The sequence below is a fragment of the Sciurus carolinensis genome, chromosome 4, assembly GCF_902686445.1.
Source record: "Sciurus carolinensis chromosome 4, mSciCar1.2, whole genome shotgun sequence".
Taxonomy (NCBI): Eukaryota; Metazoa; Chordata; class Mammalia; order Rodentia; family Sciuridae; genus Sciurus; species Sciurus carolinensis.
The window spans coordinates 176,595,011-176,703,802 of record NC_062216.1 but is presented as its reverse complement, the minus strand read 5'-3'; the positions used below and the strand labels follow the sequence as shown (position 1 = coordinate 176,703,802).

At 59.0% G+C, this 108,792-nt stretch overlaps 8 protein-coding genes across 18 annotated transcripts; 6 read left to right on the top strand and 2 right to left on the bottom strand.

Moving 5' to 3' along the window:
• Positions 1 to 2,222: 2,222 nt before the first annotated feature.
• On the bottom strand, positions 2,223 to 5,551 carry LOC124982992 (60S ribosomal protein L29-like). The gene is given in 4 exon segments (XM_047549830.1): positions 2,223 to 2,253; positions 2,801 to 3,242; positions 3,245 to 3,286; positions 5,287 to 5,551. Coding segments are annotated over 4 exon segments (780 nt in total).
• Dennd6b (DENN domain containing 6B) lies at positions 5,494 to 19,086 on the top strand. 4 transcript variants are annotated; one of them, XM_047550525.1, is made up of 20 exons: positions 5,494 to 5,726; positions 11,184 to 11,222; positions 11,299 to 11,341; positions 11,856 to 11,968; positions 12,450 to 12,530; positions 13,037 to 13,142; positions 13,263 to 13,342; positions 13,422 to 13,484; positions 13,718 to 13,773; positions 14,406 to 14,511; positions 14,608 to 14,703; positions 14,851 to 14,893; positions 15,028 to 15,093; positions 15,357 to 15,421; positions 15,523 to 15,612; positions 15,684 to 15,737; positions 16,064 to 16,173; positions 16,259 to 16,361; positions 16,450 to 16,524; positions 16,605 to 19,086. In XM_047550525.1, the coding sequence occupies exons 1-20, from the start codon at positions 5,550 to 5,552 to the stop codon at positions 16,725 to 16,727; spliced, it is 1,689 nt and encodes a 562-aa protein (XP_047406481.1). In that variant the 5' UTR covers positions 5,494 to 5,549; the 3' UTR covers positions 16,728 to 19,086. The 4 variants fall into 4 exon arrangements, with proteins under 4 accessions (XP_047406481.1, XP_047406482.1, XP_047406480.1 ...); XM_047550526.1 differs by having other exon boundaries at positions 14,406 to 14,528; positions 14,799 to 14,893; positions 16,272 to 16,361; XM_047550524.1 differs by having other exon boundaries at positions 14,406 to 14,528; positions 14,799 to 14,893.
• Positions 19,087 to 20,206: 1,120 nt separating this feature from the next.
• On the top strand, positions 20,207 to 48,192 carry Plxnb2 (plexin B2). 3 transcript variants are annotated; one of them, XM_047549275.1, is made up of 38 exons: positions 20,207 to 20,306; positions 30,581 to 30,634; positions 31,283 to 31,333; positions 33,901 to 34,986; positions 35,251 to 35,433; positions 35,516 to 35,644; positions 36,197 to 36,297; positions 36,418 to 36,544; positions 36,753 to 36,906; positions 37,638 to 37,752; positions 37,829 to 37,937; positions 38,016 to 38,117; positions 38,593 to 38,685; positions 38,994 to 39,075; positions 39,149 to 39,309; positions 39,398 to 39,546; positions 39,681 to 39,789; positions 39,974 to 40,110; positions 40,271 to 40,441; positions 40,825 to 40,954; positions 41,064 to 41,291; positions 41,388 to 41,564; positions 41,671 to 41,810; positions 41,903 to 42,003; positions 42,094 to 42,323; positions 42,408 to 42,589; positions 42,892 to 42,958; positions 43,048 to 43,194; positions 43,710 to 43,866; positions 43,992 to 44,092; positions 44,180 to 44,264; positions 44,373 to 44,527; positions 44,633 to 44,793; positions 44,866 to 45,013; positions 46,559 to 46,623; positions 46,737 to 46,812; positions 47,192 to 47,266; positions 47,351 to 48,192. In XM_047549275.1, the coding sequence occupies exons 4-38, from the start codon at positions 33,913 to 33,915 to the stop codon at positions 47,453 to 47,455; spliced, it is 5,526 nt and encodes a 1,841-aa protein (XP_047405231.1). In that variant the 5' UTR covers positions 20,207 to 20,306; positions 30,581 to 30,634; positions 31,283 to 31,333; positions 33,901 to 33,912; the 3' UTR covers positions 47,456 to 48,192. The 3 variants fall into 3 exon arrangements, with proteins under 3 accessions (XP_047405231.1, XP_047405230.1, XP_047405232.1); XM_047549276.1 differs by lacking the exon at positions 20,207 to 20,306 and adding an exon at positions 27,206 to 27,483; XM_047549274.1 differs by lacking the exon at positions 30,581 to 30,634 and having other exon boundaries at positions 20,208 to 20,306.
• A 4,098-nt stretch (positions 48,193 to 52,290) lies between these two features.
• Mapk11 (mitogen-activated protein kinase 11) lies at positions 52,291 to 58,661 on the top strand. The gene is given in 15 exon segments (XM_047549212.1): positions 52,291 to 52,311; positions 52,313 to 52,357; positions 52,359 to 52,388; positions 52,390 to 52,409; positions 54,603 to 54,732; positions 54,921 to 54,979; positions 55,069 to 55,180; positions 55,294 to 55,323; positions 55,395 to 55,442; positions 55,516 to 55,630; positions 55,957 to 56,028; positions 56,234 to 56,313; positions 56,697 to 56,775; positions 56,862 to 57,035; positions 57,341 to 58,661. Coding segments are annotated over 15 exon segments (1,095 nt in total). The 3' UTR covers positions 57,421 to 58,661.
• A 1,873-nt stretch (positions 58,662 to 60,534) lies between these two features.
• Mapk12 (mitogen-activated protein kinase 12) lies at positions 60,535 to 70,574 on the top strand. 2 transcript variants are annotated; one of them, XM_047549209.1, is made up of 12 exons: positions 60,535 to 60,838; positions 60,915 to 61,044; positions 63,382 to 63,440; positions 66,964 to 67,075; positions 67,166 to 67,195; positions 67,524 to 67,571; positions 67,913 to 68,027; positions 68,238 to 68,309; positions 68,413 to 68,492; positions 68,562 to 68,640; positions 68,719 to 68,892; positions 70,077 to 70,574. In XM_047549209.1, exons 1-12 carry the CDS (start codon positions 60,714 to 60,716, stop codon positions 70,154 to 70,156), a joined length of 1,104 nt encoding a protein of 367 aa, XP_047405165.1. In that variant the 5' UTR covers positions 60,535 to 60,713; the 3' UTR covers positions 70,157 to 70,574. The 2 variants fall into 2 exon arrangements, with proteins under 2 accessions (XP_047405165.1, XP_047405166.1); XM_047549210.1 differs by lacking the exon at positions 67,524 to 67,571.
• Positions 70,575 to 72,386: 1,812 nt separating this feature from the next.
• On the top strand, positions 72,387 to 77,768 carry Hdac10 (histone deacetylase 10). 2 transcript variants are annotated; one of them, XM_047549067.1, is made up of 19 exons: positions 72,387 to 72,714; positions 72,785 to 72,919; positions 73,114 to 73,210; positions 73,385 to 73,482; positions 73,561 to 73,665; positions 73,799 to 73,867; positions 74,139 to 74,265; positions 74,445 to 74,510; positions 74,713 to 74,772; positions 74,850 to 74,939; positions 75,076 to 75,182; positions 75,251 to 75,318; positions 75,391 to 75,643; positions 75,743 to 75,827; positions 76,335 to 76,426; positions 76,562 to 76,618; positions 76,911 to 76,989; positions 77,156 to 77,338; positions 77,426 to 77,768. In XM_047549067.1, exons 1-19 carry the CDS (start codon positions 72,656 to 72,658, stop codon positions 77,630 to 77,632), a joined length of 2,037 nt encoding a protein of 678 aa, XP_047405023.1. In that variant the 5' UTR covers positions 72,387 to 72,655; the 3' UTR covers positions 77,633 to 77,768. The 2 variants fall into 2 exon arrangements, with proteins under 2 accessions (XP_047405023.1, XP_047405024.1); XM_047549068.1 differs by lacking the exons at positions 74,713 to 74,772; positions 74,850 to 74,939; positions 75,076 to 75,182 and having other exon boundaries at positions 74,445 to 74,521.
• Positions 77,769 to 77,928: 160 nt separating this feature from the next.
• On the top strand, positions 77,929 to 96,684 carry Tubgcp6 (tubulin gamma complex associated protein 6). Of its 4 annotated transcripts, none has more exons than XM_047549065.1 (25): positions 77,933 to 78,927; positions 80,154 to 80,317; positions 83,090 to 83,300; positions 85,105 to 85,278; positions 86,350 to 86,471; positions 87,404 to 87,482; positions 87,589 to 87,698; positions 87,866 to 87,957; positions 88,057 to 88,196; positions 88,620 to 88,769; positions 89,526 to 89,607; positions 89,690 to 89,778; positions 89,888 to 90,003; positions 91,072 to 91,210; positions 91,517 to 91,588; positions 91,675 to 93,139; positions 93,312 to 93,370; positions 93,529 to 93,676; positions 93,761 to 93,929; positions 94,008 to 94,149; positions 94,376 to 94,570; positions 94,646 to 94,781; positions 94,851 to 95,064; positions 95,135 to 95,334; positions 95,418 to 96,684. In XM_047549065.1, the coding sequence occupies exons 1-25, from the start codon at positions 78,190 to 78,192 to the stop codon at positions 95,507 to 95,509; spliced, it is 5,298 nt and encodes a 1,765-aa protein (XP_047405021.1). In that variant the 5' UTR covers positions 77,933 to 78,189; the 3' UTR covers positions 95,510 to 96,684. The 4 variants fall into 4 exon arrangements, 2 of the variants coding, with proteins under 2 accessions (XP_047405021.1, XP_047405022.1); XM_047549066.1 differs by having other exon boundaries at positions 77,935 to 78,927; positions 94,649 to 94,781; XR_007108280.1 differs by lacking the exons at positions 95,135 to 95,334; positions 95,418 to 96,684 and having other exon boundaries at positions 77,929 to 78,927; positions 94,376 to 94,563; positions 94,649 to 94,781; positions 94,851 to 94,992.
• Positions 95,547 to 108,063, bottom strand: Selenoo (selenoprotein O). Its single transcript, XM_047549069.1, is given in 11 exon segments — positions 95,547 to 96,006; positions 96,080 to 96,236; positions 96,353 to 96,538; positions 97,023 to 97,173; positions 99,980 to 100,260; positions 100,695 to 100,825; positions 102,448 to 102,634; positions 104,148 to 104,351; positions 107,469 to 107,823; positions 107,826 to 107,886; positions 107,888 to 108,063. Coding segments are annotated over 11 exon segments (2,004 nt in total). The 5' UTR covers positions 108,023 to 108,063; the 3' UTR covers positions 95,547 to 95,850.
• Positions 108,064 to 108,792: the final 729 nt, after the last annotated feature.

Here is a 108,792-nt window from a genome sequence, read left to right as displayed (position 1 = left end):
GAGTTCAAAGCCAGCCTCAGCAACTTAGTGAAGCCCTAAAGCAACTTAGAGAGACCCTGTCTCTAAATAAAATATAAAAAAAAGGGCTGGGGATGTGGCTCAGTAGTTAAGGGTCCCTAGGTTCAATCCACAGCACCAAAAATAAATAAATAAATAAAAAAGGTTTATCACTCAAAACTCAGTTAATGTTGTATAATAAATTAATAGAATAGAGAACAAAAACCATCAGAGCAGAGCCCAGCATGGTGGTGCATGCCTGTGATCCCAGCAACTGGAGAGGCTGAAGTAGGAGGATCACAATTCAAGGCCTGTCTCAGCAACTCTTCCAGGCCCTGTGTCAAAATAAAAAATAAAAATTCAATTGCTTTACTGTAGCTACCCCGCCATCTTTCCTCATCTTTCTCTCCTCACTTTCTCTATCCTCCTGGCTTTCACACTCTCTCCAGTGTGTGCCCTTTCTCATTCTCTTTCTTTTCCTCTCATTTTCTCTGTTACTGTGCAGGGAGACACTCTGTTTGCTTAATAAACTCCCTTATGTGAAAAAATAAATAAATAAATAAATAAAAATTAAAATTAAAAAATAAAAAATAAAAAAGGACCGAGGATGTGGCTCAGTGGTTAAACATCCCTGGATCCACTCCCCAGTACCAAATGCACATGCATAAACCAGGAGTGTCAAGAATAATAGCTGCACAAGAGACATTTGATAGCCAGGCACAGTGACACACACCTGTAATCCCACAAAACTCAGGAGGCTGAGGCAAGAGGATTCCAAATTCAAGGCCAACCTTAGCAACTTACTGGAAACCTTGTCTCAAAGTGCTCTCACATCTACCCCCCCTTTCCCTTTCTCTCTCTCTCTCTCTCTTTCTCTCTCTCTCTCTCTCTCTCTCTCTCTCTCTCTCTCTCTCTCCTTCCTGGCTGAGTTTAGAGGATCACAAATTCAAGGTTAGACTGGGCAGTTTAGGAAGAACTTTTCTCAAAAAAAAATTTTAACTTTTAAAAGGGATAGGGTTGTAGCTCAATGGTACACTGCTGCCTAGCATGCACAAGGCCTTGTGTTCCAGCTCCAGTACCACAAAAATTATTAGGACCTTAGGTTACAGACGTACTTAGCTATGACACCAAAGCATAATTTATTTTTTATTTATTTTTTAATATTTTAGTTGTTGATGAACCTTTATTTATTTATATGTGGTGCTAAGAATTGAACCCAGTGCCTCACACATGCTAGGCAAGCACTCTACCACTGAGCTACAATCTCAGCCCCAAAAGCATAATTTATGAAAGAAAAGAAGTTGATCAATTAGGCTTCACCAAAATTATTCTGTAGTTATTTTTGAGACGTGGTCTTGCTACATCATTTAGCAGGTCTTGAACTTATGGGCTCAAGTGTCCTTCTGCCTTACCCTCCCAAGTAGCTGGGACTACAGGCCAAAATATATTTTTTTAAAAACTCTCAGGACTCAGTGATGGGAACAAAACCTCCAAACATCTTTGAGGTTTATCATGTGGTCTGCCACACTGGACATTCCATTTATGTGACATTTTAGAAAAGGCACAACTATAAAGACAGTGCAGATCAACAGAGGCCTGGGAGGCTGGGGTTGTGACTCAGTGGCAGAGCACTTGCCTGGCAACTGTAGGCATTTTTATGCGATCCTCAGCACAGCATAAAAATAAATAAGTAAAATAAATGTATGGTGTCCATCTACAACTAAAAAATAACATAAATTGAATTAAGTAATTAAAAAATAGATGCCTGGACTGGATGTGTGGCAGGGACTGACTGAAAAAAAGATAAAATGGAACTGGGGGTGGGTACGTATATTTCATTGGCTTTCAGATATGCATTAATTCACAGTTTAACTCTGAAATAAGGATATTCTTTCAACTGCATGCAATAAGCACACACACAAAATGTCTAACGCCATTTGTTTGTTATCAGGGAAATTCAAATAAAAAACACAAGATACCACTACCCACCAAATAGACTAGCTACAATTAAGAAGCTAGACAATGCCAAATGTTGGCAAGAACATATAGCAAACAAAACTTACATATTTTTGGTTGAATAGGATAAAAAATGTATGACTGTTTTGGGCTATGCCTCAGCAATTTGGTTCCCAGGTTTTCTCAGGAGAAATGAAGATGTACTCCACAAACACTTGTACAGGAATTCACAGCAATTTTATTTATCATCACCCAAAACTGGAAAGGGTTCAGATGTCCATCAACAGAAGAATGAACCATCTGTGGAATATTCACAAAGTGGAAGGCTACAGAGCAGTACACAGAAATGAGCTAATGAAATGCACCACAAATGGATGAATCTGCAAACATGGTTAATAAAAGTCACACACCGAAGATTACCTGCTATATGGTTCCATTTTTTTTTTTTTTTTTTAATTAGAGCTTGGGCTGGGGAGATAACTCAGTTGGTAAAGTGCTTGCCTTGCAAGCACAGGACCCTGGGATCGATCCCCAGCACCACAAAAATAAATAAATAAATAAATAAATAAATAAATAATAAATAAATTAAAGCTTTATAGTTATACATAGTAGTTGGGTCATCCTGACAAACTCATATGTGCATGGGATTTGATTTTAGTTTGTATAGTTCCATTTTTTCCCCCTGCCTCTGGATTTATTTATTCACAGAGGTTTTTACTATGGAGCCTTTTTAAAAATATTTTTTTAGATGTTGATGCACTTTTGTTTATCTTATGTGGTGCTGAGAATCGAACCCAGTGCCTCACACGTGCTAGGCAAGCTCCCACTGAGCCCCAGCCCAACCCACTGTGGAGCCTCTGTGGGAACCTGAGCACCCTTTGGAGCGGGAGTAGGAGCCGGAGCCGATACTGGAGCTGGAGTTGCAGCCTGGGTCTTGGCTTGGGCTTGGGCCTTTGGCCAGCAGAGCCTGTACTCCCTGAGCAGGTAGGCATTAGCATGCTTCCCATGCTTAGGGTGGGCAAGCAAGGCAAGGGAATCAAGCTTGTGGCTGGCACCCTTTGGCATCTTGGGCTTCACCTTCTCAGGCTTTACCAGGGCCTTGACAGCCTCAGGCTGTGCACTCATGGCCTTGGCCTTGTTTACCTGTGTCTTTTTCAGGCCCTTCTTGTTGTGCTTCTTGGCAAAATGCATATTTCTCAGGAATTTGGAGTCTACCCGATTAAGAGATTCATGTCTTTTTGATTGGGGTTTCTTGATGCCATTTCTGTGCCATTTTCAGGATTGGTTGGTGTGGTGTGATTCTTGGATTTAACCACATCTGCACCATAAGCCACTGCTCCCGGAGCAGTTGAGAAGGGAAAAGGACTTCATCTTCTAAGTCCTAGTAGATGGTAAAATAATCTATAGTGCAAAAAATCAGAATGGTGGGGTCTGGTATAGAGACTGGAAAGAGGCACCAGGGAACTTTCCAGAGTGATGATAATGCTCTGTATCTTTTGTTTTTATTCTGAGACAGTGTCTCACTAACTTGCTCAGGGCCTTGCTAAATTGCTGAAGTTGGCCTTGAACTTGTGATCTTCCTGCTTCCACCTCCCTAGTCACTGGGATTACAACCATGTGCCACCATGCCCAGCATAGTGTTTTGTATCTTGCTAGACCTTCGGGTTACACATGTGTTCATTTGTCAAAACACAATGAATGGTCTATTTAAGATTCATGCATTCTGTTGGTATGGTGGCCCATGTATATAATTCCAGTGACTCAGGAGGCTGATGCAGGGGGAATGGAAAGGTTGGGCAACTTAGTCAGAACTTGTCTTAAAATAAAAGGAGCTAGAGATGAAGCTCAGTGGTAAGGCACCCTTGGATTCAATCCCCAGTACCCCCCCTCCACACAAAATCATGCATTTTACCTAGAAGAAAAGAACTGAAAACAAATACTAGTTAATAATAAACACACACACTGAAGCACTAGGGGCACACATACAAATGTCTGCAACTCTCTTGAAACTCATCTGAAAACAAGATAGACTGATGGATTAACACACAGAATAAAAAGGAAATAACAATCTAGTAACTATAGATGTAGATTTTATGCAGTAAATGGATGACCATAGTCATCTTTTCTGTATGTTAGAACATTTTCTAATAGAATATTTCTAAACATTTGATAGCTCATTATGATGCCAAGGGAAAACCTGAATAACTTTCTAGACTTAACCCACTTCATTTGCTTTTTATTTTTTCTTTTCTTTGAACTAATGCTAGGCGAGCCATCTTCTACAGAGCTACACTCTCAGCCCCTTCATCTTCTTAGTTCCTTTACCTTCTGAGTTACTTGCTTTTAGGAGACTACAAAAATCACCAGTTTTAAGGTGAGTATGGTTGCTCATGTCTGTAATCCCAGCTATTCAGAAGACTGAGGCAGGAACATCCCAAATTGCAGACCAGCCTAGGCAACTTGGTGAGACCATGTCTCAAAATAAAATGGAATGGCTGAAGATGCCCCTTAGTGGTTCAGTGCCTGCCTAGCATGTGCAAGGCCCTGGGTCTAACCTCCAATACTGCCAAAGAAGTATAACAAATCACCATCTTTGGAGGTACTAATAACACCTCTGACGTGGGTCAATGGTAATAATTGACGAAGTTTGATCATATACACACAAATTATTGAATATGTTCTAATCTCCAATCTCTTTTCCCCACCATCTCAACCCCTGAAACCCCCACTCTTCTGTGCACGACAGGTATGAGGCTTGCTTCCCCATCTACACACTTGGCGACCTCCTTAATAAAATCTTGCAAAACCTGCCCTTTCAGCGATTGGCATACTTCAGGTGGGCAAATGGGTGTGGTTCAGTAACAATGGCTATGCAGTTGCTGGCAGTTTTCTTAGTTATTCATAGAATAATGGCATCCTAAGTTCTATGAACTATGGTAATAATAAGGGACAATTTTGCGACTCACTTAATGGCCATATGCCCACATTTCCCTGGTTGGGTTCATGTGGCTAATTTGCCTGATGAACTAACTGCACGTGCATCACTTGTAGGTCAAAGCAAGTAAAAGCCAGAGGACCGAGAAAAAAAAGAAAAAGAAGAAGAATGGGCCTGGTGTGCGTCTACATTGAGTACAACCATAGAAAAGAAAAGTTGTACTCCATTTGTGTACAATGAATCAAAATGTGTCTGTAAAAATAAAAAATATTTTAAATAAAAAAAAAGAATAGGCCATTGATTTCTTTTCCAGTGCCGAGTGCTTCGGGGGCATGGCCGGAGGCCGAACGCCACTGACGTTCCCACGGTGCCCGCTGCGTGAAGGAGCCTCTGCAGACGTGGGCCTGCTACTGCGGCCAGGCCTGCGTGCCCGAGTCCCGCGGCCCCGACCTTCCGCGCCGGCCGGGCGGCCGCCCACAGCCTCCGCGGAAGTGGGCCTGCGGGCTGCCGCCGCCGGTCTCGCTGGGCGCTCCTCCCGCGCCAGGGGGCGCACACGGCCGCGCCAGGCCGCTCTGGCCCGCGGAGGCCGCTCGACTGCTCCGAGGCGGGCCGGGCGAGCGCCCGCGTTCCCCCGCAACGCGCGGCCGAGAGATCCGCCACCATGGAGGCGCGGGCGGGCGCCGGGCCTCGGCGGGGTGGCGGCGGGCTCGGTGCGGCCGGGCCCACGTCCGGGAGCCGCGCGACGAGGACCCCGGCGGCGCCCTGGGCGCGCTTCTCCGCCTGGCTGGAGTGCGTGTGCGTGGTCACCTTCGACCTGGAGCTGGGCCAGGCGCTGGAGGTGAGCGGACGCGGGCGGCGCCCCTCCTCCTCCGCCCTCTCGTCCCCCGCCCCGCCCCGAGTCCCCGCTCCGGCGGCCCTTCCCCTCCCCCATCCCGCCAGCCTCCCCTCCGGCTCCGCCCCTTCGCCCCTCCCTGCTCCGAGCCGGCCGCGCCCCTTCCTCCCTGCCCTCTCCCATCCCTGCCCCGCGCCTCTCTCTCATTCCGCTCCGCCCCCTCCCTCCCTCCCTCCCCTCCTCCGAACCCCTCAGGCCACGCCCCCCAGGCCCACGCCACGCCCCTCCGTCCTGTGGGTCCTCGCCCTTACTCCCCCGTCCCCCGCCCTCTGCAGGCAGGTCTCACTGCTTGGTCCTCCTGCTCCGCCCAGTGCTCTCTTAGGATCCCCTTTGCTCACATTTTACCCTTAGGCTGACTTCTACTCCCTCCAAAGAATATACCATCCTCCTCCCTCTCCTAACCCCTTTCTCCTCCTCACTGAGCCTGTTAACCTGCTCCTGAAAGGGAGTCTCTTCCTCAGGGCTCCAGGAGGGCTCCCCAGGAACAGGAAGGCAAGTGGGAGGTAGAACTTGACTTTGCAAACCCACAGTGGTACACCCTCACATCTCCCCTCCCTCCTTTCCCTAATGGCACCCCTTGAGGAAAGAACCAGGGTACAGAGAGATGAGGTGATTTGCCCTGAACTGCAGAGCCCACCTACTGTTGCCCAAATTGTTTCCCAAGTGAGGATTTTTTTTTTTTTTTTTTTTTTTTTTTGGGTGCTGGGGATCAAACCCAGGGCCTTGTGCTTGCAAGGCAAGCACTCTACCGACTGAGCTATCTCCCCAGCCCCCCAAGTGAGGACTTTTTTAAAAGCATTCTCACATCTACTTTTCTAAGATATAGCCACTAGGAAAGCTAATTCTGAGCAAGTATTGGTAAAGCATTTTCTGCTGCACAGCTGAGGGGTGGGTGTTGGAGACCTAAGCCCACCTCTGAAATGCTCTGCAGCAGTCACCTGGACCCTGGGATAGCTGAACCTGCAGAACCCTGGCAGTCAGTCCAGGGGGGCGACTGGGCGACGTGACTCATTGATGAGTTTTGCCTCTTGTCTGTTATTCCTCCCCTGGAAATTGGGAAGAATGAATCCTTCTGACTTCCAGGGAGCACATGTCTTATACTCCCAACTCAGCCTGGCTGAGTATTGTGAAGCCCCAGGACCATGCTTGGTGCAGGGATGCTGAAGGAGCTCAGCTTAGTCTTGGAGGATCAGAGAGAGGCAGCCAGGTGGAGGAGGGGAACTGTTCCAGGTAACCCTGCCCTCAGAAAGCTAACTTGATCCTCGAAGGCAGTGCTATCCACTGATTCAGTCATTCAGTAATCTAGTACTGAACAGCTGCATGAGTTGGTCTCCTCAGGTGCTGAAAGATCCTATGACCATCAGACCTGGTGCAGACCCCTGACTCAGCCATTGACCAGGCCTTGCAGTGGGACTCCCACCTACAGGTGCTGAGGGGGGTCCTTATTTATTTACATGGGGGACATGTAAATAAACATGTCTTGCCCTATAGGAGTTCACCCTCTGCTAGAGGCAGAGAACAAGTGGTTCTGGACCTGTAGTGCTTATAGGACCCAGCTCAGCACCTCTAGATGGGAGTCCCATGCGGAAGGGCATGCTGGAGCCTGTGTGCAAGGGTTGGGGTTAGCTTGAGGGAAGAGTGAACAGAGTCATGGGGGTGACTAGGAAGTGCAGGTGAGATGAAGAAAGGTCCTGGCACTGCCACCACAGCCCCTGAAAACTCACCTCAGTCTCCCAGCTCACAGGAGAGGCTTCTGGGGTGCCTTGTGACCAGAGTGCCCAAGGAGCCCTTCCACTGTGTTGGCCATACCTTTTGGGGCAGGAGTCCCTATTGCATAGTCTTAGGATCCCTTTACAGTCTTAAACATTATTGAGGACGCCAGAGAGTCTTTTGTTGGTATGGATCATATCTATCAATGCTTATTACACTAGAAATTAAAACAATTTTTTTTTTTTTTTTGCGGTATTGGGGATTGAACCCAGGGCCTTGTGCTTACAAGGCAAGCACTCTACCAACTGAGCTATCTCCCCAGCCACAAAAATTTTTAAATAGTGATTAACTTAAGAAAAAACACACTACCAGCACAGTAGTGTAATCTCATGTGACTGTAATCTCAGCTATTCTGGAGGCTGAGACAGGAGGATTACAAGTTTGAGGCCAGCCTGGGCAATTTAGAAAGACTTTCTCAAAAATAAAAAGAACTGGGTATAAAGTAGTGCAAGGCCCTGAGTTCAGCCCCTAATTAAAAAACAAAACAAAACAAAAACCAACCCAACCCAAAACATCTTATGTATTGATGTAATGTGTATTTATGACAACGACCATGTTTTCCTAAACAATCGAATGAAGAGAGGTATCATTTTTATTTATTTTTTTTTTTTTTGGTACCAGGGATTGAACCCAGGGGACATTAACCACTGGGCCACATCCCCAGCTCATTTTCTTTTTTAAAAACAGTGTCTCACTAAGTTGGTGTGCCTGGACTTGAACTTGAGGTCCTCCTGCCTCAGTCTTACAAGCCATGCCAGCTTCATTTGAAGTTTTCACAATTTTTCAGTGTCTGGCTGAATAGAGGACTGCTTGATTCTCATATCTCACAGCCTCTGGAAACTGTGAGAAGATGAGAGTGTGGACTCCTAGGGTTGCATATCATACTTTGAGAACCACTGCCTGGAGTTACCTTCTCCAAGCAAAGTTCTAAGTGACCAGGATCAGTGGCCTGTGCAGACTAAAAGAACAAGATGCTGAAGGAATCCCTGGGCAGGGCAAATCTTGACCTGGGGATACTCCTTTCTCTGAGGGCTTGTTCCATTTGTCCCCTGTTTGGTTTGATATGACTCAACTTACCTCGAGAACTTACCTCGAGCACTTAGCTCGAGGCTTACCTGGATCATGTAAACCCATGAACATGAGTTTCCTGGTCAGTTGTTCTAGAAGGGCTCCTGGACATGGACACAGAGCTCAGAGGCAAGGTGGCCTCTTCAGATTCTGCACGACTCCTGTGACTATCAAACTAAGTATAGACCCAGACCTTGGGGGAAAAAAAAGGGCCCTTTGGGGCCTGTCCTTGGCCCTCCTTGGTGCAGGTTCAAGTTCAGCCTGTGTAGTCCTACGGGTCCTGCCGCTCGTGGAAGTGCCTGGAAGCATGCTGTAGGTCCAGCCCGCTTGCCTTCTCACCCACTGCCTTTTCATGACCATCCTTGGAGCAAGCCCGGCTAATACCTCCTTGACCACACTGCCCTCCGAGGTCACGATCTCTAAGTATTAGGGTGCTTCAGAGAGACAGAACCAGTGTGATAGGTGCATGGATGAAGGGGATTTTTTTCGAGGAATTGAATTGACTTCTGGGATTATGGAGGCCAAGAAGTCCCAAAGGAAGCTGTGTGTAATCTGGAGACCCTGGGAAACTGGTAGCATGGCTCAGTACAAGTCTGAAGGCCTTAGAACCAGGGAAGTTGGTGGTGTATCTCTTAGCCCCAGGTCAAAGGCTAGAGCAGGGCTGACTCTTTTGTAAGTCCTGGAGCGCTTGGAGTTCTGGTCCCAAGCCAGGAGAAAAAGAGTATCCAGCTCCAGGAGAGTCAAGAAATTGCCTTTCCTCTGCTTTCTCAGTCTGAGCCCCCACCTGACTGACGTGCTTGCCTACATTGGGGGCAGACCTTCCCCAGTTAGTCCACAGACTCACACTGTCTCCTCTGGAGACATCTTTGCAGACACACACAAAAGTATGCTTTACCACCTTTCTGTGTTTTCCTTAATGCAGTCTAATTGGCACTTGACATTAACCATCACACCTTGGCTTCACCAGTATGTTTTCATATTGAAGTCTCTGCCTTTAAGAGTCTTAGCACACAACTGAAGACACAAAATGCACGCGACCCCAAGCCCAGACCAAACCCTCAGAAAGTGACACTGCTCAACAGAGCAGGCTGTGCGGGCACAGCAACTCACCTGTCTCAGGGTTCAGCACACCCCGGCATAGAGCGACCTTGGTCAGCCTAAACAACTCCTCAGGCAGACAGACATGGGGCCATCAGTGAGGAGGGACCCATGGACAGAGACCCCAGGCTCTGGGCACAGCTGCTTCCTAGGAGAGCCAGCCCAGGAGATACCACAAGAGCTCCTGCCTTATTTTTATCCCCCTTGGTACTAAGGATGAAACCCAGGGCCACTACCCTGAGGCACACCTCCAGTCCTTTCTTTTTTTTTTAAATACACACACATACACACACACATATATATTTTAGCTGTCAATGGACCTTCTTTTTATTTATTTATATGGGTGCTGAGAATTAAACTTAGTGCCTCACACACACTAGGCAACCCCAGCCCCCCTTTTTATTTTTTTATTTTTTTATTTTTATTTTTGGTGGTGCCAGGAATTGAACCCAGGGCCTTGTGCATGAAAAGAAGCACTCTACCAATGGAGCTATATCCCCAGATCCAAAGGGTGCTGGGGATTGAACCCAGGGCCTTGTGCTTGACAGGCAAGCACTTATGAACTGAACTATATCCCCAGCCTTCCTTCTTATTTTTTTAAGACAAAGTCTCACTACGTTTCCCAGCCTGGCCTCTGATCCTCCTGTCTCAGCCTCCTGAGGAGCTGGGATTACAGGAGTGTACCACTGCACCCAGTCAGGGCCCCTGCCTTTTGAGCATCCTACAGGGAAACCTACTCTGATCTTGCCAGTGCCTGAGCTGCTGGACCTGGCTCCTGCCTATACCTGCACAGCCTGCTGCCTCCAGGGCACACCCTGTGTCTACAGCATTCAAAGCTTATTTAGTCCGTCCATTTTTTGGGGCATAGGACTTGTCCAGCTCATCACTCATAGGTGGGGCATAGGCCCAGGTTGGGGAGAGCAGGTGAAGATGATTGGTTGGGTGGGTAGAGAGGGCCTAGCAGGAAACTGCCATCATGGGGTGGGTTGCTGCTGGGTCAGATGACTTCTGAGCAAACCCAAGAAGAGGTGGCAGGGCCTGAGGCCTGAGACACTGGCCTGGGGCAGTGCTGAGGGAGGTGGAAGACTAGCAAGTCAGCTCCAGACAAGTGAGCTCTAAAACTGCCCTCCTGGTGCTATGGAAAACCAGCTCAGAGCTGGGAGAAGCAGGGAGGCCCCACCGCGGTCTGAGCAGGAGGAATGAACTGATCCAGTTGTGCTGGCCTCATGCCGAGGGACCCAGGAAGTAGACGGTGAGAAGCCTGAACTGGAAGGGGAGTGGGTGGAGCTGGAGGTGAGGGAGGATGAGGATCAGCAAGGAGCTGGGAGGTCCAATCAGAAGACAGTACATGGGGAGCCAGAGGGACGCTGGAAGCAGAAGAGGTCCAGGAGAGATGGCCACAGTAGTTGGACACGGCACCTCAGCTGACGTCAGTGGTGCCACACAGTGCTCTGTCTTCCCCTGCAGCTGGTATACCCCAGCGACTTCCAGCTCACAGACAAGGAGGTAGGTCCTGACCCTCTTGGGAGTGGACATCCCCCAGGAATGAGCTGGCTCTCACTCACCAGGCTCTGTGTTTCAGAAAAGCAGCATCTGCTACCTGTCATTTCCTGACTCCCACTCAGGTAGGTGGCCCCACCCTTGCTGGACTGGACCCTGGCTCTGGAAAGGGGAGGAGATGGGCAAAGAAGGGTGCAGATGGGGACCAGGCCAGAGGCATCAAGGCTGCCAGTAGAACATAGGGCGCTGCAGTGATGGCCAGAGCCCACGCTGTAGCCAGGCAGCCAGCTTCCCCAGACTCACATAGAGAGATGTGTCTGGGCAGAGGCACCAGCAGACTGATCGCCACCTGAGATCCTCCTCAGGTGCTGGTATGTCACAGGGGCAGGCTGAACTGGCCTCCCAGGGAAACTGAAGGTTACAGAGGTACTATGTTCAGTGCAGGACCCTTAGGTGAGGGTCGTGCAGGAATCAGGACGGGGGTCCACTGGGAAACAGATCCCTCAAACTGGGCTTCCCCTCCCGGGCATTTATGCCAGCAGAGGCCAGCCCTGCAGGGTTCTGGTCCCTGGCCCCCACTCCTGTGAGAGCAGGAGAGGCCCCACCCTGACCTGCATGGGCGGGACTGCCCTTTTGCAGGCTGCCTTGGGGATACTCAGTTCAGCTTCCGGATGCGCCAGTGTGGAGGGCAGAGGAGCCCCTGGCATGCAGATGACAGGCCCTACAATGGAGGGGCCCCCGTGGCACTGCAGGTAAGAAGGGGGCTGCCTCTGGCCTGCTCCTCCCTCTCTCCCCGAGAAGGTCCTGGCTGACCAAAGCAGGCTCATCTGTGGGGTCACCAACTACTGCAAGCTCTGCTCATCCTGTCCACTCAGGTCCCAGCCTCCACTGGGGGTGGGCCAGCTCTTCTGGGCACTCACCTGGGTCCCTGGAGCACCTCCTTGCATCCTGCCTGGGGGACTGGACCTCCACGTGGTTGGACAGGGCATGACCCTGGGCAGAGTGGTGCAGGTCCCTGAGCCTAGGTCAGCTGATGTGTTCCCTGGAGTGGTGGTGCCTACTTCGGGGCCAAGGAACCTCAGCCCTGGCCTGGTAGGCCTCCACTTTGGTAACTAGGGGACTGGCCCCAGAGTGCAGGGACAGCCCCTCTGGGAGCCTCTGCGTCCTCCAGCTCCTTCCTCCCTGCCCTATTTCTGGCCTCCCTGGCCCTGGCTCACACCATGCTCCTTCCAGAGGGAGCCAGCACACTACCTTGGCTACGTGTACTTCAGGCAGGTGAAGGACAGCTCTGTGAGGAGGGGCTACTTCCAGAAGGTGAGCTGCGGGTCACTGGGGGGCCGTGGAGAGGGGCCTGGCAGGCCGCAGGAAGGCTGTGGCATGGGGTAGGGTCCCAGTCCCCCAGAAGGCTCACCCTTCTGCAGCCTCTCCTTGCCTGTCTCCAGGCTCAGGACCTCCCGGGTCCTCCCTGCTCTGGCCCTGTCACACTCTCAGGGTTAAGACAGCTTCACTTCTGAATTCAGGCACTGAGGCAAAAGCTGCTTGGCCCCTTGGGGAGATCATTCCTGAATCTGGTTCACCTCTCATTTCCCTTTTGAAGGGCTGGACTCCCACCCCACCCAGCTGTCATCTGGGGGTTTATCCACCCCATTTGGGAGGCACTGAGTTTTCCCCTAATAATCCTGGAGTCTGAATTTGGCTGTTTCAGGGCAGCTGTCCTATGAATTGGGATGTGCTACCCTGGGCGAACTCTGGGTAGCCCTGGCTCCAGGGTCCCGGGGCCCTGAGTAGCTGGGTGTCCTCTGATCCCCGTGTCACTACAGTCTTTGGTACTGGTGTCCCGCCTGCCTTTTGTCCGGCTGTTCCAGTCCCTGCTGAGCCTGATTGCCCCTGAGTACTTTGACAAACTGGCTCCCTGCCTGGAAGCAGGTGAGTGACTATCAGGCATGGACAGCACAGTCTCCTTGTCTCAGCTGCAGCCCCTGGCGGGCCTTAGCACACAGATTCTGCTTGGGGAGTCCTCCTGACACTGGCTACCTGTGTCCACAGTTTGTAATGAGATTGACCAATGGCCAGCCCCCGTGCCTGGGCAGACCCTGAACCTACCTGTCATGGGAGTCGTCATCCAGGTGAGGGCCTGTTGAAGAGTGACCGCACAGGTGCATGGAGATTCCTGCTCCCTCTGGCAGCCTCTCCCTTCCTTCCCAGGTGCGCATCCCATCCCGGGTGGACAAACTGGAATCCAAGCCTCCAAAGCCATGTGACCAAGAGGTGAGGGCTGGGGCCGGGGGACCTGGGCTTTGTTGAACCCTGCTCCCAGGCCAGGGTGGTATTGCCATCCCCCAGCCCACCCTGGGGGTGGCCAACCCCAGGCAAAGGGTAGAGCTGAAAGCTTCTCCTGCTCCTTGTACTAGGGGAGGCCATGGCCACAGGGAGGGGCTGCGGCCTCTCCTCCAGTGCAGGTTTCCACCTCAGCCCTGACCCACCCTCCTTCCACTTCTCAGAACCTGCTGCCGGCCCCAGTGGTCCTTTCCAGTGTCCATGAGTTAGACCTGTTCAGGTGAGCCCTGTGGGGTGCTGCACACTGCTGCCTGGTGGGGGCTACTCATCTCGAGTGATCCTTGGGACAGTTCTGCAAGGGAGACTTGTGCAAAAGAGGAAACCTGTGCCCATAGAAAATGGGCACAGTAGACAGGAAGGTTCCAGAAGGCAGAAGCCCAGAGAGACTGTTGGGAGACATTTGCTGCCTGAGGGTGCCCCTCTCTGCTTCTCCCAGCAAGTCTAGACCTGGGCTTTGAGACCATCCTGCCCCATGGTTGACCCAGCAGGAATCAGAGCTGCAGGTTTGGTGTTTGGGGAGTACCCATTGTGAGACAGCAGGAGTCTAGCGGGGTGGCCTCTGCTGGGTTTCAGGGCTGCTACAGAATTGCCAGCCCTCAGACAGAGCCTAGGTTTGAGTTCCCCATTCCCAGGGCCAGACCTAGCTTGGTCTGTCAGAGCACACTCTTACATCTTCACATGTCCCTACCACCATCTGGCCACTGGGGTAGTGCCCTATGTTCACCAGAGCTTGAGCTTAGCCCACCCTTTGCAAAAGAGAGCTCCCCAGCCTACTGGAGGAAATGGGGGGAGCAGGGGTCAGGGAGCCTCAGCCCCCTCCCTGACCTCTCCAACTGTCACTGCCTACACCAGGTGCTTCCAGCCTGTGCTGACCCACGTGCAGACGCTGTGGGAGCTTATGCTTCTTGGGGAACCCTTGGTGGTCCTGGCACCTTCACCTGACGTGTCCTCAGAGATGGTACTGGCCCTGACCAGGTATGTGCCTCACGCCCTGGACCATTCTGGCCGGACCAGGCTGCCCCCTCACTTGTTTCCTGCTGTCCCTCTCCTGTAGCTGCCTGCAGCCCCTCAAGTTCTGCTGCGACTTCCGCCCCTACTTCACCATCCACGACAGCGAGTTCAAGGAGCTCACCACACGCACCCAAGCCCCGTAAGTGCACATCCTCCCTACCGGCCCGCTGCCTCCCCTGGAACTTTCTCTGCCTCTTCTCTCTCTCCTCTCTCTCTCTCTCTCTCTCTCTCTAGACCAAACGTGGTCCTGGGAGTCACAAACCCTTTCTTTATCAAAACACTCCAGCACTGGCCCCATGTTCTCCGAATCGGGGAGCCCAAGATGTCAGGTGAGGGGTCCTGGGGAGGTCCAGGTAGGGAACTCGGAAGCCTCACCCAGGTTGGGACTTGCAGGGGTCTGAACCTTAAGACCTCTGGCCAGAGCTCTGGGCACTGAGGCCTGGCCACTGCACATGTCTCGCAGGGGACCTTCCTAAGCAGGTCAAGCTGAAAAAGCCCTCAAGACTGAAGACTCTCGACACCAAGCCAGGTCTGTGCCCTGGCTGGAGTCCTTCTGCTGTGTGGGGTCCTGTTTCACACTGGCGGTCCCGTGGTGGGGCAGCCAGGCCTCCCGACCCCTCCTCTCCTTCCACTCAGAGGCTTCACAGGGGTGAGGTGGGAGAATACTCTCCTCTGTGACCTCGTAGAGTCTGGGGTGGGGTGGGGTGGGGGTCGGGTGTGCAGGGGTTGCAGGAGAATTGGAAGACGTCCCTGAAGGGCAGAAGGACAGCTGCAACTCTGTCCTCCCACCAGGCCTCTACACCTCGTACACAGCCCACCTGCACCGGGACAAGTCACTGCTCAAACGGCTGCTCAAGGTGCGTGTGCTAGGAGGTGCTGGACGCAGGGGACTGTTGTGCTGTGGAGGCCGCATGGGCTCCAGCTGCCTCAGGGCTCAGCCCCCGCCTCCTTCCTGCAGGGTGTACAGAAGAAGCGGCCGTGGGACGTGCAGAGCGCCCTGCTGAGGCAGCACCTCCTGGAGCTCACACAGAGCTTCATCATCCCCCTGGTGAGGCTGGGGCAGGAGGGGATGGCCATGGGGACACCGTGACCCCAGGCTCACTCCCCTCCCACCCCCAGGAACACTACATGGCCAGCCTCATGCCACTGCAGAAGAGCATCACACCCTGGAAGGTGGGAGTCCAGGGGAGTCTGGGGATGGTAGATATTGTCCCCTTCCCAGAGGAGGGAAGGTTGGAGTAGGTGTCCACATGGAGCAGAGGTGGGGTGGGAACTGGTACAGAAGTCAAGGTCAAGGTCTCCCTGTCTGTCAGGTGTCCCTTGCAGGGTGGAGAAATGGGGAGACCACAGAGGGGGTCTGACCACCCCTGGAGGGGCTTCTGCCTGGGAAGGGCCATCAGGGATCTGACATGTCCTGTGAGGAGGCTCCCATCCCCCACCATGCAGGCCATGCAGGGCTGTGCTCCCCAAGCACCCAACTCACCTGGCCCCTGTTTCAGACCCCTCCCCAGATCCGCCCCTTCCGTCAGGAGGACTTCCTGCGCAGCCTGGAGCATGCAGGACCCCAGCTCACCTGCATCCTCAAGGGCGACTGGCTGGGCCTCTACAGGTGGGTAGATGGTGGACATGGGCTGCCTGTGGCCACGCTTGGCACGCTGGATCAGCCCACAGCTGCTGCCGCTCACCACCCTCAGGCGGTTTTTCAAGTCACCCCATTTTGACGGCTGGTACCGGCAGCGGCACAAAGAGATGGCCCAGAGATTGGAAGCGTTGCACCTGGAGGCGATTTGTGAGGCGGTGAGGGAGGCCCAGGGGTGGGAGGATGGGCCCAGATCCAGGGCAGGGAGGGGACTTTCAGTAACGGAGAACCTGAAATGCCCGTCAGAACATCGAGACCTGGATGCAGGACAAGTCGGAGGTGGAAGTGGTGGACCTGGTCCTGAAACTTCGGGAGAAGCTGGTGAGACACCCCTGTCCTGCCCAGCCGCCACCTCTCCGCCAGGAGGGTGCACCTGCCCCTGACGACCACTGCCCCTGCAGGTGCGGGCACAGAGCCACCAGCTACCTGTGAAGGAGGCGACATTACAGCGGGCCCAGCTCTACATTGAGACGGTCATCGGCTCCCTGCCCAAGGACCTGCAGGCTGTCCTGTGCCCTCCCTAGGACAGGACCTGGCTGCCAAGCCCCCTCCACCCTCGGTGGCCCTCAGCCAAGCCTGAGCTCCCAGCCTGGCCCCTTCCCAGGCTGCGGCCCCTACTCACACCACCTTTTTCCCGGCAGTAAACGCGACATTTGGAGCCACAGCCTGGTCCCTGACTTGGGGGATTGTGTGCTGGCAAAGGCTTGCCCCCTCCTGGGCCCCACCTGCCCTCCACGGGCCGCGGCCAGAGGGAAGGGAGAGGGGGATTGAGATGTGGGCGCACCCACTGCCCACCTCTCCTGGTGCCCATCTGCCCACACCATGTTCGAGGTGCCCTTTAACCTCAGCAGGCTGCCATGCCTAGGACGGTGGTGGGCCTCTCCCCTCACCACCTGTCCACCCCTGCCCTGTCTGGGGACAAGAAGGGCACCTTGCCCACAGTCAGCCACTTGAGGGCAGAGGTTGTTTTGTCATTTGAGGACCTGTCCCCTGCCTGCCTGGGGCTGTGGTTTACTGGGGTGTGGGAATCAAGGGAAGTGGGGGCCCGGCTCACGGGACCCCAGCACAGCTCCGGCTTCCTCTCCTGAAGCACCCCACTGGGGGCTGGACGCAGCTCAGTAATAGGCCAGCTGCCTAGCACGCGCGAGGCCTGGGTTCCTGCCAACCTCAAAGACAAGGAACAGAACACCCCAGGGGTCCGACTCCGTGCTCCACCCAGGCACCTAACAGCAGCGTGCCCAGCTGGCCCTTGTGTCCACCCCTGCCACAGAGTCTGAGGGCTTTGGGCTCCAGCCTGCCCTTGCCGGGTACAGCTGACCTCCTTGGCAGAGGTGAGGTTACCTCCACGGTGCCTTTCTGAGGCCCCACCCCTGCGTCTTGGTACTCCCTTCACGCACCACCGCCAGACCTGGTCGGGTGAGGAGCAGCGTCTCACTGCCCAGCACAGGGTGGCAGCACCATCAGGGACCCAGGGAGGAAATGCACTGAGGTGTGAACCCAGAGCTTCAGCCAAGTCTCAGTTGGGCATCACTTACTAGGAGCCTGTGGTGGGTCTCCTGACCACTCAGAACTTCAGTGTCCTTATCAGAGAAACTAGATTATGTAGATGCCTCACAGGGCAGCTGCTGGGAGGCCCTGTCCACAGGCTCTGCCCTGTGAGGCCCCAAAGGGGCACTGGTAGAATAAGCAGGTGTAGGACTGGGGGAAGGGATTTTGCTTCTTTTCTGAAGCCCCAGGCAGCTCAACTGTAATGAATCCTGGGTTCTTTGGTACCTTCTGGATCAGGTCCTCCTTTGAGGCCAGGGTAGATTGCGCACCACCTGACCTTCCCTGCTGGGCTTAGCTCAGTCCCCACATGACAGGGTGTTGGTCCAGTTTTCATGAGTGCCAGCAGTGTTTGCATTAACATCCACCCCTGAACACAGCCACTGTGGCCATTTTATAGATAAGAAAACTGAGGCACAGGAGGGACGATGATCGATGATGGTGGGTAAGTGAGCTAGGTCACTCCAGGGTAGGGTCAGAGGATATGAATGTAGGTGGGCAGAATTGGAGACCCCAGAGTGACACCAGCCCCCAGTGCAGCTCCAGGCAGTATACCCCTAACTATGTGGCATGGGGATGCCAGCCTCCCTACTGAAGGCCTGGTCTCTAAGGGGTTTTCAGAGATGCTGGTGCCTTCCTATGTGACCAGCTGCAATGCTGACCTCCACAAGATAGGACTGAGCAGACAGTAGAGGTTTTGCTATCAGGGCCTGCTTCAAAGCCAGGTGCAGTGGGCACATGCCTTTCATCCCAGCTGCTCAGGAGGCTGAGGCAGGAGGATCACAAGTTGGAGGCCAACCCTAGCAACCTAGACCCTGTCTCAAAATAAACTTTTTTAAAAAAGAACTCAGAATGTAACTCGGTGCTAGAGTGTTTTCCTAGCATGTGTGATACCCTGTATCTCACACACATGCACACAATGAAAACCTGGCTTCAGTGTGCCCAGTTCAAGATGGCCCAATGCTGGGTCTGAGCAGCTGGGTCCTGCCAGCTCCATACTGTTTTGCTGCCTCCTGCTCTCCCAGGGTGGCTGAGCTGTCTGAATGGCTCAGCCTTTGTCCCAGGCAGTGTCCTGGACCTGCCCTGCCTCCATACCAGGCCAAAGGCATACCCTGGAGGTGGAGGAAGGCCTCTGGAGGGGTAGGAGCTCCAGTCCAAAAAGTTGGAGAGGGCTCTGTGCAGGCCTGTGGGGAGGGATTGGGGAAGTCATGCTGCAGGGCTGCTCCAGGGACAGACAGGAAGGATGGCTCTTTACCCTCCAGCTTCCTGTATTCTATTTCAAGATGCCCTCAGTCTGGATAGTGGCCTTTCCACGTCTTTGGTATTAAAATGACCTTTTTGTGACTTTTTTTTTTTTTAATAAAAAATTTAATCCCTATTAGGACCTGATAATTTTGGGGTACTCTGGGGGGGATGGTTGGCTGTCTTGTTGGCTGTTGTTTCAGGGCCCAAGGAGAGAAGGAGTGTGCTGGACAGGGTCAGGGCCTGGCTGCTTGAGATTGAGGGAAGATAGACATGCTGAAAGAACTAATGATTGACAGGTTCCCAATCAGATCTGTAATGGCTTTATCTAGCTGGGGGAGGATGAGTATTGGGGCAGGTGCCCAGGGTGGGGGACCAGAGGGGGAAGAGATGCCTGAGGAAGGGAGAAGAGGAAGTAGATCATCTGCCAGGAGGGGCAAGTGCCCAGAAAGGGGATGTCACAGTGTGGAGGAAGGCTAGGTTTTGGGCCCCAAACCCTATCTGCAAGTGGAGCATCCGGAGGAGGGGAATCAGATCTCCACCTTTTAAATCTAGGGAATCCAGGAGCATCAGACTAGGGCATGGGGGGTGGGGTGGCTCATCCCCAAAATGGGACCCCCAGGGAGAGTTTCTGTCCCTCAGGGTCCCGGAAAGGAGACAGATGAAGGTCTCTGGGTGAGTTGTGCGACATTTCCAGGCGCCCTCTTCCCTAGGAGGCTGGGCGGCTGTGGGGTCCTGGTAGAGGGCCAAGGTCCAGCAGCCCCCACCCAAAACGGTAGGATGGGACAGGCCCGTTCTCTTCTGGTGTGGGGCTGCTGCCGCCCGCGTCATCTCAGAATGCTGGGGGACCTTCTGGCCCGGCGGAGTGACTCTTTAGGGGCTAAGCCAGAGCTCACCTCCGGTGGACCCAGGCGCTCCCGGGAAGGTGCCCAGGCCCGGGAGACTCTACGGGCGCCAGTTGTCCCAGGACAGCGGCAGGGCAGGCCCGGTGCTGCGGGCGCGAACCCTGCGCTGACTCGGCCTGCGAAAGTAGCCGCGGGGCGCGGAGGCAGGGGGCGCGCCGGGGGTGCGCAGGGAACCGGCCGGCCCCGCCCTCCCGCCCTCCCTCCTCCCCGCCGCCCCCGTCCCTCCTCCCGCCCCCTCCCCCTCTCCCGGTCCTCCCTCGCTTCTCCCCGGCGGGGGCGGGGCCCGCGGCTCCCGCGCGCTCCGGCCCCTCCTCGGCCACACAAAGGCCCGTCTCCATGGCAGCCGCGCGGTCCGAAGCGCAGCGCAGAGCGCGGCCCGGGCGCCATCGAGCCTCGCCGGCGGACGTGCAGGTACCGCGCTGGGGGACAGGGCCTGCGTGGGGAGTGGCGCTGGGCCCGGGGCTTCGCGTCGGCGCCGCCCTGCTGTGGCCTGCCGCGCCCGAGTTCGGGGATCCCAGGCAGTACCGCTCAGCCGAGGCGCCGCGGGCCTGCGCCGCGGCCGGTCGGGCCGGCCAGCCGCCCCGCCCCACGCGCCTCCGGTGGCGGCGAGGCCTGCGGCGACCGGCGTCGGGGGCCCAGCCATCTCGAACCGTGTCGGACCGGGTCCAGTTTCCGACCCCCCTCTCCGCCCATGCCCGTACTCAGTCGCCGAGATCCGTGCACCAGGGGCGGGCAGACCTTGCCTCTTGTGCGAAATCTCCGCGGCCCCAGCCCCCAGTTAAATCTGCGCAGACCCCTGGCTCTGCCGGGCTTTCCTCAGGGGCTGGACCCACGGTGAGGCCTCTGCAAGCCCCCAACGCCCCTGGGGCAGGGTCCAGGGTGGAGGGGACCCGGGACGGAGGAACCAACATTCAGCCCTCGGTGAGGCCCTATGCCTCCCAGAAGGGTCTCCTCCGCAGCTCCTGGTGTGGTGTTGGGGTGGACACCTGGGACCCAGGAAGTCTTAGAACTTGGGGAGGGTGCTCGGCTCTTAGGCCTTGCCCCACCGTTGGCCCTTCTCCCTCAGGAAACCCTTGTGGATGGCCCTCCTTCCCTCCCTCCCCCGTGATCAGGCTGCTCAGAAGATTTGGGGGGGTCCTGTCTCCCTTCTCTGGGGTCTCTGAGCTCAAGAGCCCTGGAGCTTCCTGCCACGTCACTGGGCTCCTCTTCCCAGCTCCTGGGAGAAGGAAGCAAGGTTTCTGTCTGTGGCCACCATGGCAGTGACAGGAGTAGGGCTGGGAATGAGGCTAGGCCCCAAAACTGGTGGAACTTACAGGGCCGGGAGTATTCTCTGTGCCCTCAACTTGTCCTGGAGAGGTCCCTTTTAATTTCCAGCTTAAGCCGGTGTGCTGTGGGCTTTAAAGCTGAGCCTCTTCAGGAACAACCTACACCTACAGGGGGCTCTCTGCTGACCCCACCCTGGCACCCAGGGAGGGCCTACAGGAAAGTCCGCGTGTGGTGGGAGGAGCCTTCCTTCCCTGGTTCCCAGGGGAAGACTCCCAGGAAGGTAGAGGTCAGCATGCTGGCTGTTTTTTGTGGTATGCCAGCTCTAGTGAGTTGCAGAGAAATTACTAGAGAAGACTGAGGAACAAGCAGGTGGGCTTGGCAGTTCTGAGCCACCCCCACCTCTCAAACTCCCACTACGAGGTCAGAGAGGCCTGATGTCTGGCTAGGGGCTCCTAGCCCCAGGAGCAGAGGGAAGTTACTGAGAAAAACAAGGGTTTGGAATGTGTGTCCCCCCTCCCCCGCCGGCCGCCTGCCAAGAAGGAATTATTTTGGATTATCCAGCCGTGTCCAGCCACTCAAGGGGGAGGCTACAGCTAGCCGTGGGAGAGGGGTCCACTTCCGGGCCGTGGGTTGAGAGCCTCAAGAGGGAGGGACTGGCAAGTCTGGGCAGCCCCACCACCTGCTGAGGAGGCTGCTCAGACCGGTCAGGGTGGGGAGGCAGGGAATGTGTCACCTTTGCGCTGGAGAAGGCCCCACAGTCGCCCTAGCCCGCTCTGCTGAGCCTTGCGTGGGCTTACGCCTCTCTGAGGGAGGCCATGGGGCAGGAGGTGCCCTGGACACATCCAGGGGCACCTCCCTCACCCCGTAACCCACACACCAGGGCCTCTGAGAGCACCTGCAGATCCAGGCTCAGGCATGCACCTGGGGCAGGTCACGCATCCCCAGCAGGCTGGGGTCAGGCGGGAAGGCACACCCCTGAGGGCTCCCTCCAGCTGCACCTCACATCCTCCCACTTTCCTGAGGGGCAGTGCAGCCCTTATCCACGAGAATGTGGTGCTCCTCAGCTCACCTCACAGGTGGGAGACTGAAGCCAGAGATGGGTCCCTGTGAGGAGCCATCTGGGATGCTGCTGGGGCAGGAGGCTGACAGGCTCCCTAGGAGGCCATGTGCCCAGCAGCTACACTGGGGAGACGGCGGGCAGCCGAGGCCCAAGGCAGGAAGCCCAGAGGCTTGGCCTTGGCCCAGGCAAGTGGAGCAGAAGAGACTGAATGGAAGGCACTGGGTGGGCTGGCAGCCTGGGGAGGGGTCCATATGGCACACACCCCATGGCTACCAGGACTTCAGCCACTCTGGGAACATTACCATGTCTTGACCTCTGCCTGGTACCACATCCTGGGGGCTAGCGCCGATGGCTCTCAGGATACTGGGCATGGACAAGTATCCTGACACAGGAGGAAAGCGCTTCCGGCACCCTCCCTTGCCATCATCCCCCTCTGCCATAGGCAAGACCACACAGGATGCTGGGCCCTTGGCCTGGAGGGCTGTCTTCCTAAGTAAGTAAGTGCTTACTTATGCCACTCCTCAGTCCCTCCTGCTGCAGCCTGCCTCCTGCCTTGCCACGGCAGGTGTGGGGAGTATTCTTCCCTGCTGAAGGTCTCCTGTGCCCGGAGTCTGCCTGGATGAGTGAGCTGATCAGAACTCAAAACCAGGCCTGGTCAGTGAGGGCTCTGGTCAACCTGTGCAGGGGCCCGGGTGCCCCTCCCCACCGACCTCGACCTCCCTTCTTTGAGGTAGATGCAGGGTCTTGGAGTGGGTGCTTGGATGGGGTAACAGCTGTTTATGTTAGGGGTGGGGCTGCCAGGGGATAGGGCTGGGCCTCTGACTAATTATAGGCTGGGAAGGGCAGGGCAGTGCCTGTAATTGAGTGGCGGGGGGCACAGGTGGCTGGGGAGCGTGGGAGCAGTGGCCCCTAGCTTTCTTCATCCTTCCAGGTCACATGTAGTTCCTCTGCCTTCTTCCCCTTTGGAATTTTACATCCTGTGACACAGGCTCCTACTTCCTGTGCCCTGGGCTGGGATGGGGTCCACAGCCTCTCTGCCCCTGCCCCCAAACAACACTACACTGACCTGGGTTCCCCATTGACAGTTGGGGCCCCAGGCCAGTCCCCAGCTCAGAAGCCTGCCTGGCCCTTGGGCTTCTCTGGGTGACAACATTTGGAGGGCCAGCCTAGGCCCTGCTGCCCTACCCCCAACACTGTCCACCCACTGTGGGAGTTCTTTGACTTTGTTCCATGACAGGATTCAGGTCCAGGGTGGAGTCTGAGTGGCCAGGAGTGGGATAGCAGGCTGCTCACGGATACCTACAGATCTGCTGTACCCAGTGAAGATGTGTCACTGAGGAGGACCCAGCCTGCTGATCTGTTTCCTGTCCCTTTTCACTCTCTGCTCCTGCCGCTCTTGCCCAGCCCCCTCCACACACACACACCCAGACCCTCCTGTGACTGGAGGCCTCCCTGGGGGGTCCCATGGGCTAGACCCATGAGAGGCTCACCCTGGTTTGAGATCAGGGCTCCTGGGGGGCAGGACTGGGCTTAGTGCCCACATCCTCTCCTCCTTGGCCTCTGAGGTCCCTGGGGTTCTGAAACCCTGGCAGTTACCCATTCTAGTGCCAGCTGAGTCCTGGCTTGGGGCCTTGAGGAGAGGAAGGGAGGCTCTGTGGTGTAGCCTTGGGTGTAACCCAAGCTCTTCCATTGCATCTGGGCCCCAAGTGCCTGGCCCCTCTGGTACAGCTGGCCAGCAGTTCCCATGTGGGACCAGCTCGGATCTCTGTGACTGAGGCTGCCCCAGCTGGGCATCCTCCTCAGAAAGAGGAAGAAGCAGGAAAAAGCCTTGTCTGCCTTTCAGGGGCATCTGCTCCCTGGCTGGAATCTATCCAGCCTGCTGTCCCTGTGCAGGGTGGGGTCTCTCTTCCCAGGTGGCCTTCTGCTCCGCCTCTGGCCCCCGAGCCAGCATCAGCCTGTCTGTCTCATTGGTGACTGGGTCCATGCCAGTTGTGGGGATATATCTCTGGGACAGGTGATTGCAAGGGCTTCTCAGCCCCAAACTGGGTGCTGAGGCTAAAGCAGCAGGTAAGGGGTGTGCTGTTCTGCACACACTGCTGGACCCTGCCTGGGACCTAAGCCAGTTGCCAATCTGAGGACAGTGCCAGCCCACCAGCGTGAAACTGTCTTGGAGGAACAGGGAGCTTGCATTGTGTTTCAGAGGATACAGCTTGATGGGCAGGTGGGGCTTGGGGATAACCTGAGCCTTGCAGGGGCCTAGCCCTGGAAGGAGGTTCAAGAACCAATAGGAGGCAGGGGATCTGTCATCCTAGCTCCCCACCTGAGTGTTTTCAGAGCTGGGGCCTGCTGTGGAGGAGAGTGAGGGTCCAGGACATGCTGAGGCCAACTGTGTGCTCTCTGCCTGGAAGATAGCAACTACCTGGGGCAAGGACAGAAGAGGAACCCTGCCTGGGCCCACTCCTGCCCCATGACCTCACCCACTTGACACTGGGGCCATCTCTTTGGTCAAGCAAGTGGGAGAAGCTATTTTAAATTGATCTGGGCAAGTTGACAGGTAAAGGGCTAGGGGTATGAGGGGCTCCAGCATGACCCACCCCTCCCTGTAACCTCAGAAATACTCCTTTCAGATCGGCGTCCCTATCTCCACTTTGGCAATAGGCCTGATTTGGAGGATGACCCCAAATAACCTCAGGACCCAGAAGAGGATGTCTGGATGGGAGGCAGACCCAGGTGGCCCCCTGTCCAGCAGTGTCCCCCAGAGCACCACTCCTTGCCTCCCCTGGGTTTAGCATCTAGACCTGAGGCCCGGTGGCCCCTAGCCAGATCCTCGTGTGTCCAAGCCCCTTGCTGAACTGAGCAAGGGGCTGGGCCTGGCCTCTAAGAGAGAGCTGGGGGCTCCCTCCTGGGCACATTGCAGGGAGGCCAGGCACCCACTCTCCCAGAACCACAGGACACACCAGCATCAGCTCCCACTCTGAGCTGGGCATTTCTCCCCTGGGAAATCCCAGTCCTGTTCTCACCGCTTCACCTCCAGGCTGGACTCCAGCTCCTGCCCAGTACTCCTAGTAGCACTGTGTGCCTACCAGTCCCTGGCCCAGCCAGGACAGGAGACTCACCCGGCAGCTGGTTCCCTGGGCCTACATGACCTGGCCCACCTTTGCCACACAGCCCCTCCCTGGATGCCAATTTCCACCTGCCCACTTCTGGGAGTCTCACAGCCCCAGGCTGTCTGCTGGGACCTGGGGAGAGCCCAAGTACCGGGTGTGGGTGTCCCTCCAGCTTCTTGTCCTGGGGACAAATTTGGGTACTGGGGCAAGACCCCTGTTGGTAGGGTGCTTCCATCAGAGTCACAGACATGTGTGCCTGCACATGTGTGGCCACATGTGAGTGGTGGCTGGCACCCAGGCTTGGCGAGGTGCCCCAAGCTAATTGTAGGGTTCTGCTGTGATGGGGGAGGCGGGGCTGGGGTGACGGCCAGGCGCTGCACTGACAGGCTGACAGGGAGATTACAGGCCTTGCTGGTTCCTCCCTCATCCATCCACCCCCATACTTTCCCTGCCCCCTGCTCACCCTCACCCATGTCCCTGGAGGGGGGCTCTGGGCAGAGCTGGTTCTGGGCCAGCTGCAGCCTCCATGAGCTTATCCAGCCAGGACCTAGTCTCTGACCACCCACTGTTGGGGGGTGAGCCTGGGAAAAGGGAGATGAGGTGGGGGCACGCAGGAAGGGTAGGAAGGCAAACAGCCAGCTCAGGGTTCTCTGGGTCCCAGAGGAGCCTTTCTGTGGCCAGACTGCTATGTAAACTCCTGTCCCGCTGAGCCAGCTTTCCTCTGGCCTGAGTGACAGGGCCCACTGTGTTCTCTCAACTGGCTGAGTTTGGGGTCCTCTAAGAGCATGACAAGTTGATGAAGAGTGATATGCTGTGGGGAGCTAAGTGTGAGGGTCTGCAGTGTGGTAGGGACAGAAAGGGGAGGCAAGGGGCGAGCAGTGTCCCAGTAGGACTGAGAGTGGAAGGTGTGGTAGCTGGCCCACACAAAGGGCAGTTGGTGGGAAGGAAGTGGTTTTGCAGGCCGGGTGTGTGTGGGCAGGGGCCACCTTTTGCTCCCAGGGCCTGGGAAGACCTGCACTTCAGTTGTACCAGGTGGGCTGTGGCCTGGCTTTGGGGCAGGGAGGCTGAGGAGGGCCACACAGTTGTTTCAGGCAGTGGTGATGGAGGCAGCATCATGGCTGGCAGCTTGAGGACCACATCTAAGGCCACCCACAGTGTACAGAGGCTGCAGTTTGGCACGGAGGGAGGGAAGGAGGAACTGGGACAGGCATCCTTTGCCAGGTGAACTGTGGGCACCAAGGACCAGGAGCTTGCTCAGAGACCTAAGCACTAGGTGACCTTAGGCCTCAGACAGGGACTGAGGTGGCCTGGCTGCATCTCGGGGAAGCAGGGAGCCTGGAAAGTGAACAAGCTGGAAGTCTGGTTGACCCACTCTGAAGGAAAGTGGCAGGAGCCAGGGGTGACTTTTCGCCCTGGACATGCAGCCTAGACTGGCGGAGGTAGGTGAACCCAAAGGCTGGAGCAGGAACTAGGAGCCTGGTCTGATGGGAAAGGTAGGCACACACTACCTGGGAGGGGACACTGCCCTCAGCCCTGCGGGAGGCTCTGGTCGCTGACGCTGACGCAAGACTCAGTCTAGGACGTCAGTCTGCCCCTAGAGCCCCACCCCTGCTTCTAGGTCAGGTTGCCTGGAAGCGCTCGGTCTTCGCCTGGGGAGGCTGGTCTCGCAGCCCCGACCCCCGGTTCCGAGTCCTGCAGGAGCTTCTGGGGGTGGTGGTTGGTGTGCGTGGTTGCTGACCGCGGAGTTGGGGAGCGAGTCCTGGGATCGGCCCTGGGTAGGGGCGGAGCCACCAGCAGTGGGGGCGGAGCCGCCCACTTCGACCCCTTCCCAGCCGGGGCGGACTTGGGTAGGTACTGGTCGGTTCCGCGCTGCGCGGTGCCTGACACCAGGTAAGCGCCCCGAGGGGACGTTTACCAGTGCCCACTTCCCATCTCCATCGCTGTCCTATCTGTTGCTCGGTGGGGTCCCCGGGCCTGGTGAAGCTCGCGCGGAGAACAGGCGTCCACGTGTGTTCCCAGGTGTGGGGCGTTGGGCCTCACCGGAGGGCGCGGGCGAGAGATCACCCGGCTCTGGCGCACCGGATCCGGCGGGCGGCGCCACGGGGCGCCCGGAGGAGCCGCCGCCGCGCATCTTCGCCCCCAGTGTGGTTCCCAGGTAACCGTGCGGAGTTCCTTGGGGAGTCTGGCGGCGCCGGCGGCGCCGGGGAGGGGGCCCTGCCACCTGGGGCTGTCTGGAAAGAACGAGGACGGGCCGGCGCCCGGGCTGGGTGCCCGTCGCGGTGTTAGCCGGGCAGCAGGCTTCAGGGGCTGTCCCCGCCTCCTGGACTGCACTCTGACCCGGTCGCCAGGCAGATGTGGCCGGGCGCACGGTCACAGGCCGCGTCCTCGGGGTCGTCTGTGCGCTCCCTGAGCCGGTCCGAGGGCCGCGGCGCTGCGTCCGGGCTCGTCCTCCGAGGGGCTGCCGGGCTCCTCGCTGATCCCCGCCGCCGGCCCCTCCCTCGGACTTGTTTTGAAAACAGCGGAGGCTCGGATTTGCCGGCACCGCGGCCTGTTTTGTTTCTTCTGGTTTGTTTAGCGCTCCCGGCTAATTGCAGATTTGCATATTCCGCTCGGAAGCGGAGGCACGCCTCCTGGCCGCCAGCTGCTGGCGGGGAGGGAGGGAGGGTGGCGGGCCCCTGCCCTGCTTGTTAGAGCCCCCGCCGGGGTCCCCCAGCGCACCGCCCTGTTCCCGGCTCCGTCGACCCCTAGACGACCACAGGGCTAGGGCCCTTCCTGGCATTGACGCAGAGTTGGAGAGCTGTACCTGTCTCTACCTGGTCCTGGACCTGAGCCGCGGGAGGAAGCCTCCCTTCGGCCTGGGCCTGGGCCTCCGTGTTGGGCTCTGTCCCTGCCCGGCTTCCCTTCTTGAACGCAAAGCTTGCTGATTTGGCCAGGAGGGGGCCCTCCTCCCTCTGTGCCTGACAACTTTGCACTGATTTTATTTTGGTGTTAAGAAATTGCTCAATCTGACAGGGGTACTGTAGTGTGTGTCTGTAATCCTAATTAATGGGGAGGCAGAGACAGAAGGATCACAATTCCAGAACAGCCTGGGCAACTCTGCAAGACCGTGTCTCAATAAAAAATAAGGTGTTGGGGGTGCAGCTCAGGGGTCGAGCACCCCTGGGTTCAGTCCCCAGTACCATGGGCGGGGGTGGGATCTCTCAATCTGAGTTTGTTTGAGGATGCTGACACAGGGGCTGGGGTTGTAGCTAGCTCAGTGGTGCAGCTCTTGCCTGGCATGCGTGAGGTGCTGGACTCAATCCTCAGCACCACATAAAAATAAATAAACAAAGGTATTGTGCCATCTACAAAGAGGGTGACTTGGAAAGACCCTCACTCTAGCCTTCTCTGTAGCCCTGTGGGTGGTGCTGGGACCTGAGGTTACCTCAGCCCTGGGGCCTGTCTGGAGCAGACTGCCCTTCCTCAGGTCCCTCTTGCTCTCCTTTCCCTGGGGTTAGGGGTGGGCAGAGCTAGCCTGTGCGAGGGGCCTGGGGGACACAGAGGAACCTGAGAAGGAAAACCAGGGGGCACCCGGGGGTAAGAGGTTCTTGCTAGCCCCACACGGCCAGGGGCTGCAGAGAGGCCGTGGCACTGTGGGGGCTGGAGTGGGTCCGAGTCTCTGTCCCCTCTGCTGTACACCCACATAGGGCCCTCAGCGAAGACCCTAGAGGATGAGCGACAGTCCTGCAGGGCCCGTCTGGGAGAGCGTCTCGGGGTTCTGAAGGATGGGTAGGAGTTTTGCAACCCTCTGAGGTGGGAGCCACTGTTGTCCCCAGAAACCTGAGGGGAAACAAGCACAGAGCAGCTTTCTGAGTCCACACAGTCCAGCTAGAAAGTGACAGGGCTGGGGTTTGAACCCCGTGTTTTGGCTGCAGAGTTGAGCCTTGAGGTAGGTCCCTGCATGCAGCAGCATGAGGTGGGGCCACGCCTCCTTGGAGAGGAACTTGAGCCGGTGTCTGAACTGGCCTGGCCCAGGAGTATCTAGGGAAGTGGTCATCTGGGCTGTGGGAAGGACATCCTGACAGCAGCCTGACAGGTGGGAGCCTCAAGCCTGAGTCTGGCTGTCTGGGGCCCCAGGGGGGTTAGTGACCTAGAGGGCCAAAGGGATCCTGGTCTCATTGCCTAGGGAGAATGGTTGGGAGGGGCCTGATTTTGGGAAGAGAAATCCATGGCCAGCCTCCTTGAGGTCCTGGAAAGGCACTGTGGGGAGAAGCCACGCCTGCTTCAGGTGTGGGTGCGGTGGGCCCTGCCTGGTCCTGTGTTACTTGGGTCAGACCCTTCTGGGGTGTAGGCTCAAGATGAGGGTGTTCCCAAGCTGGGGTTGTGGCTCAGTGGTAGAGTGCTTGCCTGGCATGTGTGAGGCACTAAGTTCGATTCTCAACACTGCATATAAATAAATGAATAAAATAAAGGTTCATCAACATCTAAAAAATATTTTTAAAAAAGAAAAAGGTGTAAGGGTATTCCCTTAGGAGAGACCAGCCTCCCTTGACCTATCTGCAGCAGACCCCCGTAGAGAACTGGAGGTTTGCCGTGAGGAGAGGCTTGGGGGCTGGGGAGGCCCGGGGATCAACCCTGGGTGATTATTAGGTACACCTCTTTTTTTTTTTTAAGTTGTCAGTGGACCTTTATTTTGCTTATTTATATATGGTGCTGAGAATCGAACCCAGTGCCTCGCACATGCCAGGCAAGAGCTCTACCACTGAGCCACCACCCAGCCCCACACCTCTTTTTATTTAGACAAGTCGTAGTCAAATATGGTCTTACATGTTTTTCAAAACATAACAAAGTTACTTGCTGTCCTGGCCCCTCCTCCCTGACTCTAAGGTTCACTAATGTTTTCAAGTTGAATAAGGGCTTCTAGATCTTTCCAGCAATTAACACTGGTAGACAGGTGGGTGGAACCCTGTACCACTGTCTTCCCAGACAGTTCTGGGCTTTGCTGGGTCAGCCGTGCTCTTTTCCGGGGCGTCACTGGTCTGCTGGTGGGACGCTGTGGTTTCGGTCTTCCCCTACAGAAGCCACACTGAGAGGTATCAGTGTGCTGTGCCTCCCCGTGGATGGTAGTGGACATATATCCAGACTGAGAGGAAACAATAGCTGGTATTGCTGAGAGCTACAGTTCAATAGTCTCAGGGACTTTCCATGAATGAATTCATTTAAGCCCTTAAAAACTCTTGGGGGTAGCTCACTGTTACTTCTCCATTTCACAGATGGGGAAATGAGGCACAGAGAAGTTAAGTAACTTGCCCAAGATCACACAGCTAGTAAGTAGAATTGTGGGTTCATGGATATGCATGTTTTTCAGAAAGTGGATGTTCTAATAGAAGTAATAACACATAACTAGTTTAAAAAGGCAGATAGTTGACCTGGGTGCAGTGGTGCACACCTGTAATCCCAGGGACTCTGGAGGCCGAGGCAGGAGGATTGCAAGTTCAAAGCCAGCCTCAGCAACTTAGTGAGACCCCTCTCTCTAAATAAAATACAAAAAAACGGACTAGGGATGTGGATCAGTAGTGGTTAAGTGCCCCTGGGTTCAATCCCTGGTACCAAAAAAAATTATCGGGTTGGGGATACAGCTCAGTTAGTACAGTGCATGCCTTGCAGGCACAAGGCCTTGGGTTCAATCCCCAGCACCACACACACAAAAAAGGCAGATAGTACCAATAAGCTTACAGTGAAGATACAGTGCCCCTGCCCGCGAGCAGAGCAAAGTGCACATGCCAACCCATGTTCTGGAAAGACCAAATGAATATACTTGCCCCAGGGCTGGGCTCGAGCCGGGAGGTGTCTGAGGGTGGGGCGGTGCCAGGAAGAGGTCCTGTTTCTCCCTCCCCCGCAACGTGGAGCAGAGAAGATGGGTGGGGGCCAGCTGGCCTCCAGAGTGTGACTTGTTTCTCCTTTGCCTCCTCGAGGGTCTCCATGCCTGCCTGGAGTGGAGACTGATCTGGACCGCTGGAGCCTCGGTGAGTGGGTGGCTGGAGAGCCGGAAGCCAGCTCTTCTGGTGTCCTGGTGCTGTCTGCAGGTCGTGTCCAAGCCCGTCCCTCTAGCCTGTCCCACAGCCTGGCCTGGACGGACAGATGGCCAGACTGAGAGACAGGAGCTCAGAGGGCAGGGGTGCAGGCTCATGGTGACCCTAGGAGGGAGTGAGTCCCTTGAGGTCCCCAGGTCTTGCTCATGTTTTGCTCAGGGGGACCGGGCACTGGGTTCTAGGAGCTTAGGGCTAGAAGCCTGGGCTTGGGGGTGAGGAGTGCCCATCCAGAGCTTTCCCAGCCTGCAGCAGCCTGGAATTTAAGTGGCTTCTTGGAAATGCACCTCTGAACTTAATCCGGGAAGGCTGGTGCCCCTAGGGAAATCCCCACCAGCCCCGTAAATGGGGGTCCCAGACTGAGTTCAAAACAGGAAGCGCCTGCTGCTGCCCGCTCATTCCAGGAACCAGCAGCAGGAAGCGCAGCCGCTGTGCCTGGCGCCGCCTGTGGCCCCAGAGCTCTACAGTGGTCAGGTGGGCGCCCTTTGCTCTTGGGCTTGCCAGGCAGGTCACCTGAGGCCTTGTTTGTCCAGGAAGGAGAAGGGAGCTGTGGTGTGTGCTCTTGGTCCCTCCTACCGCCCTAGAAGGCCTGAGATAGGAGCTGTGCTCCTCCCACTGCCTCAAGGGTGCTGGGGCAGACCTGGCCTCCAGGCAGCAGGACAGGCTGCCACAGGGTATCTGGGCCAGGGCTGCTGTGTCAGGACCTAGTGGGCTTCCTTGGGCTGTGCCAGCCCAGGTTGGTGTTAACCAGAAGGCAACAGCCACCTCTCTTGCCCTGGGCCCTTGTGGGCCAGATTTCCCCGTGTGAGTCAGCAGCTCAGGGAGGGACTCCTCCACCAGGGCACAAATGCTGGCAGGTGGGGCCAGGGCAAGAGCTCCTCTGACCCTTCCGGGCCCCCACTTGGTCAGCTCCAGTTGAGGCCCTCACTTTGTGCTGGCAGGGTCCACGCTAGATCCCTGTGGGGTGACTGGCTGTGCCCCGGCCCTGCCCCACACCCCATCCTGGCTGGGAACATTCCATTCATTCCAGGCTGGCTGTGGCCTAGCCCAGCCAGGGAGCAGGGCAGACAGCACTTGAGCGTGCAGCCTTTGGGGTTGAGGAGTACTGCCCGAAGTTCCCTGGGCCTTTCCTGACGAGGGCAGTCCTGGCTGCCCGCAGAGGCCTGGAGTCGTGGAAGTCCCCACTCCTGCTTTTCCCTCCTCTCCCTGGACAGGCAGCCAGGCCAGAGAGGCCCACAGACTTTCTCACCCCTGACCACTCCCGTCTTGGTGAGGTCCCGGTCCCTCTGCTCCTTCCACAGCTGCTGTGGACCACCTTCACCTGTCCCCTGGCACGGTCAGCTTCCCTACCACCTCCAAGTCGCCTGGGACACCCACCACTTAGATGCCCTCCAGGGACTCTTAAGTGACCTGCTGGTGATCCCCCCCACCCCCCCTCCCCGCTGCAGGCCTCTGGGCTTATATGGAAGTTTGGGGACCCCAGGTGGAGGGTCAGGGTTCTGTGCAGAGACAGGAGTTGCCTGGTCAGGAGACATCTTCTGGGAGCAGGGAGGCTGGCCAAGGTCAGCTCTCTCCCCCACCACCCCCATTATCCTGGGGTGGGGAGTTACATTTCTCAGGAGGTTTGAGAAAGCTTATGGCCAGTTGGAACAGAGGGATGCAGAATGGAGATAGAGAACGGTTGCGGCTTGGTTAGGGGTCCTCCTGGAGATCTGAGCAAAGGCTTGATGGAAGAGGTGAGGCTGCATGAGAAAAAGCCACCCATTCTGGTCAGCTCAGCTGCACTCAAGGCCCATGTGCCAAAAAGGTCTTCGTTGGCCATGCACAGAGCAGGCACCATCCTGCCCTCCTGGAGGAGTTGGACATCAGCTGGGGTGACAAAAGGGGGGTGCAGTGGTTGGAGGCAGACCGGTAACCTTCCTAGGCAACTCCAGGGAGGCAGGCAGCTGGGGAAGGGGGCCAGGCTGGGTCAGAAGATCTCTGGTGGGTGGATATAAGCAGCCTGGGCGTGGGGCTTGATTTCAGGCTGCACCATGGAGACTGGTGGACATGGATGTGGTCCACCTGCTCACAGGTCAGCATCTGCCAGTCAGCCCAGGCCCGTGCACTGGGGCTGATGTCCCGTGACTATCTGTAACTTCTTGTGGTCACAGGCATATATGTTAATGTCTTGGGGGACCTCAGAAGCATGTGCCGTTGCCTTGGGGACTGTCCTGCAGGTGCTCTGGGTACTGGAAGGTGGAGGCCAGGACCCAATTCCTATGTGCAGTGGCAAGGCCTCAGCCCAGTCTTAGGTTAGACTATGGCAAGCGTTTCCTGAGAAGACTGGGAAACGTTTCCTTTGGCTCTGCAGTGGGGGATGTGTGGGCGTGACGGCGCGAAGGTCTGGGACTGCTCCCCTGCTAACTGGGACCCCCAGCCCCTCTGTCCTCTGTTCTGGTCATTTGGGGCAGGATGGATGGGGAAGGACCCAAGGCTCCCCTGACCCTTCTCTCTCCCGACAGGGTGCCTGGGCGATGGCACTGCCACTGTGGGCCCTGACCCTCCTGGGGCTGGTGGGCCTGGGTGTGGGCCTGCGGCCCCGAAAGCTGAACGTCTTCTGCAGTGAGATGGAGCTGAACCACCTGGTTGTGGACGGGTCCTCAGGTGTGGTGTACGTGGGGGCAGTGAACATGCTCTTCCAGCTGAGTGACGACCTGCGTCTCCAGCAGCAGGCGGCCACAGGCCCTGCCCTGGACAACAAGAAGTGCACACCGCCCATTGAGGCCAGCCAGTGCCACGAGGCCGTGCCCACCGACAACGCCAACCAGCTGCTGCTGCTTGACCTGCCCGGAAAGCGCCTGGTGGAGTGCGGCAGCCTCTTCAAGGGCATCTGTGCCCTGCGCGCCCTGAGCAACATCTCCGTGCGCCTCTTCTATGAGGACGGCAGCGGTGAGAAGTCCTTTGTGGCCAGCAATGATGAGAGCGTGGCCACTGTGGGGCTGGTCAGCTCCACAGGCCCTGGTGGGGAGCGTGTGCTGTTCGTGGGCAAAGGCAACGGGCCTTACGACAACGGCATCATCGTGAGCACCCGCCTGCTGGACCGGACAGAGGGCAGGGAGGCCTTCGAGGCCTACTCGGACCACACCACCTTCAAGGCTGGCTACCTGTCCACCAACACACAGCAGTTCGTGGCGGCCTTTGAGGATGGCCCGTACGTCTTCTTCGTCTTCAACCAGCAGGACAAGCACCCGGCCCGGAACCGCACGCTCCTGGCACGCATGTGCAAGGAGGACTCCTCCTACTACTCCTACGTGGAGATGGACCTGCAGTGCAGGGAACCCAGCGACCCCCAGGGCCCTGCCTTCGGCGCCTGCCTGGCAGCCTCTGTGGCCACACCGGGTGCCAGCAGGGTGCTCTATGCTGTCTTCAGCAGGGATGGCCGGAGCAGTGGGGGGCCAGGGGCAGGCCTCTGCCTGTTCCCGCTGGAGGAAGTCCATGCCAAGATGGAGGCCAACCGCAATGCCTGCTACACGGGCTCCCGGGAGGCCAGCCGGGACACCTTCTATAAGCCCTTCCACGGCGAGATCCAGTGTGGGGGCCACGTGCTGGTGCGCTCCCTGGGCGTCCACAGGGATTTCCACGTCCCCTCCTGCTCAGGAGGGGTGTGAGTGGGTCAAAGCTGAGGTTTGGGTCAGCGTGAGGCTGGCGTGTGGGTGCCGCTTCTCGGTGTGTCATTCTGCACCCAGGGCCACACACGGAGTGAGCATGGGGACCCAGGTGGAGGGATGGGCCTGCCCCCAGCTTGGATCCCCAGTGGGGAGGGTCCTTAGGGGCAGGGAGGCTGGCGCCCGCTGATAACTTTCTATCCTCAGGGGGCCAGTGAGAACTTCCCGTGTGGTTCAGAGCACCTGCCCTACCCGCTGGGCAGCCGCGATGGGCTCACAGCCATGGCTGTGCTGCAGCGTGGAGGCCTGAACCTGACGGCTGTGACAGTGACCGCCGAGAACGGCCACACTGTTGCTTTCCTAGGCACCTCTGACGGCCGGATCCTCAAGGTGAGGCTTGGGCCCAGCAAGGAAGGTTCTGGGGGGCTGTCTGTGGGTGAGGGCCTAACCTCACACCTGCCCTCGTGCCCAGGTGTACCTGGCCCCTGACCGCACCTCAGAGGAGTACAGCTCCATCCTTGTGGAGATCAACAAGAGAATCAAGCGGGACCTGGTGCTGTCTGGAGATCTGTCCAGTCTGTATGCTATGACCCAGGACAAGGTCAGCCTGCGGGCAGCCCCAGGAGACCGGTGACCTGGGCCATCGTGACGGGCCGGGACCTCTGCTTGGGTTCTTGGACACAGGGCCACCAGTGCTTTAGCCCAGGGCCCTGTTGGTTCCATCCGTCACTGCAGCCAGGTCTGCCCTGTGCCTCGGCTGCAGCTCCTCTCTGGTCCTGCCCCACCCTGTGCTGACCGAAGGGACCTGGCCCAGTGTCTGAGGGTAGGCAGGAAGTCTAAGGACCCTTCAGCCAGCCCGAGGAGCTCCAGGATGCTCAGGTGCCCCGCAGAGGGTGGGTTCAGCAGGCCTGAACCTGGGGAAGCGCCACAGCCAAGACCCCCAGGGAGGTCCCTGTCGCATCTGGATCCTGGACCACAGGACCACAAAGCCAGGGTCATCTAGAGCCTCGTCTCTAGCCCACAGCCTGAGTGGGAGCTGGGTTCTCAAGGCCCAGAGCTGAAGGTGGGGACAAGCCAGTAGTCCCAGGAGACCAGGATCTGAGGGAAGCCCTGTGTCTGCAGCAGTGTCCCCTTGTGGCCCTGCCACCCCTAGGTGTTCCGGCTCCCAGTGCAGGAGTGCCTGAGCTACCTGACCTGCGCACAGTGCCGCGACTCCCAGGACCCCTACTGCGGCTGGTGTGTCGTCGAGGGGCGGTGAGCACCTTGGCCTTGTCCTAGAGGGCTGTGAGCTGGGGACAGCCCTGTCCCGGGAAGAACGAGACCCACCTGGGAGCACAAGGGTATCAGGGCTGAGGCCACCCTTTGTCCTCACAGATGCACCAGGAGGGCTGAATGCCCGCGGGCCAAGGAGACTGGCCACTGGCTGTGGAGCCGGGACAAGTCCTGTGTAACCATCATTGATGCCCAGCCTCAGAACATGAGCCGTCGGGCTCAGGGGGAGGTTTGTGGCAGAGGGTGGGCCGCCATTAGTGGTGGGGTGCAGGGCAGAGGCAGGGCCGAGAGCTGTTGGACAGGCAGGGGATCCTCTGGGGCCTGGCCGGGCAGGTTGAGCTCCTGTGTACCCTGGGCATCCCCAGACTCCACCCCAGGGGCTTCTGGAGAAGAGTGCTGGGGTGGGGAGTCCCGGCGTGAGCTGCTCTCCTTTTCAGGTGCAGCTGACTGTCAGCCCTCTCCCAGCCCTGACCGAGGAGGACGAGTTGCTGTGTCTCTTTGGTGAATCGCCACCACACCCTGCCCGAGTGGAGGGAGATGCCGTTGTCTGCAACTCCCCAAGCAGCATCCCCAGCACACCACCCGGTCAAGGTGAGGCCCCCCACCACCTCTGGAGAGCAGACCTGCCCTGCACATGCCGTGCACTGGTCCTCTGACACGCATCAGCATGTCGAGCTCATTGAGCCAGCGCTAGGTGCAGGCCTCTGGGGCACGTTCAGAGCCTGGCGTAGGGTGGTGCTGGGAGGTGGGATGCAGACGGCCCTGCCTGGGGGAGGGGGCAGGACAGCTCCTGAGCAGGTAGCTCTGAGCACCCAGTGCCACCTACAGCAGGAGGAGGAGGACGGCTCCCCACATCAGTAGTATCTGGGCCACGTTCCAGGCACCAAGGTCTGTGCAGATGCCCCCGTCCCCCCCTGCTCTGTGCAGCCTGAGACAGGCTATGTTGTCCCCAGAGGCAGGGGTACCTGACTATGGGCCAGGGCAGGCACTATGCCCCTGCTTTGGGTTTTGGGGGCAGTGAGGCCATACAGTGACGTGGGCAGGGACCTGGCAGACCCTCCCACCCAGACTCCAAGGAGCCACTGCCCTCCGCACCCGCAGGAACAGAGAGGGTGCGAAAGCAGCCAGGTCCCTGGGGAGAAATGCGAGCCCTGGCTGGGAGCTGACACCTGAGCTAAGGTCTGAAGGCGGGTGGCAGGCCCAGCTGTACCCTGTGCTCTTTGCTCTGATCGGGGGGCCCACCTCAGGCCCTTCCCATCTTCTGCCTCTGACCCCTCCACTCTGGGGCCTCCACCTGACCTGGTCCACCCTGCCGTCTGCAGACCACGTGGCTGTGAGCATCCAGCTCCTCTTCAGACGGGATGACGTCTTCCTCACCTCTCACCAGTACCCCTTCTATGATTGCCGAGAGGCCATGAGCCTGGTGGAGAACCTGCCGTGAGTCTCCTGCTGCCTCTGGAGCGCCTCCCCCTGGCCTGGACACCTCTCACGGCCTTCCTGCCCCTCTCCCCAGGTGCATTTCCTGTGCCAGCAACCGCTGGACCTGCCAGTGGGACCTGCGGTACCACGAGTGCCGGGAGGCCTCGCCCAATCCCGAGGATGGCATCATCCGTGCCCACATGGTGAGGGCTCTGGGGCTGTGAGGGGCCTGGCTGCCTGCCTGTGACGGGCCAGCCTCTGACCAGCATTATTCTCCCCAGGAGGACAACTGCCCCCAGTTCCTGAACCCCAGCCCTCTGGTCATCCCCATGAGCCATGAGACAGATGTGATCTTCCAGGGCAAGAACCTGGACACAGTGAAGGTGGGGAGGGCCTGGGGCCAGGGCAGGTGGGTGGTGGAGGGTCAGCAGGGTGGGCGTCCACCCTGGAGTTAGAGCTCCTGGCCAGCTCATGGGGAGAGCAGTCAGGATATGTGGGGGGCAGAGGGAGGGAGGCCAGAGGCTGTTGGAAGGACACGGGGCCTCTGGAGGAGACTGAGTGCAGAAACAGGAGAAGACAAGCAAGTTTAGGCTGTTGGGGGGCAGGGTAGACAGATGAGCTGAGCAGTGGGCCCAGGAGTGGACCAGGAGGCGGGGCTGACCCAAGGACACCCATGCAAGGATGTTAAGAGGCCTCTGCCCATACGGGCAGGACTTGAGTCGTTCCAGGGGCCTGGTAGGTCATGTTGGGAGAGGATTGGGCACCAACACCAGGAACACTGAGTCTTGGAGTTCCTAGGAGGAGGGCCAGGGCAGATGGGCTGGCTTGTCCAGAACATCCTGACTAGACTGTCTCTAGGGGTCCTCCCTGCATGTGGGCAGCGACCTGCTCAAGTTTGAGGAGTCAGTGACCATGCAGGAGCGAGGGACCTTCTTCTTTCGGACCCCAAAGGTACGGTTCCAGGACAGGTAAGCCAGGCTCCCAGAACTGAGGGGTCTTGTGGGGCACTGCTTCCAGGATGGCGAGGGGAAGGGCCTCGGCCTGGCCAGGGGCTTGCCACCCCACCCGGTAGCACCTTTCCATCACCCTGTCACCAGGGATACGTCCTTTTCACTTGCCAGGCAAACCTGGCTCTGTGTGTGTGTGTGATACTCTCCCACTCCTGGCATCAGAAATGAGGGGACCATGTGGCTATTGTACGGTCACCCTGGTGACCTGTGGGGCCAGGAAGTAGAGTGTGTTCCCATGTATCCCCCCAGCTGTCCCACGATGCCAACGAGACTCTGCCGGTACACCTGTACGTCAAGTCCTATGGCAAGAACATTGACAGCAAACTCCAAGGTGAGTGAGGTTAGCCAAGGGTAGGGCTGCGGCAGCCAGGTGGCCCGACTGACCTCTGCACTCTTCTCCACAGTGACCCTCTACAACTGCTCCTTTGGCCGCAGTGACTGTAGCCTGTGCCTGGCTGCTGACCCTGCCTACAGGTGCGTGTGGTGCCGTGAGCAGAGCCGCTGTGTGTATGGGGCTCTCTGCAGCAACGCCACGTCTGAGTGCCCACCACCGGTCATCACCAGGGTGAGTTCTCATCCGGCCTGGCCTGGGCCCTGTCTGCACATTGCCAGCCTGCCTGAGCCACCAGGTCACTGGGCTCTGCCAATTTCAGATCCAGCCTGAGACCGGTCCCCTGGGCGGGGGAATCCGTGTCACCATCCTTGGGTCCAATTTGGGCATCAAAGCAGATGATGTTAAGAGGATCACTGTGGCTGGAAAGAACTGTGCCTTTGAGCCCGAACGGTACTCTGTGTCTACCCGGTAAGCGGACTGCCCTCAGCTTGGGGTCCCAGGACCCATGGCTGGGCCGGGGGAGGAGCTGAGGACAGTGAGGGACCTGGTGCAGGTGGAGCACACTCACGATGTGTAGCAGTCAGTGGGTTCTGTCCTGCCAGGATCGTGTGTGTGACGGAGGCCGCAGAGACGCCCTCCACTGGGGGTGTCGAGGTGGATGTCAGCGGGAAGCTTGGCCACTCACCACCCAGTGTCCAATTTACCTACCAAGTAAGCATCTGGGCCTCTGAGTCCTGGACTGGACTTACTGACTGGGAAGGTTGGGGCCTCCTGAACCCATGGAGACCTACTCTGTCCTGCGATCTTCTAGCAACAGTGACTGTGCTAGAGGTCCAAGACAGGGCACTGTGTCCCCCAAGCCCCTGCCCTAACCCGGCACACCTGTCACTTGCAGCAGCCCCAGCCTCTCAGTGTGGAACCAAGGCAGGGGCCACAAGCAGGCGGGACCACGCTGACCATCAATGGCACCCATCTGGACACAGGCTCTAAGGAAGACGTGCGGGTGACCCTCAGTGACGTCCCTTGTGAAGTGTGGGTGTCGCCACAGCTGCCCAGTCTGGTTGGCCCTGGCCCTGGGGACAGGATAGGGGTTTTCCCACCAGGACCCTGTGTCTGCCCTGGAGTGGGCAGTGAAACCAGCCCAGCGTGCTGACCCAGGCTGGTTGATGCTGACTGGCACCTCCCACACCAGGACCAAGTTTGGGGTACAGCTGCAGTGCATCACAGGACCCCAGGCCACTCTGGGAGAGGTGGCCCTGGAGATCTCCTATGGGGGCTCCCTTGTGCCCAGCCCTGGCGTCTCCTTCACCTTCCGCGAGAATCCAGTGCTGCGGGCCTTTGAGCCACTGCGAAGCTTTGTCAGGTACAGCCCTCCCCTCACTGGCCAGTGCCCCTCCTTTTCCCCCACCCCATAGTGTCCAGCTACCTCCCTGGTGCCCTCTGCTGACCTAGCTCAAAGGAATGTGGTGGGGTGGGGCAGGGTGGGGCAGGGCTGGGCAGCAGGAGGCCTCTGGGAAACCCCACTGCACTGGGATGGCTTCCTCCCAGGAGCCCAGATGTGCAGGCTCGGGCAGGGTGCTCTCCAGGCCCTGAGTGTCCCTGCCCTGCCTGTGACCAGCCGCATTCTTCCTCCCCATGCACGCTCACACCAGCCTGCAGTAGGGACACCCGGAGGTGGTGGGTATCCTGCAGGGCATCCACCAAGCTGCTGGGCGCCCCTGCTCAAGCTCCACTCCCTCCCTGTAGTGGTGGCCGGAGCATCAACGTTACCGGTCAGGGCTTCAGCCTCATCCAGAAATTCGCCATGGTGGTCATCGCCGAGCCCCTCCAGTCCTGGCGGCGTCGGCGGGAAGCTGGACCCCTGCAGCCCACAGTGGTCAGTCCTGGTGTGGTCTGGGGCTCACGGCCAGTGCTGACTAATGGGGACGTGCCTGGGCGGGGCAGGTCTGCGTCCAGTAGCCAGATGGCCTGGCCCTGTTCTACAGGTCACGGGCACCAAGTATGTCTTCTACAATGACACCAGAGTCGTCTTCTTGTCCCCCGCTGTGCCCGAGGAGCCTGAAGCCTACAACCTCACGGCACTGATACAGATGGATGGGCACCGTGCCCTGCTCAGGACAGAGGCCGGTGCCTTCGAGTACGTGGCAGACCCCACCTTTGAGAACTTCACAGGTGGCGTCAAGAAGCAGGTCAACAAGCTCATCCACGCCCGGGTGAGGACGGCACAGCTCTGGGGCAGAGTGGGGCCTGGGGTGTGGTCTGGGTGGAGCACTGCCTCCTGGCCACACTGACCTCTGCTGCCCCTTCAGGGCACCAACCTGAACAAGGCGATGACGCTGCAGGAGGCTGAGGCCTTCGTGGGCGCTGAGCGCTGCATCATGAAGACGCTCACCGAGACTGACCTGTACTGCGAGCCCCCTGAGGTGCAGCCCCCACCCAAGCGGCGGCAGAAGCGGGACACCACACACAACCTGCCTGAGTTCATTGTGCGTGAGGCCAGGGATGCTGAGGGGTGCCTTCCTGGGCCGCCCGGCGCTGGCGGGGGCGCTGGCAGAGCCGCGCCTGCCCGCGCTGAGCCCTCCCCCCACACAGGTGAAGTTCGGCTCCCGCGAGTGGGTGCTGGGCCGCGTGGAGTACGACACGCGCGTGAGTGACGTGCCGCTCAGCCTCATCCTGCCGCTGGTCATCGTGCCAATGGTGGTTGTCATTGCCGTGTCCGTCTACTGCTACTGGTGAGCCCCGGGAAGCCTAGCACCCTGCCCCTATATACAGCCTCGCGCAGGGTGGTGCGGCCACCAGGACCCAGGAGCCTCTGTGCCCCCAGGAGGAAGAGCCAGCAGGCGGAGCGTGAGTACGAGAAGATCAAGTCCCAGCTAGAAGGCCTGGAGGAGAGTGTGCGAGACCGCTGCAAGAAGGAGTTCACCGGTGCGGCGCCTGGGGTGGACGGGGTGGACGCAGCCAGGGAGCAGGGGTGGGGGCGGGGCAGGTGTGCCTCACCCGGCCTCCGTCCCCTAGACCTGATGATCGAAATGGAGGACCAGACGAACGACGTGCACGAGGCGGGCATCCCCACGCTGGACTACAAGACCTACACTGACCGCGTCTTCTTCCTGCCCTCCAAGGACGGCGACAAGGACGTCATGATCACTGGCAAGCTGGACATACCCGAGTCGCGGCGGCCCGTGGTGGAGCAGGCTCTCTACCAGTTCTCCAACCTGCTCAACAGCAAGTCCTTCCTCATCAATGTGAGCAGGACCGGGCGGTGGGAGGGGGCCGGGCCGGACCCGGTGCAAGGCGCCGGTGCCAGTGGGCTCTGAACCTGCCCACAGTTCATCCACACCCTGGAGGGCCAGCGCGAGTTCTCCGCCCGGGCCAAGGTCTACTTTGCCTCGCTGCTGACGGTGGCGCTGCACGGGAAGCTCGAGTACTACACGGACATCATGCGCACGCTCTTCCTGGAGCTCATGGAGCAGTACGTGGTGGCCAAGAACCCCAAGCTGATGCTGCGCAGGTGCGTGGGCATGGGGAGGAGGCTGGACCGTGGAGGACAGCCTGGGACTGGAACAGTGGCCCAAGTGACGGACCCAAAGCCAGACTCTGCCCCTTGCTGTCCTGTGGACTCTGTTGACACAGCTGCTCCTCCCTCAGCCTCAGCTGAGGGCAGTGAGGATGATGGCTGGGTGCCTGCGTGCCCACATGTCTGTCCTATCGGGACCCAGGGCCTGGAGGGGAGGCCAGGCTGGTGTAAGGGTTGGCAGGTGCTTGGAAGAGCCAGCTGGGCCTTAGGGGTGCAAGCACTCTCTGCACCCCCAGGTCTGAGACCGTGGTAGAGAGGATGCTGTCCAACTGGATGTCCATCTGCCTGTACCAGTACCTCAAGGTGGGTCCCCAGGAATGGAGGTGGAGTGAAGTGGTGCCACCCTGCTAGGCGCCCAGCCCTCCTGCTCACAGCCGCCTGTCTTGCTCCAGGACAGTGCTGGTGAGCCCCTATACAAGCTCTTCAAGGCCATCAAACATCAGGTGGAGAAGGGGCCTGTGGATGCCGTGCAGAAGAAGGCCAAGTACACCCTCAATGACACGGGGCTGCTGGGGGACGACGTGGAGTACGCGCCCCTGGTGAGCTGCCCAGGGCCAGCAGGCAGCAGGGCACCTCGAGAGGCTGGGCAAGGGAGTGTGGACTCCACCCTGCTGCACACAGGAGCCTCGAGGGCCAGGGCAGCCAACCCAGGGGCCGGGGGTAGTTCCCAGGCCAGCACCAAGACCAGAGCCTTCCCTTGGTCTGCATCCTCTGTGCTGGGCATGTGCCAGTGGCCGATGCATGTCATGCTCAGGAGGGCCGCCGCTGGTGGTGTGGGTGTGTCCTGACCCCAGGCCACGACAGGCACGGAGGGTGGTGAAGGTGTGCATGTGAGAGGCACGAGCCCTGGGACGGGCCCCAGGGCGCGTGTGGTGTGCGTGTGTGTGCGTGTACTCATGTGAGGCTGCGTGGCAAGGTGTGAGTGGGCTGCCCCTGAGCTGACCCCCACCCTGCCTACTGAACCAGGGAAGGGCAAGGCTAGGTTCTCCTGGGTGCCCCAGACAGGGTGGCAAGTGTCTCACCCCACCTCCCTTGATCCCGCGTCCCTCTGCAGACAGTGAGCGTGATTGTGCAGGACGAAGGGGTCGACGCTGTGCCGGTCAAGGTCCTCAACTGCGACACCATCTCTCAGGTCAAGGAGAAGATCATCGACCAAGTGTACCGTACACAGCCCTGCTCCTGCTGGCCCAAGCCGGACAGCGTGGTCCTGGGTGAGTTCTGCGGGGACCCAGCACACAGCCCTGCGCTTGCTCTACGCCCTGGGGAGAAATCCTGCTGGGGCTTCTGCACCCCAAGTTGGGGATGGATGATGAGCTGGGCTGTGTCCCCCCCCCAGAGTGGCGCCCTGGGTCCACAGCCCAGATCCTGTCTGACCTGGACCTGACCTCCCAGCGGGAAGGCCGATGGAAGCGCATAAATACCCTGATGCACTACAATGTGAGTCTGGGCAGCCAGGTGGGCTGGGATCCCCAGCGCGGGGTGGGGGGTGAGGGACATGGCCCACCCTCAGGACTCTGTCCTCAGGTCCGGGATGGAGCCACCCTCATCCTGTCTAAGGTGGGGGTCTCCCAGCAGCCGGAGGACAGCCAGCAAGACCTGCCTGGGGAACGTGAGTCGGTACCTCCTGCCTTGTCCCAAGTCCTCCCTGCGTGGCCGCCTGGGGGAGCTGCTGGATCCACAGGGGACTGGCTGGTCCTCAGCTCCACACTCCCTACAGGCCATGCCCTCCTGGAGGAGGAGAACCGGGTATGGCACCTGGTGCGGCCAGCAGATGAGGTGGACGAGGGCAAGTCCAAGCGAGGCAGCATGAAGGAGAAAGAGCGAACCAAGGCCATCACCGAGATTTACCTGACGCGACTGCTCTCAGTCAAGGTGTGCAGTGGGCAGGTCGCACATGCGCACATGCACCGGCCCGGTTGCACATGCGCACACGCACCGGCCTGCAACTCGAGGGTCACGCAGAGCCCCTCCCTACAGGGAACACTGCAGCAGTTCGTCGACAACTTCTTCCAGAGTGTGCTGGCGCCTGGGCACGCAGTGCCGCCGGCCGTCAAGTACTTCTTCGACTTCCTGGACGAGCAGGCAGAGAAGCATGACATCAAGGACGAGGACACCATCCACATCTGGAAGACCAACAGGTGAAGCCTCACAGGCGGCCCCGGGCCCGGCCGGGCCTCCACAGCCTCTCACTCCCCGTCTCCCTGCTGCAGTTTACCGCTCCGGTTCTGGGTGAACATCCTTAAGAACCCGCATTTCATCTTTGATGTGCACGTCCATGAGGTGGTGGACGCCTCGCTGTCGGTCATCGCGCAGACCTTCATGGACGCCTGCACACGCACGGAGCACAAGCTGAGCCGAGTGAGTGCGGCAGTGGGCCGCGTTGGGGAGGAGCTGGTTTGGCTCCCCAGGAGGGCCGGCTGGACAGGATCCATGCACTGTAGCCAGGGGGAGCCATGGTCCAGTGGCTGAAATGGGGGGTTTGGGAGGTGCCAAAAGCGGTCCGGTGTGGATTTGCACATTTGGGGGTCAAAGCTTAGGACAAAGGCAGGTGGGAGGTGGCCAGAACCACAGGGCAACCTCTGAAAAGAACCCTAGGACCCCCACCCGCCTCTCCCTGGGGCTGCCACTCATCCCGGGGACCGCCTCTCCTTTCCCTGGGGCTGCCCACTCCTCGCCCTTGGGACCGCCCCTCCTCTCCCTAAGGATCTCCTCTTTCTGGCCCCCACCATTTTCTCCCCGGGACCGCCCTCTCCTTGCACGGGCAGCAATAGTTTTGCTACAAAGTCCAAAAGACAAAGTTTGTTTTATTTTTGTTCTTTTCCTGTTTGGTGGCGCTGGGGTTCCATCCCCTCCTACATGTTAAACAATCACTACTGCCCCACCCCTCTTTGATTTTTTTCTCAGGAGCACTTAACTTCTGAGCCACATCCCCAGCTCTTTTTATTTTTTATTTTGAGACAGGGTCTCACTAAGTTGCTGAGGCTGGCCTCAAACTTGCGATCCTCCTGCCTCAGCATCCTGAGTCGCTGGGATAACAGGCATGTGCCTCAATTTTTTTTTTTTTTTTTTAATGAAAACTTTGGGGAGGGACCATACTGCTCCTCTTGGTGGGGACCTGGAGCATGCTGATCCTGGCCTGGTGTGACTTGACTTCATCCCCAACAGGACTCAGAACTCTCCTCCCTTGGGACCTCCCCCTCCTCTCCCTGGGACCTCCCCTCCTTGCACAGAGAGAAATAAAGAGTTTTGCTATAAAGTACAAAAGACAAAAAAAATAGTTTTATTTACTTATTCTCCCCCCTTTTCTGTGGCAGTGGGATGAGCCCTTCTGCCTGCTAGGCAAGCAGTCTACCATCCCACCCCTCTTTGACTTTTTTTGTGGGGAGGTGCTGGGTACTGAACCCAGGGGCACTTAACCACTGAGCCACAACCCAGCTCTTTTTTATTTTGAGACAGGGTCTTGCTGAGTTGCTGAGGCTGGCTTTGAACTTGTGATCCTCCTCCCTCAGCCTCCCATGTTGCTGGGATTACAGATGTATACCACCACACCTGGCCCCTTTTTTATTTTATTTTTATTGTGTGTGTGTGTGTGTGTGTGTGGTGCTGGGGATTAGAACCCAGGGCCTTGTGCAGGCTAGGCAAGCACTCTACCAACTGAGCTATATCCCCAACACTTACGATTTTATTTTAAGACAGGGTGTCACTAAGTTGCCCCAGATGGCTTTGAACTTGCAGTTCTCCTGCTTCAGCCTCCCAAGTATAGCTCGGATGCAGGTGCATGCCACAAAAATGCTTTTTTTTTTTTTTTTTTTTGGATGAGAACTTTGCGTGTCTGGGGAGGGCTCACGCTACTCCTCTTGGGTGGGGGTCCTGAGCTGATGTGACTGGGCTTTATCCCCACAGGACTCTCCCAGCAACAAGCTTCTGTATGCCAAGGAGATCTCTACCTACAAGAAGATGGTGGAGGAGTGAGTGCTGCCTTGCCCTGCATCCCTGTGGTTGGGAGGAGGGCCTGGGGCCTGCTGTGGGTTCCTGGGAGACCCCGAGGCCCACCTCAGGTTCACACCACCCATCCCTGCAGTTACTACAAGGGGATTCGGCAGATGGTGCAGGTCAGCGATCAAGACATGAACACACACCTGGCAGAGATTTCCCGGGTAAGGGGTCACGGGCCTGGCAGAGTGAAGCCCCCATCCTCCCTGCTGCCCCAGGGTCGGGCCAGGCAGGGGCAGCAAGACGGGGCGAGGTCATGGGATGAGGAGAGCGGGGTGGGGCTGGGAGGGGCACGCGGTGGGGCAGGCCGCACCCCGTGTGGCTGTGCCCTGTACGCTGCTGCCAGTCTATGGGGAGTGAGCGTGGGAGCCCTGCCTGCCAGCCGCCTGCTGCACTGACGGGCTGAGCGCCTCGCCGGAATGCGGACACTCCACACAGCCGCGGCGTCGCAGCCTGATGTTCCGCGCTGCCTCCCGTCCCCCGCTGGGCCCCACACTGTCTGTGCCTGCCCTGGGGCTCACTGGGTGGCACTGTCACCCCCAGGCACACACAGACTCCCTGAACACCCTTGTGGCACTGCACCAGCTCTACCAGTACACGCAGAAGTACTATGATGAGGTAGGGTCTGGTCCCCGGGAGGGCTCGGGACGCTCCTCCCCAGGTCTGGTCTTCACGCCAGCACCCGTCACTCCACCTGCCCAGATCATCAATGCCTTGGAAGAGGACCCTGCTGCCCAGAAAATGCAGCTGGCCTTCCGCCTGCAGCAAATCGCGGCTGCTCTCGAGAACAAAGTCACCGACCTCTGACCTCAGACCATCAGTGCTACCCCGGGGCACAGGTGTGAGGTGCCCATGCCAGGTGCTGGGCGGCCCCTTGGCACGAGGCCCTGTTGGCAGTGGCTGACCTTCTCTTTCCCCAGCAGAGGGTGTGCCCCCGGCACCTGGGGGGTGTGGCGGGTCACCCCTGCTGTACTGTAGCGACCTCCTGAGCAATACTGCCAGGCGCTCTGGCCAGCACCAGCTCCTCCCGTGCACCAGCACTGGGTGCTCTCCACGCGGAGCGATTCGCAAACGTGCCTTACCAAGCCCCCCGGGCCGCTGGGGCATTGGGGCCTCAGCCTCCCGGTGCACCAGCAGCCTTCTCAGATACCCTGGGTTTGGCCTCTGGTGGGATCTGAGTGCCTGCAGCCCCCAGGGCAAGTTCTTGGACTGTGTATCTGTCTGTCAGCCGGATGGAAGGAGGAGAAAAAGCGGTACGATGCCTCCCTGACCTCACCTGACCTTCCCATGGGGTGCAGGTACTCCAGATGGACTCGAGGGCCCCGGGACCCCACCTCAAAGGTCAAGCTGGACGTCAGACGTCAGGGCCCGGGTGGCCAGAGGGGACCCATCAGACTGGGGGGTCCTGGTCTTGGCCTGTCAGACAGGCTCCCTGCAGGTCCACCCACATCTGGGGGGTCAGGGAACAGCTCCACCAGGACCACCCACCCCTTTTTGTAAATCTTGTTAATTGTAAATCCAATACAATTGTCTTTTTCACTCTGCTGGTTGGCTGGGTTCCTCCTGGGACTGCCTATCTGTCCTTCCTCACTGCCCCCATCCCTGGGCCTGCACTGCCCACAACTCCTCTCCTTGTCCCCCTGGCCCTACAGTGGGCCCCTGTATGGGCCAGTTGGGATCCAAGGGCTGCCCTGCTGGACATAGGGATTGGAGCAGCTCCAGCGCTGTCTGGTCACCTTGCTGCCTGCCTCTGCCTCTTCCTCTTGGACTGGGCTGCAAGGAACTGCACAGACGGGCCAGTGGGACGTGAGCCTTGTTCTGACCTGTGCTCTTGGGACCTGTTCTAAGGTGGGGGCAGCAAGAGGCAAGACCTCGGATCACATGTTTAGTAAGCCCCTCCAGTGTGCAGTCCTGCCGAGACCAGCTTCCTCTCGGTCCCAGGAGCTGCTTCAGGATGACTCAGGACGCAGAAGACTAGGTCCACAACCTGAGGATGGGTGGCATCTTTGCTTTGGGGAGGGTGGCTGCTGCTGACCCCCAGGCACAATGCAGAGGCCATGGAATTGCCCAAGCGCAGGTGTAACACAGGCTGGTTGAGTCATGTGCATGCAGAACCTGTCAGGTCTAGTCTTGTTCCTTCCACATGTTCTCACTGAGGTACACTCTATGCCTGACACAGTCCCGGGTGCTGGGACCCAGCAGCAAATAGGATAGGTCTGTCCTTGGGGAGCCTCCTCCTGCTCCCAGGACAACCATGAGCAGGGAGTGGAGTGGTCCTGCTTCCTCTGGCTGGACCTTTGGATTCCGTCTATCTGAGTTGCATGGGCTGGTTGGTCTCAAGCAGTCCTGGCCATGTCCCCTGACTGGAGCACATCCTCATGGCTGGGCAGTCTTGATGGAGAGCCACTACTGAGCACTGCATCTGGGTGACTCAAGCTACATGGAGCACAGGCAGCCGTCAACCCCCAAGGAAGGGTATAAGGCCAAGAACTAACATCCCAACACTGGGCCCCCTGAGGTGACACTTCTATGGCCCAACACAGGGCTCCCTGCTTCCCAGAGACCTGGCCGGTTAGGGAAATCTAAACAAGAGGCTGCTAAGAATGGGTGAAGGAGGTGTGGTCTGGGAGTGCTGAGCTGGGGATCCCGCGGGAGGGGGCCGGAAACCTGGTGACCTGGCCTCCAAACTAGACCCCTGCAGGCTACCTTTGCTCCTTGCTACTAGATGGTGAGACTCCCCACACACCAAAGCTCCAGGAATCCTACAGGTCCCAGGTGGTGTTTCCACCCTCGTCCTCTCCCTTTGGAGGACAGAAGAGACTCAAGGCCTGTCTTACGTGAGGCTAGAGAGGAGTAGGAATTGGGCCTTGGTTTGGGGGCTTGTGGGGGTGGGTGGACCAGACTTGAGTGTTCAGAATGCCAACAGACCCAGGGGTAACCTGTCCTCCTCGTGTCCCTTTCCCATTTTCCTCCCAATGTAGTGGGAAGAGGGAGCGGTGGGTATGGGGAGGGGACCATGGGTAGCCTTAATGACCTTTCCTAAGTTGTCCCTTAAATCTCATGCCTTTAGAAAGTTCATTCTGACCACAGGCAGAGGCCCAGCAAATGGGCGCTGAGGGGCAAGCTGACCATCAAGCTGTCACAGCTGTCAGTGAAGGGGATCCTGGACCAGCAGGGGAAGTGGACATGGAGAGAAAGGAGGGGATTGATGTTTGGGGGTGACATTTGAGTCAGGACGAGCGCCCCCATACCTGCCCTTTGCCCTTGCAGCACTGCTCCCCTGCCTTGGGACCCCACCTTCTGGACTTGGTGCCTTCTTTGCTGGATGTACCAAGTGTCACCTCTGCCCTGTTCCCACCTCAGGGCTGCTTGGAAAGCCCTGCTGGTGTCCACACCCTCCAGGGGCCTTCCCTGACCCTGCCAGGCTCTGAGGGTTCCTCTCCTTAAGGGGGCCTCCAACACCCCCCACCTGGAAACTCCAGTGGTCATTTCCCTGCAGTAGTGGAGCTCCCGCCAGCCCCAGAAGGCACTGCAATACTAGCGGGCAGGCACAGTGGGGATGCCAGCGCAGGTTTGCCAAGGGATGAGGTCCCCACTGCAGACCACGGAGCAAGGTCGGGGGCACCTGGCCTGCAGGGAAGGTCTATGCTCAGTTCTGACCGAAGGACTTGGGGAGGGGTCAGGGAGGATGGTGGGGGCTTCCTTGGTGTGCAGCGCCCCCGCCCGGCGGGAGAGCCAAACCTGCGAAGTCCTGGGAATGCATCATCACCCCTCCCTGCCACGGCTCAGACAAAGGCGGCGCCCTTCCCCCGCGGCCGCGGTCCCCACTGCCCCGGGCTTGGCTCCACCTCCTCTGTCTGCAGCTGAAGCTCCATTACTTCGCACAAAACCTCCACCGGCCTCAGGCAGAGGCGCTCCGAGAGCCCCAGAGAGCCCCACGGAGGCCGGGCGGAGGTCCTCGGGTTCACCCTCAGGCTCTTGAACGGGAAACGGAGGCCCCAGTCGGCTGGGGGGTTAGCCAAGGTCACACCAGCGGGGCGGAGGCTCAGACCCGCTACCTTCCACTTGTGCACGCACCCCACAGTCAGGATTTGAGGCAGATGTACTTGTTTGGCCCGGGACTGCGTTGTTTTCCTATGGTTGCTATTTGCTTGCTTGTTTGTTTCATTTGTTTGTTTGTTTGGTACCGGCTATTGAACCCAAGGCGCTTACCCATTGAGCTACGTCCCCCACCTCCATTTTAAAATTTTGAGACAGGGTTTCAAGTTGTATAGGGCCTCGCCAAACTGCTGAGGCTGGCGCTGAATTGCGATCCTCCTGCTTCAGCCTCCCAACCGCTGGATTACAGGCGTAAGCCACCACGACCCGGCGCCAATTATCCTATTTGGTAAATTATTTTTATTTTATTTTTTGCGGTGATGGGGATCGAATCCTGCGCCTCACGCGTGCTGGGCAAATGCTCTACTAATGAGCGACACCCCAGTCCTAATTTTATTTAAAAATCAGACTTCACATTAAAACTCATACTTTAATTTTTTATTAAAATTGTTTTCAAAAAATACGTTCGGGCAACTCGGAGTATGATTTCCCGCTTTCTTGGCGAGGGGCGGCCCAGCCACAAAGCTCCCCTCCTCCCCCTGACCGCTCGCGGCTCCCCCGCGCAGGGTCAAGACCCTCCTTCTGAGGGGCAACGCTCCTCCCATCCCCGAACACTCAAGTCGTAATAAAAGCAGCCCTGAGCCACACACTCGCACAAGGCCCTGCCGGAACGCGGGGAGCAACACCGCTGGTCACTAAAAGCAGCCCTCCACGGTGTGCGGGCTTCGCGGGAGAGCTGACAGTTAGGGGGCCCTTTCAGCAGGGGGCAAGGCGCAGGGCACCAAAGAGGACCCACTTGCGGACCGCTCCTTGTGGGCACAACACCCCAGAGGGACCCCTGGTGCCGCCGCTGCCCTGGTCCTGACTGGCCTGGCCCTTGGACTCACCTCTCTAGGAGGCGGTTGGGCCAGGGTTGGAAGCAAGCCGGACGAGGAGGCTTCCCGAGGAGACCAGGTCGAACCAGGGCAGGTGTTCCACAACCGCTAAGGCCCAGGCGTCCTCCACTGCCCAGGACCCAGGGCGTCGCCCCGCCCCGCAGATGGGCCCTGGCCAAGGGCTTGTGCGGCTTCTTCTTTTTGACGCACGTTTGTTCGTTTCACCGGCCGCTGTTTTCTTCTTAGTGAAACTGTTCCCCACGACTCGCCCGGCCTCGCCTTTGACCGCTCCCCTCATTTCTAAGCAAGAGGCTGGGCTTGGCGGTTGCGCGGGCTGCGGGAGGGGCGGCAGCCAGGCTGCGGTGCGAACGTGGCAAGTACGTGGCCGGGGAGGTGGGCGCGCGAGGGACAGGCGGGCTCTCGCCGCCCCGGGGCGGGCAGGTTTCCGCTTTGCGGCCGTCCCGGTGGGGCAGGAAGCCGCGCGTGGGTCTCCGGGAACCCCAGCCCGACAGCCCGGCCCGGAAATCCGCCCGGGCTCCGCCCCGCCCGTGGCCCCGCCCCGCCGCCGCCCCCCGCTCGGCTGGCTCGGCTCGGCGCTGCGCGGGCTGGGCGCGGGCTGGGCGCGGGCTGGGCGCTGGGATTGCGCCAGCGCCGGCCTCCGCTCCGGACATGTCGGCCCCGCGCGCCGGTTCTCTACCGGCAGGAGCTGAACAAGACCGTGTGGGAGGTGCAGCAAGCGGCTGCAGGGTCTGCGCCCGGTGGGCTCCGTGCGCCTACGGCTCCGTCTGGTAGGGGCGGGGCAGGGCAGGTGGGGCCGGGGCGGGACCCAGTGCGCGCCCCCTCCCCGCGCGGCGCGGGTTCCCGGCGTGGGGAGGGGCCTCGCCCTGCCTCCGCCCCCGGCCCGCGCGCCGGGGAGGAATGAATGGGGGGAGGGGCGCGGAGGAAACTTTCCTACCAGACGCGGCTCTCGGAAGGGCGGGGTCGCGCTCCAGCCTCGCTGATCTCCAGTGTCCCCCAGTGGGCGGAATCCTGGGGCGTCACAGCTGACGGGGAGGGCGGGTCTTTCGTGGCCCTAAATGTCCAAGCAGCCGTCCGGATTCTCTTGGGCAAAGGCCAGGCAGCCCCCAGAGTCTAGCAGATTTCCCGCGCCCTAGATAGGCGCTATTATTTGAAAAGGGAGAGGCCAATCGGGGAGGTCAAGACCTCTCCCTTAGGATGTCTTCAGGCTCCCGTGCGTGTCCTGCCCCTCCCCCACTGTTGTGGGTGTCTCAGCTTCTTACCCGGCTTAGGCCTGAGCAGAGACGCCTACCATTCCTCTTGCAATCCTCAGGGGGTGTCTACACCCCTCCCAATCTTGACCCCACCAAGGAAACTCAGACTACAGCCCCGGCAGCTAATCTGAGGTCCAGAGGATAGTCTCGATGGGTGCAGTGGTCTGGTACTCTAGGCACCTGCTGAAGGGTGCTTACAGAGTCCCTAGTTGCTGCTGCAAAGGTTGACAATGAGGCTGATCAAGGAAATGACGTCAAGAGGTGCTCCTGGGTCCTTGTGAGACCAGTGTCAGGTAGCTGCTGTCCACTGCAGATCATGTTGGGGGCAGGAAAGCAGGGGCTGTCAGGCTCTTGCAGGGTAGAAGTGGGATGTCTCACATCCCCTCTTGGCCAGTTCTCAGGAGCTTGCAGCAGGCTCAGGTGGCCCCGAGGCAGGCTCACATCTTCTGCTATTGCTTGCCTGCCATCAGAAGCCTCCTGTAGGTCATGTCTATCCCAGGGCAGGGTGCTATCTTCGTCTCTAAGACCTAAGGGCAGAGAGTAGGGGATGATGTGAGAGTGGTTCTAGGAGGCTCAGCCTCCCTGGACTCACCTTAGGATTCAACATCTTGGAGCCCCTGGGAGAGGTCAGATTTTCCAAGCCAGGCAGCCTCCCTGGCCCTGTGTTTGCTCAGTTCCACTGCTGAGGCTGATGACCAGATGCCAATTCCCTGCCACTTGATTGTACAGATGCCATCAGAGAAAAGGATCTGAGGCCCCACATGAGGCCACTGCCCTTACCCGGATACCGGGAGTGACTTGGACCTGGCCCCTGATAGGGGCCTGGCTGGCTTTCCTTCCACCACCCTGCAAGCCCATGAGCATCCCAGACCCAGCATGCCCTACCTGCAGTGTGGGGATGGGGGGGCAGTCCTGAGAGGAATAGAGGTAGGAGAAAAAGAGACAAGCATCAGCCAGGGGGACCAGGCTATGCAAAGGCATTGCTGAGGGCAGGGCTCATGCAGCTGGTTCATAGCTGAACCCTTATCATAAGGGACCAGCAGAGGGTGGGGACCTTGTCCATTTGTGATTGGGAATGACTACGATGACTGCTGCCTCTCCAGCAAAGGGTAGGTGACTGAGAAGGCTGGTGCAGAGGTGGAGAATCAGACCTCTGGGGAGTGGGGCTGAACAAGGGAATGTTTTTTGGGCCCCTAGGTCCCCCTCAGCTGGACATTTCCTACAGTCCAGTTTCTCATTTACAAATTAGGATGCCATAAAGACCTCTGGTCACTTCCCTTTGCATTGGAATAAGCGACGAAGCGACGGCATGGGGATTCCAGGGTCTTTGTAGTTGGCTGTAAATTCCTTAGTGAACCTCCCAGTCCACGGGTGAGGGGCCATATGTGGCGGGAGTACCAGTGGCTGCTTTCCTCGCGGATTTTTCCATGCCCAGGCCTGGCTGTGAGTGGGGCCTGGGTTGGGGGCGAGAGTCGCAGGACAAGAGAAAACAGGGCCCGCCGGAGAACGCTGCTTGGCAGTGACCTGAAGCCTCCTTCCTGGCGCATGCGCGAGGGGCGTGGGTGAGAACCGAGGGTGAGCCGGGGAGCAGGCGCGGGAACGTGCCTCCAAGACTGGGACCGACACACGGAGTACTGCCCAAGGCCCGCTGCCCGCTGCCCAGCGCAGAAAGGCCCAGGGGTCTCAGCCCCTCACGTGCCCGCCTTGCAGTTCCGCCTACGATGCACGGCTACGCCAGAAGGTGGCGGTGAAGAAGCTGTCGCGCCCCTTCCAGTCTTTGATCCACGCACGGAGGACATACCGCGAGCTGCGGCTGCTCAAACACCTGAAGCACGAGAACGTGAGCCGGCTGTCCAGGAGCAGTTGGTGGGAGGGCGTTCCCGGATGGGCCAATGGGCAGTATCCCTGGGGGTCCGCAAGGGCTGGGCCGGGACAGCAGTGCGGAACCCTTGGGAGGTCCTGCGAGTCTTTACCAGCGGGGCGCTGCCCAGCGTCTGAACCGTGGGCCTGCCTCCGCTCCCCGCCTAGGTCATCGGGCTTCTGGACGTCTTCACACCCGCCACATCCATCGAGGACTTCAGCGAAGTGTGAGTGGCTGGACTGGTGCGGTGGTGGCTCGGGGAGAGCATCCAGGAATGGGCGGTGGGCGCTGTCCTGACCCCTGACCTCACTGCAGGTACTTGGTGACCACCCTAATGGGCGCCGACCTGAACAATATCGTTAAGTGCCAGGCGCTGAGCGACGAGCACGTCCAGTTCCTGGTTTACCAGCTGCTGCGTGGGCTAAAGGTGGGGCTCTGGGCTCTTCTTACCCCGACCGACCCACCCACCGACTGTGGTCCAGGTGCGAGACAGGGAGGGAGCCCGAGCCCGGGCTCACCACGGCCTTTCCTCTCCTGCAGTACATACACTCGGCCGGGATCATCCACCGGGTAGGTGCGGTGCGGTTGTGGGTATAGTCCGCTCGGCTCCTGCCTGCGCTGACGCCCCGCCCACCCCGCAGGACCTGAAGCCCAGCAACGTGGCGGTGAATGAGGACTGCGAGCTCAGGGTGAGGGGCCATGGGTGGGTGGGCAGTGGGGGTTCACTTGGAGGGGCCTCGAGAATGTCTGTGGTCGCTCCAGATTCTGGACTTTGGGCTGGCACGCCAGGCGGATGAGGAGATGACAGGATACGTGGCCACACGCTGGTACCGGGCACCCGAGATCATGCTCAACTGGATGCATTACAACCAGACAGGTGCTCTCGACCCTTACCCATGACAGCATCTGACCAGAGAGGGCTGGCAGAGCTCACACCAAAGCTGGGCAGGGTGGCAAAATGGTGGAAATGGGGCCAAAGAGGGACAGACAGGGTCTGGGGCCAGCTTTCAGAAGAGCCTGTACCATGGTGGCTGGTGGGTTGGGGCCAACCTCTCCCCCTTCGCAGGGCAGGATGTAGAGGAGGAAGGGCTCTGCTAGTCTTTGGGCGTAAGTGTGACTGAGGATCACTGGGCTGACTCCTCCCCACCTCCAGGGAGACTTTGGGTAGGCACGCTGACAGGCTCTTCCTTCTTCCCCCAACAGTGGACATCTGGTCTGTGGGTTGCATCATGGCTGAGTTGCTCCAGGGAAAGGCCCTCTTCCCAGGAAACGACTGTATCCTTAGCCCAGGCTGGGGAGCAGGGTGGGGGTGGGTTTTGGCCCTTTCTGGCAGTCTCACTTTCTCTGCTCTATGCCATACCAGCTTGGGCCCACTGCCCTCAGCTGCAGGAGAACAGGCTCCAGGCAGTGCCCCAGACTCAGGGGGCAGGGGCTGGTAAAGGTCCATAGCCCGTTGTCCAGTGCTTCCTGAGCCAGGTAGACATTGACCAGCTGAAGCGCATCATGGAGGTGGTGGGCACACCCAGCCCTGAGGTTCTGGCAAAGATATCCTCGGAGCATGTGAGTCAGCACCCAGTCAGCCACCAGCGCCCTCCACCGACCAAGCCTGTCACTCTGGGGAAGGGGTGGTATGGAGAGTATGGGCAGGGTGGGATAGTGCCCAGGTTAGGCACCCAGCCCCTTCAGGGGACGGCAGGTGAATGGGGAGGGATTTCCTGCCACAAGGCTCAGTGAGGACAAAATCACAGCATACAATGAACTGTTCTGGCCATGGGCAGTGGAGGGGGTGGGGTGCAGGGGACTCTTGGGACCTAGCTTCTGCAGGTGTCAGAAACCAGTGAGGTGCTGGAGCCATCAGATTCCACGGGGAAGAAGCCTGTGGTCTCCCGGGTCATAGAAACTGGGGATGAACAGCCCTCCAGGATCTTCTCATGTGCCCCCAGGCCCGGACATACATCCAGTCTTTGCCCCCCATGCCCCAGAAGGACCTCAGCAGCATCTTCCATGGAGCCAACCCCCTGGGTGAGGACTGGACCTGGGGCTAGGCTGGGCTCCACATCTGACCCTGGACGTGGAGCTCACCCCAATCCCTACTGCCCCTTCTGCAGCTGTAGACCTTCTTGGAAGGATGCTGGTGCTGGACAGTGACCAGAGGGTCAGTGCAGCTGAGGCACTGGCCCATGCATACTTCAGCCAGTATCACGATCCAGATGATGAGCCAGAGGCTGAGCCCTATGATGAAAGTGTTGAGGCCAAGGAGCGCACGGTGGAGGAGTGGAAGGGTGGGCAGGGGCACCGGAGGGGTGGTGGGGCTCAGGGGCCTGAGGGCTGTGCTCCCCAGAGCAGGATTTTGCCTGTTTCCTACAGGAAACTCTCCAGTTCCTCCCGAGTGGTCTGTCCTCCACTCCAGAGTGGGGCAGGTGGAGACGAGTGTGTGTCCAGCAGAGGTGGGGGCAGCATAGGGCAGGTTCTGGTTCTCCACCTGAGTGGAGTTGCTTTCAGAGGGTGGCATGCAAAAACCAGGCAGTGGGTGCTGGCGAGCAGGGCTGGGGCTGTACAAGCTCACCCTTTTCTTCACCTCCCCCAGAGCTCACTTACCAGGAAGTCCTCAGCTTCAAGCCCGCAGAGCCACCGCAGCCGACTGGCAGCCTAGAGATTGAGCAGTGAGGTGCTGCCCCGCAGTCACGCTCCAGCCGGCAGCCCTGGGCCTGGCCCTTTCCTCAGCCCTGAGCCTGCTCCTGGGACCCTTTGCCTTAAGGGGAGTCTGCACACACGTGAATGCAGGAGCACGGGCACGAGTGTCTGTCATGTGTCAGAGTCTGGGCAGAAGTGTCCCTCAGCCCACCTTAGTCCTCCCATCCTCTACCAGCTGTCAGGCTCCCCCTCAGGACCTCACTCTGTGGGATCTGGGTGCCACTGGGGATCCCCTTGACAAGTGTATGTTTCTCCAGATCAGCCCCAGAGGATGGACTGGGGTTGGTGAGGGCAAATGAGCCAGGGTCCCTGAAAACTCAAAGGGAGGTTCTCAGGGGTTAAGCTGCTCAGCCTGTAAGTGGGAGACTATCCTAGGAATTGCTGACACCCACAGGTCTGTGAGCTGAGGCGGGGCCAGTGCTGAGGCAGGGCCAGTGCCCCACCAGGTTAGGCAGGGTCTCCCTTGGGGATGGCAGGGTGGAGACCACCACCAGATGTCCAGTCAACAGCTGCTTACAGCCCTGTGTTTGCCTGTGGCATGTGTGCAGGAGTATCCACTCTTGCGTTCACATGTCCGGGCGTGTGTGAGTGTGTGCTTGTGTGTGTATCTGTGGGTGCCCAAGGCCCAGCAGCCACGTCTGGCAGGAGGTCTGAGTTGGGATGGTCACAGGCTTGCTGTCCTGCCCCAGTTCCAGATTCCCATGGGGTGCCAAGACCTTACTGTGCATCAGGTTGGGACCCTGGGGGCCCAGGGGCATCCTTGTGCGCAAAAGCTGGGGCTTTCTCCTTGGGCAAGGAGGCTTCAGCAGGCTCCAGAGTCATGCAGGTACAGTGCCAACTGGAAGGCTGATGGAGGAGGGGGTCTATCCTTGAGGATGCTAAGGCAGACAGTACATGGATGCTGACTTGGACACTTCTGTCCCTGGACCCTGGCCCAAAGCTAACAAGCCTTTGCCTGCTTCTACCTCTGCCCACTGTTGTGGCCCTACAGCAGGAGATCAGGGTGCTCAGGTCTGTGGGTCAGTCCTCATCTTCCCTTCTCCCAGAAAGGAGCTGACCAAGTAACCTCTGGGACAGGATCCTGCTTGGAGACTTGCTGGGGGTATGGCTTCTCCCTGGAGAGGCAGTGACCTCTTGATTCCAGGGACCCAGGAAGTTCCGGATGTTAAGTGCCTGCACCAGAGGTGCACAATAAAGGGGTTTTCTCTTGCTCAGTTTGTGTCCAGGTCCCAGCCTTTCTGTTCCCCACTATCCCTTTGCCTGGAGGGGGTACCTGGATCTTCATGCTTCTCACATCTCCAACTGGCCAGTCCCCTTGGTCCTCCAGTGAGACCATCAGACATCTGGCACCCTCGCTGCTTCCTGGAGGGTTTGAGACCCAGGAGGCCAGGGGAAGATGAGGCCAGGGAGCTCCAAGGGGAACAGGAAGTGATGGCCATGTATACGCTGCCTCAGTGGTTCTGTGGGGGTATCCCTCAGGCAGGTTTGTGCTCCTGGCTCAGACTCAGACTCTCCCTCACTCAGTGGTCAGGTCATTTGGATGTCTCTGGGAACAAAGACCTGCCCTTCCCCAGGTGCTGAATAGGGTAGAGGAAATGGCTTTCTTTTCCTTCCTGGTTAGGACAAAAAGCCACTCTAACCCAGGGACTCACGCATAGCTCTCATTACTGCAGCTCACAAGTGTGGGCATTCTAGGTCTTGGAGACCTGGTGAGTGTGGAGGCTGTCCTGGAGAGAACCTCAGAGGCCAAGCTGTGCCAAATCCGGTGCTTGGGGCTGGAGGATGGGAGCAGAACTGGCTATGTGGCCCCACCTCCACAGCCTGTTCTGCCCCTGGACCCTAGGGTCCCCCCCAGGGTAAGGAAGGCAACTCGGGCTGCCTGGAGTGGGTGGGCATTTCATCTGAGGCAGCCCAGGGCAGGGAGGGTACAGGATATAGGCAGCTGTGGTCTGAGTGGGTCCGAGCTGCCCCTGCTCACTCTGTCACCAGTTCACAATGTGCCAGATCACCGGCGGGCCACAGCCCAGGTGTAAAGCTGCTCTGGCCTGGCCGGGCTGCTGAGCTGCTGATTCATGGCAGGCAGGCGGGGCACAGAGGGCAGGGAGGGGACCCTGGGATCCTGTTACCCACCAGTCCAATGGGCTCCTGGAGTGGACCCCACATTCCCTCCTCAGACCTGGGTTGCTGAGCTGTGGGAGGGCTAGGGGCTTTGTCCTCCAGGAGCCATTGGTCCCGGACTGGGCCAGACCCCAGGAAGGATGCCTACAACGAGGGGTGGGGCAGAAGGCCCAAGCAGGTCCCTTCACCCTGGATACAGGCACACCTTTATGAGTGAAGTGAGGCTCAGCCTGCCTTTGTAGACAAGCTAGGCAGGGGTGGGGCAGACAGGGCATAGACCCAGAAAATGCCCAGAGTAGGCAACCGACACGGCAGGTGGGGGGAGAGGAGAAGCTGGGGGTGCAAAAGGGCCCAAGGGGGACCTATAGGACCAGCCCTTCTGGCTCCTGCCTTGGGAAGCTGGGGGTGGGCGGCCAGAGATGGAGGTGATGCAACCTGAGAAGTGCTGTAGACAGGACCAAGCCTTCTCCATGTGGAGGGAAGACGGCAAGACTAGAGCGGGGATGGGTGGATTCTTCAGGGTGGGGCATCCTTGGGGGCAGAGTGGGGAGCAGACACTGGGGCTTCAGGGTCCAAGGGCCTCGGTTGGGGGACTGCATAGGGGTGGGGTGGGGTGGAGTACGGGCAGGTGAACAGTGATGTGGGGTTGGGGTTAGGACCCAGGTGGGCTCCGGTTGCTTAGGATGGGCCTAGAGCCCTGGGAAGAGGGCAGTAAGGACTGGAGCCCAGAGAGGCCCCTGCTCAGACTCCAGAGCTGGGAAGTCCAGCCGGGGGCGGAGGCCGGCCAGGGTGTCAGGTCCGGTCGAGCTATGGGGCGGCCTCTCCTCCCCCTTCCCCCAGGCTCCGGCCCTCCCCCGGCGGCCGCCTCGGGTTTCCGGAGGGGCCGGAGGGCGGGCGGGGGCGTCACGTGCGCGGGGCCCCGGGGCCGGTTGGTCCGCGGGCGGGGGAGGGGCTGCGCGCTGCCGGCGGGGCTGGGGTCGGGCGGGGGTCGGGCCAGGGCCGGCGGCTGGGACGAGCCCAGGGCGACGACCCCAAGAGAAGGGCGCGCGCGGGGCAGGCCCAGCGGCGCGCGGCGGCCCGGGACGTACGCGGGGGCGTCCGCAGAGCCCGGGCCCGCGGGGCTGCGGCGGGGCGGCGCCCGGCCCGCGATGAGTTCGCCGCCGCCCGCCCGCAAGGGCTTTTACCGCCAGGAGGTGACCAAGACGGCCTGGGAGGTGCGCGCCGTGTACCAGGACCTGCAGCCCGTGGGCTCGGGGGCCTACGGCGCCGTGTGGTGAGCGCGCGCCGGGCGGGGCGGCGGCGGGGCGTCCGGGAGGCCCGGCCCGCCCGCTAAGCCCTCCGCCCCGCAGCTCGGCCGTGGACAGCCGCACCGGCACCAAGGTGGCCATCAAGAAGCTGTACCGACCCTTCCAGTCAGAGCTCTTCGCCAAGCGCGCCTACCGAGAGCTGCGCCTCCTTAAGCACATGCACCACGAGAACGTGAGTCGCGTGCCAGCCTCGACTGCGGCTCCGCGCGGGGGTCGCCGCCCACCCCCAGCCCCCAAGCCCTGCCCGGCCCACTACTCAGGGAAGACCAGACCCCCTACCCAGGCAGGCGGCCGCAGCCTCAGTGGGGACAGAGTCCGGCCACTTTCCGGGCGGTTACTACTTGCCCCAAGCCCAGTCCCTCCTTCTCAGCTCCTCAACTTGGTCTCGGGCAGCATCTGGCTCCTCAGCCCAGGCCCTGGCCAGGGAGGGTGACTTGCCCAAGCCTGTGGGGTCCTCCGGGTCTCACCCCAAACCCTACCTCCAGCCAAGGTGGTGGGAGGAGGGTTTTCCTGCTCTCTTCTCCAGCCCTTCTAGCTCTTCCCCTTTCTCTGTCCACCTTCCAAGTCCTCCAGTCCAGGTGCGGGGCGCGGGGTGGGGTGGGAATGCAGGGCAGGGCAGAGTGCTGAGGTCAGGCTCTGTGGCTGTCACCTCCAAGCCCTGGGGTCTCTGCGTTGGAGCGCACTATGGGTTTATGGGGAATTCGGGTCCCCACTGGAGAAAGGCATCTTACTTCCAGTCCTGCCCATGGGACACCACACATGGCTGCCCCTGGGCCTCTCATGTGGATATTGTTCTTTCTTGAGGGATGTGAGTATAGCCTGTGAGTTCTGTCTCTTCCACCCCAGTCTGGACACTCACACCCTAGCTCCTGACAGATGTTCTGCCCCCTCCTGGGTCATCAGCACCACCAGCCCCCTGGGAACATGAGGTCCCTGTGTCCACCAGCAAACTGACCCCTTGATTCCTGGCCAATGCCACTTAACCCCTCTGGAGGGTTGTTTTCTCTGGCTCCCTGTGTTCTCTCCAGCTCTGGGCTTGGCTGGCTTCCTTTCGGTGTACAGTCCACTTGTGGACATGATCCCTGCCCTGGCCCTTCCACCTCCGAGTCACCTCAGCCATGTCCCATGAGTACTGCCACCTCCATCCTTGGTTTCATCCAATCTCCCACTTCTACTCACCCCCACCCACCTGCCTGTCCATGGTTCTTGTTTAGCCAAGGGCTGCTGACCTCCTCCTCAGTCACCTCCTGCCTCTGGCCCAGTCTGTGCTGGTATCCCCCTGTAGTGCTCCACAGCTGGGCGTTGCTGCATCCAGAAAGTCCTGAACACAAGCTGGGAGGTTCGACCTATCGTGATCACCTTCCCATAAGGAAACAGGCTCAGAGAGGCTGGGTGCTCCACTCAGCGGGGACAGTGGTTGCCACAGGCCCTAGTACCATCCCCTGTTTCCCCCTGGTCACTTTAGGCCTTCTCTCACCCTCGCCCCCTGCTCTGGACCACAGTCCACATCAGATGGACACTGTTCCTTATCCATCTCTTTTTAGAGATTTCCAGGTGCTCCTGCCCCCCAGTTCTCAGGTCATATCTTCTGCCCCCTGGTCCTTGGCTTCCCCATGCATGTTCCTACCCACAGCTCTGACTTTGGCTGCAGTGGTCACCCAACTGCCCCTCCATCTTAGGTCCACTGTTTCTGTACTTCACTCTGTTCCTGCAGTGCAACCAGATCATGTTCAGTGTCATACCTGGGTTTCAACCCTTCTAACATGGCTCTTCATATCAAATTCAGCCCTTCCTCTGGTGTGCGAGGTCCTGCTGGGCTCCCTCTGGCCTCTCCTCTCCTTTCCCCTGGCCTGGGTCTCAGTCAGCTGGCCTCCCTCTGTGTTCCTCAAATCCAGGGGTGTTCTCCCTCCTGTCTTGGCCATGATGTGCCTGGCCTCTGCTGGCCCAGCCACTTGCCCCTCAGGCTACTGATATATGCCCCTCATACAGCCTCCAGGAGGACTTCCCGGGCCCCTAAAGACCTGTCACCCCAAATGCTAGAGCTGCCATTGACACATTGCCACCTGCTGTCCATTTCCTTCAACTAGGTCTCTGTAGGGGTCAGGTGGGCAGGCCACAGTCCTGCCACCTGTCCTCACTAGCAGAGGCATGAACCCAGGAAGGATCTTCCAGATGCTGGCTCTTTCCAGGGGGCTGTCCCCACCCTGGTCCTGGGTCTGCTTGGTTGGGGAGAGGAACAGGGGAGGGAGGGTCAGGAAGCTACAGCCCTAGGACTTAGGCCAGACACAGGGCTGCCTCTCCCAGAGAATCCCGGCTGTCACTGTCCAAAAATAGCCTGTGTCTGTGGGCAAGTGTACCAGGGCTTGGCCACACTGCCAGTGGGCACAGTGCAAGGAGACAAGGACAGCTGCAGTGGGGCTTCCTGCCTGAGTGCAGTGCTACCTGGGTGTGTCCTGAACCCCTGCATCCTCTGTATGTCCTTGACCCCGCCTGGCCTTCTGCCCTGCAGGTGATTGGGCTGCTGGATGTGTTCACTCCTGATGAGACCCTGGATGACTTCACAGACTTGTGAGTACTGGACTGGGCTGGCCAAGGGTGGGAGGGGCACAGGTGACCCCTGGGTGCTGGCTTCATGTTCTGGGATCATGTCTTGGGGTCCTTCTCCCAGTAGCATGATGAGGGTCCAGGGGCACATAGCCCATCCCCTACTCACATCACAGTCTACCCCACACCTTCATGGAATCCTGAGACCCATAGACAATAGCGAGCCTGGGCAGAGCTGGGGCTTCTTCCCTCCAGCCTGGCCCTGGGCCCTCAGTGTTGAGGTGTGAACCCTGCACCCCGTGTTGAACAGGCAGGTTCTGGGCTTCTCCTCCCTCCAGCCTGGCCCTGGGCCCTCAGTGTTCAAGTGAGAACCCTGGACCCCGTGTTGAACAGGCAGGTTCTGGGCTTCTCCTCCCTCCAGCCTGGCCCTGGGCCCTCAGTGTTGAGGTGTGAACCCTGGACCCCGTGTTGAACAGGCAGGTTCTGGGCTTCTCCTCCCTCCAGCCTGGCCCTGGGCCCTCAGTGTTGAGGTGTGGACCCTGGACCCCGTGTTGAACAGGCAGGTTCTGGGCTTCTCCTCCCTCCAGCCTGGCCCTGGGCCCTCAGTGTTGAGGTGTGAACCCTGGACCCCGTGTTGAACAGGCAGGTTCTGGGCTTCTCCTCCCTCCAGCCTGGCCCTGGGCCCTCAGTGTTGAGGTGTGAGCCCTGGACCCCGTGTTGAACAGGCAGGTTCTGGGCTTCTTCCCTCCAGCCTGGCCCTGGGCCCTCAGTGTTGAGGTGTGAGCCCTGGACCCCGTGTTGAACAGGCAGGTTCTGGGCTTCTTCCCTCCAGCCTGGCCCTGGGCCCTCAGTGTTGAGGTGTGAACCCTGGACCCCGTGTGAACAGGCAGGTTCTGGGCTTCTTCCCTCCAGCCTGGCCCTGGGCCCTCAGTGTTGAGGTGTGAGCCCTGGACCCCGTGTTGAACAGGCAGGTTCTGGGCTTCTTCCCTCCAGCCTGGCCCTGGGCCCTCAGTGTTGAGGTGTGAACCCTGGACCCCGTGTTGAACAGGCAGGTTCTGGGCTTCTCCTCCTCCAGCCTGGCCCTGGGCCCTCAGTGTTGAGGTGTGAGCCCTGCACCCCGTGTTGAACAGGCAGGTTCTGGGCTTCTCCTCCCTCCAGCCTGGCCCTGGGCCCTCAGTGTTGAGGTGTGAACCCTGGACCCCGTGTTGAACAGGCAGGTTCTGGGCTTCTCTTCCCTCCAGCCTGGCCCTGGGCCCTCAGTGTTCAGGTGAGAACCCTGGACCCCGTGTTGAACAGGCAGGTTCTGGGCTTCTTCCCTCCAGCCTGGCCCTGAGCCCTCAGTGTTGAGGTGTGAGCCCTGCACCCCGTGTTGAACAGGCAGGTTCTGGGCTTCTTCCCTCCAGCCTGGCCCTGGGCCCTCAGTGTTGAGGTGTGAACCCTGCACCCCGTGTTGAACAGGCAGGTTCTGGGCTTCTCCTCCCTCCAGCCTGGCCCTGGGCCCTCAGTGTTGAGGTGTGAGCCCTGGACCCCGTGTTGAACAGGCAGGTTCTGGGCTTCTTCCCTCCAGCCTGGCCCTGGGCCCTCAGTGTTGAGGTGTGAGCCCTGCACCTCGTGTTGAACAGGCAGGTTCTGGGCTTCTTCCTCCAGCCTGGCCCTGGGCCCTCAGTGTTGAGGTGTGAGCCCTGGACCCCGTGTTGAACAGGCAGGTTCTGGGCTTCTTCCCTCCAGCCTGGCCCTGGGCCCTCAGTGTTGAGGTGTGAGCCCTGGACCCCGTGTTGAACAGGCAGGTTCTGGGCTTCTCTTCCCTCCAGCCTGGCCCTGGGCCCTCAGTGTTGAGGTGTGAGCCCTGGACCCCGTGTTGAACAGGCAGGTTCTGGGCTTCTCCTCCCTCCAGCCTGGCCCTGGGCCCTCAGTGTTGAGGTGTGAACCCTGGACCCCGTGTTGAACAGGCAGGTTCTGGGCTTCTCCTCCCTCCAGCCTGGCCCTGGGCCCTCAGTGTTGACGTGTGAGCCCTGCACCCCGTGTTGAACAGGCAGGTTCTGGGCTTCTCCTCCCTCCAGCCTGGCCCTGGGCCCTCAGTGTTGAGGTGTGAACCCTGGACCCCGTGTTGAACAGGCAGTTCTGGCTTCTCCTCCCTCCAGCCTGGCCCTGGGCCCTCAGTGTTGAGGTGTGGTCCCTGGACCCCATGTTGAACAGGCAGGTTCTGGGCTTCTCCTCCCTCCAGCCTGGCCCTGGGCCCTCAGTGTTGAGGTGTGAGCCCTGGACCCCGTGTTGAACAGGCAGGTTCTGGGCTTCTCCTCCCTCCAGCCTGGCCCTGGGCCCTCAGTGTTGAGGTGTGAGCCCTGCACCCCGTGTTGAACAGGCAGGTTCTGTGCTCCAGACTCTGGCACCTGGTGTGTGCCTCGAAACCAGAACTGCTGACCTTTGTTGGCAGATGGTGCAGAGGCGGCAAAAGGACCCACCCTGCCTCTGCCCTGCTGAGCTTGTCCTGCAGCTGGCCAACCCAGACTCACATTGCTGTTGGCAGAGGCCACAGTAGGCCTAGGAAGAGCTGGAGAGGGCAGCAGGCTACTTGTTGCCTCAGCTTCAGAGGTCAAGGCCCACCCTGGCCCAGTGTTCTCTGGAAGGTGCTAATGTCACCTTTCCTCCACCTGCCCGCTCATCCCTCTGGCCCAAATGTCTATGGTCCCCACCTCTGCCCCAGGCTCCCGCCCCTCCCTGCCTGTGAAACTTCATGTCTAGTGGCCTTCAAGGTGCAACCCCAGCCCTTGCTTGGCATGCAACACTCTTCAGTTGGAAGTCCAAAGCCCTGACACAGCTGGGCACAGTGGTATGTGCCTGTGATCTCAGCTTATTGAGAGGCCAAGGCAGGAGGCCAACCTTGGCATCACAGCAAGACCCTGTCTCAAAAAACAAAACAGCCAGGCATGGTGGCATGTAATCTCAGCAACTCAGGAGGCTGAAGCAGGAGGATCACAAGTTCAAAGCCAGACTCAACAACTTAGCAAGATTCCCTAAGCAACTTAGGGAGTCCCTGTCTCAAAAAATAAATGGGCTGGGGACGTAGCTCAGTGGTTAAGTGCCCCTGTGTTCAGTCCCTGGTACCAAACAAACAAATGAACAAACGAAAAAAGCAGAACTTCTGCTCAGCAGCAGAACCCTTGCCTAGCAAGGGTGAGGCCATGGGTTTAATCCCTGGCACCACAAAAAACAAGAAAACCAAAAACCCCAAGGAGCACCTGACATTCCAGGCAGGGGAGGCGAGAGGGAGGAGGGGAATGTGCTGGAGAAGGTGAGGCCATTCCTTAGTGACCAGTGGGGGGTCACTGAGCAATGATGGGTGGGGCCTGGCATGGCAGGGGCATCAACTGGACTGGGCAGGACAACAGGACCCTGAGACTGGGCAGGACTGGGTGCTGCAGGGTAACACTTGAGGAAGACCTGCTGAGTCAGGGTCTTCTAGGGTCGGAGCCTGGGCCCAGGGGGTTAGCCCAGATGCCGAGGCTGACCCTGCCCTACTGACGGCACTGGGACCCCGCTTCTGCAGCTATCTGGTGATGCCGTTCATGGGCACTGACCTGGGCAAGCTCATGAAGCATGAGACACTGAGTGAGGACCGAGTCCAGTTCCTGGTGTATCAGATGCTGAAGGGGCTGCGGGTGAGGCCTGCAGGGAGTGGCTGCCTGGGTGGGCTGGTCAGGGCTTTGTGGCCCAGGGGGCCTGCGAGCTGATCCCTGTCTTTCTCACAGTACATCCATGCTGCTGGCATCATCCACAGGGTGAGTCCTGGCGGGGGAGGGAGGCCACTATTTGCCCCTCCCTGGTCGTGTGGGCAGCACAAGAGGGGTTCAGTCCCAGCCTCCATTCTTGCCTGTAAGGTGGGTGCAGTGTGACCTGATGTGGGGGTGCACACAACGCCTCAGGCACAGCCCGTCAGAGGTCTGCCCTGGGGCCCAGTCCCTCTACCCTTCCTTGAAGGGCTTCCAGGGCAGGGTCCAGGCCTTGCCTGCTGGTCCCAGCTGAGGTGCCGCCCAGGCCCCTGGCTTGCTCCAGGCTTGCCCCATGCTCTGGCAGGCAGGACACAGTGGCCACCTTTTCTCTGCCCAGGACCTGAAGCCTGGCAACCTGGCTGTGAACGAGGACTGTGAACTGAAGGTTTGCTGGGCAGGGTACATGGAGGGTACAGGGCTCCTTCTCCATCTGCCCAGCTACCTACGTGCCCTCAGGCCCAAGCAGGGGCCAGACAGTGGGTGGGCCCGAGGAGGCACTTGCAGGGCGGCATGGAGCATGTTTCATACTGACTTAGGGGCTGTGAAGGGCCCCCCAAGACAGGCAGGGTGACACCGGCTCCCAAGGTGGGCTGGGCTGGGGGCATTAGGCACAGGGAGGAACCCTGGGGTCCAAGGCGAGTGGCAGAGTCCCAGGTCAGAGGCTTCAAGCCTTCTTCCTTAGGATCTCCTCAGGGGTTCCCTCAGCCCCACCCCAATTCTTTTCAGATCCTGGATTTTGGCCTGGCCAGGCAGGCAGACAGCGAGATGACAGGATATGTGGTGACCCGGTGGTACCGGGCACCTGAGGTCATCTTGAATTGGATGCGCTACACACAGACGGGTGAGAGGCCCCCCCAGAGACTGGAGACCCCATGCTACATCCACCTCCTCCCTGGTTCTTTGTGGGGAGCCCATGGCCGCGTGAACCTGAGTGGCCCAAGTGTGCATGACCCGCCCGTTCCATGCCCGTGTTCTCCCCTCCTTCCCGTGTCCCACCTCCCAAACCCCTGGTGTGTCCGCACGTGGGGCACTGACAGAGCTTCTGTCTCAGTGGACATCTGGTCGGTGGGCTGCATCATGGCGGAGATGATCACAGGGAAGATACTGTTCAAGGGCAATGACCGTATCCTTCCTGGTGGGCATCTCGGGGCCGCTGCCTGGGCACGGGGAGGTGGATGGTTGTATGGGGCCCTTTGGCCTGTGCTGTGCTCCTGACCTCCACGCAGACCTGGACCAGCTGAGGGAGATCATGAAGGTGACAGGCACACCTCCCGCTGAGTTTGTGCAGAAGCTGCAGAGTGCTGAGGTCAGTGGGGGTGGGCAGGCCCACTGGACCAGGGCCTGGGAGCTGGCCCTCACCTTTCTTTCCATGTAGGCTAAGAACTACATGAAGGGTCTCCCTGAACTGGAGAAGAAGGATTTTGCCTCTGTCCTGACCCACGCAAGCCCTCTGGGTAGGTCTGAGTGGGGTGGGGTTCCCAGGTGCTGGGGCATGAAGCAACCCTGGCTGGCCTGATGCCGTGTCCCCCCAGCCGTGAACCTTCTGGAGAAGATGCTGGTGCTGGATGCAGAGCAGCGGGTGACGGCAGCTGAGGCACTGGCCCACCCATACTTTGAATCCTTGCATGACACAGAGGATGAGCCCAAGGCCCAGAAGTACGACGATTCCTTCGATGATGTGGACCGCACCCTGGATGAGTGGAAGCGTGAGTGGGGACCCCCCTGTGTTGGGACTTGTGTCGGGACCCTGTGTGCCCTGTGCCAGTAACCCCATGTTTCTGAGTGGCAGGTCAGTTGAGGAGGAGCTCAGGAGGTTGGAAGGCAGCGTGGGGCTGTAGAACTTGGCCAAGGTGACCTCTGGCTGGAGCGGAAGGTGGTGGGGAAGAGTGTCCCTGGTAGGGGCTCCACACAAAGGTTGTCACAGGATGTATCCCAGGAGCTATGCAGAGCAGGTCTGAGCTCAGGTCAGCAGTGCCCACTGGTCTCTCCCATCCCCCAAGCCTGCTGGCCCAGGCTCCCCCATGTCTAGGCCAGAGATCCAGCCACACTGGAGCCCCTCCACATCCACCTGCTTGTCCCCAGCCTCTCTCACACCTCTTGAATGTGTTCTCGCCTCTTCTTGCCTTGTTTCAGGACCCCTTCTACCTGCTTACAGGGAAAGTCAACCCTCATACAGCCCCCAGGACCAAACCCCTCCCTGACACCCTGTAGCCACACTGGAGTTCAGATCTCCCCATGGCTGTGCTCAGCATCTTCAGCTCTGTGCTGGCTGTCCCCTTACACTGAGGGCCCTCCCTTCATCTTTGAGGGTTGACCTCAGGCTGGGCTCAGGGAAGCCTCCCCAGTCCCCTGCCTCCCCCTGGAAGGCTGTTCTGCAGATACAGCCTGGGGGACAGATCACCAGGGTGTGCCACTAGTGCCAAGCTTCATCCTGTCTGTCTCAGACCTGGGGCTTTGGTCCTGCGACCTGGGGTGGAGGGCTGGACAGGCTGGGGTTCTCCAGTCATGGTCCTCGGGGATCTCTGTGCCTCCAGCAGGAGCGCCACCCTTCTGTTCTCCTGTGCTCATGAAACATTACTGGTGACAAGCAAGATAACATGAAAACCGCAGGCCACAGGATCCTTTCTGTGGTTTCCGCCCACATACATTGTGGCTAGGAGCGTTTGCTTTTACAGTAGGCCAAGGGGGACACGTGACCCAGCCCCTGGAAAGGAACATGAACTCCCATCACCTCCTGTTTCCCTGGGAAAATCAACTTTTTAGCAGTTTTCATGCAAACTCTCTGGAGGGGGACTGGCCCAGTTAGGATAAGAAGAAAGCCCCATGTGGTGCTGGCTTCTGCCCTCAAGTGAAAAGGCTGCCTGTCCGGTCTGTTCTTGTCTCTCTGCAGGTGTCACTTATAAAGAAGTTCTCAGCTTCAAGCCTCCCAGGCAGCTAGGGGCCAAGGTTCCCAAGGAGACGGCCCTGTGAAGACCTCTGGGAGGCACAGGGACACCCTAAGAACTCTGGCTGGGAGCTTCAGGCTTAGCTCCCTCCCCTGGGAGGGATCCTGATTGTCACTTGCTTGGGGCTTGCCTCCTAGGGCCGCTGCTTGGAGAGGCTGAGTGGACCCCTCCATGAGTGGACTCCTTCCTTCCCCAAGCCTCTTCCTGTGCTCTTAGGTGCTCCCAGCTGACCTTGAGCATCTCAGCTTTCTGCACAGGACCCCTACCTAGCCTGCTGGCCTTGGACACCTGGCGGGGCAGTGGTCCCTTCCAACAGGGTGCAGCAAAAAGCTCAGAGCTGTTTGTGGCTTAGGGTCAAGTGCTGGCCTCTGAGCCCTGCCTGCTCTGAACTGTGCCAAGGTCAGCTCTCAAGAAAAGGAGAGGGAGGGAGGGCAGTGGGCGTTGACTCAGGGACATCATCTCTCCTGGGAGTGGTCATCATGGATTCTCCTGCAAACCCAACCTAGAGTGTAAATCAGCCATTTGGTGTGCCCTGCCAGCTGGAAGGAAATAAACCCTTTTGTAGACCTTCCACTCTGGCTGTGTGGTCTGATGCCAGAGCCCCTCCTCAGACCTCTGAATGCCTGTCCTGTGTACAGAAAGGTGGCACCTGAGTTTAGCCCTTCCAAGCCTGTGGGGGATCCAAGCACCTTACCTCCCCGCCAAGTTACAAAGCTGGTGTCTACTTCCTAGGCCTGTGTCAGTGAACCCCAAGCCCCACATTGGGGCTTGGCCTCCTCCATTCTTGTGAGGTGACCTTACTCTAATTCAGGCTTAAAGTCATAGTCGTTTGGGGGTGGGGCTGACCCAGGAGCAGGATGGGAGGGGTATTAGGACTCGCCAGGGCCTCAGACAGGGCTAAATCACCTTCACCCTCCTGGGGAGGAAGGAGATGCCATGCCAGTTGAGGTACCTCTGATCTCTGAGGTGGCCTGTTTCCTTTGACAAGCTCTTGCTCCTCCCCTGGCCATGCCCTGGGGGCATCCATAAGCAAGCGCAGGCTACCCCCTGTGGGCCATTCCTGGTCTCCTGGGACAGGCCTCAAGATCAGAGGCCACACTTGGGCTTCTGATGGCCCTCGCTCTCTGCACCTTCCCTCCTGTAGATGTACCCAAACCTGTGTGTGTGTGGAGGGCAGGCCATCCAGGGCTCAGGTGTCCCTGGCCTGCTGCTGGGAGTTCAGGTGGACAGGTGCACAGTTGACTGGCAGATACGGTCAGATAAGTGGCCACCATGGCTGCCTACCTGCTCTGTGCTGAGCCCTTCTCATGCCTTTGGTTCAAACCTGGGCCAGACCTGGCGATTGCAGTGTGGAGACTTGCAGGAGGTATCTGTCCCCACGTTTCACATGACCCAAGGTAGACAGCTGGTGCCCACCCCTGGCTGTGGCACTGGTCCTGTGGGAGGCTGGAGGTGGCGGCTAGGTGAACCCGGGCCTGGATGAGTTCTGGCAGGGTGGCTCTGTCACTGCCCACCTCAAGCCACCCCAAGACCCCTTCCTCAGGGTCCCCCGATTTGGCACGGGACTCTTGAGTTTCAGCAGCTCTGGGGCTGCGCCCCCGGCTCCCCGGCTCCTACCTTCCTCGCGGAGTTTGCTGTCCGTCCTGATTCCCGGCTTCTAGCCTCCTGCCCTGCCTGACTTGACACTGCCCGGTAATGTCTCCGCTTCAGCCCAGACCCTCCTACTGTCTGCTGGTGGTCTTCCTGGAGCCTAGGTCAGTTTCTGACAGTTCCTTCTTGCAGCTAGTAGTGGCGCTGCGCGTGGATGCAGCCCAGGACTGGCTGACTCGCAACCTGACCACTGCCCTAGCTCGGCCCCTGAAGCCCCTGCTGCCCGGCGGGCTCTCCTGCGTGCGGCCTTTGAGCCTGTGGACCCTTGGCCACACCGTCTCTTCCCTGACCCCTGGCCGGGTGCTGGGAGCCGCACTGGACACTGGACGCGGTGGGCCACTGAAACGCCTGACCCTGTGTCGTGTGCGCTCAGGGAGGGTTCCAGGACATTTGGGACAGATGGGAGGGACTTCAGTGACAGTCCACAGGAGGGTCTGGAGACGCCTGTTCTCTCTCCTCTCACCCTACACCCCTCCCATCTCCAGAAGGGCTTCGGGGGCGGGGACCCTCCCCAGGTTCCAGTGCAGTCGGAGGAGGTGGCGCCAGAGCGGAGCCCGAGAGCTGGGGCGGGAGCCACGGGGCGGGGCCGAGACGTCTAGTCCGCCCCGTCCCGGTCCTCGCCTCGGGGCGGGGCTCGCGGGGGCGGGCCCGCGGCTCGGAAGCCGGAAGTCGGGCCCCGGGGTCCACGCTGTCGACCCGGCCTCGCTGCCTGGGCTCCCGGTGCCTGCCTGGCTCAGACTCGGTGCCCGCCGCCGAACTTGGTCCCGGGCGAGTGGGCCGTTGGGCTGTTCCCGGTCTGCAAGTTGGGGACCACGTCCCCAGCCAGCGGAGGGCGTGCCACGCCAGAGTGGTCCAAAGTGACCACGGTCTAGCCATGGGGACCGCACTCGTGTACCACGAGGATATGATGGCCACCCGGCTACTCTGGGACGAGTAAGTGTGACGTGGCTGAGGTGGGGGGCGGGGAGGGGACTCTGGACACTGAGCTCCCAGTATACTCCAGCCCGGAGTGCCAGATCGAGTGTCCGGAGCGCTTAGCCGCAGCCCTGGACCGCCTTCGGCAGTGCGGCCTGGAGCAGAGGTGCCTGCGCTTGGTAGCCCGCGAGGCCTCGGAGGAGGAGCTGGGACTAGTGCACAGGTCAGAGGAGAGCCCACCTAGGGAGCTGGGCTTGCCCCAACCCTCAGGGCTGCCCAGAGCGAGCCTTTTCACCATGTGCCTCAGCTTCACCTTCGGGTGGAGGTGCTGCTTGAAGGCTTGAGGGAGTGTTGGGAGGGCACCCCCTCCAGCCCCCACCCCCTGTAATGACTGCCTCCCTGACTGGCCGTCTGCAGCCTGGAGTATGTGGCCCTGGTGCAGAGAACCCAGGCCCTGAGCAAGGAGGAGCTCCAGGTACTGTCTGGACAGTACGATGCCATCTACTTCCACCCGGTGCGTCCCCCTCCTAGACCCGTATCCACAGCCTGTGTGGGTTCACAGCCATGGCTGCCAACCTGCCAACCATCCCTTGTTCTGCTCACTGCTGGCACCCTGGGCTTACGGACCCTCTCTGCCAGCAGCATGCTCTGTGCAGGCAAGGGCTGATCTGTATCCCTGCCCCCACAGAGTACCTTTCGCTGTGCCCGGCTGGCTGCTGGGGCCGCACTGCAGCTGGTGGACGCTGTGCTGACTGGAGCCGCACACAATGGGCTGGCCTTAGTGAGGTGAGAGCTGCCCCCTCACCTGCTGTCCCCTTTGATTGGCTCCATGAGAGGACAGAATGACCCCCTCTCACCCTCCAGGCCTCCTGGACACCACAGCCAGAGGGCAGCTGCCAATGGGTTTTGTGTGTTCAACAATGTGGCAATAGCAGCGGAACATGCCAAGCGGAAACACGGGCTGCACAGGTGTGTGCCAGGCCGCATGGGGTGGAGCAGGCGGCAGAAAGTCCCTACCCATTCCCTTCCATCCCTGGCTGGGCTTCTGGCCTGGAGGTGAGAGGCCCTGCCCTGCAGTGACCCCAGCATTGTCTGAACCCAGGATCCTCATTGTTGACTGGGATGTTCACCATGGCCAGGGCATTCAGTATATCTTTGAAGATGACCCCAGGTAAGCTGTAGGTGGGGACATAGCACTTTTCTACAGCCCCACATATTTTTTTCAAAATACTGGGGATGGAACCCAGGACCTTGCACATGGGTAGCACTCTACAGCTGAGCTACCCCCCCAGTCCTCTGACCCCACTTTTGGGGGAGTATACAGGCTGACTCGGGAAAATCCAAGGCAGGGGGAAACTCGGCCACGGGTGCCGCGGTCTGTTCTTTGAGGAGCTGTGGAGCTGCCGAGGCCCCTGACCTCTGACCCTGCCCACTGTCTGCAGTGTCCTTTACTTTTCCTGGCACCGCCATGAGCATGGGCGCTTCTGGCCCTTTCTGCAGGAGTCCAATGTAGATGCAGTAGGGCAGGGGCGGGGGCGAGGCTTCACTGTCAACCTGCCCTGGAACCAGGTACCTACCCTTGACTCCCGGAACCTGCCCCCAGCCCACTTCCCCAGTCTGTACTTTCCCCTGCCCCACAGCTCTGGGCCATCCTGCCAGTCTCTCTACAGCCTGGGATCCAGGGGGTGACACCCTGAAGTCCCCACTGGCAGTACTGGCCCACTGACACCCTTCCCTGCACGAGGCAGGTTGGGATGGGAAACGCTGACTACGTGGCTGCCTTCCTGCACACATTGCTCCCGCTGGCCTTCGAGGTGACTGTTTGGTGGGTGCTCTCTAGGGCAGGTGACCCCATGCCTGCTTATAGTTCCACCATGGAGGAAGAGGGCTGTACGCCACCTCACTTGCATATGAGCAGATCCCTGGTGGATAGGGAGGGTCTCTGAGGAGGCAGCCCATGGGGACTCACCCAGGCTCCAGCCTCTTTCTTGCTTCTCCTCGCCTGACTCTGCCTAGTTTGACCCTGAGCTGGTACTGATCTCAGCAGGATTTGACTCAGCCATTGGGGACCCTGAGGTGAGGGCCTGATCTGGCTGGGGAGGGCCTCTGGGATCCTGGACCCAGGCCCCCATCACACGTGGCTCTGGTTCCAGGGGCAGATGCAGGCCACACCAGAGTGCTTTGCCCATCTCACCCGGCTGCTGCAAGTGCTGGCCAGTGGCCGGGTTTGTGCTGTGCTGGAGGTAACCGGGGCAGCTGGGAGGGTGCCTAATACCCAGGAGTAGGGGAGCCAGGTCAAGACAGTCTGGTGGGCATCCTGTCTGAGACAGCTACCCACCCCAGTGACACCCTTCTCCTATCCTGTCTCCACCCTACCAGGGTGGCTACCACCTGGAGTCCCTGGCACAGTCAGTGTGCATGATGGTACAGGCACTGCTGGGTGACCCTGTACCCCCGCTGTCTGGGCCCATGGTGCCATGTCAGAGGTATGATGGGCTGGAGGGTGGGAGAGGCTAGGTGTGAGCCAGGCCCATGGCTCTGCTTCTCCCCGCAGTGCTCTGGAGTCCATCCACAGTGTCCGGATGGCCCAGGCCCCCTACTGGATGAGCTTCCAACAGCAAGGTCAGTGTGGCCTGGGCTGGTGGGTTCACCTCACACTCTTGTGCAGTGGCCATGACTCTGAACCTCTTCCAGATGTGGCCAGTGCGCTGAGTCCCAGCACCAACTCCCTAGAGGGGAAACCTGTAGTCCTGCTGCCTGGAGGTCCCACGTGTGAGGCAGCAGCAACTACACTGAGCTCTTTCCTGGACCGGCTGTATCTCTGCCCCATGCCCCGTGTCCACACGGCTGTTGCCTTGACTGCACCAGATGCCACCCTGCCCCTGCCCCCTGATGAGCTCTGTCAGGAGGGTTCAGCACCAAGGGAGGAGACAGAAGCCTGGGCCAGGTGTGCAGGATGGGACCAGGGAGGGGGCTGTGGCCATGCATGTGCATAAGACTGATGTACTGTCACTTGTTGTCTGTGTGTCCCTCTGGCCCATCACAGACCACACAAGTCCTTGGCCCAGGATGAGGCCCTTGATGCACTCGGAAAGCTCCTGTACCTTCTAGATGGGATCCTGGATGGGCAGGTAGGGTTGCTGAGAAGCTGGGGTACCTGGATCTGGGGGTAGGTTCTGAGGCATGGCTTGTCTAGAGGAGGCAGTGTGGACACGTCACCCTTTGCAGGGATTGTTATCAGAATAGCCCAGGGATGGGGAAATATTCTTTGGCAGAGAGATGAAGTAGATGATTTTTTTTTTTTTTTTTTTGTGCTTGGAATTGAACCCAGGGCCTTATACATGCTAGGCAAGCTCTGGACCACTGAGCTACACCTCTGCCCTTTTTATTTTTGAGACAGGATTTTGCTAAGTTGTCCACGCTAAAGTTGAACTTGTACTGATCCTCCTGCCTCAGTTTCTCAAGTAGCTAACAGTATAGGCATTGCAACTGCGGGGCTTGAAAGTGGTTTCAAGCACTTTATGGAAATGGGCAGATTTGATCTGAGGGAGGGTTGATGAGTCGTGTAGGCAGGGACCTGGTTTGGGAATTGGCTGGGGCTGCACTGTTGTCTATTTGTCTATTTATTCTTCCCACAGGTGAGCAGTGGCATTATAGCCACCCTGGCCCCTGCCGTAGAGGCCACCTTGGATGTGGCGGTTCGGCGAGGCCTGTGCCATAGAGCCCAGAGGTGAGCCTCATTTGGTTGTGCTGACACCCCAAGGGCAGGGGCCATGAGTACTGCCTGCTCCATGGCCATTTAGGGAGGGCTCTGGGAGTGGACTGGGCAATAGGTACAGCATGTGGTTGGTGGACTCTTCCTCAGGTTGTTCTGTGTTGCCCTGGGACAGCTGAATCAGCCCCCAGACCTTGCTGATGATGGGTATGATCCAGATGGCACATCTCTCCAGTTGTACTCATGGATGGTCAAGTGGCAGGCGTGCAACTAGGCCCCCAGGGGGTGACTGGTGGAACGGGTACCATGTAGTATAGAATGGGGCCTTCCACAGCTAAAGTTTGGAAAGGGAGCCGGTGGGGCAATGCTAGGCTAGGAGAGTTGGTAGTTACAGCACCCCTGCTCCACCCCTCCTAGAGTTGCCTTTTTCTGGGCCTAAGAGAGGTGAGCAGGGTCTTATACATATGTGCACATGTCCATGGTGCTCTCTCCCTGGAAGGAGAATTCTGTGGCTGAACATCAGGGGCAAGGAGGTGGCTGCCTCATCCATGTTCCGCATCTCCATGCCATTGCCAAGGGTGAGTGTTTCTGTGGTGGTGGGCAGGTGCTCACCAGCAGTCAGGAGAGCAAACAGGCTCCTGGCCCTTCTTGGCTCCAGACTCTTGAGTTTGTGAGGTGGGGTGGCAGAAGCCAACAGGATTGGTCCCTAGATTGGTGGTTGGGGTTCTGCTATTGTCCCCACAGACGACTGGAGGGTTCCTGAGCTGCATCTTGGGTCTGGTGCTGCCCTTGGCCTATGGCTTTCAGCCTGACTTGGTGTTGGTGGCATTGGGGCCTGCCCATGGCCTGCAGAACCCCCATGCTGCTCTCCTGGCTGCAATGCTTCGTGGGCCATCGGGGGGCCGGGTCCTGGCCCTCATTGGGGAGGTAAGCGGAGTTGGTGGAAACGCTGTGGTAGAAGGTGGGTGGAGAGAAACCGGTGGCTCACAGCCCCTATATCTGGCCCGGGTCCAGGAATCCACACCCCAGCTTGCAAGGACCCTGGCTCGCGTGCTGCATGGAGAGGCACCTCCCAACCTGGGCCCTTTCCTGATGGCCTCTCCAGAGGATATCCAGGCCCTGCTGTATCTGAGAGCGCAGCTGGAGCCCCAGTGGAAGATGCTGCAGGTGGCCGGTGAGGCCCTCGGCAGCGGTGGCTCTGAACCAGCTGCGCAGGGCTGACGCGCGCCGGCCCCGGAGGCCGTGGCTGGGCGGTCCCCGCGCACGCCGGCCTGAGGCCTCCGTGCGACCGCACGCCTTCTCCGCACCGCGGCCCCGCCGCGCCCTCACTCTGTTAGTAAACGGTTAAAGGAAGTTCGGCTCAGCTCCTTTGTGGAACCCACCCGCGGGATCCGGGGTACAGGCCGGAAGTGCGCGGGCCGCTCGGGCGGGGCCTGGCGGACCCCGTGACGCAGTGCCGGCGCGCCCGCTCGCGCGCTCGGCCGGCGCGTGGCTGTGACGCCGCACGGCGGGAGCGCGAGCGGGAGACGAGACGAGGCGCTGCGGCCCGGAGCTGCGGCCGCCGTCCAGGCAGCGCCGCGCGGGCTCCCCGGGCGCGCGTGCGCGCCCGCGTGGCCTCGGGCTGCGGGTCGGGGGTTAGGACCGGCGGCCGCCGGCCGGGAGGGCAGGGCGCGCTCGCCCAGGGCTGCGGTGAGCAGGCCGCCCGGTGCAGAACGCGAGGTGAACGTGTGCGGGCCGCGACGTTTCCCTTCGCTGGGCCGGAGCTGGGCGGGGCGGGCATGGCCAGCATCACGCAGCTGTTCGATGACCTGTGCGAGGCCCTCCTGCCAGCTGCCCCGGCTCGCCCGGGCCAGCGCAGCGTGAACCGGAGGAGGGCGAAGCAGACCCTTAAGAGAGTAGCCTACAATGCTCTGTTCACACACCTCTTTCAAGAAGAGACTCACCAGCTGCAGCCCGACCTCTCGAAGCTCCCCGTGAGAAACAAGGTCCTCATGTTGTCCTTCGACTTGAGAGTGGGTGGCCTGGGCCCCGAGGCGGACCGATTGGAGGAGCTGGTGGAGGAGCTGGAGGCAGCCCCTTGCTGTCCACTCGTGGAGGTGGGGTCTGTGTTGGACCTCTTGGTGCAGCTGGCAGGGAGTGGCCCGCCTCGAATACTGCGGAGGAAACGGGACTACTTCTTTAACAACAAGCATGCCGGCAGAAAAGTCCCGTACAGCGGCTATGATTGCTATAACCTGAGTGTGTTTGAGATGGACGTTCAGTCCCTGATCTCCAGCGAGGAGTATTCCTGTCACAACATGATCCAGGAAACACTGCAAGTGATGGAGGCTGCTCCAGGCACTGGCCTGCCCACCGTAGGTCTCTTATTCGGTGACCCTTGTGGTGACAGGTTTGAGAGAGATACCCGGGTCTCGCTCTTCGGTGCCCTTGTGCACAGCCGCACTTATGACATGGATGTCCGACTAGACCTGCCCCCTGTTCCAGATAGTGCAGATCTCTCTGGACTAGCCATTAAGGTAGTGTTTGTTTTCTCTCAACCTCTAGGAGGAAAATGTCTTTGTGCTGGTTGCCACCTGCAGCTGGGGAGGCTGAGGCAGGAGGATCGCAAGTTGGGGGCCAGTCTCAGCAATTTAGCCCGACCCTGTCTCAAAATAAAAAAATAAAAAAGGCTGGGGATGTGGCTCAGTGGTGAAGTGCCCTTGGGTTCAATCCCCTGTACCAAAAAAGAAAAAAGTGGTGAAGGTGGGATAGCTCAAGTCTAGGTTATGGGGTGGCTGAACTGTCGTGAGGCAGGACTGCTGGAGAGGGGCTTGCTGGTGCTCACCCTCCTGGCCAACATGCTGTTCCCTTACCTAACAGGACATGTTGTTGTTTCTTCTGCCCTTGAGAGCTGTCATTTAAATTCAAATTAGTCAAAACGAAGTAAGAGAATTTTGTTCAGTTGCACACATATTTTAAGTACTCAGCTATATGTGGCAAAGATACTTGTTCATTATATCCATGCTATTTAGTATACTTATTGTGTTATAATATGGGGGCTTTTTTCACAGTTACTGAGTAAATTGTGATTTTTCTTTTGCATTTTATTAAGGACACACTGTTACTCTTCAGTCATCTCTTAACACACATTGTTTAGGTTATTGCCAAACAAATAATGCTATAGCAAACACCTTGGTGTATGTAACTTTGTCTACTGTGATTTTCTTTGCTGGTTTTTCCAAAATGGAATCTCCAGGGCAGAAAGTTATATTGAGACTATATGCTGTGTGAAAATGGAAATTGGTAGCTTTTTACTTTTTTTGGTATTAAAGATTGAACCCAGGGGCACTTAACCATTGAGCTACATCCCCAGCATGATTGTTGTTGTTGTTGGTTTTTTTTTTTTTTTTTTTGAGAAAGTCTCACTAAATTGCTCAGGGGTTGCTAAATTGCTTGAGGCTGGCTTTAAATTTATGATCCTCCTGCCTCAGTCTCCCAAACCACTGGGATTACAAGCATGCTCCACTATGCCTAGCAATATTGGTAGCTTTAATGGATTATTTTGTTTAATTCTTTAAGTGGTTTGTTGTTGGTGGGGGTTGTGTAATACAAATATACTAAATAAAAATACAAAAAATCTTTTGCAAGGTTTGTCTTTTTAGGGAGTAAATAGATGTAGGCAAAGTTCCTGGAATTCTGTCATACTTGGAGAATGCAGACACAAAGAAATAGGTGATGGTTGACATTTTTCTGTGGTCTCCAGGTCCCTCAAAGTGTGGATCAGTGGGAAGATGAAGGATTCCAGTCAGCATCCAATTTGACTCCTGATTCTCAGTCTGAACCGAGCATGACCCCAGATGTGGACCTGTGGGAAGCTGCACTCACCTATGAGGCCAGCAAGCGGAGGTGCTGGGAGCAAGTTGGATGGTGAGGCTTTCTTTGCCTTTAAATGCAGACCCACTGCACCCCACATCAGATTGGCCTCAGGGAGTGTGCTGTGGTCATTGCTTACTCAGTGACCCCAGATTAGGGATTAGGAAGCTGGAAGTCTTACTCAGTGACCCCAGATTGGGATTAGGAAGCTGGAAGTCTTACTCAGTGACCCCAGATTGGGATTAGGAAGCTGGAAGTCTTACTCAGTGACCCCAGATTAGGGATTAGGAAGCTGGAAGTCTTACTCAGTGACCCCAGATTAGGGATTAGGAAGCTGGAAGTCTTACTCAGTGACCCCAGATTGGGATTAGGAAGCTGGAAGTCTCTATAATGCTAACGTGTGTGTTGTCTGAGTCCTGTGAGGTGAGAGAGGTGCTGAGGGACAGGTACCCACTATGCCAGTGACCTTGCAGACCACACTTTCCAGTCAGATATTCAGTACCTCATTACCACCAGGGCTGCTGGTCAGCTGTCTGAGGCCACCTGGCAGGCTGTGTGGTCAATGCTGGGAGGAGATGCTCCCTGGGCAGAGGGTGCTGACAAGCCTTGAGAGGGGCACTCTCTGCTGCTGGATGTTCTGACAGGCGCTGGCAGCTTGTTCCTTGGGCAGAGTGGTCACTCGTTCCCTTGGCTTCTTGGGGCCCAGAGCCTCTGAAGTGAGGACCTCTCAAGGTTCTTACTGGTACCCTGTGAAAACACAGGATGACATAGAGGATGTGTTTTCCCCAAATGCTTGGTTGTAGATTCCTCGTCTCACCCTGTCTGTGGCTGAGCCTGGGAGACCAGTGTGGGGAGTACTGGATGGAAGAGTCAGAGCTGAAGGAGCCATGTACTGTCTGGAGCAGAATCTGGGTCCACAGGCTCCCCTGGAGAGGGATGTCGTGGGGGCAGTTACCCAGTGTCTGCGTGTCCAGGCCGTGCCTGGCAGGGAGGACTTTCCTGAGGTGGTCCTTCCTTGCTGTTGGACTCCTCCTGCTTCCCAGCAGTGGTGTTGGCATTGTCCCATCGCTTCTCTCGAGTTCTGTCTCCTTGCATGTGCAAAGCGAGTCTAATGGTCCTGCTCTCTGACAACCCTGGCATGTTTAGAAATTGGTTCTAGGGTTACTGTCTTCTGTGAATGGTGGCATTTTGGTAGTCTTTCTGGTTGCTGTTTAGGAGGCATGATCGCTTCTGATAAGTGCGTCATCCTGTTCTGGATGCTCTTGGTCCTACCTGTGTTCCTCAGCTCTAGTGCTGAGAAGCACCCTGGTGGTATTTCCAGCGAGGAGAACTAATGTTCCTGGGGTGTTTTTTTGTTGGTGATAGTGTTTAAAACAGGGTTTTGCTGTAATATCCTGGCTGGTACAAACTCCTGGGCTCCTGTGATTCTCCCCGCTCAACCTCCCAAGTAGCTGGGATGAAGACACACAGCACCACCCCAGTTTCTGAGGTGTTTATTGTAGGATCTTAGGATGGGAGAGGCCCCCTCAGTGCTTAGGAGACTCGAGAGGAAACACAGGTTTCATCACATACAGGCCCCTGGGTGCACAGCCTACTGGAGGCCATGCATGGAGGTCCAGGACCTGGTGGGGGCGTAGGCCCGTGCCTTTATTGGGCCCAGCGTGTTATCCAAACAGATTTCCCACAGGCAGTTTTAACCGGGGCATCCAGATCAAGCACAGAGTTCCAGGAAGTCACATGAGTGAGCGGTGGTCACTGCAGCAGGTCTGCACAGTCTTTCCAGGTGTGAGGGTCAGCAGGGTGGCCCAAGCAGACCGCATCTAGCTGTCCCACGGAGAGGTGGTCACCAGGGGCACCTGTGTGAGGCAGAGATCTGGGTGGGCCGCAGAAGAGCTGGAAGGGGTGCAGAACTGGAGGCTGTGGGGGGCTGCCTGCTTCTGGTGTGGGTTGTTCAGCTTGCACCCACGAGTGCTGAGGCGGCACAGACTGGTCACGTTCGCTGCTGGAAGTACACCAATACAGCGTGCCGGCGTAGCCTGGGTAGCTTCTGCAGGGACCCAGGGAGGTGAAGGCACGTTGTCATCCCAGTGCAGCCACTGTTACGGCTTCTGTTGGGATCTCGAGTCAGGCTGTGATTCAAGTTTGGCAAATCTTTTTGTTTGGGTTTATTTGTTTATTTTTTCGTGATGCTGGGGTAAAGCTCTGCAAGTGCTTTACTACTAAGTGACATCTCCAGCCCCTCTTACTTGGTTTTAAATTCCTGTTGTGAGCTCAGAGCAGGTGGTGGAAGGAGCCAGAGGTGCTGCCCAGCCAGAGGAAGCATCTTTTCCACCAGCACGCAGGACTACACTCTGCCCTTGCCTTATGACCACTAGAGCCAGGCTCAGCCACACATGCCTGGGATCCCAGCGAGATCTGGGCTGAGGCAGGATCACAAATTTGAGGTCAGCCTCAGCAATTTAGTGAGAGCCTGTCTCAAAATGAAAAACAGAAAGGACTGGGGGGTGTGGCCCAGTGGTAGAGGGCCCTGGGTTCAAGCCCCAGCACAGAGCCCGCTGTGGTAAGTTGTCATCTGAGGACCACAGGTGTTCTTGGGTGGCTCTGGCTGTTGTCCCAGGGCTGGGCTGGGGAGACACTCCCTGGAGCTCAGGGCATGTGCTGATGGAGTCGATTGTAGCCGGCACTGAGGGCAGGTGGGTAGTTGTTGGTGGTCATGCTGGCTGTTTGTTAGATGAGTCACTCTCCTCTTTGTACCTGCTCCTGGGTGGGAGGGCACTAAGGTGCCTGCTGCCCCTCTGTTCACCGTCCTCTCTGTCTCCCTTGCAGCCCCCCTGGCCACAGAGAGGAGTCCTACCTTACCGAGGCGGGAAGGGACGCCTTTGACAGGTTCTGCAGGCTCCGCCAAGGTGAGCTGCAGGCCCTCAGTGGGGGCCTCCTGCAGGCTCCAAGGCCCATGCTGGTGAAGGAGCAAGAGCTGGTGAAGGACTCGCTGAACGTCCTGCTTGGGGTGGTGTCTGCCACGTTCTCCCTCTGCCAGGTGAGAAGGCCCTGGCCGTTGTGGGGCCAGCACCCTTGGGGCCCTACACTGGCTGGGGGAGGCCAGTGCAGTGAGTAACAGGGAAGGTCAGCTTGGCGGGCTCTCAGCCAAATGAAGTGCTTCCTTGTTTCCACTCCCTGCCTGACAGGAGGTCAGCTTTATTCTTTGCCTTGGCTGTCTAGTTGTCCAGCAACTTCCTGTCAAAAAGCCTGTCTCATCCCTATTGAATGATCTTGGCACCCATCTCGGAAGTCGGTTGCCTTTCTGAACTCCATTGGTGTGAGCATTTGTTCTGAACTTCGTGTTCTGTCCGTTGGTCTGCACGCCCGTCCTCACACCATACCCGCTGTGTGAAGGACTGCAGCTTTGGCAGCAAGTTTTGAACTGGGGAAATGTGCTTTTTGTGCGTGTGGTTCTGGGATGGAACTCAGGACCTCGAAAGTGCTCTGCCATGGAGCTGCATCCTCAGCCTCCCAGTTTGTTATTTTTCAAGACCGTTTTGGCTACTTGGGGTTCCTTAAAATTGGGTGTGCATTTTTGGATAGGTTTTTCTCTTTCTGCCATACCTGGAATATCTTTCCATTTAGGCCTTTAATTTGTTTTAGTAATGTTTTGTAGTTTGCAGTCTGTAAGTTTTTATTTCCTTGGTTGTTTTTGTGGATTTTTGGGGTTTCTGTACATAATAATATGTCATCTACAAGCAGTTAACTTTGTTTTACTTAATTTACTTACTTTATTTATTTTTAAAATTGTTTTTGGTTGTCAGTGGCCCTTTATTTTATTTATTTATTTATTCACATGTGGTTGAGAATTGAATCCAGTGCCTCCTACACACCAGGCAAGGTTCTTCTGCTGACCTGCATGCCCAGCCCTTTGTCATTTCTGAGACAGGGTCTTGCTAAGTTGCCCAGGCTGTCGTTTATACCGGGTTGAACCAAGGGATACTTTACCACTGAGTTACATTCTTAGTCCTTTTTTTGTTTTTATTTTTTTTCTTAATTTTTATTTTGAGACAAGGGCTTGTTAAGTTGCTGAGGCTGGCCTTGAACTTAGGATCCTCCTGTTTCAGCCTCCCAAGTTTCTGGGATTATAGGTGTGGCCACCACACCTAGTTTCCCCCAAAACACCTTTTTTCTTCACTCATTCTAGGTGAAGATTCATCAGCGTGTTGATCTTTTCAAAGAACCAGCTGTTAGTTTAGTTGATTCTCTGTTACTGTTCTGTTTTATCTCTGCTTCCATCTTTGTTACCTCTGTGGTCCCGCTGGCTCTAGGTTCACCTGTTCTCTAGAACATCGTGCACAGTGTGGCTGCTGGCCTGACCTGTGCTCACCGCAGGTGTCTGCAGCTCTTGCACTGTGGGAAAGTGCTGTGACACATCTCACTACTTTCTTTGCACTGATCCCAGGAGCTGCAGTATCAGGGCTGGGTCTGTAGAGATGGGGTCTCACTAGGTTGCCCAGGCCGGCCTAGACATCATAAATGAGAGACCTTCCTGTCTTGGCCTCCCAGACAGCTGTGCTTGGCTGTGTGCACTTCTGGTATCGTGTGGAGGTGTTGCTTTTCTGTGCCCTTTTCCACAGTTGGAACTTTGAACATGTATTTTTAAATGTGGTCAGTGAAAGACTATATGCTGTTCTGGTGTGTAATAAATACACAGGAGTGGGTGTGTTTGGGCCATTTGCCTTTCACTTTTGGAACTTCCTGCTTGTGTGTGTTGGTCCGGGGGGCTCTGGGGTCCTGTGCCTGGGTGCCCACACTGGGGATCTGGATGCCTGGCTTTGACTCCACCTCTCACCCTATAGCTCTCTCAGGCCTTCGTGGTGGAGCGGGGTGTCCATGTGTCAGGGGCTTCTCCTGAGAGCATCAGTAGCATCCTGTCGGAGGTGGCCGAGTATGGGACCTGCTACACACGCCTGAGCCACTTCTCCCTGCAACCCGTGCTGGGCTCCTCCTGCAGCAGAGGCCTTGTGTTTCAGGTATAGCTTGAGGAGAACCATTGTGTTCTGGGTCTTGTTTTCATGTTGGAGATAGAACCCATGGCCTCATGCATGCTAGGCATGCCTCAAGCTGCATTCTGAAAGAGAGAATCTCAGTTCCTACTCCAGGATCACTGAGTCCAAACTTTCCCAGGAGTGGGTGACTGTGGGTGAGGTGTCACTCATCTATCCATTCTTCCACTGGAACCCTGGGGCAGATGAGTTTGGGCCAAGGGCTAGAGGAGGGTAAATTTTGCCAATATTTTGGGGCCTCGGGGGAACACCAGCAGCAAGAAAGTGAGGCATGAATCACCTGTTCCTCATTGTACAGCACCAGCAGACAGCTCCTGTTTTGAGGAGTTGACATTTGAGGTGCTTGGGTCCTGAGCCAAGTCTGCCTCTGGGAATTCTGTTTTGCTGAAGGACCTGCTTCTAGCTCATGTACTGGTAGAATCCCACAGGACCACGGGTGTGGTCTGAGCTGCTGAGGACAGGGGCACACAAGAGCTGGGCACTAGGAAAAATGAGGGGCAGGCATCAGGGAGGGGTGGGGCAGGGCCTGGCCCAGGCCACGTGACCTTTCAAGCTCTGACAAGGGACAGATGGCACACTGAGTCAGCTTTCAGACTTGAGGCTGGGAGGCCGTGCACAGGGGCTGCACGGGGGAGTATACCCAGGCAGAAGGGTGGTGAGTGTGTGTGGGGCCTGAGGGGCCGCAGGGTGTGGGGCATGGGTCAGAGCCCAGGCCTCTGAGGGGCAGGAGGGGCGCGGGAGATGCTGTGTCTCCTGATCATCTGGCATGCATGGACAAGACCGCGGCTCTCAGGGTGTGGGTCTAGGTTGTCCTATCTTGGGTGACTCAAGGCCACACTGCTCTACTGCCTGGCTGAGGGCAGGCATGTGGTGGGTGGTCTTCCTGTGCATTATCCCTGCTTTTAGCTGGGTTTAGCTCACAGATGGCACTGCCTGGAAGATGGACACAGGGCTGGGGCCTGGAGGAGAGCCGTGTGCTCTCCAAGCCAGGTGGTGGCCCAGTCTGCGTGCAGGCCCTCCTCCCAGCCTCCCCTGCAGGCCTTCACCAGCGGCTTGAGGCGGTACCTGCAGTACTACCGGGCCTGTGTCCTCGCCACTCCACCCACCCTCAGCCTCCTCACCATTGGCTTTCTATTCAAGAAGCTGGGCCGGCAGCTCAGGTGAGGCTCTGCACATGGCTGGGAATTTGGGTAGTGGCTTAGGGCTTGCTGCGGGGGAAGAGCTAGCTGTGCAGCAAGGCCCAGAAGAGCAGTCTCAGGAGGTAACTGTGTCCCTTACCTGCTGGTGCTAGGTGTCACTGGGTGCTAGGTACCATGTGGTGTGTCTGCTGTCCACCCACCATACTAGGCCCTGCCTAGGTCTGGGGTTTCCCACCTAAATGGTACACAGGGGACCATGGACATGACCTCTAGGACTGACAATTCTATTAGTAAAAAGCCAGGCAGGTGTCTATGGCTAGTGCTGTCCCAAGAAGAGGGACAGAGGCTGCACAGAGAAGGACACATTCCAGGTAGTGACGAGCAGTGGGCATGGCGGCCCCGGGACCTGAGTCTGGAGAGTGTGCTGACATGCAGGGCAGTTTGGGGGTGGAGGCTGGCTTCTGGAGGGGCTGTCACATGGAACACAGTGGAGGGGTGGAGTGGGCAAAGGGCCTGGCCTGTGGGGCACGGGCAGTCATCTGGGCCCCAGTGGGTGATGACCTGGGCCAGGCGGGGCAAAGGCAGGAGGAGATCTGGGCAGCCACAGGTGTGTGGTGAGGGAATCGTGGACTTAGGATAGTGAGGAGGTGGCTGCATGCCAGGCGGGGGTGTGTCCGTGGACACACAGGCACAGGGCCCTGCGCGGGTCTGTCAGGAGGCTTAGATGTAGGTTGTTAGGGTCAGCGGTTTTTAGAGCCTGGGCGGGCCAGTCATTTAGGGGAGCGTGAGAGGGACAGGAATGTTGCTCACCTGGTCTGGTACTTGCCTTGGGGACCCAAGCCCCCATCACCTGATCTGATACTCACCTTGGGGATCCTGAGACTGTCACCTGGTCTGAGCCTGGCCTGGGTCCTGAGCCCCGTCACCTGGTCTGATCCAGCGTCTGGGTCTAGGTACCTGGCTGAGCTCTGTGGTGTCGGCACTGTGCTCCCGGGGTCCAGCGGAGGAGAGCCCAGGGCTGTGTTCCCCACCGTGAGTTTGCATCCTTGCTGAGTGTGGTGGCCTGGTTGGCTCCGGGGTGGGGGCTGGCGAGTGGCGCCCACATGCTGCTGCTGAGCCTGCCTCTCCTCACGCGCAGGGGGTGAAGCTGCTGTCCTACCTCTACCAGGAAGCTCTGGACAACTGCAGCAACGAGCACTACCCTGTGCTGCTGTCCCTGCTGAAGACCAGCTGCGAGCCCTATACACGGTGGGTGACCTGTGGAGGAGGTGGGCCTGGGCCTCAGGTTGGTGTTGGCCACACATGGGGCAGGATGGTGAGTGGACTCAGGTGGTGGATGTACTGGGGGGATACTCACCCCATGCCCACCCACTGCTCAGCCATGCTCACCCCTGGCACCCCAATGCCCATGGCAGGTTCATTCATGACTGGGTGTACAGTGGGGTCTTCAGAGACGTGTGTGGGGAGTTCATGATCCAGGTGAACCACGAGTACCTCGGCTTCAGAGGTAGGCAGCCATAGGTTGCTGGGCTGGCCTCCACACCTGTGGGCCTGGGACAGGGCCGGCACTGAGGGTAGGCCACTCTGCATTCTGTCCCACATTTAGACAAATTTTACTGGACTCATGGCTATGTGCTCATCTCCAAAGAAGTGGAGGACTGCGTCCCTGTGTTCTTGAAGCACATTGCTCATGACGTGTACGTCTGTGGGAAGACCATCAACCTGCTAAAGCTCTGCTGTCCCCGGGTGAGTGGGGTTGGGAGTTGCTGAGGGAGGAAGAGGCTGTGGGGTCCAGGTCTGTCCAGGGATGTCATGTTCCAGTGACCTCTCTCCACACTGGAGGCGGATGTCAGGGTTCTCAGCTTCCCTTGGAGGGGCATCTGTGGGAGTCTGCTGCCACTTGTGCTGCAGGGCATCTTGACCCTGTATGTGGCGCCTCTGGACAGAGTCCCCAGACAGCAGGGACGGAGAGATGTGTCCTCACGTCTGTGGAGACTGGCCCTTGGTTGCCATCAGTGCTGCCGCTGCCTCTCGATGGAGGAGTGAACTGTTGCTGAGACCAAAGCGCTTGGCCGTCCACGTGCATCACTGGAAACCCAGAAGCAGAGCTGGGCTCCAGTGCTCCGGCCCCACCTGGGCCAGTGCTCACCGCAGCCCTTCCTCTGGCAGCACTACCTCTGCTGGTCTGATGTCCCTGTTCCTCGCATCTCGGTGATTTTCTCCCTGGAGGAGTTGAAGGAGATTGAGAAGGACTGTGCTGTCTACGTTGGGCGGATGGAGAGGGTTGCCCGCCACAGCTCCATCAGCAAGGAGGAGAAGGTGCTTCACGTGGGCCTTAGGCTTTCTTTGCCCCTTGCCCAGGTGGCTGATGGGACCAGGTGCAGGACATGCACCATGCGCAGCCCCCTTCTGGTGTCCTTTCTCCTGATGGTGCTTGACTGGGTATCCAGGGAGGCGGGGACACGTGTCCTGGAGTCAGGTGCCCAGGGCAGGTGTCCTACCTCTCTCCCTGGGGCTTCCTGGGGGCCTTGCAGCGATGGATAGGTGTCCTGGGGCGCCCTAGGCAGCGGGGATGTGTCTGCACTCGGTGATCTGCAGCCCCTCAAGCTCAGGGGACTGGTGTGTCTGCAGGGCCCTGTTCCCGGTGTGCCCTGGGAGGGGCTGATGGCGGTCATGCCGTTTCCCAGAAACCCTCCTGACCTGGAGCAGGGAGCTGGTAGGCAGCAGGGAGACCAGGCAGGGACGGTGCAGGAGGCTGAGCAGGGAAGCCCCTCTGAGCCCCTTGGTCCCCTCTGGACCATACAGCCTGGGTGTTGGCCCCAGGTGTCTGAGAGTCAGCTCACTCAGAAACCCGGAGTACCTTGTCACTGTCCTAAACCAGAGGTTCTTGGCCTGGCTGGGCAGTCTTCTCACGGCCTTGGGTGGAGTATCGTGCCTGCTGACCCCAGATCTGTGCGGGTGCAGTGGGGCTGTTGACAACAGTCAGAGCAGGGTGCTTCCAGTGGCCAGCCCTCTCCCGGGCCATCCCAGGTAAGGCACCAGGAATGAAGGTACTTTGTTTATTGTCTGTTCCAGGAATTACGTATGGAAATCGCAAAACAAGAACTAATCGTCCATGCCCGGGAAGCAGCGTCCAGGGTCCTCAGTGAGCTGAGTGGTAAGTGTGGCTCCAGTGCCTCCTTTCCGCAGGCTGGGCCCTGTCAAGGCTCGTCATGACCGCCTCTTGCCTTCCAATGCAGACCGGCAGATGTCGGAGCAGATGGCCGTGGACGCCCGGAAGCGAGAGCAGTTTCAGCGTCTAAAGGAGCAGTTTGTGAAGGACCAGGAGGTGGGTGGGCCCAGCCTGCGGGTCCTGGGCCAGAAGGCGGGTGGGCCTGGCCCTCCTCTGGGTCCTGGCTCCTAAGTCCCCTTTAGCAAACAGGGCTCTTTGTGGGTAGCGTCGCCTGGCGGCCCGGCAGGAGGACCTGGCAGACGACTTCAGCTATGCCCGTGAAGTCCGGGACCGGGAGAAGCGACTGACGGCCCTGGAGGAAGAGCTGGAGAGGAAGGCCAGGTGGGGCAGCTGTGGGCACCAGGCCAGAGCTGCTTGCTGTCAGTGGAGTCATTCACTCTGCAGGAGCACAGGCACGCAGCAAGGGGGAAAGGCGAGCACGCAGAGCCACACCCTGCCCCAGCGCTGGGGCGCCCTCGGCCACCCAGAGTGCCTGTGCTGGTCGGGGCATGGACCAGGCCCAGCAAGGCCTGCATGCTGTGCTTGGTGGCCAGGCTCTGTGTTTATTCGTTTACCTTAAGGTTATTTACTTTTACCTTTTAATTTTTTCCCCATGGTTCTGGGAACAAACCCAGGGCCTCACATGCTCAGCAAGTGCCTTACCACTGAGTGGCACCCGAGCCTGTCTTGATTTTAAATAGCTCCTGTTTATTTCAGACCTGGGCCAGCAGAGAGCAGGCCATGTCTGGTGTAGCTCCTGAGAGTCTGTCTCCTCCAGGTGTGTTAGTTTGTCCCTTAAGCTGGGAGCTGTCTTCCAGGGGAAGCCTTGTCTAAGGGGTGGCCACTTCCCTGCGGGTGTCACAGGACACTTGCTGTGCCCACTTTTGAAGCTGTCACAGAGCAGGTGAGGGTGTGCCTCATGTGTGCTAGGTGTGTGCTTGGTGGATCTCCATGTGGGTAGCATTCTGTTTACCTACACAGGAAACCAGGTAGAGGCCCCTTCCCTGGCCAGTCCAGGTTTGGGTCCAGCGGCCTGCTTTGGGAGGCTCAGTCACTGGGTTTGTGTTGGGTTTACTCTGTGTCGTCTTCAGTTCTGTGTGGTCTGAAATTGCAGAGAGGAAAGTGCTTAGTGCAGCCGAGCGGCTGCACCTCCCCTCAGGCTGGGCCTATCAGGCCACGTAGGGTCTCCTGGAGTTTGTTTAAAGGTGTTTGTTCATCCCTGACTGGCTGTCTGCCAGCTAGGGCCCCTTGCCAGACTGGCCTACTCAGTGAGTCCCGCGGGTTCTTCGGGGAAGACATAGGGCAGGGGCCTGGGGAACATGGCCACGGGGACATTCCTGCCTGTCTGGGTCCTGCCCACGGACAGGGTAGTGACTGTGGTGGCCATGTTCTCTCTGCACATGGCTCCAGGCAGGCACTGGTCGACCACTACAGCAAGTTGTCTGCAGAGGCAGCTCGTCGGGAGCAGAGGGCGCTGTGGAGAATCCAGAGGCACCGACTGGAAAGCGCACGGCTTCGTTTTTTCCTGGAAGATCAAAAGCGTGTCCAGGTATTGCATTGACGTTGGGTGGCAGCTCTGCTGGGTGCCACACGTGTCTGAGCTCCTGGGGTGGCACGGCTGCACCGCTCCTCAGGCTGCTGCAGACGTGTGCTGTCCCCGGGCGCCAGGGCGTTGCACAGGTGCAGGTGACCAGGCCCTTGCTGAGTCCAGCACAGGTGCCATCTCCAGTGTGTGCGGGCAGAGGGACTTCCGGGGTGGGTAAGGGATGCCCTGTGGAGGCTGTGCTGGGCTGGGCACCAGCTCGACTGGAACTGCACAGAGCTGCTGCCTCTGTCCCGCTGGCTTGAATTTCAGGAGATGCTGAAAAACATGGCTGAGGCTTGCCAGCCCCAGGAGCTGCTGCGTGACCCGAGTGCCTGCTCCCAGGTGAGGGCCCAGTGGGAGCACTGACCGTGGGTCACGTTAGATGGCTGGAGGACCACGAGACCAGGCTGGGTCGTGCACTGTTGCAGGTCACATCTCCGGGCCCCACGCGCCCAGACAGAGGTCGCACCTGTGATTCAGGACCCACAGAGCTGCGCTTGGCTGCCTGGGATTGCCCAGGCAGGCCGTGTGTGCCCACACTGCAGGCCGTCGAGTCTCCAGCGGTGGAGTCGGGTGACTCGGGGAGCAGGCTGGCGGAGGGGGCCGAGCCATTCTCCGCTGGCCTCAGCATCACAGACTTCCTGCCCACAGATCCCAGGGCTGAGCAGCCCGTGCAGACCAGCAGGGCCCTTCTCCTGGAGGAGGCGCTGCAGACCATCAGCTCAGACCTGCCCCCCGCTGCCCCTGGGGAGGTCCACGTGGCAGCTGGCACGCAGCCTGCCCAGCTGCGGGCTTACGACTTCAGCACCACCCTGAGGCCGGCCGCAAGCCCCTCGCCTCCATCAGGGCCCCTCCAGGCTGTCCAGGGCAGCTCGGGCGCCCACGCGAAGCTCGCTGCTCATGGCCCCGACACACAGGTGGCTTTGCCTCCCCAACTCAGGCCTGCTGATGAGGGAAGCAGCCAGCCCACAGGGCAGCTCCTTGGGCCCGTGTCAGACGCCAGCATCAGGGTGGGTGAGAACGTGGCAGACGTGACTCCCTCCCGGCCACGGTGGAACATCCACGGGCACGTGTCAGACGCCAACATCAGGGTGGGTGAGAACGTGGCAGACGTGGCTCCCTCCCGGCCACGGTGGAACATCCACGGGCACGTGTCAGACGCCAACATCAGGGTGGGTGAGAACGTGGCAGATGTGGCTCCCTCCCGGCCACGGTGGAACATCCACGGGCACGTGTCAGACGCCAACATCAGGGTGGGTGAGAACGTGGCAGACGTGGCTCCCTCCCGGCCACGGTGGAACATCCACGGGCACGTGTCAGACGCCAACATCAGGGTCGGGGAGAACGTGGCAGACGTGGCTCCCTCCCGGCCACGGTGGAACACCCACGGGCACGTGTCAGAAGCCAACATCAGGGTCGGGGATAACGTGGCAGACGTGGCTCCCTCCCGGCCACGGTGGAACATCCACGGGCACGTGTCAGACGCCAACATCAGGGTGGGTGAGAACGTGGCAGACGTGGCTCCCTCCCGGCCACGGTGGAACACCCACGGGCACGTGTCAGACGCCAACATCAGGGTGGGTGAGAACGTGGCAGACGTGGCTCCCTCCCGGCCACGGTGGGACACCCACGGGCACACCTCCCAGTCACCCATGATGCTGGGGGTGCTCTTGTCAGAGATGGAGCCCAACCTGCCCAGGCCCCACCAGAGCTGCCCTGGCCACGTGTCCCAGTCAGGCGCCAGCCTGGAAGTGCAGGGCCCTGCCTGGGAATGTGGGCCACAGCTACCTGCAGACACAGAGCCTTCCATCTGCTCTCCCAGTGTGGGCAGTCTGCAGACCTTGCCCTCTCCTGTGTCCAGCACTTTTGGAGACAGTGTCTCCAGGGAGCCAGGTCAGAGCGGAGCAGCGGGTGGTCAGGGTGGGGGCCGTGGGGCCCACAAACCTGGGAGGGTGGGAGTGTGTGAAGCCCCCCGCAGGGTGCCTGGGCTCTTAACCAGGATGCAGGGACTCCCTCAGCAGGTGCTTGGTCCTGATGTCCCCTTCCACCCGCTTTGTCCACTCAGGCCCAGGGAAGAGTGGTGACGATGAGGACCTCTCTCCAAGCTGGCCTGCAGCCTCTCAGGTCAGGGTGGACGCGCCCGGGGAGGGGAGCACGCAGGGGACGTGTCTGCATGCGTGGCACGCCCCGGCCTGCAAGCCCTTTCCTCCTCCAGCACAGCAAACGGGGCCTGGGGGGCGGTGTGCTGGGTGGGGCGACACCCCTTTGCGTTTGCTTCTCAGGAAGGCACAGCTGCCCCAAGCGCCCCAGACTCCAGGGAGGCGGCGGCTGAGGAGGAGGCACAGCGCCGGGGCGGAGAGCAGGCCTACGTGGCAGGCCTGGCCAGGATGTACTGCCTAGAGCCCTATCCCGACCGCTACGAGTCCATGTGTGAGTCTCTGGCCCCACGGCGCAAGGCAGGAGCCCGGGTCAGTGCCCCTGCACGCTGTGCTGACCCCTGTCTTGTTCCCGCAGCAGAGCCGCCTGCTGCCCACCTGGTGCACCACGTGCTTCCCCGGGCCTTTGCCTTCCCGGTGGATCCCCGGGTGCAGCCGGCTGTGGACGAGACTGCAGTGCAGCTCAGCGAGCTGCTGACGCTGCCCGTGCTCATGCAGCGCTCCCTGACCGCCCCGCTGGCTGCCCAGTGAGTGCCCGGCTGCGCAGGCCCGCGCGCCCACCCCTGCCCAGCCTGCCTCCCACTCTGACTCCGCCCGCTCCCCAGCGTCTCCCTGGTGAACAAAGCTGCCGTGGACTACTTCTTCGCCGAGCTGCACCTGGAGGCACACTTTGAGGCCCTCCGGCACTTCCTGCTGATGGAGGATGGGGAGTTTGCCCAGTCCCTGAGTGACCTGCTCTTTGAGAAGGTGACCCTGGATGTGGAGGTGGAGTTGGGGGGAGTTGTGCCACGGGGGAGCCCCACAGTGGAGTGAGGTTGGCACTGGCCATTCAAACGCCACTGCCCCTGGCAGCTGGGTTGCCTGGCTGCATGGCACAGCCTGGGGCACTGGGGATCAGGCGGGCACTGCAGCCCTCCTGAGCAGCCTGGCTCCTATCTGGCACTCTTGGGGACTTGTCCCTTTCCCGCCTCAGCTTGGGGCTGGGCAGACACCTGGGGAGCTGCTCAACCCGCTGGTCCTCAACTGCATCCTGAGCAAGGCCCTGCAGTACAGCCTCCACGGGGACACGCCCCATGCCACCAACCTCTCCTTTGCCCTGAAGTACCTGCCTGAGGTGTTTGCTCCCAATGCCCCGGATGTGCTGAGCTGCTTGGAGCTCAGGTACAAGGTCAGCAGTGCATCATGGGCGGGTGTCACAGGGAGCCCTGTCCCATGGGTCAGCCACTGAGCAGGGCTTTCCCAGCAGGTCGACTGGCCCCTCAACATCGTGATCACTGAAAGCTGCCTGAGCAAGTACAGCGGCATCTTCTCCTTCCTGCTGCAGCTGAAGCTCATGATGTGGACACTCAAGGACGTCTGTTTCCACCTCAAGCGCACAGGTGAGGGCGGTCGGCAGCCGCCTCCCTGGCAGGGGGCTCCGGGCTGTGCTCACCCTCTCTCCTCTGCAGCCCTGGTAAGCCACACGGCTGGCTCGGTGCAGTTCCGCCAGCTGCAGCTGTTCAAGCACGAGATGCAGCACTTCGTGAAGGTCACCCAGGGCTACATTGCCAACCAGATCCTGCACGTCAGCTGGTGTGAGTTCAGGGCCCGGCTGGCTACAGTGGGTGACCTTGAGGAGATCCAGCGCGCCCACGCAGAGTACCTGCACAAGGCTGTCTTCAGGTGAGGCCCAGGGCACCTTGGTGGGCCACTGTGGGGCCAGCAGCCCACTAGCAGCTCTGCCCTCCCCTAGGGGCCTGCTCACAGAGAAGGCGGCGCCTGTCATGAACATCATCCACAGCATCTTCAGCCTGGTGCTCAAGTTCCGCAGCCAGCTCATCTCCCAGGCCTGGGGCCCAGCCAGTGGCCCCCGGGGTGCTGAGCACCCCAACTTTGCTCTCATGCAGCAGTCCTACAACACCTTCAAGTACTACTCTCACTTCCTCTTCAAAGGTGAGCCCTCCCCTAGCCAGGCCGGGAGGGGGCAGCCAGGCCCCGGGCAGGGCAGAAGCCTGAACAGCCTGCTGCCTCCACAGTGGTGACCAAGCTGGTGAACCGCGGCTATCAGCCCCACCTGGAGGACTTCCTGCTGCGCATCAACTTCAACAATTACTACCAGGACACTTGAGGTCCCTCTCCTGGGCAGGGACTGGGGTCAGGGAAGGAGGGCAGAGTCACCATTGGCCTAAGGAAGCTGTTCTTTATTTAGTTCCCCTGGAGAGTGAGGTGGACAGAGGGGACTGCCACTGCCACCAAGGCCTGGCCCCTCTGCACCCCCTGCACCCAGGAGGTGGAGCCCTTGTCCCCATGCGCTGAGGACTGGGCTGGGTGTGCTGCTGAGCTGGCCTCTGACAGGGACAGGTCAGGGACTGACTGGAGGTCTCTGCCTTCATGGAGAGACAGCTCAGGGCAGCCTGGCACGTCTCGGCAGCTCAGCAGCACCGGGAGCCTCGGGAGGTGCCGAGGCCACTACGAGGATCATGTCACGCACAGCTCTGCTGCCCAGAGTGGGGGCCTGCTGCTGTAGGAGTGCCGTCCGTGGGCTGCCCCCGCAGCCTCGGGGCCCCCAGCCGCCTCCCCGTCACTGTGGTATGGAGACTCCAGCAGCTTCAGCACCCGCCGCACCTGGAGGGAGAGCTGGGTCAGGGACGCTGGCCAGCCCAGCCTCCCAGGGACAGCGGGGATGGAGCAAACTTGCCTCTGAGAAGTCCCCGTTCTCGGCAGCCTCAATGGCACTCTGGGCGATGTAGTTCCTCAGGACGTACTTGGGGTTGTTGGCCTGCATCACACGCACTCGCTCTGCCTGCCAGGCAGCCATGTCACCAGCCCCCGCCACGTCCTTTTCCAGCCGGACTCTGGAATCACAGCCCGGTTGCTCTTTCCAGCAGCAGCAGCCACAGGCCCTCGTGCAGGGTCATCTGTAGCCACCTGAGGTGGCGGCTGTGGCAGAGGAGCGGGCACACGGGCTCACCTGTACTCCTGCAGCCAGTCAGCCCAGCGGCCCCTGTTCCTGCTCTGCAGCTCCTCGGGGCTCAGCTGCTCCAGCTGCGACTGCTGCTCCACACGGTCCAGCTCCCTCGCGAGGTTCGCCTGGGTGCCGATGAGCGCGAAGAGCTGGGGGTTGGACTGCGCCAGCATGAGCATCATGGAGAGCTGCCTACAGGGAGGCAGCGTGAGCCTGCCAGCCAGGGCCGCCAGGCTCCGCCCCGCACGGGCACCGCCGCAGTCTGCTGCTTGAGGCCTCGGCCCACCTCCTAACAACGTGTGTCTTCCTGGCTAATCAGTAAAGGCGTTTCTGTGTGACCAGCTTTGGTTCTTACTCAAAAGCCATGGTCAGCACTGCCCGGGTCTCATCCTGGGTCTGGGCAGCACTCTGCACACGGCATGCTCATCCTGTTGGGAGGTGGCAGGAGGCGCCATCTGCCTGGGACCGAGTGCCATGGGCTCTTGCCAGGTAAACCAGAGCCGTCCTGGGTGCCCACGTCAGGCTCCCTGTGCTCTCTGACCAACAGGCCCAGGTTGCCCCCGTTCCCAGGAGTAGGGTGGTTGTAGCTCCCCGACCCCGGGTCCCCAGATCCTTGTTCTGGGTGTTCCTCCCCTTTTGAGAGCAAACCCCATGGCAGCAAGGCCTGAGTACCCACCGGGGATCCATCTGGGGCCGGAAGGCGAGTCGCAGCTCCTCCAGGGAGGCACACTGGGAGGTCAGAGAGGTCAGGAACTCTGCCAGGCCTGGTGACTGTGGCTCGAGCGGGAAGGAGCTCAGCAGGGAGAAGGTGTTCGTGAAGTCGGCACCTGCATAAGGGCTGCTCAGGTGGAGGCGGGCACATGCCAGCCTACGCTCCCCCATACCAACCTGTGTCCTCTCTCGAGTGCCTGCTGGGCCCTGACTCCTGACCCTTCAGCTGCCACCCATCTGCTGTGACTCTAGGTTGCTCACAAAACTGGTAACATGGCCTAAAGCTGGCACCTGGCCTTCATGGCCATGCCTGCCTGTCACGGGAGCCACTGCCACCCTCAGCCTTGTTTGCCAACGCCTGGGCAGAAGGAACCATGGCATCCCCTAAGAAAACATGGAAAAAATAAACAGAAGGAAACAAGAAGTGGACCAGAACAGCATGTGGTGGGGCATGGCTGACAAAAGCAGAAATGGAGAGATGCAAGACATGCAGAGAGCAGCCGACAGCCCGACTGCCTCCCCTGGCGATCGCCTCCACAACCAAGGGGCCCGCCGGCAGAGCAGACCGAGCGGGTGACCACAGGCTGTCTGCAGGGGCTTGCTTTAGACTCAGATGGAAAGTGAAGAGACTTCCATGCGAACGTAGCCCAGAGCTGAGCCTGCTTGGATGTCAGACGAAGCAGACCAGAGACAAGAACAGCCACCACATCAGGCAGATGTACACACGACAAAGCAGACAGCTAACGGACGGAGGAGGAACGAGGAGGAACGATGGCTCTGTAACAGGACGGGCGTCGGCGTCTAATGCTGCAGCACTCGGTGGTGGGCGGAGCATCCGGGCGGGCCAGGCCGGCACATGCCAGCTAGACCAGGCAGCTCCTGCTCGGCAGGGACTTCTGCAAGGGCGTCACCGAGGCCACAGTGGGAGGAAGCCAGAGATCACCCCAGGGCTCTGTGTACTGTTCGTTTCATCAACAGTGGGAATTATTTTTGGTGGTACCAGGGATTGAACCCAGGGGTGCTCTACCACTGGGCCACATCCAGGAGTCTTTAAGATTATGTTTAATTCTGAGATGGTCTTGCTAAGGTCCCAGGCTGACCTTAAACTTGCCATCTTTCTATCTCAGCCTCCCAGTGGCCGAGATGACAGGTGTGCACCACCACATTCAGCTTAAATACCATACTCTTCACCAACCAGTGGGTTAAAAAAGAAATCACAAGCAAAATTATAAAATACTTGGAGATAAAACAACATGCAGCAAGAGCTGTGCTCAGAGGAAAATAAACAGTGGTAAATGTGTTCATTTTAAAAAAAACTAAAGTCACTCTACTAAAAGCAAAACAAAACCAAAAAAGAGCAAAATAAGACCAACGTTAGCAGAAGAGAATGAAGTCTGGTTACAAGGATCAAAGGGAAGTAGGAACTGGTTCTTGTAAAAGATCAACAAAATCAAACTTAGCCAGACAAAAATGGGCCCAGGTTGGGAATGTGAGTGAGGAGGACGTGGTGGAGGACACCGCTGACCCCACGTGTGAAGTGCCCAGTGTGGGATGGGGCTGCAGGAGGAGAGGCAGAATTTCCCGAGAGGCAGTTCTGCCAGGCACAGTGGCCACGCCTGTGACCCCAGCTGCTCGCAAGTTTAAGCCAGCTTCGCAGGACCTTGTCTCAAGGGGGAAAGGGCCAGGAACAGAGCTCAGTGATCGCACACCACTGGGTTCAATGCCCAGTGCCAAAGAACAAAAAACCCAAATCAAACCAAGAAGACCTAACCACAACGCCTCCAAACTTCTCTGGGAAAAAAGGAAAAGGGGACAGTAAGCAAGGCTCTAGCTCAGAGGCCAGCTCTGCCTGGATGTCCACGCCAGGCACTGCAAGGAAACTACAGGCCAGCCACCCTCAGGAATGCAGGGCAAACGTCCTTGATAGAAGACCAGCACACCAATTCAGGGAGGAAGTACTAACCACTCTCCCTCACAGCCAATCAGGCTTCACCCCCCAATACCAGGGAATCTGAGGGGGGCATGACCTTAGGGTTGCCCTTGACGGGTGCAGGAGAAAGCACCCCACAAGTCCTGTAGCTTCTCAGGGCGAGAAGGGTGAATCAGGAACAGAAAACCTGACTGGCAAGAGCTGCATGCAAAAAAGCCCCCAGCGGGTCCTGAGATGAGAAGGAAGGGTGCCCCCAGGCCAGACAGAGCCAGGGTCCTGTGCCCACGTTAGCCACTGCTGCTCGACGTGGACAGAGCCAGGGTCCTGCGCCCACGTTAGCCACAGCTGCTCGATGTTGTGCCAGAAGCAGTGGTGCACTGGACATGGTCTGGCAACCCTGCTGACCACCTGCAAGAGGGGAAGCAGGGACCCAGACTGGGACCTGCACCCGCACCTACACAGCAGCACTGTGCACGAGTCAGAAATGGAGGTGACCTCGCCTGCAGCGTCACCCTGTGCAGGGCCTCAAAAGGTGTAAGATCTGGACAACGGTCACACTTGGAAAGCACAATGGTAGGTGCCAGGGCTGGGAGGGAGCTAGGGGTTGGAGTTCCAGGGAGGCCAAATCTGGGTTCAGGATGGTGGTGATGGCCGCAGGACATGCAGGCGTGCTCAGAGCCACAGCTGTGCACCTCCAGGAATGGTAAAGAAGGCCAGGCCTGGGGTGCACACCTGCAAGCCCAGCAGCTCAGAGGCTGAGGCAGGAGGATCTCAAGTTCAAAGCCAGCCTCAGCAAAGGCAAGGTGCTAAGCAACTCAGTGAGACCCTGTCTCTAAATAGAGTACAAGATAGGGCTGAGGAGGTGGCTCAGTGATGGAGTACCCCTGAGTTCAGTCCCCAGGACCTGCCCCCCACCAAAAAAAGGGGGAAAAGGACAAATTGCACTCTGCCCACCATAATGCTGTGGGCTGGCTGCAGCGAGTGCCGCTCACCAGTCTGGCGCATGGTTTCCAGGAGCCTGGCCACCAGTGTACCATCCTCCTCCTGTGCCACACGCACGAGGCCCAGCTTCCTGCGCATCTTCTGCAGGTAGTGCCTTTGGAACTCGGAGTCGAACTCCTCCTCCAGGATGGCCTCGCCCAGCGCCTGGGGCAGCTCGGGCTCCAGCGCCTCGGCCAGCTTCTGCAGGTTCCACTTGCACACCTCGGGTTGCTTGCTGTAGGCGTAGCGCCCGGCGTGGTCTGAAGCGTTGCACACGTGGTCAGGGTCGTACCTGCCACACAGGTGAGGTTGCAGGGCTGTGAAGGACACACCCAGAGGGCGTGTCCTGTGTGGCCACCGCTCTCCTGTTCTGCCCTATCCCTGGAGTGGCCCTGACTCTTGAAGCTGGGCTCCTCAGCCTGCCAGGGACCAGAAGACCCTTCCTTCCTGCCCACCACCTGCTCCCAACCCCACAGCACAAGGAACCTTTCTGAAATGCTAGGGAGCTCATGCTGCTTTTGCTCAAGACCCTCCAGGAGATTTCTGCTTCCAGGAATGGCCAGTCAGGTGTAGCTGAGAATTAAACACCCAAGAAAGACTTGTGCAAGCAGTCCAGCGCCCCGGGTCAGGTGCCCCCTTCCCTCGCCCCGGTGTCGAGGCTGGGGTCTGTGCCTCAATGTTCAGGCTGCCTGAGGCCCACCATCTGCAGTCCAAGGGGCCACTCACCTGTCCAGGAAGCCGAAGGGCCCGTAGTCAATGGTAAGCCCCAGGATGCTCATGTTGTCGGTGTTGAGCACACCGTGGCAGAAGCCGACACACTGCCACTCAGCCACCATGCGGGCTGTGCGTCGTGTCACCTGGGGAAGGACAGATGCTGGCAGCCCCTCCCCGGGCCTGCCCCACCCGAGAGTCAGCACAGTGAGTGATCCTTGCTCGCCAGTGAGGTCTGGGTCTCTGCCAGGCCCTTCCGGTCCCCACAGTGCTCAGCCTCTGGGTGAGCTGGCGTGTGGCCCTGGCTGCCACGGGCTCTACCTTTCTCTTACACACCCACCATTCTGGCTTTTAACCTAACAAGAAAAGTCAGGCAACCCAGACTTGGGCTCATCATAAAGGCCCCATGGGCACCAGGAAGGACCATGAGGCCTGGCACCGTGTGCCTGGGTCCACACTGCAGTGCCCCGCAAGCTGCTGTCCCTCCACACTGGGTGCCACAAGATGGGGCGTGCCTGCCAACCCTGCCACTCACCCCGCCCCCCACCACACAGGAGAGCAGGAGCTGTGGACTGCAGGGCTGCACCCAAGGCCCTCCCTGCTACCACACCCCTGCACGTCTTGCTTCACACGGGGCAGATGCACACATGCTCCTGCGAATTGGGCAGCGCTGCCCTTGCAGCTTCAATGGCAGACCAAGGCTCAGAGGGGTGGAGCAACTGACCAGACCACCCCCCCACATCTGTGCCATGTGGTTGAGCTGGTCAGAGGAGTGGCCTGTTGCACAAGAGGCCCACAGACAACTGCTTAGTACCGCTGCTATTAACCCATGGTGCTCCAGCCCAAGCCACTGGGCAGAGGGGTCTGGGCTGCAGCCGTTCCCTGGTGGCACGTGCACCACCCTCCCGGGACCCCCACCTGGCCTGGAGCTTCCTTTCCTCTCTGCCCACAGGCTGCAGGTGTGGCCCACTCGCCATGTCCTGTAATTCCCGATCGAGTAGGTGAGTGTGCTGTCTGTAGAAGGGGCAGGGGCCCGGACCCCAGCTGGGCAGTCTGAGTTTCCCCCAAATCTCCCCAGGTTGGCTGCTCCCCCACTGGTGCCAACCCAAGGAGGCGGCATCCAGCACCCCAGCCAGCCGCCCCTTACGGGGCTCTCCCCAGGCCAGGGCACCGCTGGCTCCTGCAGGTGCCCCCGGCCCCACCGTGCTCAGAGCCTGACTGGTGTGCTTGCCAGCCGCCAAGCCACAAGTCCGCAGGTGACGGCACTGGGGACGAGCTCTGCCCTCAGCTGGAACGATGGTGTTCAGCAGCAGGCAGGGCCAGCACGGTTTGGGTGTGAGATGTCCTCCAAGGCTCGTGTGAGACAGTGGACACTCAGAAGTGGAACGACCGGGTCGAGAGCGCCCTGGCCCAGCCAGTGCGTTGACCCCACAGGGACTAACTGGGTGGTGACTGGGTGTGGCTGGAGGAGGGGTCACTGGAGGGCGCCTTTGGGGTTTATATTTTGTCCCTTGTGAGCAGAGCTCTCTCTCTGCTTCCTGGGGCCATGTCCTCAGCTGCTTTCCTCCGCCATGATGTTCTTCCTCACCTCGGGCCTGAGCAATGAGCCAGCTGTCTGTGGACTGGGACCTCTGAAACTTGAGCCCCAAATAAACTTTTCCTCCTCTAAGATTGTTCTCGTCAGGTCTCCTGGTCACAGCTGCAAGAAGTCTGACTGAAACAGGTCCTAGGTTCCTGACGGGAGGCCCTGTGCGTGGCCTCCACCTACCTCCCGGAAGAAGGCGGCGTTCCTCGGCACGTGGTCACTGTCGTGGGTGTGGGCAGCCTGGATTTCAGGGTAGAAAGAGCCGATCACGTAGTCGAGCATCTGGACTCTGATGTCATTTCGCCCCACACTGGGACCAGCACGCCCCGTGTGCTCATCAGTGGGCTTAAAAATCTCAAAGGATCCAAACCTGAAGGGGAGATCCAGGTGTTTGACAAGGCAGAGACCCTAGCACCTTGTGAGAAAAAGAAAAAAGGAAGCAGCTGAGGCCCCTAGACCTGTGGCTCGAGGGAAAGAAAGCACCTGGCCAGGCAGCAGGCCACCAGCTCCGGAGACCTGCCCACCTCCAAGCAGAGAGCCCCCGTTCCAGCCACCTGGGGCCCATGCAGGCCTATGGCCCAGAAATGGCCACACTGTTTCCTGCCTCACCCCGACTCAGGAGGGTTCTCTGCCCACCCCCAGCATCCTGGCAGGGAGGGGCAGGGGCAGCTCAGTTCCAGGTCAGAGCGGCTCTTAGCAGGAGCCACAGCAGGTGAGTTGGAGGCAGTTTTGGTTGCCATAACTGAGGCTGCTTCTGGCAGAGGCCGTGAGGACGTGGCTATTGCAAGAGACACAGGACGCCTCCAGCAAGTGTCAACAGAGCCACCATGAGGCAGACCTGGGCCCTGGTTCCTCCTACTCCCCCCTGGGCAGAAAAGGCCAGAGACCCTCACAGTCTGTCTCAGGCATGAGCAGCTGGTGGCTGTCAGGGACAAGGTCACCCCGGCTCTTGGTTCAGGGATCAGCTCTGTAATACTGAAGTCAGGCAGCAAGGTGACAGCAAAGATAAGCTTGGTTACACAGAGGAACTTACCTTATAATGAGGTTTCTCACTGTCAGAAAGTAGCTTTATCGACATGGGGAAACTAGCTGGGCGCAGTGGCACAGCCTGTGATCCCAGCGGCCTGGGAGGCTGAGGCAGGAGGACTGCAAGCTCAAAGCCAGCCTCAGCAACTTAGCGAGGCCCTAAGCAACTCAGTGAGACCCTGTCTCTAAAATATAAACAGGGATGTTGCTCAGTGGTTAAGTGCCCATGGGCTCAATCAATCCCCAGTACCAAAAAACAAAGAAATAAACACACAAAAACCCCTCCAGGGTTGGATTGGAACTTGAGAGACTGTAGTGAACTCTACTTCCTTACTGTTTTCAATAAACCTAGATGTTTACATATTGTCCCCGGCTGTCCCTTGGGAGCGTCTGATAGCAGTGAGCACATGGGTGTGGTGGCTTATGGAGGAATGGGTGGCCTGAGGGAGGAAAGCATCAGAAAGGACTCCAGTCACTGGGCAGCTGAACTGCATCTGGACAGTTGGGGATGACCACGAGGACTACAGCACACCCGCTCTCAGCAGCCTGCTGCTTTATGACACTGAGACCATCTCCTTGGTCAGTTTTAGGTAGTTTTTTGTCTGAAACTCCTAGGAACCTGCTGTTTGGGCAGCCCCTCCTCCCAGGCAGGGTCCTGCAGGGGTCACCCTGCCCACCAGCCCCACTGTCCACCAGAATGGGACAACCAGCCTCCTGCACTGAGTCCCTCCTGCGCATGAAGCACCCGCTCAAGGCTGGGCTGAGGGGCTCCTTTGTCCTGCTCGGCCTTCCAGCTGCACAAGCACCATCTGACTCTAGAAGCAGGTGTGTAGACAGGCCGGAAGGACCGGCATTACCTGATGAAGGAGGGAGCTACACGCAACACAACCGTGCACTTTTCGTGTTTTGGATTACCATCATAGAACACGTCTCGCACCACCGTGGACTCAGAGGTGACACAGGCCCCAGCCCGTGTGGTGGGGACCCCCAGGTGGAACATGGCCTCGCTGCAGAGGAACTCCCGGATGCTCGACCGCAGGACCTTGCGGCCGTCGGCCTGTCTGAAATCAAACACAGAGGCCCATGCCCGTCAGGCAGGTGTCCACTTGAGGAAAGAGGCAGCCGAACAACCCTTTGAGCCCACTGGTTCTTGTGAAGCTCTGACAGCACTGTAAACAGAGTCCGCCCAGCGTGCCTGGTGTGGGAGCCATACACCCAAGCCCAGGAGAGGACAGAGGACCCGCCAACCCCACGCACACCCTCAAGCCTACAGGCTTCACCCAGAAGTGCACTGATCCACCCACAGCAACGCTCACTGTGACACAGACACACAGCAGCACTAACTGCAGTACGGAAAAACCTGAACCCGGCACGAGGTCAGTGCAGGCTCCTGCTCATCAGGGCCAGATGCACTGCCCAGAGACGGGCGCCCCAACAGCTCGGCCCCCAGCACCACTGGCAGGGAAGCCAGGCCCTGAGCACACAGTGGGCAGCAGAAGAGCACATGGGCACACAGGGCGGCCGCACCTGCTTCTGGGTGACAGGCCCAGACAGGTGCTGCCCACCAGACACCCAGCCCGAGAACCGGCCGAAGCAGCAGAACTGCCTGTGCTGGTGGGTTGCGTGGCTTGGACTTTTGCACTGAGCCTGTCACTCTTTCAAAAGCAGAGCACACAGAAAGAAAGCAGTGGCAGCAGAGCACACGTGCCTGGACGGGCCACATCCTGGTCATGCTGACCTCAAGTGCCCTGCCCAGAACCCAAAGGGACCCACAGTGCGCCCGGGTGAGGGCTGTAGAGGTGGTGGCTGGGAACACGGCGGAAGGCAGGTGTCAAAGAGCACGCCCACGCGGGAAGGCGAGGAGCAGCTTCCACCTCAGCTGGACACAGGGGAAAGGGCACCACAGGGTGGACCACTGCCCTCAGGCACGAGTCTGGATGCTGGGCTCAGCCCTAGACTGACTGGTTCTCTGAGCCAATGGCCTTAAGGTGCTGGGCAAACCTCGACCTGCCCACCCTCACCTGTGAGTCACAGTAGGGCTCACTCCAGATCTGGCGGGGCCAGGCAGTGACCCAGGGTGACAGTGTCCACCTCAGGTGGCTTCAGTCCCTTCTGCCCCTTGCTTGCCACCTCCTGGACGCTGAGGAACTGTACCAGGGCCTGAAGGGCCCAGGCCCCGTGTCTCCCACGGCACCCCACCCCTCCAGCTTTGGGAATGGCTCCTCAGCCGAGCAAGAGTCCCCAAGGTTCCACAGAAGCCAGCACAGTCCAGCCAACCTGGGATCTGATAAAACCATCCTGAAGGCCAGCAGTGTGTCCCGTGAGCCTTGTGGCCTGCACTGCCATGGGACTTTCGTTGGTATTCATACTGTGATTCTGATTTTTGCTTTAAGAACCGTGCCTGGGCAATAAGGCACACTGCTTTGCTTTGGGACTGAGGCCCAGGTGTGAACCTTGCTGAGCCAGCTGAGAGGCCTGTCCTGGAACCCCAATAGCCACAGCAGGCAGGGGTAAGAACCAGCTACTTGCTCCTCCAAACCACACCTGGAGGCTGACAACCACCTGGGCTTCAGCCTCATCTAGAACTGTTGAGGCCACATGAGAGGAGGCTGGGCCTGAGCAAATATTTTCCTCTTAAAGGAAAATATTCTAGCCAGGTGTGGTAGTGCACGCCTATAATCCCAGCTTCTCAGGAGGCGGAGGCAGGACAATGGCAAATCTGGGGCCGGCCTGGGCAACTTGGCCACAGTATTCTACAATACCTCAGGTCTTGAAACACCGAACAAAGCCCTTAAGTCTTCAAACATAAAAAATATTTTCTAAGGCTGGGGGAGGAGGGCCATTTCATCCCCAGCAGAGCAAAAAAAGGGGGAAAAAAAAAAAAAAAGCATCTTCCAATAGCAAATTAATTTATTTCACAAGCTGGTCTTTACAACTGGTAAAGATAAATCATCATCAGGATGAAAACATGAACTATAAGGATGTTCACAAAAAGAGGTCTCTGAACACCATCCAGGCAGGTGCCTATAAACAGGTTGCTGGGGACAGGTGGTGGGGACCTTGCACAGCTCAGTAAATGTACTGAGATAGAGCTGAAAGGTCTGGAGACTGGGAGAAGAGGAAGAACCAGTCATTCTGAGAATCTAGCCAGGGAGATGAAAATGGAGATTGGTGGGAGATGGTGGGTATGTCAGTGGATGGAGAGAAAAGGGATGAAAGCCCAGATTTAGAATATTAAAGCATAAAATGCAGGTTGTCTATTTTTAAGTCACTGAACAAGCACAGTATGGGCAAGTATGTGAACTGCAGCCTGGTGTGGTGGTGCACACCTGTAATCCTGGGAACCAGCTGGGGAGGCTGAGGCAGGAGGATTGCAAGTTCAAAGCCAGCCTCAGCAACTCGGTGAAACCCTGTCTCTAAATAAAATAGTAGTACCAAAAAAAAAAAAAAAAAAAAAGAACAGCAGTGAAAAGCAGCAGGCCTACTGCGGTACAAGTTTCTCTGGGGCTGACTTTCTGGTTCTGCACCCAGGCTGGCTTTGGAACACCCGTGCGGGGGTGGGGGGGTGGGGGGGTGTGACCTGGGAAATGCACGCAGGGAAGGTGGGTCCGAAGAGCTTCTGTCCCCCAGAGGGCAGGGTGGGTCACCCAAGCCTCTGTGAAGGAACACAGGCTGAGCTGTTTCGGGGAGGGGCACTGCCCAGGTGGCATTTGGAGGAAGGGTGTCTGGAGGTCAGTCCATTACCCCACCTAGGAGCACCGGCCTGGGGAGCCCCAGTGAATATGGGCGTCATGAGAGTAATTCGTGGAACTAACTCCAAAGTTCTTTGCATGTCATGAGGACAGCGTGGATGGCCAGCGGTGCTGTGCTCTTAACGGAGAGATGCTCCACTGGACAGAAGAGGCAGTGGGATCCCCACCGCCCTCCCCGGGTCGCCACTCGGCGGGAGCCCAGGCAGGGCTTCCTGTCCTCTTGCGGGCCACGGGGCACTTCCCGGGGCGGCTTCGCTTCCCCCTGCCCGCTCCGCCAGGGTCACGCTGTCCTCACGACGCTCTTCCGATCAAGGCCGGCCCCAACCCGGGAGGAAGCGCTACTGGGCACGAGCACGCGCCGCCTGCCCCTGCTGAAGGGCGCGGGCGCGGCCCTGGGGTCACCCGCCTCCCCGAGCCCCAGCGCACCTGGAGAAGGGCGTGGGGCCGGCGCCCTTGAGCTGCAGCTCCCAGCGCTCGCCGGCCGCTGTGCACACCTCGCCCAGGTACATGGCGGCGCCGTCGCCCAGCTGCCCCGCGAACTGGCCGAACTGGTGCCCGCAGTAGCAGTGCGCGGCCGGCTCGGCGCCCGGCAGCAGCGCGTTGCCGCTGAAGAAGAGCGCGGCCTCGGCCTCCGCCTCGGCCTCTAGCGCGGCGGCGCCCAGCCCCAGCAGCGCCAGCGCCGGCCCCGACAGCGCCACGACGCGCGGCTGCTGCAGCGGGGCGGGACGCGCGCGGCTGAAGCAGGCCCCGGGCACCTGCCGCGGCGCGGACGGCGCGCCTCGGGGCCCGGCGGCGGCGTCTCCACCGGCAGCGCGCGCAGAGCACGGTTGTCGAAGCGCAGCCCCCGCCAGCCAGCGCGGCGCGGGCTCCATGGCGGCGGCCCAGGCGGAGCAGGGAGCGGGCGACAGGCGGCCCAGCGGCTGCGGCCGGGCGCGGGCGACCGCGAGCGAGGCTCGACGCGCTGAACGGAGCGAGGCCATCCGTCGCGCCGCCCCGCGCCGCGCCGCCCGCCGGAAGTCCCGCTGCCCCGACCGGAAGCCCTTCCCCGCGTGACGCCCATTCGCTGGGGCCGTGTCCGCGTTGGCGCTGATTGGCTGCCTCGTCCGTCTCTTCTCCACCCGGGCTGCAAGGCGCGGTGGACCGTAGCCTGCAGGGGCTGCGTGCTGGTCTGCAGTGGCTGCGGCTGGTTGCGCTGACAACCCGACCAGTAGGTCCTAGAAGTTGCGACAGGGTGACACATGACAGACCAGACTGCTCCAAGTGGGCTGACATGCTGAGTGACGTCCCCAAGACCACAGGGGCGCCCCAAGTCGAGGCGAAGCCAAGGTCAGCCCCGAGCTCACGCCGGCTGCGGGGCTCACCGGGCGCCAGCGGGAAGAGACAGAGACCGGTTTTCAGGGCCCCAGCGGCAGGAGTGGCTGGACATTGAGGCCACACCTGGCAGTGTCCTTGGGCCCCAGGTGGGGGCCGGCCACCTCTAACTCCGCACAGGAACAATTCTGGGCCAGCGAGAGCGAGGCCAAAGCAGAGCGTGGTCAGAGGCGGGGCCAGAGGCCTTGCTGGTGCAGGGCCGGCTGGGAGCCTAGTTGGCATACACGTGCGCAGGGCCCTTCCCGCAGTGCTTCCTCATCGCACCTCGCCTCACCCTTCTCTCCCGCTCTCCTGTGTCCCGGTCGCTTGCAGTCTGAGAGGGTAGGCATCCTGGTGATGGGGGCCCCCGAGAAACCGCCACTGACTCTGCAGGTCACAG

Excerpts from the sequence above, each read along its gene's own strand:
- Dennd6b (XM_047550524.1), top strand. The coding sequence starts at position 5,550 with ATGGAGGCGCGGGCGGGCGCCGGGCCTCGGCGGGGTGGCGGCGGGCTC. Across the intron at positions 11,223-11,298 it reads TCCAGCTCACAGACAAGGAG|AAAAGCAGCATCTGCTACCT; the intron begins GTAGGTCCTGAC and ends TCTGTGTTTCAG. Across the intron at positions 11,969-12,449 it reads GGGCCCCCGTGGCACTGCAG|AGGGAGCCAGCACACTACCT; the intron begins GTAAGAAGGGGG and ends TGCTCCTTCCAG.
- Plxnb2 (XM_047549274.1), top strand. The coding sequence starts at position 20,232 with ATGGCAGCCGCGCGGTCCGAAGCGCAGCGCAGAGCGCGGCCCGGGCGC. Across the intron at positions 35,434-35,515 it reads CTGACGGCCGGATCCTCAAG|GTGTACCTGGCCCCTGACCG; the intron begins GTGAGGCTTGGG and ends CCTCGTGCCCAG. Across the intron at positions 36,907-37,637 it reads CAGCACACCACCCGGTCAAG|ACCACGTGGCTGTGAGCATC; the intron begins GTGAGGCCCCCC and ends TGCCGTCTGCAG.
- Mapk12 (XM_047549209.1), top strand. The coding sequence starts at position 60,714 with ATGAGTTCGCCGCCGCCCGCCCGCAAGGGCTTTTACCGCCAGGAGGTG. Across the intron at positions 67,196-67,523 it reads CTGCTGGCATCATCCACAGG|GACCTGAAGCCTGGCAACCT; the intron begins GTGAGTCCTGGC and ends TTCTCTGCCCAG. Across the intron at positions 68,641-68,718 it reads GACCCACGCAAGCCCTCTGG|CCGTGAACCTTCTGGAGAAG; the intron begins GTAGGTCTGAGT and ends GTGTCCCCCCAG.
- Hdac10 (XM_047549067.1), top strand. The coding sequence starts at position 72,656 with ATGGGGACCGCACTCGTGTACCACGAGGATATGATGGCCACCCGGCTA. Across the intron at positions 73,483-73,560 it reads AATGGGCTGGCCTTAGTGAG|GCCTCCTGGACACCACAGCC; the intron begins GTGAGAGCTGCC and ends CTCACCCTCCAG. Across the intron at positions 75,828-76,334 it reads ATGGGATCCTGGATGGGCAG|GTGAGCAGTGGCATTATAGC; the intron begins GTAGGGTTGCTG and ends TTCTTCCCACAG.
- Tubgcp6 (XM_047549065.1), top strand. The coding sequence starts at position 78,190 with ATGGCCAGCATCACGCAGCTGTTCGATGACCTGTGCGAGGCCCTCCTG. Across the intron at positions 83,301-85,104 it reads CCACGTTCTCCCTCTGCCAG|CTCTCTCAGGCCTTCGTGGT; the intron begins GTGAGAAGGCCC and ends CTCACCCTATAG. Across the intron at positions 93,677-93,760 it reads CGACCGCTACGAGTCCATGT|CAGAGCCGCCTGCTGCCCAC; the intron begins GTGAGTCTCTGG and ends TTGTTCCCGCAG.